The following is a 124,003-nucleotide window of genomic DNA, read 5'->3' on the forward strand; positions in this document are numbered from 1 at the left end:
ACCGCACACCAGAGCTCCCGCACTGTGAGCTGCCTGGAGCAAATAGCCTGGGGATCGGTTGGCTGCGAAGAAAACAACCTCCCTGATAAGCTGGATCTCCTCCGCTGGGGTCAGCCTGACAGCCCCCAAACCAGGGCACTCTATAAGCCCAATATTTTAAAAAGAGAAAAAAATATCTTCTTGGTAAAAACTGCAAATCCCAGGCTCATTGTTTAACTCCAAGGCAACTGATAGAATGAGTCCTTATACATTAGCATGATAAGGGAGCCCTTGCTAAGGAAGGCCAGAGTTGGCTACAGAGCTCAGAGGCTATCAATAACAAAATCCCCTGGAGCAAGCCTCCGTTTCAGAATACTTTACTTCAATTCCAGCTGGCCAGTGTTGAAAGAAAAAGAGAAGAAAGAGAAAGGAGGGTGGGGGGGGAACCCAACTGTGTTCACTAAGCTTGGCTGTGATGGTAAAGAGGGAGGAGAGAGAGTAGGAGAATATAAAGAATAAAGAGATAGCTGATCCCAGATTGCTTGAATGTGGAGCCAGAAGGGGTTTAGACCCTGCCCCACAATGGCAGGTTGGTGTACCCTTTTAATGCAGGGACCCAGTGATTCTGGGCGGAATTCCCCTAGTTGATGAGATCACCGTAGTGGTCCAACTGAGGTTTCCTCAGCAGTGCAGCGTGGTGTAGATGTTTGCCCCAGCTGCCTTGTGTGGTGTACGGCACTCCCATGGAGGGCAGGCTGCAGTTCCTCCTGCTATTTGGGTTGATTTGCCCTAAGCGGAGGGTAGTGACCTGGAAGCCAGTAGTGGTGTATGATAGGAGAGAGTGGGAGAGAAGAGGAGAAAGAGGGGAAAAGAAAAAAAAAGAGGACAAAAGAAGAAAGAGAATAAAAACCAACACAAACCTGAGCTCATTGAGAATGACTGCGGTGGGAAAGATAGAAGGGCGAGTGAATAAAGTGAGAAGAACTAGAGTGGTAAGTAAGGAGATAACAGACTTGGTCACCGGTCAGTGAGGCTGGAGGAGTTCCAGCTTTTCCTCAAGGTAGTGGGTGGTGTACCCATTTCATGTAGGGTTCCACAGATGCTGTGTGGGATTACTTTCAAAGGCGGGATCACACCCGTGGCCAGGCGTCAGTTGAGCGCTGGAGTTCACTGGTATACCTGCCTTGTGCTGTATGTAGCACTGCAGCAGAGGTTGGGCCTGGGGTGTTCCCACAACCCTGTCTAGGGCCCCAGGACAGGCAGGGCCTCCCCAGCTATGTGTAGAATCACTGAGAGGGAAGCTGGGCTTATTGTCCTATCTAGACTGCTTGTGTCCTACTAGATCAGAGGGTTTTATTTCTTATCCCCCTGGCCAGCTAGAATCAAATCAAATTAAATTATCTCCCACAGTATCTGGGCTGCAGCTCCAAGCTGTTTGAAACGGAGACTTGCTACAGTGAGTCTCTGTTATGCAAAAAGCCGCAGGCCCTGTAGCTGAGTTCTGGCATTCCTAGGTTTCTTCTTATGGTGATTTATGTTAAGGGCCTCCCCCCTATGTGTTCCTTGGAGCTGAGCAACCAGACTGGGGTTTGGGTTTTTAAACCAATTATTTCACCCTTTAAAAAAAAAAAAGTATGCTTGTTATGTGCTCCGATTTGGGGGCTGTCATTCTGACTCCCAGAGGGGGAGATCCGGCTTATCAGCAGGGTTGTTTCCTTATCAGCCAATTGGAACTGAATTCGCTCCCACACCGCGATCTACCTCAGGTAAAAATATGCTTTTTCTTCTACTCTAAATTGTGGCTACCCGTCACTGCACTCCCCAGGCTGTGAGCTCAAGGCAACCAACAGCATGGAGAGCTCCTGGGTGGGATTCTCCTCAAGTCTGGGATTCTGTCCCCTTTAGGGCGTCAGCCTAGAGAAATAGCTGCTCCCAGCAAGGGTGCAGCGGGGGGGGGGGGGGGGGGGGGGAGTGGGGGGGGGGGGCTAGCAGGCTCACCAAAGCTAGAGTGCTTTAAAGCATTCTTGGTTTGCTTTGTGAGTGGAAATCCCACACAAAAAGGGGGTTCAGGAGAGACCCTGGTACCCTAGTTCTAACTTCAGGACTCCACCTTCCTGTTTCCTTACCTCCCAATTTTCTGGTCTGGCAGCAGGAGCTCCAGATGGGTTAGTCCTATCAGGTCGCCATTTTTCCCTGGTCTCCACTTTTTAAATCTTGAACTGACACTATCCCAGGAAATCATTTTAAAACAAAACAATGGTTTAGCTTAATTAATTATGTTTGCCTTGAGCAATGTACTTTTAAATAATTATCTAGATGAGATCAACAGTAATTCTAAATCACAGATAAGAAATGTAAATTGCAGAGAATTCAAATTAAAGGTAGTGAAACAGGATGTATAAGTAAAATGGAGATACAATGTGAAGCATATGATCTTTGACATTAAACTGTTGATGTAAAAAATATGTAAACCGGAATGTGTTTTGTTGTGTCCCTCTGTCTCCCACTACCACTACCATCAAGTCATTCCCAACTCATATGACAGGGTATAACTGTACCTATGGGTTTCCAAGACTGTAATTCTTTTTTTTTTTTTTACTGTAATTCTTTAAGGGAATAGAAAACCTCATCTTTCTCCCACAGAGAGGCTGGAGATTTTGAACTGCTGACCTTGTAGTTAGTAGTCCAGTGCATAAGTACTATGGCATCAAGGCTCCTACTGGTTGTGTATATTTTCATTAAGAAAAAGAATTGACGAACAAACTCTTCTTTCACACTTAGAAAAATACTTTTTCTTTTCTCCTGGAACTTGTACTTATGTTCCATTTTCCCTAGATTTGTATCTTAATACATTTGCTTGAAAATTTTATTGTCATATATGTCTATAACAAAATAAGTGTATGTTTTTTATTTTCCATTGATCATAGTAGTTCTAATAGAAAAATCTTTTTCTTGTGGGGTTTGCTATTATTACAAATATCAACACACAATTGATCAAGCAAGTACACACACATATATTTTCATCTGCATATTAATTTCATCTGCATGTCTCAGGTTGATAATAATAAATGTTCCTCCAATCCTGATGCTTCACTCTTCTTCATTTAGCCCAGCTTCTCAGATAAATTTGTTCACCATGTAGGTTGAATAAATAAGGTGAAAGGATACCACCCTATTACACACCTTTTCCAATTTTAAACCATACAGTATCTCCTTTATCTCCTTGAACAACAGCCTCTTGGTCTGTGTACAAGTTCCTCATGGTACAATTTAAATGTTCTGGAATTCCCATTCTCAATGACATTCATAATTTGTTATGATCTACAGAGTTCAATGACTTTACATAGTTAATAAAACACAGGAAAGCACCTTTCTGTAGTCTGCTTTCAGCCAAGATCTACCTAATATCAGCAATGATATCCCTTGTTCTACATCCTTCTTCTAAATAAAGTGAACTTCTTGTACTACTGCAACTGTCTTTGGGTTATCTGCATCTTAATTTTACTTGTGTGTGATACTGATGATACCGTTCAATAATTTCAACAATCTGTTAAAAATCGCCCTTTCATTGGAATGAGGCTGAATGTAGGTGCTTCCCAGTTGGTTGGCCACCTAGTTATTGACCAAAGTTCTTGACACGGGTAAATAAGGACTTTCAGTGTTGCAACTGTTTGTCAAGCCCCTCCCTAGGGATTGCATCAATTCCTAGAACCTGTTTTTTACCACTGCCTTCGGCATCAGGTCAAGGAAGACTCATGAACAGCCTGTGGCAATCCAGAGATGACACAACTTCCCTTGAGAAAAAAGGGGAGGACTTGAATCACTGAAGAATCTATATTAATTGCACCTGAGCTTAAAGAAAATGAAAATCTTTAACATGAGATTAATAAACAAGGTCATCATAAATGGCAAAGAAATTAAAGTTGTGAAGTTGGCTATTTTGAATCAGATACTCATGTAATCTCCTATGCTAAGCCATGACGCCCTGTCAATCTGTAACGCTGTGGTAGTTTTCGAGTTGTGATAGTGGAAGACTTCAGAATTTGGAATACCATCAGCATATAGACAACTGATCTTCTATAAGGGCCCCAAAAGCATCAAGTGGGAGGTGGATGCCCTCTTTAAAAAGTGGTGCTGAAAACAATGGATATCCACCCGTAGAAAAATGAAACAAGATGTTCATCTCACCCCAGGCACAAGAACAAACTTTTTTTCTTTTTAATCATTTTATTGGGGGCTCATACAATTCTTATCACAACCCATACATGCATCCATTGTGTCAAGCACATTTGCACATTTGTTGCCATCATGATTCTTAGTACATTTTCTTTCTACTTAAGCCCTTGATATCAGCTCATTTCCCCCCTCCTTCCCTGCTCTCCCCTCCCACACCAGCAAACATTTTTCCTACAAGTCTTCTCCTTAAAGTGCATCAAGATGAGGGGAGCGCAGTAAGGGAACTCACGTTTTCTGGCTTGGACACCCTTTGGTTGGAAGTTCAGGAACTAACATTTTCTGAATACCTACTGTATGACTGACACTATGTCAGTGTGTTGCCAGGGCAATCATTTAATGCTCTCAATGTTAGTTCGAGGTAAGAGTCATAATCCTAACTTAATGGATAATGAAGCTGAGCCACCGGTCCTGAAAGCTTTAATGCCAAAAGGCAGAGGTTACATGCAAGTTGCAGGAGTACAAACCTCCAAAGCCCAGGGGCTTCTTATTTCACCACAATGTGGGGTTTGTAGAACAGCTGGCTCACAAAAAGGGCTCAGAAAATTAGGCAACTATTATTTTCCTCATTTGGATAATCTCTAGCTCTAATCCTGATTGAAGGAAGCCAAAGGAGACACGTGTTAGCCAACGTCGGGGGTCCTCATTGTTGTTGTGGTTGTTAGGTGCCTTTGACTTGGTTCTAACTCATAGTGACCCCTATGTAAAACAGAACTAAACACTGTCCAGTACTTTTCCATCCTGACACTTGTTCTTATGTTTGTGCATAGTGTGGCTATGGGTCGGGGCACAAGAACAAACTTAAGATGGATCACAGACCTAGAGGTAAAACCCCAAACTATCAGGACCATCAAGAAAGGAATCGGGACAAACCTAAGAACCTTGGCCCTGGAATACATAGACTCACTGTAACAGGGAAAGGTACACACACAGGTGAACCTGAAATTGACAAGTGGGGGGTCTACTAAGGATAAAACAGATTTCAGCGCGAGGGTAACAGGGCAGCCCACAGACGGGAGAGGATTTCCAGCCATGACACAACAGACAAGGGTCTTATTACTAAAATCAACAATACACACCTGACCTGCAAAAAGAGGAAAACCGTTAACCCTCTGAGGAAGTGGGGGAAAGAACTGAAAAGAAATTTTAATAGGGAGGAGACCCATACAGCCAATAAACTTGAGACAATGCTTCCGATCATTAGCTAGCAGAGAGATGCAAATTAAAATAACCATGAGATACCATCTAACGCTCTTGAGGTGACCCCAAATCAGAAGTTCAGGCAGCAACAAATGCTGGAGGGGATGTGGTGAGATAGGAACGCTCCTCCACTGCTGGTGGTCATGTATATATATGGATAGCCTCTGTGGAAAGTGATCTAGCGATATCTAAAACAAATAGAAATTGAGCTACCCTGTGACCCTCCATTGGGCATTAACCAGAAGAGGTAAGAAATAGACCACCACCAGTTGTCTGCTCCCCAATGTTTCTTGCGGCACAATTCACAATCGCAAGGAGTGCACCAAACCACAAGGGCAACATAACCATGCGGAGGAATGCATGAAAATATTGGGCTACAGGGCCGGCCCCAACCAGAGCCAAACCTGCCCCTTCCCCAGAAGACCATGCTACCGAGAACAACACTAAACCTACAGGTTGGGGAGAGAGGCCGGTGTATCTCGCCCACACAGAAGCGAACCAAGAAGGTAAAAGGAACGGTCCGTCTAGACCTCATATCGGCCCACCAAGCCCGCGGACGGCGCCCCTGCATGGAACTGCTAAGGCACCGAGAGGACTGCAGGGCCCACAACAGCTTGACATGATGTGCCCTACGGGAGCATACTGCGACAGAGAACAATACTGGGGACACACAGCAGGGAGGAAGTGCGGTCTGAACACACACACACACCCCCAGAGGAGCAAACCAAGAAGGGAACATAACGCATCAGTAAAGGAAGCAAAGCAAAGCTGCAAAGCCACAAAGCCCCTAAAGAGCTCCCCAAAATGGACTTCAGATTAGGAGGGGCAGTTCGCGGAATTCCTCCAGGACCAGAGGGAGATAGTCAGAAAGGTCAGCGACAGACCCGGAATTATGCATATCTTTTGTGGTGGTGGTTCATTTTTTCTTCTTCTTTTCACTATTCTTTATTTCCCCATCATTTGTTTTTACTTGTTTGATATATGCCATTGTTGGTATGCCTACTACGTAAGATAGGTATGGGAAGCGAGCTCAAGGAGAAAGCAATGGGGCCAATGGTCTTGGGGCGGGGTGGGGGGATTGGAGGGAGAAGGGGGTGTGGAGGGTGCGGTGGGCAAACAGTGCCATTGACAGGGGAACAACTAGGCAATAAAAGTCAATACCAAGGAGGATGTAGAGATCCTGGGAACGCTGGCACAACAGCAGTCCAACCGAGAGGAAGTACAATGAGGTACAAGTAGGGTGAGCATGATGGTGGGGCAGGAGGAAGTAAAAGGAAACAGAGGAACGATCTAGGAAGCAAAGCTGTGGATAGAGGTATAAGCATAAGTGTGTCCATATGTAAATACATTAATCCATAAAAAAAGGCATTGGCCTATGTACATACATTTATATGGTAATACACTGAGGTAGAGGACAGACTTTGGGCCTCTGCTCATACCCTCCTTCAATACAAGAACACGTGTTCTAACAAATTGGCAATCTGAGATGCTCACACTCCCTGCACAATCGCTGAAGACAAAATAGAGCATGTGCACAGGTGTAGATAAGAGATAAGAGCTCACAATATTCACAACCGTGGAGCAGAAATGGGAAGAGAGATACCAGATGGGAAGGGTGAAGGGGCTTGTGAGGAGCGGAAGAAGGGGGAACCCATCACAATGATCGACACACAACCACATACATTCCTCCAAGGGAAAGAAACACGAAAACCGTGTGGGAAGAGAAACAGTAGTCAGTGTGAGATGTGAAAATAATAATAATTTATAATCTATCAAGGGGTCACCAGGGTGGGAGGCTGGAAGAGGGATTGATACCAAGGGCTCAATAGAAAGTAACTGTCTAGAAAAGAATGATGGCAACAAATGTACTAATATGCCTGATACAATTGATGTATGGATTGTAAAAAGGAGTATAAGATCCCTCAATAAAATAATCCAAAAAAACCTCCATATGGAATCCATGGGAAGTAGACAGAATACATCTGTGGAGAACGGTAATGGAATAGCTCAATATAATCAAGTAGAACAAGACCAGGGTCTGACTACCATCAATTGCTCATAAGTAAGTTCAAGTTAAAGCTAAAGAAACTGTAAACAAATCTATGAGATAAAGCACAACCTCAGGTGTATCCCACCTGAATTTAGAGACCTCTCGAGAATATAAGCACACCTCAGTTTCAGACCAAAGTAATTATCGCGATAAAGCAAGTCACATGTTTGCTGAGCATACGAAAGTTATGTTTTAGTAGCCATAGTCTATTAAGAGTGCAATAGCACTGAGCAAAACTATAGAAATGTTGTGAGAATTCCCCAAATGTGAGAGACACAAAGGGATTTGTTCAATGCAGAGTTGCCACAAGCCTTCAATTTGTAAAGAACACAGTATCTGAAAAGTACCATAAAACAAAGCACGAAACATGATAAGATTATAAATTTGAGTCTTTGAACAAATTATAAATGAAGCAAGAATCCATTAAAAAAAACAACAGCAACAACAACAAAAACAGGAAAGCAAAGACCAAAATGGATATCTGAAGAGACTCTGAACTTGCTCTTGAATATTAACAAAACAAAAGTGAATGGAAGGAACCATGACATTAAAGATTTCAAAGACCAGAGAAAAAGTAATGTATTACAATGAAATTGGTCAAGACCTGAAGTTAGAAACCAAAAGGGAAGCTCACACACTACAATTCTCAAGCTGAAAAAACTAAAGAAAAAATTCAAACCTTGAATTGAAATACTGAAGGATTTAGTGGTCAAAATAGAGTGACATGGGAAGACTTCACCAAAACAAATTTGTTGACATTCAACCATTTTAGGTAACCGTACGTATATGATTTCAAGAGGCACTAAATGCACTGTCAAAACAAATGGCTCCAGGATTAAGGAATAATACCAATTGAGATGTTTCCACAAAGGGAAGCAACACAAGAAACAGTTCCTTGTCTGTGCAAAAAAAGCTTGAAGACAGCAACCTGACCAACTGGAAGAGGTCCCTATTTATGCCCACTCCAAAGATCTAAAAAATCCAAATATTATCAAATAGTACCTTTAACATCCCACACAAATTAAATATTGCTGAACGTTAACTTAAAATTTGTTGCAGTCGTACATCAACAAAAAAACTGTTAGAAATTTAAGCTAGATTCAGAATAAGACATTGAATAAGATGTATATCACTGCAGGTGACAGACGGATGTAGGCTAAAAAGTGTTTACCTTTTTTTGGCTATGCAAAGGTGAATCTGACTGGGTGGATCACAAGTTACAAATAGCATTGTGAAGAATGGGAATTGCAGAACATGTCGTTGTGCTCAGGCGGAACCTGTACGTAGACCAAGAGGCAGTCCTAAGAGAACCAGGGAACAATGCACAGTTCAAACTAGAAACAATGGGTCGCGGTTGTAGTCTTTCACTATAGTTATCCAATCTGTGTGTGAACAAATAATCCAAGAAGTCAGGCTACATGAAGAATTCATCATCAGGAATGGATTAAGAATCATTCGTGATGCACAATAAGCAGATCACACAACCTTGCTTGCTAAAAGCAAGGAGAAATTGAGGCGCTCACTACGGATCATTTCACTGTACTTGGATCCACAATCAACACTCATAGAAGTTTCTTGTTGTTGGGTGCCATCAAGTCCCTTCTAACCCCGAGGGACCCTACGTACAACAGAACGAAGCACTGTCCAGTCTGCGCCAGCCTCACAATTGTTCCTATGCCTGAACCCATTGTTGCAGCCACTCTGTCCATCCATCTCATTGATGGCCTTCCTCTTTTTTGCTGCCCCTCCACTTTACCAAACATGATGTCTCTCTCCAAGGATTGGTCTCTCCTAATAACACGTTGAAAGCATGTAAGATACTATCCTAGCCTCTAAGGAGCACTCTGGCTCTACTTGTTCCAAGATAAATTAATTTGTCCTTCTAGCAGTCCATGGTACTTTCAATATTCTTCTCCAGCCCCACAATTCAAATGCATTGATTCTTCCTTATTCAATATCCAACTTTCACATGCATATGAGACTATTGAAAATACCATGGCATGGGTCAGGCGCACCTTAGTCCTCAACGTAACATCCTTCCTTTTTAATTGTCTAAAAAGGGCTTGTGCAGCAGGTGTGACCAATGCAATGCCTCATTAACTCCTGACTGCTTCTTCCATGATGCATTGATGAAATTACAGCAAAACATCTCTTGCTGTTCTTTTTTGAAAGTTTTATTGGCATATAATCTACATATATAAAATTCAAATAGTTCAATCATAAGAATTGTAAATAATTACCACAACAAATTTTAGAACATTTTCTCCTTTCTTGTACTTGCTATTAGCGTCCCATTTTCCCAATATTCCCCTTCCATACTCCCAAGAAATCATTGATCCAGTCACTATCTGTATAGATTTACCTAACCTGGATTTCATATATAAAAAAAAACTAACCACAATAACAAAATAAAGCGGAGAAAAACCTCAATTGAAAGGAAAGCAGAAAATATTAAAAACAAGAAAAACTTTGATAGAAAGGCTACTCACATCCCTAGACTATGGTCAAAAGACCTCTTTAAGTTATTAATAAACAAAGATGTCACACTTTGAGGACTAAGGTGTGCCTGATCCAAGCCATGATATATATATTTAATCACCTCATATATATGTGAAAGCTGAAAATAATTAAGGAAAACTGAAAAATAAATTCTTTTTCATTAGTGTCAAAGAATATTGTTTATATACTTCCCCCAAAAGGAACAAATCTGTCTAGGAAGAAGTACAGCTAGGAAAAAAGGATAAGCAAAAAAGGTACTGCTACAAAATAATAGAAATCTTCACTAAATAAAAACATTGAAATGTGAAGCAGTTATTATGTGAATGATTACATTTCAAGTCATCAGCTTTGCATTCAACAGTTCAAACCCTCCATCAACCCTCACTCTCTCGACTTCATCACAGTCCCCCCTCCCAATTTGTCTTCTCCCTCTTATGGACCTTCAGCCTCCCTTTCACCCAGGTCAATACCTGCCACCCTTCTAGTCCATTGCTTCATGATCCTAGCCTTACCCTCCCTCCCAACTCTGTTCTTTTCGGTGTGCAATTTTGTCTTGGTCTTGGTCTTGATCCTTACGTTGGCGGTCTCTGGCAGAGTAAAGAAAGTACTATGGCTTGCCAAAAGAACAGACAAATGGGTCTTGTAGGATAGAGCGAGAATGCTCCTAGGAGGGTAGGATGGCAAGACTCCATCTTACATACTTGAGACATGCTGTCAGGAGAACCCAGTCCCTGGAGAAAGATAACATACTTGATACAGTGGATGGGCAGCTCAACAACAACAAAAAAGAGGAGGTCCCCAGCACGATCGTGGACATATTGGACGCAACAAGGGGCTCAAACGTAAGAACAGCTGTGAAGACGGCCAGGCCTAGCAGTGTTCCATTCTGTTGTCTGTCCGCAGGGTGGTACTGTCCGCAGGGTGGTACTCTCCGCAGGGTGGTACTCTCCGCAGGGTGGTACGCGTCAAAACTGACTGGATGCCACCTAACAAGTAGTCGTCTCAGATGGTCTTTATCCTTTTGTGATTGACTAACATCGGTCAGCAATGATGGTCCATCCACGTCATAAGGTGCTTTCGTTTTCGTCGTTTTTTAGCAATGTATTATATTCTATTGTGTGTATGTGCCAGTTTCTTTATCCATTCTGCTGCTGATTGGCATTTGGGCAGTTTCTGAAGTCTTGCTATTGCCAACAGTGCTGTGATGAACATGGAAGTGTCCATGTTGGTTTGTGGGTCGGCTCTTCTTTAGGGAATTGCTGGATTGTATGGGGTTTCTATTCTCATTGTTTTAGGTAGTGCTGTATCACTTTCTACAATGGCTGTGTGTGTGTGTGTATCTATCTATTTACAGACCAAATTCCTCTGTACCCTCTCTAGCATTTTAAAACTTGGGCTGTCATTGCCCATATAAGGTGATATCTTGTTTGGATGTACATCTCCTGGATAGCTAATGGTTGTGAGCCTCTTTTCCATATTTGTTAGACATTTGGATGTCTTTTTTGGTGAACTGTCTAGTTCATGTCCTTTGCACACTCTGTGATTGGATTTTTTTTTCTTATTGAAGTATTGTCATTTTCAATAGATTTTAGAGATTAGTCCCTTGACCATTGTCACTGCTGAAAAGGAGCAATTGTTGATGCATCCTCAGTCTAGATCTATGGCTTCTGAAGGTGGTATTTCCATCACTCTAGCCCAGTGGTTCTCAGCCTTCCTATTGCCGTGACCCTTTAATACAGTCCCTCATGCTGTGGTGACCCCCACCCCCAACCATTAAATCATTTTTGTTGCTACTTAAGTGTAATTTTGCTAGTTATAAATCTGGCAACCCCTGTGAAAGGGTCATTAGACCCCCCAACAGGGTCATGACCCACAGGTTGAGAACGGTTGCTCAAGCCCTTTCCCAAATAGTGCTGAGCTCTATGATGTATACCATGTCAAAGCGGCAACTATAGAATCGTCAAGGGACTTACTTTGTGTTTCTTTTAAATGCTATTGAGTTTTATAAACAAAAGAAGCCTGAAGGGGCAAGATCAGATCCCTAGGGTGGACGGGGTAAGTTCCCAGTAAAATTCTCTTAGGAAAGTCCTTGCTGTCCATGAATAATGAGGTACACTGTCCTGATGGAAAATTCCCTGGCTTGGCTTTCCTGACCAAAACAGGTTTCCATTTTCTTAAAAGTTCATAATAAGCCACAATATCCTATGCCCTTCCAGAAAAATCTATCAAAATTACCTCTTTGTAGTCTCAAAAACAAAGTAAACAAACAAACAACAGTCCCCATAACCTTGAGCTGACCTCTCTGTCTTGAAGTTAACTAACCCAGCAGATCTCTCTGAAGCTACTGCTTTGTTTGCACCTGCGTGTGTGTGTGTGTGTGTGTGTGTGTGTGTGTGTGTGTGATGGCATCCTGGTATATTACTGAGATAATTTCTCTGCAGATATCCACTGATTGCAGGGACTTTGAAACATTTTGTTTGGATCCCTACATGGAGAAAAACTTTTTTGTTGTTTTGTTTTAAATCATTTTATTGGGGGCTTTCAGCACATTCCATACATCATTATATCAAGCATATTTGTACATATGTTGCCAACATTTCCAAAACACTTTCTACTTGAGCCCTTGATATAAGCTCTTTTCCCCCCGTCCCTCCCTTGTGATTCTTGATTAATTACATATTATTATTATTTCGTATCTTGCACTGTCCATTGTCTCCCTTCACCCACATTTCTGTTATTCATCCCCTTTGGCTTACCCTTGTCTTCCCTTAGAAGTGAAGCTGGCCAGATTCTGTCTCATGTACTTTGGACATGATATCAGGAGGGGCCAATTATGCTTGGTACACAATCAATCAGTGAAAAGAGAGATCTTCAAGGAGACAAACCGACATGGCGGCTACAACAGTGGGGGATTTGTCAGAGTTTCACTGTATCGTACAGGGGTTGCTACTATGCAGCACTGACTAGATGGAACCTGCAGTGAGGTGAGATTCGTTGGTTTGGCAACTATTCTATCCAGAGTCTTTGGAACTCTCATCAAATGCCTGGGTGTGAGCATGCAAATAAGGTACAGAAAATTCCGTGGAAAGGATTGATCAGTTTGCCCATTTCACTGAAAATAAGTTAATCGTTTCAGGAGGAAGAGAAAAAAACTTATGACAAGCATACGGAGGGTCCCTGACTACTCTGGATACTTACATGAAGTCGCAGCAGCAGAAGAGACCATGGAGGGGCTACGATGGCACAAGAAACCATGGGTTCTTTGCCCATGAACCGAGCACCTTCACAGGGGAAGGCTGGCTTGCAGAGCTCAGTGCTCATTGGGCAAAATCAGTGCTAAAGGAACTTGGTAACACTTGCCCAAGCTGGGCAGAAGCCTGAACAGACCACATGGCTGAAAAGGCTGAAGGTCAGCAAAAGAATGTCTGTCTTGAGGGAAGGTATGAGCCAAGGTCCAAGGCCCATCTGCAGCTTCAGTGTACTGCCTTATAAATATATGTACATAGGTCAATACCACAATTGTTATGTATTCATGTATTTGCATAAGTGCATACTTCTGTTCATCTCCGTGTATGCCTTTGCTTCCTAGAGCTTTCCTCTGTTTCCTTTTGCCTCCTGCCCAGCCATCACTTTCCCCCTTCTTCTACCTCTTAGTGCTTCCTTTCCACTAGCTTGGTGTTGCTCTAATACTCACAGGATCTCTAACCTCTCCTAGATGCTGGCTCCACTTTCCTGGTTGTTCCCCTGTCCATGATGCTGTCCACTCACCGCACCCTTCTCCCCCTCTCCTTCTTCCCCCTCTACCTTTCGGGGTCATTGGCCCCATTGCCTTCTCCTCAGGCTTCCCTCCCATCATCCAGCCCATATAATTAGGCACAAATTGGCATTCTGTGATGCTCACCACCATCCCTCCACCCTACACACACACACACACACACACACACACACAATCACTGAAGACATAATGGGTGCATAAGCAGATGTGATGAAGACAGAGGATGGTGCCCGGCTATTAAAAGATGTAGTGTCTGAGGCCTTGAAGGCTTGAAGTTAAACAAGCGCCCATCCAACAGAGAAGCAACAAACCCACATGGAAGAAGCACACCAGCCAGTACAATCATGTGGTGTCATCGAGACCAGGCAACAGGCATCAGAAGATTCACAACAAACAGTAAACAAACAAAAATGCATTGGTGAGAATGGAGGTGGGTTGGAGCAGAGACCTAAAGTGCAACTACAGACAATGAAACATCTCCCCACAGAGGGGTTGCAAGGAAGTGGTGAGTCAATCAGGGTCATACAATATACCTGTTTCCTGAAGGCCTACTCAGTGCCCGCTATCACCAACCCAGTGCTACCTCCCAATCTAGACGGGAGCATGTACACAGGTATAGGAAAGAGATAAAACTCAACACATGGAACACAGTAACATGAATGGGAATAGAGATCCCCAAAGGGTAGGGGGAAGGGGTGGGGGGAAGAGGTGGGGAAGGAAGGGGGCACTGATCACAATGAATGGCACTTAACCATACACCCCCATGCAGGGAGAACAGAAACGAGAGGGGAAAGGAGACAGCAGTCAGTGTGAGATTTGAAAATAATTAACAATCTACAATCTATCAGGGGACTATGAGGGTTAGGGTGGGGGAGGAAGGAGGAAAAAAGGAGGAGCTGATCCCAAGGGGTCAATGGAAAGTAAATGTCTAGAAAAGAAAGATGGAATATATGCATGAATATGTCGGATACAATTGATGTATGGTTTGTAACAAGAGTTGTAAGAGCCCCCAATAAAATGATTTTGATGTAGTTATATGATATCAGCACCAGGTGGCGATAGAGTTATCAACAACCCACAGAACATCACATAGACACTTCTTTCAGTACAGCGGATCTGGCTTATTTCATTATGCCATCTAGTGGCAACATAAGTAGGAAACTCGGATCAGTTGGCTAGGCAAGAATTTTTAAAAAATGTTTCATAAAGGCTACATGAGTTCAAAGATTAAACACTGAATAGAAAATAAGTTATTACGATGTCAAGGAGAGGGGCATGGAAGACTGTCAGAGTAGAACCCCAAAGTGACAAAACAAATCTAAATGACACTTAAAACTAGAATAATTCAAAATAATTCCCTATCCTCCTCCTTAAATTATTTCCAAGGTGGCTTTAACTTCCTCAAATTAACAAGAACTTTCTATTTCAACATTTTAAAAAATCTTTACTAAATCTTGAAATTGCTCAAAATTCTATGGAAGCCAGTGACAAGCAAATAGATTTGGGCATCCCTCTAATTTTAACCCTAATCCAAGACCAGCTAGTGGTCCTGCTCAATAAGAAAACATAAGGGTGCTACAAGTGTGGTGAAGAAAGCACATGGTGCCCAGCTATCAATTGGAATAGTATCTGGGGTCTTAAAGGCTTGTATTCAAACAAGCAGCCACCTAAGTGCGTCAATTACATCTACAGAGCAGCACACCAACCTGTGTGGTCTACACGATGAAAGGGAAAGTGTCAGATCGTAAATTGTGAACACCCAATTATAGAAAGTTGTGGAAGCGGGTGGGAACCAGAATCTACCTGCAGAGTATCTAGTCAGAATGGGGCTCTGATAGCTCTCTAGTCACAAATGGAGATAATTGTGAACTTGAGTATAGTGACTCAAATCATGGTATAAGACTTGGGTCAGTTGACCTCTCTTGACCCAACTTGAATTTTCTCTATGCTCAAATATTTCTCGGTTGTTCCAAGAAAGAATTTTCTTCGCTGGCTTTTAAAATATTGTTGGTGGTTTTTTTTATTACTCTTTGATTTTTATATTTAATCATTGGTTTTCTCTCAAAAGTATAATTTATTTTTAAATCATATTGGGGGCTCTTACAGCTTATCACAATCCATACATACATCTACTGTGTTAAGCACCTTTGTACATGTCACCATCATTTTCAAAACATTTTTTTGACTTGATCCCTCCCTCATGAACCCTTGATAATTTATACATTTTTTTCATGTCTTACACTGACCACTGTCTCCCTTCACCCACTTTTATGTTGTCTGTCAACCTGGGAGGGGGTTATATGTCAATCATTGTGATCGGTTCCCCCTTTCTTCTCCCATGTTCCCCTTACCCCCCTCCTGGTATCCTTCTGTTCCATTTTGTACTGTTTCTGTGAGGTCTCTCAGTTGAGGAAGCACAAAAGGAGTTTAGGAAGCATAGAAGCATAGACAATAACTGATGCAATGGTTTATTGGGAAGTGGGAAGGAGGGGGAGAGGGTTTGGGGGGCAATCAGTGCATGTGGGAGGTATTAGAGCTGATTGTGATGATGTATATACTACTCTTTTTAGGAGAGGTTCAACTATGGAAGTGTATGATATGTGAATATTATATCAAGAAAACTACTTTTGAAAAAGGAAGGAAACCAAACTTGGGTTAAGGAGAAGAGTCTTTGCTTAGGGGGACAGAGTTTATGTTGATGGTGGTGGAACAATTTAGAAAGGGATGACAACAATGGCTGTATAACATAAAGTGCAAAATCAAGAGCACTGAATTATACATGTAGAAGTTGTTGGATTAGTGAATATTTTGTGCATATTTTTGTCAAAATTGGGGGGAGGGGAAATTAAATGAATATAAATGAGTGTAGGGGAAAAAAGTCCTAAAATTGTGCTAAAGACTGTACAACTTTTCTTGAACTACTAAATTATATATGTGGATGAAGTGCCAATATACTTTTTTTTAATCATATGAAAGCAAAATTTCCTTCTAGAGATCATCTGAGGATTTTAGAGTGTCAAATTTGGGGTGGTGATTGATTTATATTCATGGTTCTCCCATGAAATTTCTTTAAAAGCAAAAAACAAACTCCTTGCCAACTGGTTGATTCTGACCCACAACAACCCTGTCAAACAGGGTAGAACTGCCCCTGTGGGCTTCCAAGACTTTTTAAGGACTTTGTGGAGTAGAAAGCCTCATCTTTCTCTTGAGAGGTGGCAGGTGGTTTTGAGTTGCTGATCTTGTAGTTAGCAGCCCAATGAGTAACCACTATGCCATCAGGGCCTCTGGTGGAGCTTTTTTCTGGTAGTATATAAAATGTGTCCTCCTCAAATGTACAAACAATGTCAAACATACATTAAAAATTAGAAAGCAAAGTGTACTCTTAAGTAAAAAAGTTCCATATTAATCAGCAAAAGATGATCACACCAAAAAGAAAACATGACAACCAAGCAATCCTAAATAATAACCAATAAATAACATCACTCATTAGTAACCTGACAGTGATACTGACAGTAATGAGAGTTAAAATATATTTTACTCCTCAACAGAGAGAAATATTTGCAGTAACAAAGTGTAGAGTGAAACTGATGCTATTTGGTTACAGTATAAACTGTGCATCTTTTCTATAGTTAAATGGGAACATATTTAGAATTTCAACCTCTAGATACTTATTCTAAGAAATAGTTCCAAGATTATAGAAAATAGCTATTGTTGATCAAATTGTTGTCTATAAAGAGCCAACACCAGGTCACACATTAGCTACACAAACTATAGCGCATCTGTAGGGTAGAACGCCACGTTGCTAGTACACATTATACTGTAGGGCGTCATGAGTTGGAATTTATTTAAAATCAACCACTATCAGAAATATTAGTAGTTTCAGAATATTTTCCCTTCAAGGTGCCTTGGTGGCACTGTGGCTATTAATGGCAAATTGGGTGGGTCAAACCCACTAGTTGCTCCACAGAAGATGAGGTTTTCTTAGAAACTCTATATAGACACTCATAGGTCCTTTTGCCAGTGACCTACTGAGCGGTCAAAAAGGGCAGATTAAAAAGCATTTTGGGGTGAAGTGGCAACATCTCCTGTTGTTCGGCTTCAATCAGTGATGTGACAAAAGTACCCGCTTTTGGGACTAAAACCAGTGCGTGATCCAGGTGGAGAGGTTTGAGCTGAGTGTAGGGGAAATGTAGGTGGAAAAAATAAAATCAGTGGGGAATGTCCTGGTTATAAATGGCCTATAAGAGATTATACAACTTAAAAGTGGAATAAATAATAAAGCTGTCATGTCAAAAAAGGTATATAGGATTGGAGTATGAGTCAATTATTGAAGTTGATTTTATCTTGGTTTTAGCAGTTTGTGAAAAAAAATTGTTTTGTAACACTATGAGTAGCTTATCATTTTTTTTAAAGAATGTATTTCACCGGCTGGACCGGACAATGTATGCTGGTACAGATAGGAACTGGAAACACAGGAAATCCAGGAGATGATCCCTTCCGGACCAATGGTGAGAATGGCAATACCGAGAGGGTGTGGTAGACGGGGAACTGATTACAAGGATCTACATATAACCTCCTCCCTGGGGGACAGACAACAGAAAAGTGGGTGAAGGGATATGTCGGACAGTGTAAGATATGCCAAGATAATAATTTACAAATTATCAAGGGTTCAAGAGGGGAGGGGAGAACAGGGAGGGAGGGGGAAATGAGTAGCTGATATCAAGGGCTCAAGTAGAAAGAAAATGTTTTGAGAATGATGAGGAAAACAAATGTACAAATGTGCTTGGCACAATGTAAGTGTATAGCATGGGCTGTGATAAGAGTTGTATGAGCCCCCAAGAAAATGGTTTTTTTTAAAGGTTAAAAAAAGTATTTATGTTTATTGTGATTTTCTAATTTTCCCAGTTTACATGTATTACTTTTATAAAGCAAAGTAAAGATAAAATTATTATTTAATACATACTACAAGAATGAAGGCTGAACATGGTAGTGAGACAAAAGGAAAGCGTAAAGAAATAGTGGAAAGGAGTAGGAGCCAAAGGGCATGCATAGAAGCCTAAATTCAAACATGTACATATGTAAATATAGTTATGATTATGGAGGAAATAGACCTATGTGCGCATATTTATAGGTTTAGTAGGAGGGTAGCAGGTGGACATTGGGTCTCCTCGTGCGAACTCCCTCAATACAATAGCACCTTGTTCAGCTAAATGGTCATTCCATGATACTCACCTTCCCAACATGATCACTGAAGACAGACGTGTGCATAAGCAAATGTGGTGAAGAAAGCTGATGGTGCCCAGCTATCAAAAAGATATAGCGTTTGGGGTCTTAAAGACTTGAAGGCAAACAAGCGGTCATCTAGCTCGGAAGCAACAAAGCCCACAGAGAAGAAGCACACAGCCTAAGTGAATACAAGGTGTTGAACGGACCAAAGAACAAAAACCATCATCGTGTGATCACCTTCCTCACATAAACGCTGAAGATGCATGTGTGCATAAGTAAGTGTGGTGAAGATATGACAAAATAACAATCTATAAATTATCAAGTGCTCATGAGAGAGGGGGGAGCGGGGAGGGAGGGGGGAAAAAGAGGAACTGATGTAAAGGGCTTAAGTGGAGAGCAAATGCTTTGAAAATGATTAGTGCAAAGAATGTACGGATGTGCTTTATACAATTGATGTATGTATATGTATGGATTGTGATGAGTTGTATGAGCCCCTAATAAAATGTAAAAAAAAAAAAGAGTAAGTGTGGTGAAGAAGACTGATGGTGCCCGGCTATTGAGAGATATAGCATCTGGGGACTTAAAGGCTTGAAAGTAAACAAGCAGCCATCTAGCCCAGAAGCAACAAAGCCCACATGGAAGCAGCACACCAACATGTGTGATCATGAAGGGCAGAGGGGACCAGGTTTCAAACAGAGGCGGGGGGGGGGGGGGGAAGGAATCATATCACCGTGAATGAGGGGAGTGTGTGATGGGGACCCAATGCCCATCTGTAGACAGCTGGACATCCCTTGCAGAGGGGTAGTGGGGAGATGAGTCACTCAGTGTTCAGTGTAGCAGCAATGAAACTCAAAACCTTCCTCTAGTTCTTGAACGCTTCCTCCCCGCCAATTATCATGATCCCAATTCTACCTTGCGGGCCTGGTTAGACCAGAAGATGCACAGCGGTGCAGTAGGGATCTGGAAACACAGGGAATCTAGGACAGATGAACCCCTCAGGACCAGCGATGAAAGTGGCGAAACCGGGAGGAAAGGGGTAACCGATCTCGGGGATCTACATGTAACCTCCTCTCTGGGGGATGGGCAACAGGACAGTGAGTGAGAGGAGACGCCAACAGGACAGTGAGTGAGAGGAGATGCCGGGCAGTGTAAGATAAAAAAATAATAATTTATAAATTATTAAGGGTTCATGAGGGGGGCGAGCGGAGAGGGAGGGGGAGGGCAAAAAGGAAAATAAGCTGATTTCAGGAACCCAAGTGGAAGGTGAATTTTGAGAATGATGAGGGCAACGAATGTATAAGGGTGCTTTACTCAATTGATGTGTGTATAGATTGTGATAAGAGTTGTATGAGTCCCAATAAAATGATTTATTTAAAAAAATACGTACCACAAAATTTTTCATTCATATAAATACATTTTCAATCAAATTTACATTTGCATATTTAGAAAGTCTTGGGTTAATACAAATTTAATCTATGTGTTATTTGACACAAAGAGGGTATTAAGAACGAATTTGGAATCATTCAAAAGCTCACATATAGCTAATACATTTTACTCTGAAAAGCCAGAACCACATATCTAAGTAAGGAAACATTTAAAATTACCCAAATCCACAAGTTTTTTACATCCCCTTTCCCATATCTCTAAGTAAAATTTATTTTTAAAATATTATATATTTAAACTTTACTATTTCTTAGAATTAGTGTATCAAAATGACCCTCTAAATATTTAAAATTATAAAACTATGTTATCAAGTATGAATGGGAAATAATCTAACAAAACTTCTATTTGCTGATGAGTAGTCTAGTTATCTAGATTACATTTATATACAAGCTCATCTTAAAGAATAAGACCTCCTCCCTTTGGAACCTAAATTAATAATCAGAAAGTACAATCAGCTATCTCTTCCTTTTATGGTTTTTCTATCTCTAGTAATGTGAGCAAAATTTTCTGTAAAAAATGCACCAGGCCTTGAGAACAATGACCCCCTTTTAGAGCAGTCAGTCCACAGAGAGGACCACATGGCCAACCCCACTATGAGACATGACGCTCCTCACTGACCCATAGCTCTACAGAGGACAAAACTGGAGACACGGTGTGGGAATTGCACCCGATCTGATCCCGCCACACCAAGGAAAAATACTAAGGGGTGCAACAGATCAGCAAGGGGAGTGGCGAGGTCCCCAGGGAATGCTGAAGGTGCCAGGGCATGGTGCCCCAACAGACTGAACTGGAAAACACTCCTAAGGGCCAACAAACAATCCTTGAACTAACTACAAGCTTTTATTTCTTGTTTTATTTTTTTGCCATTGGTTTATTGTTGTTTCGTTGTATATTGTTGCTTGGCTTTTCTCAGTCTTGTTTTTGTGCATGTTATTATCTCCGTACGTCTAAAGATAGGCTGGATGAACAATCTGGAGGAGAAAACAACAGGACCGACAGTTCCGGGGGGCCATGGTAGAGGGGTGGGGGTGGGGGGAAAGGAAGTGGTGTTAACAAACCCAGGGACAAGGGAACAAGTGATCCAAATTGGTGAGGAGGGTGTGGGAGGCCCAAATTGGTGGTGAGGAGGGTGTGGGAGGCCTGGAAGGGCATGATCAAGGGTAATGTAACAAAGAGATATTGCTGAAACCCTGGTGGGGTCTGAGCATGATACTGGGACAGGAGGAAGGTCAAGGGAAATAGAGGAAAGAGATGGGATGAAAGGGGCACTTATAGAGGTCTAGATAAAGACATGTATATATGCAAATATATTTATATATGAAGATGGGGAAATAGATCTATGAGCCTATATTTATAGGTTTAGAATTAAGGTAGCAGAAGGACATTGGGCCTCCACTCAAGTACTCCATCAATGCAAGAATACTTTCTTCTATTAAATTGGCATTCTATGATGCTCACCTTCCCGACACAACCGCTGAAGACAAAATGGGTGAATAAGCAAATTGTGAAGAAAGCTGATGGTGCCCGGTTATCAAAAGATATAGCTTCTGGGGTCTTAAAGGTCTGAAGGTAAAACAAGAGGCCATCTAGCTCAGAAGCAACAAAGCCCACATGGAAGAAGCACATCAGCCTGCGTGATTACGAGGTGCAGAAGGGATAAGTTACCAGTCATCAAAGAACAAAAAACATATCATTGTGTGCTCACCTCCCCAAGAAGACAATGTGTGTCTTCACATATTGAAGACAAATGAGTGCATAAGCAAACTTGGTGTAGAAAGGTGATGGTGCCCAGCTATCAAAAGATATAGTGTCTGGGGTCTTAAAGGCTTGAAGGTAAACAAGCGGCCATCTAGCTCAGAAGCAACAAGCTCACATGGAAGAAACACAACAGCATGGGACCCCAAATGGTAGAGAAGTGGGAGTGGCAGGCCTGGTGGGAAATGATCAAGGGTAAGGTTGCTTAGAGAAGAGGTATACTCTAGCCCAGGTGGCGATGAAGCATGGTAGTAGGGCAGGAGGAAAGTCAAGGGAGATGGAGGAAAGAGCAAGGAGTCAAAGGGCAATCATGGAGGTCTAGACAAAGACATGTACATGCAAATATATATAGGAGGATGGGGAAATAGATCTATGTGTCTATATTTATAGGTCAAGTATTAAGGTGGCGGAAGGACCTTGGGCCTCTACTCAAACACTCCCTCAATGCATGAATACCTTCTTTTATTAAATTGGAACTCTATGATGCTCACTCTCCCGACACAACGGCTGGAGCCAAAGTGTGTGAACAAGTAAATGTGGTGAAGAAAGCTGATGGTGCCCGGCTATCAAAAGAGATAGTGACTGGGGTCTTAAAGGCTTGAAGATAAACAAGCGGCCATCTAGCTCAGAAGCAACAAAGTCCACATGGAAGAACACACCAGCCTGAGTGAGCGAGTGGTCCCAAAGGGATCAGTTACCAGGCATCAAAGAACAAAAAATCGTATCATTGACTGCACACCTCCATGATAGGATCGCTGAAGACAAATGGGTGCATAAGCAAATGTGGTGAAGAAAGCTGATGGTGCCCGGCTATCAAAAGAGATAGTGTCTGGGGTCTTAAAGGCTTGAAGGTGAACAAGCGGCCATCTAGCTCAGAAGCAAATAAGCCCACATGGAAGAAGCACACCGGCCAGTGCGATCACGAGGTGCCCAAGGGACCAGGTATAAGGCATCATGCAAAAAAAAAAAAAGATATAAGTGTGTGTATGTATGTGTATATATGTGTATATGTATATATGTATGTATATATATATCATATTAAATGAAGGGGGAAGTGCAGAGTGGAGACCCAAGACCCAAGTGTCGACCAATGGAGATCCCCTCATAGAGGGGTTTAGGAGAGGAGATGGGTTAATTAGGGTGTGAGGTAGTATCGATGAAGAACACAGCTTTCCCCCGGATCCTGGATGCTTCCTCCCCCCAACTACCATGATCCGAATTCTACCTTGCAGGGCTGGATAGGACAGACGCTGTACACTGGTGCATATGAGGGTTGGAGGTACAGGGAATCCAGGGTGGATGATACCTTCAGGACCAAGGGTGTGAGGGACGATGCTGGGAGAGTGGAGGGTGAGTGGGTTGGAAAGGGGGAACTGATTGCAAGGATCCACATGTGACCTCTTCCCTGGGAGAGGGACAGCAGAGAAGGGGGGAAGGGAGACTCCGGATAGGGCAAGATATGACAAAACTACGATGTATAAATTACCAAGGGCATATGAGGGAGGGGGGAATGGGGAGGGAGGAGGGGGAAAAAAAGAGGACCTGATGCGGGGGGCTTGGGTGGAGAGCAAATGCCTTGAGAATGATTGGGGCAGGGAATGTATGGATGTGCTTTATACAATTGATGTATGTATATGTATGGATTGTGGTAAGAGTTGTATGAGTCCCTAATAAAATGTAAAAGAAGAAAAGAGAAAAAAATGATTGGGGCAAAGACTGTGCGGATGTGCTTTGTACAATTGATGTATGTATATATATGAACTGTGAAAAGAATTGTATGAGCCCCAATAAATTGTTAAAAAAAAAAAAAAAAAAAGAAACACAACAGCCTGTGCCATCACGAGGTGTTGAAGGGATCAGGTATCAGGCATCATCAGAACAAAAATCTTACCATAGTGAATGGGGGTGTGGAGGCAGGGGAAGGCGGGGGGCGGGGGGGGGGAGGTGAGTGCGGAATGGAGAACCAAAGCCCATTTGTGGGCCACTGGAGATCCCCTTGCAGAGGGGTCTCGTGGAGGAGAGAAGCCAGACAGGGTGAGATGTAGCAACGGTGAAAAATACAACTTTCCTCTAATTCCTAAATGTTCCCTTCCCCCTCCACTCCCACCTCCCACCCCGCCCCTTCCCACTATCATGAACCCAATTCTACCTTGCAAGTTAGGCTAGACCAGAGGATGGACACTGGTACAGATAGAAACACAGGGAATCCAGGGTGGATGATCCCTTCAGGACCAGTAGTGTAAGTGGCGATACTGGGAGGGTGGAGCGAGGGTGGGTTGGAATGGGGAAACTGATTACAAGGATCTACATGTGACCCCCCTCCCTGGGGGCTAGACAACAGAAAGTGGGTGAAAGGAGACGTCTGACAAGGCAAGATATGACAAAATAATAATTTATAAACTATCAAGGGTTCATGAGAGAGTGGGGAGGGAGGAGGGAAGGGAAAATTAGGAAAGTGATGCCAGGGGCTTAAGTGGAGAGAAAATGTTTTGAGAACGATGAGGGCAATGAATGTACAAATGTGCTTTACACAATTGATGTATGTATGGATTGTGATAATAGTAGTATGAGTCCCTAATAAAATGATTAAAATTACAAATAATTTTCTATAAAAAATGAATGTTGAGACCCTTTAAATATATTTAATACTGTTCGGTATAACCATTGTGAAATTAAATTATCTTATGATTATAAATGGGGGGGCGGCGGCAATGAGACATCTACTACTCCCCCTGTGGCAGTTATAATCTCCTGTCAACTTGAGCAAAGGGGTGGAGTCTCTCCTGTCAATCAGGTCATAGCCAATGAGGCCTCTGTGTGGGCATGGCCTTCTAAACTTTTATCTTCCTCCCTGGGCACAGAACACACTCTCCCTACAAGACATTCCTGTTGACAAGCCAGATGGAGCTGTATTGATGGATCCAGAGTCCTGGAGCTGGAGAAGCCACGTGGAGACCTACACCAGTAGTGAGATGCTTCCACTTCCACTGGATCCACAAGACTTTCCACCCACTGCCCTGTGACCTTTCTGCATTTGATGGCATTGCATGTGCTGCAATGAGTCTGAAGAGGAATTTATAGACTGGTATCAGACTTATAAATTTGATCTGAGCTGGACTGGGATGTTTTCTCAATATATAAAGCTTTTATATAAAGCTCTTTCTTTTATATAAAGCTCTTTCTTACACACCAGCCTCCTTAGATTTCTTTATCTAGTCTAATATACCTCCCACTTAAAAAAAATTAACTTTATATATTGCAGTTAGTTAGATCTGCCAATAAGCATGTACAATAGGTTGTGCTAAATAAAGATAATTTTGTTTATAATTGAAACTTCATTCATAAAACATAATGGTCCACTAACAGAATTTATAAATATTACAGCTTTCACCTCTATTCTAAACAAAAAGAAAATAATGAATCAATGCAAATAATTTAGAAATAAGCACTTTATTTTTTAATTCCCCCAAAACTGAAACAATCATTTATATTAATTGCAATGGCAATAAAAATTAGAAATAAATTTGTTAACTCTTGAAAACACTTTATGAGCATAAAACAAATTTAAAGGAAAACTTAAGTACTTCTTTCAAATTATAGATGATCTGGCTGCTTATGACATACTCACCTACATACAAACAACACATACATTTAAAACAGTGCAAGATTTAATTAATTTAGGACAATATCCCAACCAAGCCCAACCCAGTTTCCAATTACCTGTGCAAGTTTATAATCAATCATAAGTTAACCCTTCCTATTCAGAAAATGTCACACCAAAAAAACAAACACAAAAAAAACCAAACCCAGAATTCAAAGTGTAAAGACTTCAATGTAGCTGCAATCATTTTATATACTTTTACTTTTATGGGAAAAAATTATTTTTCCTTTAAACAATATGTCTAAAAGAAAACTTATCATTTCCTATTCTTTTTCTAAATTTAAGAAAACATGTAATCTTCCTTTACATCTGGTAAGTTCAAATATGAATTGATAGTGGGGTAATTTAGATTTTTTACAAAAGCTCTAAAGAAGAGATAAGCACAACTTACTATATCTTCTTTAAGAAGTATGAGCTGGAGTGTCAGGCATTCCTAATGTTTTTGCATATCTGTATAGAATGCTGCTCTTAAAAATAATAGCTTTGAAAAATAAACAGTGAGATCAAAATATATGACTGGAAGATGTCAATAAAGGTCCCCAAAACTATCTTTGTTCATGAAATCAGAGAATATGTTTTAGGAATTTGTCTTGCTAGGAAAAAAATTACCACTTCTCTTCCTTTTTCTTTTTTCTGATTCTCACAAGTAAGCATCAAAAGACTTGTCTCAAATAAATATTGATGTAGATGTTGATTTCAAGGGCAAACAACTTTCTTAGAGTCTATTTCTCATGCAATTCACCATTTGTTGAAAGCAAGGCAGCACTGTTCTGGTGTAAGTTGTCAACGGACTCCTGTGGAGTATTCCTTCTGGAAGAGTTTATTGGGACCAGCAGCTGATTGGCAGATGTAGGTGTAGCAGCATTTGGTGGCTTTGAAGAGGAATTAGGCGGGAGTCTATGTTGACTACTCTCCTCTCCATAAGTAGATGGATGTCTTTTCCTTCCAAATTCTTCACTGATAGGAGGCTGCAAATCATGAAACACACATAGTTGACAGCTTTTACTATTAGCCCTTTCCTTCATGCTATTTTAATTTTAAGCTGCCAGGTTTTGGTTGGGGGACGGGGGGACTGTGAGTGAAAAGATACCTTTTTTTTTTTTTTTAAAGCTAGCTTTACAGGACTTTTCTATAAGAGGTGTAAGAATCAAGAAATATAGAAGACTAGACTAGTATTTTCATAGAGGGCCAATTTAAGACAATGGCTACCTTTTGACAGCTTCCATTGTATGTAAAAGAGGTCTGACTTATTTCTGTTCAGATAGGACAAGAATCACTACTATAAATGACTATTAAAAAGTGGGAACATCGTGCGATGTAGTACTGATGAAGAACACAGCTTTCCCCCAGATCCTGGATGCTTCCTCCCTCCAACTACCATGATCCGAATTCTACCTTGCAGGACTGGATAGGGCAGAGGTTGTGCACTGGTGCATATGGGAGCTGGAGGCACAGGGACTCCAGGGTGGATGATACCTTCAGAACCAGGGGTGTGAGGGGCGATGCTGGGAGAGTAGAGGGTGAGTGGGTTGGAAAGGGGGAACTGATTGCAAGGATCCACATGTGACCTCCTCCCTGGGAGATGGATGGCAGAGAAGGGGGGGAAGGGAGACTCTGGATAGGGCAAGATATGACAAAATAACAATGTATAAATTACCAAGGGCTCATGAGGGAGGGGGGAAAAGGGGAGGGAGGGGAAAAAAAGGACCTGATGCAAAGGGCTTAAGTGGAGAGCAAATGCTTTGAAAATGATTAGGGCAAAGAATGTACGGATCTGCTTTATACCATTGATGCATGTATATGTATGGATTGTGATGAGTTGTATGAGCCCCTAATAAAATGTAAAAAAAAAAAAAAAAAGTGAGAACACTGCTGAACTGCTTTGGTAACCCTAGAAAAATAACTCTTGATTCTAGTGGTGCAGGCATTTACAATAAAATGACCCATCCAATCCACTTACACAAAACTGCAAGACAAATGAATTCAACAGCAAACTCAGATGGACCTAGCACTCCTCCTTCCAGATAATTTAAGTCTGCTTTTAAAAATTTCTGTAATAGATTCTCTTCACCCCCTCCGCTCTCTGTTCTTTTGTTCATCTCAATTGTTCCCCAAAGTGTTCCTTTCCTCTTGGAATCAAATTGTTGATATCTACTACCCTGCCTATACATATGAACATACTATTCTTGCCCTAACATTGTGGGGCACCCTACTTCCATCAGAACCTTATAAAAAAACTTTAAGTGCCTAAAAGTATACTAAAAACTGAGAATTCTTCAAATTGTGAATTAGAAAGTAATTAAAATGAGAACTTATCTAAACAAAAGTGAACTGAATTATACTACGTACAGTTATATTGTATTGTTCAAAGTCATAGGAAGCTTTATGAAACAAAAATATCAAAATGTGAAGCTATTATTTTCTGTCATTGCCTTAACCTATTTCTGAAAACAACTGTTTCTATCTCTCTATGCTAAAGCCAAAGATTTTATAAACTTGTAAAGTTTTTCAATGAAATTCTTGTAGGACAAGCCTCGCTACCTTCAAAGAATGAGTAGGTGGATTGTCATGATGAAAACAAAATTCCTCACTTTCCTGGCCTTTTTCATCCCCCAACAATGTATTTTTCAAATTTTTTAGTATCTTTCTAATAAGTCCCTGGAATAGTCCTATATCCTTCAAGAAAATCTATCAAAATTACCTCTCTGGCATATTCAAACAAACAAAGTCACCACAACCTTCTGAGCTAACTTTTCTGCCTTGCCTAGAAATTCAAGGGTTTAACATATCCCATCAGAAGCTACTATTCTAATTGGACCTTCTGTTTTGTTTGAAGGCACACAATCATGACTAGTGTACTATTGAGACAAGTCTCACTGATCACTGAGACAAATTTCAAACATATCTTGTTTGGAATAAACCCTGCATGTATGAACTAGAACCCTCGTAGCTTTTGTACTCTTAAGTAAGATGTTAATACGGGGGGTGGGGGGTGGGTGGTGGTGGTGGTGGTGGTGGTGGTGGTGGTGGTGGTGGTGGTGTGTGTGTGTAAGGGGTAGGTTAACAGACAAAAAAAGTGTATTGTTTTTGCACCTGTTTTAAAAGCTGGTATTTCTCAACAAAAGTTAAATATAAAAATTAAAAACAAAGAGAGCCATTGGTATGAGATCAAATTGTAAAGTTAATAAAAAGAATACTGAAGGGGAATCCAAGACAGATGATCCCTTCAAGACCAGAGGTGAGAGTGGAAATTCCAGGAGGGTGGAGGGAAGGTGGGGTGGAAAGGGGGACCCAATTAAAAGGATCTACATATAAATAACCTCCTCTCTGGGGGATGGACAACAGAAAAGTAGGGCGGGGGGAGACGTTGGACACTAAGCTATGACAAAATAATAATTTATAAATTATCAAGGGTTCATGAGGGAGGGGATAGCAGGGAAGGAGGGGGAAAAATGAGGAGCTGATACCAAGGGCTCAAGTAGGAAGCAAAGTTTTGACAATGATGATGGCAACAAACGTACAAATGTGTTTGATACAATGGATGGATGTATGGATTGCGATAAGAGTTGTACGAGCCCCAATAAAATGATTAAAAAATAATAATGAAGGACTTAAAACTTACATCAACGCGGAAATCTTCTAACCTCTTAAAACTACAGAGGTATTCCTGAAGTTTTGGGTCAATAGATTGTGTCTTAGATTGAGAATATTTTAGATAAGCCCAAAACTTTTCTAGTCCATATAGTTGACCTAATAATAAAGAAAAATATACATTATCAATTAGATAAAACTTTTAAAAGGTGATTTATAGTGAACATGATCCAACCAGTGATTTGGGGATAAACTATTTATCTTACACTATATATTTATCTACAGTTTTTGAGAATTGGATATATCATGAATTAATGATAATGGCAGCTAACATTTTAACACCTATATTGAGCATTTGCTATACGACAGGTATTTGTCTAAGTGCTTTATTATATATCTAAATTGAATTCTGTAAGAAAAGTCTTCTTGTGTGTACTATAGATGAGGAAACTGAAGTTTAAAAAGGTTTTTTTTTTAAAAAACTTGACCAAAATCACACAAATGAGCACAGTGAATCCCAGGAGTGCCAGAACTTACTGGGGCAGTCTTGTTTTCTTGGGTCTCAATCATTTTCACTGTTGACTGGATATAGCCTTACAATTTTCTATCGCTCTCTATTAGTGTAAAATATTTTCTTTTCTGACAGGTGTCTGCCTTATACAGGCCGGGCCGGTTTTTGTAGGTTTTACTGCAGCAGAAATAGGATGCATATCTAGGATCCAGCCAAAGAAACAGTTGGGAGGAGATTTTGTCTAACATCTCACAGAAAGTGCCTTCTTACTATATAGTGCCCCATCCTTCACCAAGAACCACCAATAATGGTTTAGAGTTTAAATAGTTTGCTCGAAAGGAAAAAAATTATGAATTCCTTCCCTAGATATTCATAGACTTAAAATTTCTATAGAGAATAAATATTTTTATTTTTACCAGATTCATAGTCTTTCTTGGTTTCTTCTTGGAAATCCTTAAAAATTTCTTGTCTAAATTTTTTTTCCAGTCCATAACTATAGAACCTGAACAGACATTCTAACCCATACCTGTGGAAAGTGAATAAAAATTTTATAATCAAAGTTTTGCTATGACAATACATCATCTCATATTTAGCTACGTGGAAATAAGCACACATGGTATAAGTAATCCCAAACAAAATTAAATTTCTAAATGCATTTTTAATATGTAGGTTTATGTTTCATCAAGAGTTGATCCTTTAGTAATCCATGTAGTAATCCAAATAGCTCTATTTTTGCTGATTCCATCGTAGGCCCCATGAAAGTATAAGGAACCCACAGAACAAAAGAAACCATTTGACAGCTCGAACGTGGCTTCCTTAGAAGGATAGTTTTCTCTTTTCGTTATCGATGGGGATTTGGTCAGTAGACTGAATAGCAAATTAGGAGTGTTTTAGATTTTTTCCAAACCCAGTTTTATATTGGTGTTTGTGCCTGGATAAATCTTCTAGAATATAGTCTTCACTCCAGATAAAGACCGTACCCCGTTGTCTTGGATCTTAGGTGTAGTTGGCTCCTTCAACTTCATTAAGATATATTAATTACATAGCTACTGAGACCCCCAATTCTGGTGTAAAATATCATTAATTGTAGACATTTTGCTAAAAGAGCTGTAATCACTGGGTAAAAAAAGATGCTAATTCTTAGGTAAAGCCATTTTCCTTCAAGGTTCATGAGTCAGGAGAATGCTTTCTTCTAAGTACACTTGTTTCTGAGTAAACCCCAAACTGGGAGCTATTATAAGGAGGAGGAGCCCATGTGGCCAGGAACTGGAGCCTCCTGCCAACAGCTTCATCCATGAGCTTGAAAAGAGGATCCTTCAGCCAGTGGGGAGTCTCCAGGGACTACAGCTCTGCCCAGTACCCTGAATACAAACTCACAGGGCACCGAGCGCCAGAATTGCCCAGCAATCTCTAAAAACCTTGTGAATTAAAAAATATTTGTTGCCTTAAGCTGCTATGTTTTAGAGTAATGCTCTATGTACCAATACATCCCACCCTCCAATTAATTTCACTGTCCAAACAAAATCAAGACATTTCATTACTATGTTTACTATTATTTCAAAACTCTAAGTAGAAAAATATTAGAAAATAGTTGACCTGTAATTTTCTTTTGCATCTTCCCAAGCAAGTTGTCTAAATTCCTCATACATTTTTTTATTGAAGTGATCTCTGAGGAAAAAGGACCAGAAACGAAAGAGGGTATTCATTTCTTGGGACTGGCCAATTCCCAAGCGTTTTCTATCTGGAGAAAGTTAAAATAATAGAACATTTTTTTCATATAAGGCATACTTTCAAAATTCAAGATAATAGACATTTTACTTTTCTTAATGAAGAAAGCAGAAATGTGAATCTTCAAAATGCATTTAGGTTTTTTCAAAGCTGAAGACAAATGTTAATCTATTTTCTACCTCACTGGTAAAATTTTAGAAAAAAAGGAGGTAAAGTTACAATGTATTTATGTGTTAATAGAAACAGGAGCAATATGCCAAATTCTATGTTTTAATGTCTGTCATGCAAAAATTTACAGAGACATTTACTTAAGATGATTATAAGAAAATAAAAATGCCTATTTTACTATTAAATAACAACTTAAAAATTTTAAAAATCATATTTTAATGTTAAATATAGCCAAATAAACAACAGGCATCATACCGTTCAGACATCTTCGACGATACTTGTGGTACACTTGTTGGGTAAAGCCATTTTCCTTCAGAAGTTCATGAGAAGGATGCTGAAACTTTGGCAATGAATGAGGGGTACACCCATAACTTCCTACTAGTGGTGTGCCTTCTGAAGGTGATGTAGTATTTGAACTGCTTCAAAAAGGGAAGAAAAACGCCTTTTAACAAAAGTACAAAAACCAAGTATTTAAACTAATTTGCACTGGATTTCTGCATTGAAGGAAGTCTGAGTAACCAAAAGTTCCTAAAAATTTGCCTAAATTAAAGAAGCATCTAAAGTGCTATTTATGTTCAACACATAGGTAAATTCACAAGTTGATAAAACATGTCATAAAATTATCAAACTAAAACAATATAAGTAGAATCAGGTAACTAAATAATCTGTTCATTTTCAAGATCTTTTATAAATTTATTTATTTAGTATTTTATTAATTTAGTTAAAATTTGTTCAGAGTATTTATCATACATACTCGTGTATAAGCCGAGTTTTTCAACACAAAAAATGTGGTGAAAAACTGGGGTTCGGCTTATACACAGGTCAATGGTGCCCTAGCAAGGTGTAACATCTCGCTGCCCCCCTCCCCCACACCCAGGAAACGGTCAAGCGCCCAGTATCTCGCAGGTGATTGCCCTTTCTCTGCTGTTCATTCAAACCCCTGCGGACACTACAGGGCTTTGAATGTTTACTCACATCTAACCAATCAGAGCCGTACTATGACATGTATCTTTGAATAAGCCTTTTAAAGACCGTGTGCGAGGGATGTGGCATGAATGAATGTCATCTGGTAAAGCCCGACTAACAAAAGGAGGACATTTCCTGAAGCCTGACATAGAGTTAATAGCAAAGTGGTTCCAGATGCATCGGAAGACATTCCAGAAGACATGGTACGATGTGCCTTCCAGAAATGTAATATTAGTAATGCTGTGGATGGTAGTGAAGACTGTGCTTTTTATGACAATGACAGCAGTGATGGTGATGACGGCGATCTCAGTGAGGACAGTGTCTATGATGACCTCACACCAGCTGAAGCTCTGCATTGGGATACGGATGATGATGAGGAATCCAGTTTTGAAGGATTTTAACTCTACATTTTAGCTTGGTTGCTGATTGAGCTCAGGGAATAGTACTCTTAAGGTATCATTGTTGATACCTTATTGTTTTTGTTAAACCTATTTTCCACTTACTGTGCTGGTTTACTAATATTAAATTGGGCAAGTAAAAGAAAGGAGTAAAGTCTGGCATAAAGATTAAGGCAATAATCTCATTATCCCAAAATCATACATGCAATTCTAATTCTTGAAATCAATGCCTTGTTGTTTCCAGGCTATTATTCAAATCCAGGTCTTCTTCCTGTTTTACTTGAAATAACTAGATTCCTTGATTTTCCAGACCCACTCCCCTCTATTTTGTAACTAACTTGATCTTCCTACAGCACTAATTTAAGTCTGTGGTTTTAAAAATGTTGTAATGTTCTCTATGAGCCTTAAGGGTTTCCAAGAACCTTTAAGGAAGACTGCTAAATTAAGAAATTTTCATACTAAAATATTTGCGCTTTTAATTGTGTTGCCATTTCTAATGACCACACAAAAGCAAGTGTCCCCAAGTTGTATTTATCAGTCACTGTATTCTTCACCTGCTACATATTTGAAATGTGGGGGGGGGGGGGCCAGAGAAGAGGGGGGATCTGCAGGAACACCAGTTTACCTTAGGGATGCATTTAATGAAGCGTGAAGATTGAGGCAGACATAAAGAACTTGTTGTGTGGCATATTGAAGTAAAATGACTGGCTTAAGTACTCATGTAAGTTTTGAGCTGAACCAGCTATTGTTTTCATGGAACACCATTTTTTTTAAATGTTACTGAAAGTTTTTTTTTTAACATTTTATTAGGAGTTCATACAACTCTTATCACAATCCATACATATACATACATCAATTGTATAAAGCACATCTGTACATTCTTTGTCCTAATCATTTTCAAAGCATTTGCTCTCCACTTAAACCCTTTGCATCAGGTCCTCTTTTTTTTTCCTCTCCCTCCCCGCTCCTCCCTCCCTCATGAGCCCTTGATAATTTATAGACTGTTATTTTGTCATATCTTGCCCTATCCGGAGTCTCCCTTTCCCCCCTTCTCTGCTGTCTATCTCCCAGGGAGGAGGTTACATGTGGATCCTTGTAATTGGTTCCCCCTTTCCAACCCACTCACCCTCTACTCTCCCAGTATCGCCCCTCAGACCCCTGGTCCTGATCATGCACCCTGGATTCCCTGTGCCTCCAGCTCCCACATGCACCAGTGTACAACCTCTGCCCTATCCAGTCCTGCAAGGATGAATTCGGATCATGGTAATTGGGGGGAGGAAACATCCAGGATCTGGGGGAAAGCTGGGAACACCATTTTTAATTGAAAGAACAACTGACAAAGTATAGCACAAATGAAGTGAGGAAGGACATATAAGTATCTGCTATAAAATTCTTACACAATGTATGAAATTTATATAACAGAAGTAAACTGTTATGAGTTAAAAATGTATAGTCAAGTCTAAAGAACCAGCGCGCGCACACACAAAACCACACACAAATATAAACCAAAAATTGTAGAAATAAAATAGAATTAAACTCATTTTTTAAAAAGAAACAGCAAGAGAGAAGAACAGAGAACAGATCAGACAAATAGAAAATAAATTTAAATCAAACTATATTAATAATTTTATTAAATGCAAACAGTATAAACACACCAATCAAATGAAATTGTCAGAATGGCTAATAAAAAGCAAGGCAAAGCCCAAGCATACTGTTAATATAAACCTACTTTTGTTAAAAAGAAAGATACAGAAATGGTCATTAAAAAAAAAGTGAAGACCAATACATACTAAATGCACCAATGACTCCACGGCTATTACAAGCAACATATCTCCCTTATTGCTGAAAATCAATGAATGAATGAATGAATGAATGAATGAATTATGGTGAAAAGTAAAATGAGACATCTGGGCAATTGGCACAATGTAGTTTATATGAGTTTTTGAGCCTGTGAACCGGTACATATTGCTGCTGTCTTTACGGATGTCCTGTCCTGATTTGATTTGATTTACGGAGGCAGACTTACAAGGTTCCAACTGGAATGAGGATTCCTCACATCAGTGAACATACTGGTCTCCTGAGAGCACTAGGTTGATATAAATGGGTCGTAGAGAAACCCAAAATGGGGAATAAAGGCATGAAGTGGCTGGCTTTCATGGGTGGGGAGTAGGAGTACGTGCTTATAAGATTATGGTGCAGGTGTTCACACAACTGCAATTATTAGACATACAATATTTTTGTTTCATTCACTTATAGAATATTATGCTTAAAAGAGGCTGGCACATTTTCAGTTGTATACATTTTAGTTTTATCGTGCTAAGCACAAATGTCATTTTACTATTATCTTTGTTTTAAAAATTATGTATGCCTAAAAAGTTGAGTAAAGGTTTCAAGTTGACGAGGAGTGGTTTGCGGTAGTTACAAAACTAGAGGTAGCCAGTATTCAACCTGTCAATCAGGTCTGATAGTGTCTCCTTGTGGGTGTGGCTTTCTCATGAAGACAGCCCTGGAAACCCCACCCCTCTGTCTTCGCCGTCCTGCTTGTAAGTAGCTTTGGGACCTACCGGAGCCCTTTAATGCTTCTATTACCATTGGATACACACGATTTTGCACCCACCAGGCTGTGATGCTCCGGCATTCTGCATCATTGCATGGGGTTGCATGAGTCTAAAGAGGGGCTTTTGGACTTAAATTGGACTAGGATGGGTTGTTTTCCTGGTATATAATTATTTTTTATATAACGCTCTTTCTTACACATATATAAATGTCGCTGGATTTGTTTCTCTTATCAATCTGGCCCCAAATACTGATATTTTTCTTCAAAGCTTTCCCCTAGAATGTCAGCTCTTTTCATTCTACACTCTCCCTAGAAGAACTTCTCAGATAACACTCACCACTCCTCTAGCCCACAGACACTGCTGTGTGGTCAACCCATAGACATACAATTGCACTCTAGAGACCTTTATCTGCATCTATCACACACTTCCAAGACTCAAAAGGTCTAAAACTAATATCCCCACTTCTAAATTGTTTGCACCAACTCTTCCAACTAAAAAATTAAGGTAATCTCTAAGTCTTGGTTAACACAGTATACTTCCTGAAGACACTTTTCTACTGTATTTACACTAGGTGTACAGGACGGATCATTTTGATGCATTTACATTTCCTCAATGAAAATTACAGAAAGCATTTGCATTTACCTCCTAACATTTAGGCTGACTTTTATTTGTTTAATGAGACAAATATATATCCAAATTCATTTTCTTATATGCCTTCTAATCTTGAAATAAGCGTCAATTTGATGCAAACTTAAATTGAGTACTAATCCCAGAAACTTGGTTTCATTCATGAAAGGAATGCTTCAGTAATACATATAAACAGTCAAAAAAGTTCTTAAAAAGTGAGCATCAAGTGTAAAGACAAACAATGCAGTAGAGATGGTCATATTAACCAATCCAAAGGACCTTTGCGGTACATGGATCCCAGTATTTCACATGTTGTATAATGTGAAATATTATCAATTTTATATAAACAGCAGCACAGTCTCGTGTACAGATTGTTAATGTATAATTACATTGTTTTAAATTTTTTTTGAGAAAATGTGGTTTGGTTCATGTGTGAATTTGACATGTGCCTGTTGAGATAGGTTTATGAGAAATGTCTGAATGCCTGGGGCTCACATGGAGAGCAAATGTTTTGAGAATGATGAGGGTAAAAAATGTACAAATGTGCTTTCCACAACTGATGTATGTATGGATTTTGATAAGAGTTGTATGAGCCCCCAATAAAATGATTTTTTTTAAAGTCTGTAAATCTATAGTTAAGCATGCCACTATCCTAATCTTCTATTAAATGTATCACTTAATTATGAAATCCAGGATAGGTAAATCTAAAGATAGTACCCTGGATTAATGGTTTCTTGGGGGCATGGCAGGGGAGGCTATGGGGAGCTAATGAGTATAAGAAAGAAGAAAATGTTCTAACACAGATTGCGGCAATGATTATACAACTGTCCTTGATGTGATTGAACTATTTAACTGTATGATATGGGGATTTTGTGCCAATGAAACTTCTATGAAAATTTATTATTATAATTGCTTGCCTGTCAATTAAACTAACTCACTCTAATCTTTCCAGTAACCAGTCAAAAAAGTTTCACAAAGCTACGTTTTCAAACAGAAAAGCTGCAAAATAATCATTCTGAAAATATGAAGTATATACACAAGATAGGTTTTAAATAAACATGAGAGAATTCGCAGTAATCACCTGTGTCGTCTCTGCAGAACCAAACATACCATGCTTGTGGGGGCATACGTGGCAATCCAAAAAGTTAGCTCAATAAATTTTTTGAGCTAAATAGAACAGTCTCTTTTTAGAAGTCCAAAGAAAACCTCAAAACTCAAACTCACTGCCATCAAGTCAATTCTGACTCACAGCGACCCTACAGAATAGGGTATAAAGAGGGTAGAACAGAGTTTCTGAGACTATTAACTCTTTATGACAGCAGAACGCTCATCTTTCTACCTCTGAGCTCCTGGTGGTTTTGAACTGCTGGCCTTGTGGTTACCAGTTCACAGTGTATTGCTAATAACCTATATAGATCATTTCTTCCCAAGAGGAAAATATCCAAAATAATGTGTTTTAATTCTACAACTCTTGTACAGTGTGAGTATATAGCTTGGTACATAAATTCATTCAATAAATATCTATTAAGAACCTACTAAATGTCAGTAAGAACAAGGTTCTGGGTGGAGTGTTTCGAAAGAAAGTAACTTTCATAGACCTAAGCAGTTTATAAGGTCAAGAGAAGACATTATGGAAATGTGTTTCCTTATAAATAACTACCTTACTGAATTAATCTCTTAATGGAATTACTATAAAAACATTTTCCCTCTTTAAGTATTCATCTTTTAAAACTTTTAACATACTTTATACTTCCAAATATTTCATTAGTAACCATTTTCAACAGATTTTAAATCAAGAACAGAAAAATAAAACCAACAGGGTACCTGACAGAGGATGTTCTTGGCCCGTGATCTCTGGAATCCATTACCCAACCAACATGACACTCTAGAGGGGGATTTGTACTATGCCGTGTTTTTCTTTTTCTGGGACTCTAAAACAAAAGTAGCCAAACATTGCAATTACTTTCAGTAGTGTGGACTTCACAAGTAAGTTAAAACCCTCTGACTGCAAAACAACTCAAACATCTTCACACTGCAGGTGACACATTATGAAATCATATGAAGTCACAAAACTCAAACCGCTTACATACCAATTACAAAACTTAGTAAGTCTCTTTACTAGATTTGTAACACAAAGAGTAAAAGAAATGTCATTTAGGATGATTCTGCATTATACTTTGTCTTAATTTTCTTTAGATTGTATTTAATTACACTACTGAATGGAAGGTATTTACCATGAGAAAACACTAGTATTGTATAATCTTTTTCTTCCCCATTAATTTTTACAATCTAAAACATGATTTTTTAAAAGTGAGAGAAATTAAAAAGCTTCATTCTGTAATTTTAAAACAAAGGATAAGGATGTCAGGCTTTCTGCTCCAGGTGGTTTTCTGTACCTTTGAATCAATGGCTTTGGGTTCTTTCACAACAGGGTAAAATCTTGGTGTTTTGTTAGGATCTTGTAATCTGGGTGTTCGAGGTGTTTTGGGTGTCCTTGCAGGACAAATTCTAGGTGATTCTGGGACTGCTGTGGGATCTGAACAGGCCATTGTTATTGAAGAGACTTCTGAAATATCTAACAGCTTCTGAGCTAATTCTTCAGACAAATCTGCAAAATAAAACGTTACGATTATTTTGGATTCTATCAAAATATATTTTTGAGAACAAGAATTTTTAAATACTCCAAGCTCAATTATTTTTTCATTAGAAACATGTTAACTACATACCCTCACCTACTTTTACTAAATATTGTCACACATGTATACAAACACACATGAGGGGGCATAAAAAAAACTAGTGGAAGAAATGGAATCGGATAATGAATTCTTTTCCATAAACTTTTTGAAGCTCCCTCATGTGAATTTTTTTTTAAAGAAAGATGAGCAGAAGCTCACTGCATAACCTTGCCTAATCCCACCGCCCTCCTGCTTTCCCTCTCAGAAATAACTGACTAGGTTCTTAAATTTGGTATTTCTATTTATTAATATAAACATAATAGGACTTTTGCATGATGTGAGAGCACACTGCATATCATTTTTAAGCTTTTTCAGTCACTATTTTATGTATTACATTGATATTCCATTCTTATAGCTTGGGTTTATTATTTTTACTGCTGAATAGTATATGCTTTTATATTAATTCATTTTCCCACGGACGATCATCTAGGGTTATTTCCAAGTTTGGGTTATAACCAACATGAACACTGCTGGACATTTCTTTTACCACGGGTATGGATATTCCTCTAGGGTTTATATCTGAAGTGAAAAGATGGAGTAAAGGGCTCCATGTGTCTTCTGATTTACTGAACACAGTGATTATCTCAGTTAACGAACTCAATTAGTTCCAAATTCAAATTCGAACAATGAAAAGTTCGAGAACTGAACATAACTTTTCCCCTAAGAAATAATGGAAGAGCAAGCAATTGGTTCAGAGACCCCAAAATTACACTTATAAATTCATTTTTCCAGGACTGCAACACAAAGTTAACAGCCCTAGGTCATAGACATAGCCCCTAAAACATCTAAACACAGTAAATTACATATCAAAACCAAATAGAGTAAATAAAACTAATCTAGTTTTAATTATGTTTTGTTGTTTCAAAACCCATGGGGGTTTAGGGAATGGTGCCCACCTTGGGCTTCACTTTTAAATCCCAACTAACATTCCCACACAGCCAGAGTGAGCCTTTCATAGACTTGTGGCCAGGCACTATCTTTTCCTCTTTGGAACTGAAGGTCCTATTGAGCATTTTTCCCCGATGAAAGTCCAGTTTCATCGTAGGTGCTGGGGGATGAAAGCAGCAGCCTGCACACATTCAGCATTTCAGCCGAAAATTAATCAGAGTCGCCTTTATTTCACACATCCCTTCCTTTCCCATGCCTCACTACATTATGCATGCCTGCTCTTTCTTAATTTTTCTTAATTCATAGACTTGATAAATTGGTCATGAAGATCTTATGGTAAGGTACTAAGTAAGGCATAAGATGAATCAAGTACGTATAGTAACAACAAATAGTCATGAGGCCCCTTTACAACACTGGGAAAGGTTGGGGGGGGGGGCTTGATTCCATTCGTTTCATTCCATTTGTCTGCAAATTTTTTTTTCTTTTTTTACATTTTATTAGGGACTCATACAACTCTTATCACAATCCATACATATACATACATCAATTGTATAAAGCACATCCATACATTCCCTGCCCCAATCATTCTCAAGGTATTTGCTCTCCACTTAAGCCCCTCGCATCAGGTCCTCTTTTTTTTTTTCCCCTCCCTCCCCGCTCCCCCCTCCCTCATGTGCCCTTGGTAATTTATACATCGTTATTTTGTCATATCTTGCCCTATCCGGAGTCTCGTCTGCAAATTTTTTAAACTCCCTCATTTGTAAATGGTTTATCTTCAGAATCACCAACTTCTTTTGAACCATATTATTGAACCTTTTGTTCAATCATTCAGTGGGGTCCTGGGCAGGGCAAATGGTTACACACTTACAAGACTGGCTCAAAGACTGGCATGCGGAAGCCAGGGAGCTTTGCCTTGGAAGTCTGACACTTTTGTTTCTAAAACGCCACACAGCTGGAAGAACCCTAACAAGCAGATCCACACACATAGGGCAGTGGGGGTATTCCATATAAGCCATCGCCAACCCCAAAGCCAAGGAACAACAGAATCATACATTCAAAAAATGCCAAAACTTCACAGAGAAATCAATTTCCCATGAACTTCTGAAAATCCCCTCAAATCACTGAATGCCTACTATATGTTCAACAATACTGACACTAGTTTTCAAAGGGAACTTACCCATCTATTAGTCTCCCCACTTTGCCATTTCTCCTCTCCTCATTGCTGTCAGAATTACTGTGAAAAGCAATTAGACTGTTTCATATTTCTACTTAAAATCCTTCAATGGTCCCCATTTACCTCTAGAAAAGGAGGGTATTTGGTAAAGTGCCCGAGAGGACTGCTAACAACAATAAGGTCAGTGGTTCAAACCTACCAGTTGCTACTTAGGAGAAAGACAAAGCTGTCTGCTTCCATTAAGATTTAGTCGTAGAATCCTTATTTAGCACGCCCACAATTGGCTCAATGGGAATGGGCTTGGAATTTGGTTTGTAGTGGTATATAACTTTTTTGACATGACTCGTGAACGAACATTCCCTCCTTTAAACTGGATATCCTAAAAAGTGGCTATATGCTTTTTCTTGGCTTTTTCATCATCTTTGTATTTTTTCTTCTCTGAATAGCCCTTCCCTCATCTTTTATATACCATATATACTCAAGTATAAGCTGAGTTTTCCAGCACATTTTTAATGCAGTTTTTGTGGTAAAAGTAGGTGGTGCCTCAGCGGATATTCCAGATAGGCTTATACTGAAGTATATACACTCTCTACTTGAACTCACAGCAGGGATGAGGAACATTTGACCCACAGGCTGCCCGTATCACACATTCACTGCCTTTGAGTCGATGCTGACTCACAGTGACCCTACACAGGACAGGGTAGAACTGCCTCTGAGAGTTTCTGAGACAGTTTAACTCTTCACATGAGTTGAATGCTTCCAATGGGCCATACAAGACCCAAGAAATCATCAGTACTTCATGATTCCAATTATATGAAATTTCTAGGAAATACAAAACCATTAGAGACAAAAAGTTGATCAATAAAGATGGCCTCACAGGATGACGGTGGGTATGGGAACAGACTATAAATGGGTATGAGAGAAATTTTTAGAATAAAGATATTATTTTAATACCAAACTGTGCTGGTGAACAATTTGTTTTAATAACTCATCAAATTATACATATAAAGTGTATAATTACTGGTATACAAGTTCTATTTCAATAAAGCTGTAACTAAAAACAAAACAGTAAAACAACAAAAGAAGCTATCTGTTCTGTAGGACACCTCAATTGTGGTGGTCTTCCATACCGTTTCTGCTACAAGCTTATCAGAAAATAATGATGTTTTAAGAGGGATAACCGTATGGCACTGGTCCCAGTCTCAAACTGTTATATTCCCAGGTCTGTTTCAGTTTATGAAATCAAACCCTGGGTATGCAGTAGTCCTCTTATCTGCTAAAGCCACTCGACTAACTAAAGTGTGTGCTAGGTATTCCAGCACCAAAGCAAATCATTAATAGCTTTATAATGGACCATACAGGCCCTGCCCATAGGTCACACTCTTCTCATTATAGACAAAAAATCTCTCTGAAATAGTTTACAATTTTAGAAAAACAAAGGCTTTACAATTGTGATACAAAGTTATTGATATGTATGTATATAACAAAATTTAATATGCTTTTAGTGTTCACTAAATAGGATTTTTTTAATGCCACAGGACTGACAATTTAGTTTTATTATAAATAAAAATGTTATTTTATAAATTTTTAAATATGCAGAGATTAGGAAATGTTTTCTGTAAAGGCTAAGACAACAAGTTTTAGTTTATCCAGTAATAGTGTTTGTTGAAACTACTTAACCTCCTGGATTCAGAAGACAGTCAAAATTTCAGAGCAGCAGCAGCAGCAGAGGAGGCAGACCATGGAAGAGAGTGGTGGATTTCCCAGCCCACAGAGCAAGTAAAGCCAAGTTTTGTTTGTGCAGGAGGCTGGCTTGTGGAGTGTGTTGCCTTCTCTGGGCATAATTTGGAGAGCTGGGCTGCAAACCTATGACCCTGCGTGGAATGCCTTTGGGTTTAGGCTTACAGTAAGTAGAGTGGTGTGCCCCTTTGAGCATTTACTACTAGACCTAAAAGAACTTTGTAACTCATCCTGGTAAACAAATACCCTTAGCATTTCTCACTGACATTACATGCAAATACCATGGACAAGCAGTCTGGGGGTCCTACTAACTCTAGCCCCAAGTCAAAAACAGCTCTGATAACATGGCCCTGCTCGAGACTCACTTTCATGAAATGTCTCTGAAAATAAGGGTGCTACAGCAAAGTGTGGTAAAGAACGCAAAGAGTGTGCCCAGATATCAATCAGAATAGTGTCTGGGGTCTTAAAGGCTTGTACTCAAACAAGCAGCCATCTATGCGAGGAGTCAATTAAGTCCACATGGAAGAAGCACACCAGCTTGTGTGATCCAAACATGACAATTACAAAATTTGAATGTGGCTAAGGGAAAGGTATATCAGAGCTAAAATTATGAACACCCACTTTGTAGACTATAGTGGACAGGGGAGCCAAAAATCGATCTGGAGAGTACCTAATCTAATCAAGTCACTGGCAAATTCCCTCTAGCCACAGGCAAGAATCTCAAACAGTCTTACTATCAGGCAGAGACCATTGTAATATTAATTATGGTAGACAGAACTTGACACTTGTCCCACTGACCTCCCTATAGACCCAACCTGAAGGACCTTGGGCCTCTACTCAAACACTCCCTCAATGCATGAATACTTTCCTTTATTAAATTGGAACTCTATGATGCTCACTCTCCCGACACAACGGCTGGAGCCAAAGTGGGTGAACAAGTAAATGTGGTGAAGAAAGCTGATGGTGCCCGGCTATCAAAAGAGACAGTGACTGGGGTCTTAAAGGCTTGAAGATAAACAAGCGGCCATCTAGCTCAGAAGCAAAAAAGCCCACATGCAAAAAAATAGATATATGTGTGTATATGTATCTATATGTATATATATATATATATATATATATATTTTTTTTTTTTTTGCATGATGCCTTATACCTGGTCCCTTTGGCACCTCGTGATCGCACTGGCCGGTGTGCTTCTTCCATGTATATATCATATTGAATGAAGGGGGAAGTGCAGAGTGGAGACCCAGGGCCCAAGTGTCGGCCAATGGAGATCCCCTCACAGAGGGGTTCAGGAGAGGAGATGGGTCAATTAGGGTGTGACGTAGTACCGATGAAGAACACAGCTTTCCCCCAGATCCTGGATGCTTCCTCCCCCCAACTACCATGATCCGAATTCTACCTTGCAGGGCTGGATAGGGCAGAGGTTGTACACTGGTACATATGAGGGCTGGAGGCACAGGGAATCTAGGGTGGATGATACCTTCAGGACCAAGGGTGTGAGGGGCGATGCTGGGAGAGTGGAGGGCGAGTGGGTTGGAAAGAGGGAACTGATTACGAGGACCCACAAGTGACCTCCTTCATGGGAGAGGGACGGCAGGGAAGGGGGGGAAGGGAGACTCCGGATAGGGCAAGATATGACAAAATAACGATGTATAAATTACCAAGGGCACATGAGGGAGGGGGGAGCGGGGAGGGAGGGAAAAAATAAAAGAGGACCGGATGCAAAGGGCTTAAGTGGAGAGCAAATGCTTTGAGAATGATTGGGGCAGGGAATGTATGGATGTGCTTTATACAATTGATGTATGTATATATATGGATTGTGATAAGAGTTGTATGAGTCCCTAATAAAATGTAAAAAAAAAAAAAGAAAATGATTAGGGCAAAGAATGTATAGATGTGCTTTATACAATTGATGTATGTATATGTAGGGATTGTGATAAGAGTTGTATGAGCCCCTAATAAAATGTTAAAAAAAAAAAAAAGAAAGAAAATTGATGAGAAAATCAGTCATCCTTGCCTGAAACCATCAGGTTCAATTTACAAATCTCCCAACTACATTTACACTTTCACATAGAGCAATTACTTTAAAATGAAGATTAACACTTCAGTGGTGTGGAGACATGAAATTTATAAGAATTTTTGAGAAATATTAACATAAATTTAGAAACCATATCAGATATGTCAAGGACAACCAATTCTGCCTACTTTAAGAAGAGATTGGTTTTAAGCAAGGCCTAATGTTACAATAAATAATCTTGTTAGGTGACTTGTACGATTATCTCCTAAATCACCAAAAGTAATATAGAACTCAGATTTTATACTTTTTTAACAATAATCACGCCTTGGATAAACCTCACTGGCTATGATATTGCCACTGTGCAAAGCTCAAATTTTATACTTTTATAGCTGTTTCAAGAAATTTATATCTATAAATCTCTAAAACCTGCAGAAGTTGAACTTTAAAATCCCTCTATTGCAGGAGCCAAATAAATAAATAAACCAAGCTCATTGCCATTGAGTCAATTCTGACTCATAGTAACCCTGTGGGGCAGATAGACGTGTCCCTATGGGTTTCTAAGACTGTAACTCTTTTCAGGAATAAAAAATCCCCATATTTCTCCCGAGAAGCACCTGGCGGTTTCAAACTGCTGACCTTGCAGGGGCAGTGAATTATTTATGGTGGGTTTTCCAGCCAAAGTCTCTAACTCCCACCAAAAGACCTTTTCCTGCATGGATTCAGCAAGAAGGTAGGGGGGATAGTGATGCGCAGGGAACCTTCTAAATCTAGAAAACAGCTGTGAGATCAAAGGAGCAGCAACAGAACCAGCAGTAGCAAGAGCATGGAACCGAATGGTGGATTTGCTACTTCATAAAACAAATACAGCTGAGTGACTCTGAGCACTTAATTTGGGTAGCCAGCTTGCTGACCCATGCAAGTGAAGCAGAGTGCCATTTGGGCTGAAGCTAGTTGAAGTGAGGTGCCTTTGGGGATTTAATACAGGGAGCTAAGTTTGTTGACCCACAGAGCTTGAGCTGAAAGTCTTCAGGTTGAGGCTTAGTGAGTAGTTGCCTTTTGAGCATCAACAAACAGGCCAGAGAGAACTTTGTAAGAAACACACCTGGTGAACAACTCTTTCCTGAGCAATTTACAGTGGCATTATAACTTGTTTTACTTCCTTAATAAACCCATTAATCATTATTTTGTCTGTGAGCTCAGTGTAGCCATTGCAATGGATATTAAAACCTAGAGATCAAAGAGAGAATACTAATGAACACAAAACAACTTCTTACCAGATCCTTAAACATGTTCCCCACATGAAGAAAAGGAAGAAAACATTAAAAACAGTTCATTTAGAGCTGCGTTAATATTATTCAGACACTTACATAAAAGAAGGTTTACATACCTTGTTGGAACTGTGAAGGTGCTACAGGAACGTCTTGGTTTGGCTCAAAAGGAAGTTCAGGTGTTAGGTTTTCAAATTGCTCTTTACTAATGATATTTAGCTTCTTAAAGGTCTCAACTTCTTGCTGAAGTAAAATGGAGGAATCTAATTACTAAGCTGGCTTAATAGAGCAACCAGCAGACATGAATTTGATACCAAACGAAAAAACAAGATTTTTTAACTGGGGTTAATTGCAATAATTGCCATTTAACAATATAAACATTGTGATATAACAATACCTAAGGAGGGATAAAAACACCTCGCAGCTTTCCAATCAGTTCTAACTCATAAGGGCTCTAAAGGACCAAGTAAAACTGCCCCAAAGGGTTTCCAAGGCTGAACTCTATGGAAGCAGACTGCCACATCTTTCTCCCACTCAGGAGGCATTGAAAATAATAACCACTGCCATCAAGTCCAATGCTGACTCACAGAGAACCCCCTGTGGGTTTCCGAGACTGTAACTGCTTATGGGACTAGAAAGTCTAGTCTTTCTCCCAGAAGCTGCTGGTGGTTTTGAACTGCTGTGGATAGCAGCCCAACACATAACCATTACATTGCTGGGGCTCCTAAAAGAGGACGAGAATCCTAAAATATTATATTTTATAATTCAAACACATAAGAACATACATACTAATTGATGAGTATTTACACACAAGATTGTTAGAGGAGTCTAATGCATATTCTCTTCCATAATTTATACACATATTAGAGCTTAATTATGTTCTCCGGTAACTTGGTTTGTGGAAGGCTTTTGTTTAGAATGGGAGCTTAATTCCAATTTTCAGTTAAGCCTCCATTTGAGTTCTGCCCATTAACAAGCTCTCAGGAAGTTGATTGCAAATTGGTCTTGAATCATATCCCAATTAAGTAAGTAGCCTTAGAAGCAGGCCTATAAACTTTTCTAATCTGCAACTGTGCATCCCAATCATTGTTCTTTTTGTACTTCGATTTGCAGCCAATGGTGATTTCCTATTTTCTATCATCTGTAATTAGCCACATTGCCTGAAACTTAAAAAAAACTCTACTGCCACTCAGACAATTCTGAATCAAAGTGAACTTATAGAACAGAGTAAACTGGCCCTGTGGGTTTTCAAGGCTAAGTCTTTATGAGAGTTGAAAGTATTATCTTTCTACTGCTGAGCGGCTGATGAGAGATTTCAAACTGCTGACTTTGTGTTTAGCAGTCTGCTGTGCCACCAGGGCTCCTAAACCTTGGGACACCATTATGGTCTCGCATTAAGGTCTCATCTGGATTTGTCTTCATCTTGCTTCAAAGGCTTACTGTAATTCAGTAAGTGTCACTGTTTCTGAAGGAGAAATGTGAGGGTTGCTATGAGACACAATCAACTTGATGGCAATCAATGTTTATGTATATAATTTTGAATTTGAGCCCCCTCCTCCCCACCCTTAGAACACAAGTTACATAGTAAAAAATGTGTAGATAAAAACTAGTAATATTAGGCCGTGTATGCCATGGTTCACTATTTGGTATAAGAATTCAGATCTTTAAGGAGGAATCACTGAAGGCATGGGACAGAAGCAGTTCTTGAGGAATTTAGAGAAAAGGAAAAGCATTTTTTATTTTGGTGATGTGAACAAAGATAAGAAACTTGAAATAAGCCATGTGTTTACCTCAAAGTAATTAAGTGAAGGCAAGATTTTGTGTATAACCAGTGGCAAAGAGCTAATCTGGGGAAAACTATAAAATGGCCTTCAATATTAAGCCAAGAATTTTATTTTGTTTTCTGAGAATGGGATTCAACTGATAAAAGATACAGGTCAATATAGATGATCAAGAGACTAGCAGCAAGGAGGTTCAGTACATCTGCACTGTCCACTCAATTTAAGAATTAATCCATTCCTGCCCCGAAGGCCCTTTCTAATGATCTAAATAGACATTTAGATAATCTCTGTCCTAATCTATGAACACATAGAGCATTACAGCTGTGGAGATTACTCACTACTAGAAAGTTAACGGCTATGGTGTATGAAGTTTCATCTACAGCTGGACAAGACTATGTTCAGGACATTTAGCTTACATTCTATTACTACTTTTAAAATTCCCCCCTGTTAAACTGTCATATGAACACAACGTGGCGTTTATGAGTCCACGGCCCTTGGAAAGCTCACCCAAAGAATGTGGAAGCAGGTAAAAAAAAAGAGAGAAATAGTGTAAGTATTTGTCAGTGGGAACCAAATTATTATAAAATACCTGTACCTTGCTCTCATATCTCCCTAACTCTAAGAAACTATGAATCTAATCAGAGTTCCTCTGGATTTACCTATCCTGGATTTGACACACCCTCCACACACACCCTTCCTCAACAGCAGTAACAAACGGAATCACAGAAAAACCTCCATCCAAAAGAAAACACGTAATAAAAACTAGAACAAATGAAAAGTGGGTCAAGAGGAAAACCTGGATGCTGTTAAAATTTGACCTAACTATATATGTGCATTAATTCACATTCTGATGTACTCTGAATCCAAGGCTATTCACATTCCTGGCCAGAGGAAGTCAATGGTGGCTTATTGCCCAGAGGGACTCTGCAAATCCATTTGGGACTTTCACTGTCAAAGGAGGTGCTTAGAACCTAAGCTCTCATATAAATCTCGCCTCTGGTCTTAGATTTTATATACAATTCCTGGATCATACAGACTGGTGTGCTTCTTCCTTGGGCTAAGTGGACACGCTTCACTTGAGAAGGCTGCTTGTTTTAAGACAAGCTTTTCAGACAAGAGGTGCTGTTATGAGAGCTGGTCAACGTTTGATTTCTTCATACTTTGCTATAATACTATTGTCTTTGGTGATCCCTTCATGAGGTTAAGTAATGAGCAGGGCTGCTTCATAAGAACTTAGATTAGGATAGAAATCCATTCAAATATCTGAGGTTATATATATTCTATTCCATTTTAGTAGCATTATCAGCTTTTTTAGATCAAAATACATTTATTACATGTTACCACATATCAGAAATGAATGCTTATACCCTCAAGACAACACTAATAGTATACTTCTTTCCTAATTATTGAAATTTATTCATTGAAATATACCCATAACAATCTCACAAACCAAAAGTATGTATTTTATGAGCAATCAAACCAGAACATACCTGAGCAGTTTCCACTCAGGTACAGAATATGATTAGCACTCCCAGATCACCTACCTTCTCATGCCCTTCACTCCCATTACTGCCTCACCTCTTTCCCCCAAATGACTAACCGCCATACTGGCTTCAACATCACATATCATTTTTTAAACAATTTTTACCTTTATAAAAATGGAATCATAATATATGGATGGTGGCTTCTTTTCTGCAAAACTAAATTTGTAAAATACATTTAGTTGTAACTAGTTTGACTCTATAGTGATCAACAAACTACAACCCCCTAAAACAAAAGCCTAAGCCTATTTTGTATAGTTTACTGAAACACAGCTACATTCACTTATTTATACACTGCCTGTGGCTGTCAATGTATGACACACAAAATATAAAATGTGTACTACTAAATCCTTTACTGGAGACAAAGATTTACAGCATTGGCAACAAATTAAGTCCGAATAAATTTGATAGCAGTCAGTGAGTTAGGTTTTTTAAGTTCATTACAAAGGAGATATGTTGGTACAGTAGCTAAGAGTTCAGCTGCTAACTGAAAGAGTTTGTGGTTCAAACTCAAAAGCTGCTCTTCAAGAAAAAGGTGTAACAGTATAAAGATTATAGCCACAAGACAGCAGGACAGTTTTACTCAATCTTGTGGGGCCAGAACCTACTCAACAGCCATGGGGATAGCCCTTTACAAAACAAGGTTTGCCCACCTCTGCTTTGTAATAACCATTTGTATGAGTTATCTTAAAACTTAAATTCTGAGCACTTGGTTTGTAGAAGGAACGATAAATCCATTTAGCTTTGAGTGAGTTCTTTTAGACTTTCCTAAAAAGACTTTGCCCTCAGGGAGACTACTGTGCTGAAAGCAGACCGGTGCAACTCTCCTGACTAGGCCACAAATGAAGAGGCAGTCTTTCTCAGGGACTTGCTTGGCTATGCCAATGTGAAGAATTGGGGTGCCAGGATCACATGGCTCTTGAGTTCTACCCGGACCTTAAATTGTACCCATCTTAGGCTTGTTGTCTCTGCTCCCAATATAGCCTGGCCTCCACTGCTTTAGTTGGAGTCTTTACCAATTCTTTAAAAGCACTATGTTTTTTTTCTCTGGATGCTGTTCTTTTGGGCAGGTTTATCTGTTATGGTACTTCTATTTCTTTCTTTAAATTATCTCCTTTATAGCTCCTACAGCTTCTTGGATTTGTCACTTGTAGTTTTTCATCTGTTTTGGTAAATTCTCAGCCATAATCTCTTCAAATATTAATAGTCTTACTTTCTCCTCTTTATGTAAATCTAATAACACATTAGACCTGTTGACTGTATTTCCTATGCTTCTTACAATATTATATTTTATGTATTTTTCCATTTTTCGGTAGTGTCATGATACACTCTCAAATTTTCTTTAGCACAATCTTTCCGGTTTCGTAATTATTCAGTTAGGCAAACTGCTATTCAGCCCATCCACCGTTTCTGATTCTTGACTCAAAGTCTCCATTTTATGTCCTCTTACTTTAACATATAATTATTTCAATGTATGTTTGATAATTTTATTATCAGACTCTATAGGTCCATTTCTACTTTGTTTTCTCTCCTCCATCAGCTCACCCCAACCCCCACTCCGATCATAGAATCTCATTATTTTATGCCTCATTAATAACTCAACATCCCCCCCACCCACAGGGGAGAGCGCGAGCTCAACATTTTTATTAAAAAATGTGGGACATCGGATGATATTTTCCACCAGAAAACATTTGTCTGTGCATCAGGCGTGTTCGCTCGATCAGGAATTACAGGACTAAAAGCTTGGCAAGCATGCCGACTAAGAGCAGGTCTTGTTCAGGTGGCATTAGTTCTAGGATGGAGATCTTCAGAGTTTGGCATGAACGCCTGGAAGTTTCACTGAAGTTCCCCATTTGGGGCCTGAATTCCAATTTTCACCACCTCCAAACCTGTAACTTTTATTAAACAATGCTTCTCAGCTACTTTTGTCTGTAACTCATATATGTCTCTAGGAGAAGCCCAAATGCCTAATTTATTTCTCAGTGTTTCCATGCTCTTCAAGATATTGACCATAAAATTCTTTATGGTCTACCAGCAATAACGTGTTTTAACACAGATGTTTTCTTCCCTGTTTTTCTAGTTGTTCACAGCAGGTTCTACCACTACTGGCTGCACAAACACAATGTGCTTTTTTGTGGTTCTGTTTAACTTATGCCTTGAATTGGTCTAGAAAGAAGAGATTTAGTATCCTAAACAAAACTCACTGCCTTCAAACTGATGCTGACTCACAGCGACCCTATAGGAAAGGATAGAACTGCCTGTGAGTTTCCAAAACTTCGTCTGCCAAGTGCAAACATGTGTTACAAAGCTCCTTTATTGGCTGCTGATAAATGGCCCTAAGGTCCACTCTGTCACTGTCTCACCTCACAGGCACTAGGCTCTAGCTTCATCGGTCCCCAAACCTAGCTTCCCCTATTAAGTACTTGGAGGCACCCTCTCCACAAGTGAATCCAAAGGCACGCAAGTTGTACCTGCTCTGTGAGCTGGAAAGTCCACTGCTCTGCTCTGTCTCATGATCTTGGTTCTACTGCTACCACCTCTCTCCACCACTTCACCACACTGTCCCTTCTCCAGTATGAGAGCTCTTCAAAAGGTTCATGCTAGGGATCTCTGGGTCCAAGTAATATGCTCCATTCCCAGCTCTTCTCTCTTGCTGGTCATGAGATGACCTGTTACTGTTCTGAGAAGACCAATTTTACCCTCATTGGGATGGCAAAACCTACTAATCCCCTCACCTATTTATCTGGTGGGAATTAGGAGGACTATATAGCCAGCAGTCATATCAAATAAATTCACTATGCCATAAAAAATACCAGAGATAAAATCCCAAATCAAAACCACTAAAACTGATGCTATAGGACAGAGTAGGATTTCCATAGGATTTTAAAACTGAAATCTTCACAGAAGTAGGCTGCCACATATTCTCTCTTGGCAAAGCCCATCATCTCAAACCAGCAACCACTCAGCAGTCAAGCACATTAACCACTGCACCCAGGGCTCCTCAACAAGAGACAAAGAAGGACATCACATACTGGTCATATTTCCATGCAGCAAAACTAAGTAATTATAAACATGGATGTACCTAACATCAAAGTCCCAAAATAAATGAAGCACAGAGGGATAGGACTTCAATACTTTTATTTTCAATAGAAAAACCAGAGGTCAAAAAAAAAAGAAATGAAAAATCTAAACACTAGAAACTAATACTTAAGGCATATACAGACCATCACACATAGCAGCACAATAATACACACTACACAATACATATGGAACATTCTTTAAGATAAATCATGTTAGACCACAGGCCAATTCTTTATATATGAAAGGCTAAAATCATAAAAAGTCTCTTTTTCTGAGCATAAACAAAAACTAGAAATAAAAAAATTGTAAATCAAATTTATGTTATGTAGAAATGAAACATACGCTTAACAAACCAGTGGATGAAATAACAAATCAGGAAATCAAATGAAAATACCAAAACCTAAGGGATGCACAGCAAAGGGAGCAATCAGAGAAACATTTGAAGCAGTAAATGTTTCCATTAGAAAATAATGATCTCGAATCAGTAATCAAAAAAAAAATGAAGAAAGTAGAAAAAGAAGAGAAACCAAAGTCCAAAGCTACCAGGAGGAATAAAAGAATCAAAATCAGTCAGTGCAGAAAGAGCAAATAGGAACATAATAATCAACGAAACCAGAGCTAGTTGTTTGACACTAGTAATGCAATTGGCAAATCTAGACGGACAAAGGGAAACAGAAGTGATAGTGGGAGTATTACAAATAATCTTATGTAATACTTTGAACAATTATAAAACAAATAACTTTGATGAAGTAGAAAAATTCCTAGAAACACATAAGCTACTTGACTCAACAAGAAGTAGTAGAACAGCTGAAGAGAACCATGAAAAGAGATTGAATCCGCAGTAAAATTCCACCTGGTGAAAAAGGTGCAGAACTAGAATGCTTCACTGAAGAATTTTAATAGCTGTATGAAAGAATGACAAATCTTGCTTAAATGTCACTGAAACCTAGAAGAGGGACAATATACTTATTTACTCTATGAGACAAGTATTCCACTGACAGAGAAGGCCACACAAGGCCAAATGTAACCACAAAAAAATAAAATTAAGAGACCACTATCTCTCCACCACCACCACCCCACCACCACCACCACCACCACCCCACACCACCACCACCACCACCACCACCACCAACCAAAAAAAAAGAGACCACTATCTCTTAGATAGAAAAATTGTCAAATACTTGAAAACTCAATCTACCACTACATTTATTGGTTACACAACATGACCAAGTTGAATTGACTCCAGGTATACAAGAGTACAACATTGAAAGAATCGATGTAATATACGACCTTAATACAACAAAGTTGGGGGGAAAGGTCATCTCAATTTACACAGAAATAACATGACAAAATTGGTACTATTTGAAATTAAAAAACACTCAACTATCAAGGAATAAAAGAAATCTCAATCCGTTAAAATTTATTTATATAAATCTGTTATTCATACTCAGTGGAAAAAAAGGAGCACCTCTCCCTTAATTTAAACAATGTCACTAAATGACACCTGTAAAAACTGTTGAATTGGTGTGTGCCCTGCTCTATATATTCAACATAATTCTTTCCTTAGAAATCAACTTTTACATGTGTAAAAATCCAAAAGATCCACGGAAAAATTGAACTAAAAGTATGGAATTTTTCCATTAATTTTCTGAAGCTCCCTCATATATGAACTGGAACAACCAGAACAGATTTAAAGAGAATGCACACCGTGGAAAATATAGCTGTAATATATCACAACAAAACACTGGCATGCAATTGGTGGGATTGTAGTTATACGTTGGGCTGCTTAATTGCAAGGTCAGCAATTTGAAATCACCAGCTGATCCTCAGGCAGAACACGGGGCTTTCTACTCCTGTAAAGAGTTAATAGCCTCAGAAACTCAGGGGCAGTTATACCCTTTCCTATTGAATCACTGACTTGAGTTCACACTAACTGGATTAGTGTTTAGTTTTATGTTTTAGCAGTATTTAGTTTTTTATGTTTAATCCACATTAGTGTGGTTCTGATAAGAAAGTACAAAAGTTGGTATTTGTATATAAAGGGTATGTATGCATATATAAAATCATAGTTTATTTTATAATTAGTGTAAATCATCTAAAGTATTTAATAATTATATATACACACTATAGCATAGGTATACACAGACATATATACATAATCGTTTATTCATCTTTGTATAAAGGGGTATGTATCAGTGTGTGTGTATAGACAAATTATATATAATACAGAAATATATAATTTGTCTTCGGTGCTATCAATTCACTTCTGACCCATAGCAACCCTATGCACAACAGAACACTGGATAGTCATGTGCCATCCTCACAACTGTTCCTCTGTGAGCCCATTATTGCAGCCACTATTATCAATCCATCTCCTTGAGGGCCTTTTTACCACTGCCCCTCTTCCAGCCATGGTGTCCTTCTCCAGGGATTGGTCTGTCGTCCAAAGTATATAGGGCTAAGTCTCGCCATCCTTGTCTCTAGGGAGAACACTGGCTTTACTTCTTCTGAGATAGTTCACAATACTTTCAATATTCTTCTCCAGCACACTTCAAATGCTTCCAGTTTTCTTTGGTCTCCCTCATTCAATGTCCAACTTTCACATGCCTATGAAGCAATTTAAATACCATGGCTTGGGTCGTGCGCACCTTAGTCCTCAAAGTAACATCCTTTGCTTTTCAATACTCTAAACAGGGTCTCGTGCAGCAGATTTACCCAATGCAACAAAACTTTTTATCTCAACTGCTGCTTCCATGAGCATTGATTATGGATCCAATTAAGAAAAAATAGTGGGCAGTTTCAACCTTTACTTCATTTATTATGATTATTTCATGGTCCAATTCTGAAGAGTTGGGTCTTCTTGATGCTACGTTGTAAACCATACGGAAGGCTGCAATCCTTGATTATCATCAAGTGCCTCAAGCTCTCCTTACTTTCATCAAGCAAGGTTGTGGCATCTGTGTGTAGCAGGTTATTTATTTCTTCCTGTGATCCCGATACCATATGCTTCTTCACATAATCCAGTTTCTCTAACGACTGCTCAGCATATAGACAAAAAAGTATGGATACAACCCTGATACACACCTTTCCTGATTTTAAACCGTGCAGTATTCCCATGTTCTGTTCACACAAATGCCTTTTGGTCCATGACCAAGTTAAGTTCCATATGAACACAACAAAGGGTTCTGGAATTCTCAAGGTTAACCATAGTTTGTTAGGATCCACACAGTCGAATGCTTTGGCATAGTCAATTAAACAGAAGTAAACATCTTTCTGATATTCTCTTCTAGGAGCCAAGGTCCACCTGACATCAATCAGCAATGACATCCCTTATTTCACATCCTCTTCTGAATCTGGACTGAACTTCTGACAGTTCTGTCAGTGTGATGCTGCAAACATTGTTGGATGATCTTCAGCATTTTACGTGCATGTGATACTAATTAATATAGTACTACAATTTAAGCATTCTAGTTGATCACCTTTTTCTGGAATGAGTACAAATGAGTACTTAGCCAAGTAACTGTCTTCTAACTTTCCTGGCACAGATGAGTGAGTGTTTCCAGTGCTTTGTCAGCCAGCTGAAGCATTTCGACTGGTATGCCATCAGTTACTGGAGTTGTAACTTTCTTCAGCACTACTGGTTCTTACCCATATTGCTACCCCTGGAATACTGTAATGTCCACTGGTTCTTTTTGGTTCAGTGACTCTGCATTCTTTCCACCTTCTTCTGATGCTTCCTGAATCATACAGTATTTGGTCAGGAGAATCTTTAAATATTGCTACTAGAGGATTGATTTTGAGTTCATTCATTTTAAGATAGGCCAAATGAGTTCTTCACCCTTGGGTTTTCAAATTCAATGTCTTTGAGCATTTCATTATAAATATGACTTTGTCTTCTTGGGTGCCATTTGAAATTTTCTGTTCAACTCTTTGATTTCATCATTTCCTCCATTTGTTTTCGTTACTCGACAGTTAATATGACAAGTTTCAAAGTATCTTCTGATACCACTATGATCTTTTGTCTTTTTAATGGCCTTTTGCTTTCTTCATGAATGGTGCTCCTGATGTCCTCCCAAGCTCATCAGGTCCTCGTATCCAATCTCTTCTTGAACTGTTCTCAAAATTCAGGTGGGAGAGACTCAAGGTTGAATCTTGGCTAATATGAAGTAGTTAAGTTTCTTCAACTTTATGTTGAACTTACATATGAGCAATTAACTGCATGTTCTATTCCACAGTTCGCCCCTTCACTGGTTTTAGCTGCTACATTTCAGCTTCTCCATAGTCTCTTCCCACAGATATATTCTATTTGATTTATATTACATCTGAAGAAGTCCATGTGTATAGTTGTCTTTCATGTTGTTGAAAAGGGTATTTGAAAAAAAAAAAAAGAAGAAAAGGGTATTTGCCTGCAATCCAATTGAAATTTTTTTTTTCTTTTTGGGGAACCTTGGAAAAGAAAATCGAAGATGGCATTTATATTGATGCACCGATTTGGAAGGGATGGTAATGCGTGTACAACAAACAGCATCAGGGCAAGTTAGAAAAAAAAGTAAGATCTCTGAAATGACTACAGTGACATGGAGCCTGAACAAATTAAGGGACCAGCGGTCTCTGGAAGGGTGTGTTACTTCATGTTCTTCACAAACTCCTCCCCCTTCTTGAAGGATGCTTTCAGCTCCGGGATGGCTTCGGCGATCATCCTCTTCCTCGAACAAGGACACCTTGCCAATACTTAGGTTCTTCTGAAGCTCATTTTCCCCAGCAGTAATGGCATGTCAAAGTAGGTGCAGTCTGTCTCCTGGGATTTCACAACGGAGCACTCTACTCCCTCCTTGTTGTTTAATGTGTCCACGAGGGTGCATACTTAGGCCATGAACCAAGGTGGCAGAACCTGCCTGTTTTCACCTAGACCACCTCTGTGCTGGCCTCCTGGAAGCACCCCTGAGAGCCATCAGCTGGTCCTGGGAGAAGTCCACCTTGGCATACACTCGGAGATGAGGGGGATGATGGTCTTCCCCTGCGTGGCCTCCAATGACAGGGATGTTGACTCGAGCTGGGTCCAAACCCTTCAGTTGGCCCTGACAACGTCCAGAGTGATCATGTCAAAGATTTCCTTGGGGTTGAACACGCTGTGTTTCTTAAACACTTCTGCTGATGGGTATGGTGGAGTTGACCGGATTGGCAAGAATGCAGATCATGGCTTCAGGTCAATGCTGGGCACAGGGGACCACCAGGGTGGCCACGATCGTGGAGTTGGTGTTGAACAGGTCATCTCAAGTCATGCCTGGTTTTCTTGGGACTACTGCTGGGATGAATATATCGCAACCTTTCAACCAGTGGGGCAGCTGCCGGTGGTCCGAGATAACTTTTCACATGGGCTCTGGTCTCAATGTGGCTCAGGTAAGCAGCTACTCCAGGAGTATGAGCGATATCATAGAGGGTCAGGCGGCTCACCAAGGGGCTGTTCCTCATCAGTGAGAGGGGCTGCCCGATTCTTCCAGAAGAGCCCAGCACGGCTACTTTAGCGTGGTTCTGAGTCGAGGTGATGAAGCTGCAGTGAAGAGTAGTGGCAGCTACCCAGGTAAGAAGAGAGAGCATGGCTGGGCAGGCGGAGCACAGGACAGCGAGCAAGTGACTCATCAAATGACCTCTGCATGGAGAAAAGTCCTCTGGAGTCGTGGTCTCTGGAGATGGGCCTGGAGAGCAACCACACTGCCAGCTGCACAGCAACCCCAGCAAAGTGGGCATGCAGGCCGCCGAATGGGGCTAGGTCCTAACGCGAGTTAGGTTCTGAGCGGCCAGTGGGGAGAATCGTCGCTTCCTGAAAGGAGAAAGCAGACAGGCTTTAATTTTGGTTTGAGTCACTCTAGGGGAGCCCTTTTCCAGGCAGAGCTCCACATAGGTTTTTAACAGGGAGACTGGACCATGGTCACTCTGAAGCCAGTCAAGCAGAGTAGGATTCTGGGCTCTGGAATGTAAAGTGGGTGTTCTTGCAAGACCTGTTTTTTGGTTTATTTGGGTTTTAGTTTAATGCTTTATTTTTAGTGTTTTAATGAAACAGGCCATGTGAGGACCCTCTCGACCAGTGCTCCTCTCCTTAGCAGGAGGCAGTGTCTACATCCTCCACCCTAGAGCAGCTGGCTGCTTCCTTCCCGAGTCCACCCACATGTGCTTGCAGACGTTTCCTCTGGGGTTAGGGTCGAACGGGAAGGAATTGCATCTTGAGTGCACATAAGACCAATTTAGGCTATATATTTTGATAGAATTCTTCTATTTCTTCATCACAACTTTTATAGTTGGTGCATAAATTTCCATAAGTTGTATTGATTGAATTTCCATGAAGGTGGATAGACATAATCCCATCACAGATAGCATTGTACTTTAAAGTTCCTCTTGTGTCATTAGTAAATCATTTGATTTTTTAATCCAAAATGGTCAATACCACCAGCCCATTTCAATTCAATAATGCTTAGGATATTGATATGAGTACATTTCATTTTTGACAATTTTTCCTGGATTCATACTTTGCACATTCCAATTTCCAATCAGATTTTTACAACTGTTTCTTTTTACCAGTTTCTGCAGCATTTTTCCCAAGCAGGAAATAAAACATACTACCCGCATGCTGTTCTCTTAAATTGGCCATCACAAAAAAACGAGGCTGGAGTGAAACTGCTTTTATGGGGAAAAAAATTCACTTTGACCAGAGAGAAACTTCCAGACGACACTGGGTGCACAAATTCAGAGCCAGTTGCTTGATGTTGCCTAGCGGGGGAAAATGAGTACTACAAAAGCTCTGCCCAGTGGAGGGAGGGTTTTTGAGTTTCTTGGAGGGAGCCCCCTCCTATAGTTATAGTTTCACTTATGAGACATCTACAACAGTCAAATTTAGAGAGACAGTGAGTAGAATAAAAGCTACCAAGGACGAAGGGGCCAAGTGATGAGAATTATTTTTTTTTGGATAGTTTCTATTTGGGTAATGAAAATGTACTAGAAATAGAGAGTGGCAATGGTTACAAAAGGGCCATGTTTAAGTGCTTGCCTGCTAACCAAAAGGTCAGGAGTTCAAGCCCACTAGTTGTTCTGTGAGAGAAAGATGAAGCCGTTGGCTTCGGTCAAGATTATAACCTTGGAAACCCTGGTTTTTGTACTCTGTCCTATAGGAAACTGCATTCTTACAGTGTTAGCAGTAGATTAAATATTATGCATTTTATCACATTTTTTAAATGGGAGTGATGGGGAAAGGCAAGCATTCCTTCTTATTTAAAGTAAAAAATACTAAACAGATGGAACACTCTCAGAGATTATTTTTAGTCCATTTTTGTAGCAATTGTGTCAATATAAGTTCTTAAGGGTCTTTCCCTTTTTTGATCCTCTCTTACTTTACCAATCATGATGTTCTCTTCTCTAAAGACTGGTCCCTTATTATAAATGGTTTCAAGTGTCACCATCCTTGTGTCTACGGAACGTTCTGGCTGCACTTCTTCCAAGACAGAGATTTGCTTGTTCTTCTGGCAGTCCACATGCAATTATTCTTATTTCCAACTCCCTATCTCAAAGGAATCAATTCATCTTTAGTTTTTCTTATCAACTGTCTAGTGTCCATTCAGCTATCTTTAAATAACCTTGTTTTATTGTAAAATGTCTTACATATAGAAATATGTAAAACATATGCACATCTCCAAAGACTATCATTATATTAAGATAATTTCCCAATAGTTCCTCTGTTACTAAGTTTTTAACTTTATTATATAAATAAATAAATATTGGATAACATCCACATAACTTCTTTTTAGTTTAGTTTTTTGAATTTTTTTAGCACATGGAAGAGTAGAATGATATGAAGTCTTATTTATCACCAATCTTCAATTAATTCATCTATATTAGCATTTAAAATTAAAATTATTCACACACCTGCATTTGTTAGGTTTTCTACATGTAACATTATTTTATTTAACTGATAAATACTGCCTAAATGACTACAATTTATCTGTTATGCTCTTAAGGACATGATGTTGATGTTGTTTAGTGCCATTAATTCTCATGGTAGATAACTCTATAGTGATAAGAGTAACAACTGCCTCATAGCAGTTCTTAGACTATTCTTTACTGGGGCCAATCACCACATCGCTTCTGCCCTAGTGGGTTCAATCTGCCGACTTTCAGTTTACCAAAGGACATTTAACTCTCCACCAACAAGGCTCCTTATGGACAATGAGATGGGGACTATAAAATGATGACTGCTCTGTAGGACAAAGATGAGATTTCCATCGCGTAATGAGTTAACCATCCGTCTATGAAGGCAACCAGAATAATAATTACCTGGGCACATGGAAGGGGAGGCTAGAGGAAGTGGAAATCAACACCAGTGAATACAAGATAGAAGAAAATGTTCCAAAGTCAGTTGTGGTGATGACTGCACAACCCTTCTTAATATGAACAAATTATTAAATTGCATGTTAATTATAACTCAATAAAACTATTTTTTAAAAGTTACCAGTCTCAGAAACCCAAGTAGGCAATTCTACTCTGTCCTACAAGGTTGTTACGAGTCAGAAACAACTCATTAATATTGAGTTCTGTATTAAGAATTTCACATCTATCTATCTCCTAGTCCAAATATTCGTAAATTGTTCTCATATTCATACATATGTAAAGGTACTACATACCCAGACCCAGGAATGGGGCCGATGCTCTGTGTGTGTGTGTGTGTGTGTGTGTGTGTGTGTACATACGTAAAAATGGAACTGATACTTCTGAGGACATATAAATGGGCACATTTAATAATTATTTTCAAAGGGGATTGTAATAATTTAACCCACTACTAACAGTGATAAGAGAGTTACCACTGCACTACTGCTTTTGCTGTCTAGTTAAATTGCATTCATGGTGACAAGTGTGCAGAGGAGAACTCCACTCCATAGGGTTTTTAAGACTGTGACATCTTGGAGGCAGATAGCTAAGCTTTAAATCCGAAGCACCACCTGATATGTCTGAGCTGCCAAACTGAAACTTTTCAGTTAGTGGTCCAGTGCTTAACCATTTGCACCATTCAGGGATTACTACTGCTAGATTAGCAGGGCTTAATATTACCAAAATTTTATGATGTAAAAAAAATCTTACGATGTATGATCTTCTACTTCTGGATATATTAGCTGACACCAGCCTAGGCTTCCCAATGAAAATAATCATAAAAATTGGGAAAAATAAGTATGAAGCAACTATTATTTCTGGCACTGGACTAAAGGCAATGCAAGACTGTGATTTGTAAAAGAAAAGAAACTCACCAGGTAAGCTCCATAATCACCTCAGTTCTCTTCCTGGGTACAAGTTCCCAACCATGGCACAGCAAGCTCCAGCCAAAGTAAAGCACAACTGTCCCAATAAGATGAGAAGGTAGTGCTTAGAGTTGAGGGCAGCTGAAGCAGTGGAATCTGTGAAGCAGAACACTAGAGAAATGGGGGCTAGGCAGTGATGGAGGGAGCAACAGTGTGTTAGGCCCAGACCCACAGGAGTCCTTGGCTGAAAGCAGAGTTGGACAAGACATCTAAAACATACCCAAAAGCAGGTGCAATAAGATGAGCCGAACAAATACAGCTTGCCCCACTATTCAAAAGTAGAGCATTTCTGTGAAACCTTTCATAAGTCAAGATGTTGTGAAACAGTGAAGCCATTACCATTCATTTGTATGAGAATAATTTTGGAGCATTTGCAGACTCAAAATCTTACCTATCAATTCATAGCAAATAACACATAAAACCTAAAAATAACTTACTATATAGTGTTCGTGAAGTTGTTCAAAGCTATGGCAGTTTGATGCTGAGATATGAAGTGCAGTTCCTGGGAAAGAAGGTTGGTGATACCACTCTTGAGGCTCAGAGTGCAAGCTGCCTCTCTAACTGTTCGCTGAGAAACCAAGGCCAAATACTAGTTTGACTTTTCATCTTTTTTTGTAATAGCAAAAATTCTCTTAATATTTCTTTCATTTTGTGTCTTTTGTAAAAGCAAAGTAGAATAAAGCAAATTTTCAAAAAGTTTAACTTTAACAGGGGTTAAACAGAGTCGGGGATTTTATTGTACAGCCTTATTATTACTAGAAACCTCTAGCCAGCCACACACTAACACCCGAGACATCATTAAAGTCACACTGGAGGCATAAGGCCATGCTATAAAACAAGGTCTACATCCCTGAATAAGTGTTTCTCTAGATTCCACTCTCCCTAGCAAAGCTGACAAATCCAGATGAGAAAGAGTGGTGTTAAGTTTTCTTGAAAGCGACATTTCAATATCTGCTTTAATGTTGAGTAAAATCAACCCTATAAAGTAGGCCGATCAAAAGGGGGAAAAAGTTATCCATAGATGACATAATCTATAACCTCTACAGTTTAAAACCTTCAATTTTCGTAAAGAAATGTGCAGCCCATAGTCAAGAAAATTTTTGTTAATCAGTCAATAGAAACTGTCCCAAAGTTTTAGCAGCTATTATAAATATGTTGGAAGAACTAAAAATAGAAACAATAGGAAATCTAAATTGAAAAGAACAAGAAATGCTAAAAGTTCAAAATTCTAGAACTGAAAAGAAAACCCTACAACTTGAACAGGCTTACAAACTGAATTGTGATTGAAAAACATTAGCGATCTTGAAGATATATTGGTAGACATAATCAGTCTTGAGATGAGAGAGGAGATGGAGAGGAGGAGAGATTTCACAGAATATTTCTGGGAATATGGGAGTGTTAGCATCTTCCCAAATCTGCCCACAGATACTCCAAGAAGAAAAAAAATCTGTGCTCAGCCTATGAAATTCTGAATAGACAGAGGATAGTAAAGGAAGTAAACGACAAGTCTCATAGAGTCAGAAAAGGGCTCCCCATCTGGCAGAGCAGTTGCCGCAGCACAGCCAGCTCGCCCAACCAATGCATCTTTCACTGGACCACACAGAAGGGCTCTTCAAGCTTTGGTGCCAAAATATATATATGGCAGATCTCCCCAGTGCTTTGTTCAGCATGTGTATGCCTTTCTCCCTTCCAATGCGGTGGACAGCTTTGCTGTAATTTCAGTTGGCCCAGGGATAACCTGAAAATAAGGAAGATCCCCAATCTCTGGATCAGAGATACAAGGGCCATCAGAGTGAAGGAGAGGGGCTGAGCCAAGAGCAGGAGAATACACATGCTGGAGGGTGAGCAACTCAGTAGGCCTTTCCACCAGCTTGGGAGCTGCTGAATGGAAACAGCACAAAGAGACCTAAGGAAGGGGTGAGAGCGTTGAAACCAGCACCCTGTGATGAACAAACTGACTAGTCTAGTGTCCTTAGTGCTGTTTGGAAACTACTGAAAAACCTCATCTTGGAAAAAAATGGTGTTAGCTAAGTTAAGGAGAGGTAAGTGAGATGCAGTCGATTAGTATGGACCACCTAGCCTCAATTCCTTACATGATACATTGTAATTCTAGATTAATGCTTGTGGTTATGATTCCTTTCTGGAGGGAGTTCTCTGATACAAGATTACCAAAAGCCAAATCCTCTGCCATGGAGTCAATTCTGACTCAAAGTGACCATATAGGACAGGGTAGAACTGCATAAGCACTAACCAAGGCTTCTTTGATACAGGATTAAGGTGGGGTTAAGATATGACCATGTTCACACCCTTTTTTGTTTCTTTGGTGCCTCCTTAATCACTACTAGACCATATGGCTTAATACCTCCTCCTCCTTTTTTTTAATTGGGGGTACGGCTAAAAGACAAACCACAGTTCCATCAGAGCCATTCCTCCGTATATAAGTCATCTGGTACACAGGAAAATCTCAGGACCATTTGGAAGACCATGTCCAAGATCTCTGGGGCGGCTGAGGCAGCCACGACCAGAAGTACCAATGACTGTAGCACGGAGGACTATTGGGTACCTTCTCCTCATCTAGTTGAAGAAAATTAGAGATACAGGCCAGGAAGCTGAGGACCGTAAAAAGAAATGGCTGCTGACTGAGAGAGGTGTTGCTGTGGACCAATGACTGTATCCTTACTGTTTGCTGATGCAGGATTGTGGTAACCTATTAACTTTCGTGGCCATTGCAATGAATTATCGAACTCAGAACAGAAGTACAGTGCAATGGGAGGAGCTACTCGTCTCAGGATAGATGTTGGAGCACGGTGGAATGTCTAACCCTTGATTCATGGCAATAGGGAAGCCAGAAGAAAGGGATTGTTTCCTGCAATAGAGATAACCAACATTTGCAAGCTCTGTCCACCTGAGAGTTCCCAACAGCACATAGTGCTGCTAAATACTTACTACTCTGAACTGAGAAAGACATCACCTTGTAAAATTGTAATGTTCTGAGTACAACAGAAAGCACAAGACACAAGGATATAGGAAATGGTGGTCCAATCAAATGTACAAGATAAAAAGATAAACTATTTATGGAAGCTTAAAAATGAATACAACAAAATAATACAGTATTGAGCAAGCCCAGGAGTTAAAAGAAGAGACCCAAGAAATAAAGAAAATCAGGTAGGGAAAAAAACCCTGTAAATACACAAAATAACAAAATGCCTAATAACTGAATTGTCCAACAATGGGAAGATCACAGACCATATATATATATATATATAAATGAACAGGGTATGCATATCCATAATAGTTTTTTATTCATCACCTATACCAGTTACCAGTCTTAAAATTTTTCTGCTTGCATATAAAATGGCCTGCTTGGAGTTTTCTTCCCATTATGTTTCCATTCTGAAAAGGAAACGTAAGCCACTGGGTCAGTACTGCTAATTAAACCTAATCCAGGACATACTATATTCCAGTGGCATAATTTCTATGCAAAGCCTGTCCAATCTTCCCTACTCTTTAAATGCCTGGTCTTTTCCAGGACCTACATTATCAGATTACCTTTGTTCTTTCTTCATACAGGCTCAGTGCTACTTTTCAAAAGTTTTTACAGCACTCTGAGGTAAAATAGACAAAAGTGGTCCCCATCGCGATATAGACAAGTTTTTGGACTATAAAGTTTCTCAAGCCATCTGCAACAAACATTGACAAAGGTCTTGGTCCATTTTTAAAAGAAATGTTGGCAGGAGTCAGAAAGGTAAAGTTACAGTATGTGATTGCTACTAGCTCTCTCAAAGCTTCAGGGTCCCAATCACTTGAGAATGGTGTGAGAATCAAGACAGAAAGAAGAGAGCCAATCTTCAGTACACTCTCCCAATATGGACTATACAGCAACTAAAAAGGCCTTTCAAACAATAGTCAGGAAATCCCGAGAGATCTCTGACAATAGCCACCAGACCACCACTATTAAGTATAGTTTCACCTGAAAGTATATTGCAGCAAATACCATCAACCTAAAGAGACCATGAGCTGCAGACCCTATTCTCGTCTCATAGTAGCATTAGCCTTTTAGTCTGTCCATGGAATCATTTTGAATGACAGAAGGTAGGAGTTTAAAATCACTTCCCACCCATGCACCTTTTTTTCAAGCACCATAATAATATTAAAATTATGTTACATTCTCATGGAACTTTAATCCCACCAGTTATTGATTAAGTGTGCACATATGTTTTTGAACTTTAAGAGGGGGAAAAAGTTCACACAGAAAAATACATTACTTTGCACTCCATTTTTCCATGAAGTTTTGAAGCCTTCTTGTATACCTTTATCTGCTCAAACAAGTGCCTCTAACTTCTTAATTATGTGTTGTTTCCTGCAACTTACATTCCATATAGCTTTACAGTCAGTTTAACAAGTTCCTTAAATAAAATCAAAATTAATCTTGTTGGAATATTTATTGCAACTCAATTTAATTAAAATGATCATTTTTTCCAAACCGTGTCATTGCAAACATCAGCTTTTATACTCTCTCTCTTTTATGTCATCACTAACCTACTTCAATTAAGTTTTATAATCGCTTCTTTAAATATCTGGCACATCTTCCATATAAACTCTAGCCTCTCAGAATACCCCTCACAAAAATGTCTTTATGTAATCTCTGTTAATGCTGCCTTACTTGACAAAATTGGTCTTCTATCTGTAATTAAGTTTAGTTATCGGTGGTGTAATTTAGGAAGGTGATCGGAAAAACTTTCTGCAACTAGAGACAAAATAAATGAGACAGGAGGAAAGGTCAGAAAGATTCAAAGTGTACAAATCCAATGTGTTATTGCTGGTTTAAAGATGAAGAGTCCCATTTGAAGGAACGTAAGTGTTCCTTAAAGAATGGAGCCTTGGTGGTATAGTGGTTACACGCTGAGCTGCGATTCACATGGTCAGTAGTTCAAAACCATCAGCAGCTCTGAGGGAGACTGAGTTTGTTACTATCATAAGCCATTACAGTTTCTTGCAAACCCATAGGGGGTGGCTATGAGTCAGAATTGACTTGATAGTAATGAGAAAAGAGGCTCTTTTTATTAACAGCTAGGAAAGAAATCATGTTCCACAGAAACTTCAGATAAGGGCCTGTGCAAGCCCTTACCAAAATCATAGAAAATATGTATTTTTCTATTTTCTTCCTGATTACTTTATGCTATTAGATAGAAACTGGGGGATTTAAAAGTTACTACTTCTAATTGCCTTAAATGCATGTGAAAGTAGGATGCTGAATAAGGAAGACCAAAGAAGAATTGATGCATTTGAATTGTGGTGCTGAGACAAACATTGAGAGTGCATAAGGATAGAAAGGTCTGTCTTGAAAGGAGGTCAAAGTGCTTCTTAGCGGCACTAATATTTTGGACATATTATTAAGAAAGACCAGTCCCTGAAGAAGAACATCATGCTTGAAGGCCTTCAAAAAAATGAATTGACATAGTGGCTGAAGAATTGACTCAAGCATAAGGAACAATTTTGAGGATGTTGCAGGATGTGCTGTGTTTCATGCTGCTGTGCATGGGGTCACTGTGGGTTGGAATCGACTCCATGGCACCTACCATCAACTTTCACTTGTTGTTAAATGGAACCTGCATCTAAAAATAATGCAGAAAAATCATTCATCACTCATCTTTAAGATTTTCTATTTACATGTTGTGATTTAAATGAGGGCTTATGTCTCAGATCATGACCTTTCTTCCTGTCCCGTTCTGCCCCCCCCGAAATTTATCAAATCTCTCAATATATTATCTTGCCCTTCACCCAAATTAACACTATATACCCTCTATTCTATTGATTCCTCTTTCCTCCCTTGCCCTCCCATCTCTGGTAACCAAAGTCTGTTTTTTGTGTTGTTTTGCACAAAAATGAAGATGGAAATGTAGCTTAAAAACTAACAGACATACAAAATGTTCAGTAATGGCAGCTAGATACCATCTATTTCTGGTCTAATGGCAAAAGAGGCAGTGTTCTATAGAAGTGATCAACCATACATTTCAAATCCTCCTCCTATTCCTAGCTCTCCTTACTCTGTTGTTCCAAATGAATAGAGACCAATTGTGTCTTGTTGGCCACTAGCAAGAAGACCACAGGCATTGTCTGAAAAGTGGATAAACAGCTATCTCACGTGCAACTATTGGTCTGTCTCCATACAGATTTTTACAGTGGTAAAAATCTAATATGCATAGAAACAAGTGTCCAAAGGACTAGACCACATAAATATGCATCTCCATGTACCTAAGACCAGAAGAAATAGGTATGTCCAACTACGACTACACTGCTCTGGAGAACTAGTCTCTAATGATAAGAGACTAGACTTGCGGGTCAGAGAGAGATTGGTGGGACCAGTTAAAAAGCTGTCCAGATCAGAGAACTGTATCCATAGCCTTCTGCAAGCCAAGTGCTCACAATGTAAACTCTGATATTATTCCCTACTTCAGATTTGGATTTTATATTTATATATATATATATATATATATATATATATATATATATATATATATATATATATATATATAGAGAGAGAGAGAGAGAGAGAGAGAGAGAGAGAGAGAGAGAGAGAGAGAGAGAGAGAGAGAGAGAGGAGAGTCAGTCCTTGGATCACACACAGGCTTGTATGTTTCTTCCAAGCTTAAGATGGCAGTTTATTTGACATATCTTTAAGACCCCAAGACAAATTATTCTTTTCTGATACCTAGCACCATCTGGTTTTTTCACCACTATTTGCTACAGAACCCATATCTTCAGTGATCTCTTCATGAGAGCATGGCTCATCTTTTTAGATGGTCATTGTATTCTCTTGTTCCTGTTTCAGAGATGGCTCACTTTTATAAACACTAGAGTAACAAAACTGACCATTCCCAAAGCTAGTAGTTCTCTAAAATGTATTGGAAATATTTCTACCTAGTCACTAGGTAGACATCACAAACTTTATTGATAAAAGAGCCATATCAAGTAACTTTACTTCATTGGAGTTAGAGAATACCTACAAATTAGTTTATATTCTTTGGTTAATAATGCAAAAAATCTAAATTATTCTGGATTATGGGTTTCCTAATCCAAGACTGTAACTAGTTTATTTGTGATTGCAACATCTGGTCCAATAATTTTTCTTCAGAATCACTAAAAAAAATGTTTTAGATTTCTAGAGGAGTAGGTGCAAAGGCAAAGTAGAATATATCCTTTGGAAAAAAAAAAACAAAGATATATCCTTTGCTAAGGTTATATCCCTTTTGGGTACTAATTTAATGTGAAAAACATCCTGCCTGGACTCTCCACCTTTGAATTGTTCCTAGCTTGTGCCGTACACCGTTATTTTTGGTTATCTGTTGCAATGCTGAAAGACTCAAACACCCCAAATTCTCTAACTAACTTGGGGTAAAACTAATTTCAGTTCTCATCATCCTTAAATTTTATTCTGGCTAGGAACTGGAAACACAGGGAATCTAGGGTGGATGATCCCTTCAGGACCAGTGGTATGAGTGGCGATACTGGGAGCGTAGAGGGAGGGTGGGTTGGAAAGGGGGAACCGATTACAAGGATCTACATGTGACCCCCTCCCTGGGGAACGGATGACAGAAAAGTGGGTGGAGCCATTGGACAGGACAAGATAACAAAATTATTACTTATAAATTATAAGGGCTCATGAGGGAGGGGGGACCGGAGAGGAGAGGGAAAATGAGGACCTGATGGCAGGGGTTTAAGCGGAGAGCAAATGTTTTGAGAATGATGAGGGCAATGAATGTATAAATGTGCTTTATACAACTGATGTATGTATGGATTGTGATAAGAGTTGCATGAGCCCCTAATAAAACAATTTAAAATTTATTCTGGCAATTCTAATCCTGGAAAATCTAATTTAAATAGATTCTTTTTCTCACCTATCAACTAGCCATTTTAGTTGTTTTCATCACTAAGAACATGCTGGAAACATAAAATCTATATATAGTGGTATGTTGATCTACTTCAAATAACTTCTGGATTCACTAACTTTCTCCTACAGAGGTCAGAAAAGATAACCCAATCAAGCATACTTTTCATTCATAGCAATTCCAACATCTTCACATGTTTTATCACAATTTTGTCACAGGTTTGTTTTTTCACAATTATCATTCCCTACATCTTTGTGTCAGATTTTGGCTTCGAAAACACTACATTTTCCTATATAAGACCTAATCGGTCATACCTCAAGACTTAGATCTAGGCCTTTTCTATAATCTCTGCATGAACTTGCACAACTTTCTGCCTACCCTTGTCCCTACCTCCAAACCCATCTCTTTGGCAACAGTGATGTTAAAATTGATAATTAGATTATGTCCTTCTGTCTGTGTAAAGTCCTGTAAATACTGTATTTAAATTTCAAATCAATTCCAAACTATCCAACATGGTCCACAAACATCCTACATGACCTGGCTCCTGTTTATCAGCATTGTCATTTTGTGTAATGCTATACTGCAAACTGTTTTCAGTGCCTGAACTCTGCCACATTCTGTCTGACATTAGATCCTTGACACCTGTAGTTCGCGATTTCTGGGTTACTATTTCACTACACTTTACATAGTTAGCGCCTACTCATAATTCTGAACTCAAAACCTAACCTGTTACCTTCTTAAAAGCCTCCTGCCCACCTTTTTCACAATTTGTGATTAAATATTTATTTTAGGGGATTGTGTTTGGTTTCTAATGTCTGATAGGTATAAGGAATATAGAGAACTTATTTGTTAGCTTCCCACTTTGACTGTGGTGTCTGGCACAGAAAAAAAATTCAATAGACATGTTAAATAATTGATTTCTCTCACATTAAGCAGACCTACAGGGAAAGTACAAGTTTCACGTGATTCTGTGTTAGGCACAGTATTAGAAACAAAAGAGAGCAGTTACATAACACAACTATGACTAAAAAATCAGTCGAAAACAAGACAGAAGCTCACTCATAAAGCTTTAAACACAAATAATCAAGATTAATTTTCCCTGATCACTATTTAATGTTAGCACCTACCTCAATAGCTCAATACATAGTTGTTGTTTATCTCTATACTTACAATAGGTTTTCCTCTAGATGGCTTATACATTTGTTATTTAGAACTTGAAAAGTAATTTCCCAGAGAAGCTGGATTATGCAGTGTTTAAGTCCCTTTGGTTAGTTGATAATTTTTAATTAATAATGTTTAATGTATTTTAAAAAGCAAGCTTTGAGCACTACACTTTGTATCAGAACTGTTCTAGCAGTGGGGATAGAATTGTGAAGAAAATGTATAGCATATGCTAGCTATACTGATAATCAAAACAGTATAGAGTGAAAGAAATTTATGTTGATCTTTCAGTCTTTTAAGAATGAGTAAACTGAAGTAAAAATTCCATAAAGATTCAAGTCTAGGCCCACTTACCTTTAATGTTATGTAATTTTACTCTCATTTTTAAATGCCTAGAACTTTGTCCCTATGTGCAACTAATACTTCATTGGAATTTCCCTTGCTGAATGTGCAACTTTTGAATCATTTGAATGGCTCAAGTTTTTTTCTTGCAAATCTAACCCACTGCCATCTAATCGATTCCGATTCACAGTCACTCAACACAGGATGTTTCCCAGAACTGTAAATCTTCACAGGAGCAGAGAGCTTCATTTCTCTCTCACAGAGGATCTGGTATATTTGAACTGTTGGCCTTGTGGTTAGCAGCCCTACACTTACTCCTTGCATTAAAATAAAGTTAATTAAGAACTGTATGTACCTGATGTGACTTACATAAAATTTGTAAGACACAAGCATGAATTGGGGACTGCCTAAATCACAAACAAAATTTTTTATCCGGTTAAGACTGTCAACTGAGAAATTTAATAAAAACATAGTTCCCTAAACATTGGGACAAGCAGAGAACAGCTCAGATTGTAAGTCAGTGACAAGCTTTCATAGATGGGACCAGAGCTCCAAAATCACAATAATGAGAGAACACCAAAAAAAAAGAAAGAAAGTAATGACAACATTCCAGGAATAAAGAGCACCCATGGACAAATTGTTACCCCTATCCAACCACTTGTGGCTTCAAGCCACACGGCAATGGAAGATTTTAAAAGTGTTGTATAACTGCTTATAAGGTTTCTTTCCTATTTCACATCTTATATAATTTTTCCATGCAATCCTAACTCCCAAAACAAATTTTAACTTTGGAGGTGGTGTGAGTGGGGAAGTAACAAGGGGCCACTGATAATAATATGAGAAATGGCAGTAAAAGAATCCTCCTTATTCCATCCTACCTGCCCATTAGCAGACTACTCTCTTCTATTTTACCTTAATTAACTAGCATGTGGGTCAAGATCTGGACTGAAAAGCAAGAAGATGGAAAAGTTTTCAAACGACATCTCTCACAAATTATCAGAGAAGAACAATTGACTACTTTAATCTTCAGTCTGTTCCACTTCCATAAACTAAGGTGGAAAAGATGAAAACCGGTAACAAAAGCAACTCCCCTGTACAGTTACTGGCCCATATAGCTAGGGTGATTATCACTAGGATAAGGAAAGAGGATGAAAACTTAGCCTGTCCACTTTATGAGAATAGGTCTCAGGGGTAACTTTTGGGGGGAGAGAGTTAATTAAAAATATTTATGACAGTGCCTTTACTTTTCTGGGTGTGACTTATCAGATATACTTCGTGGAGGTTTTCAAATTAAATAATTTATATTCAAAAATCATAATTTGACATATGCATTCAAATCAGAGTACCAGCAGACAAATGTTAGCCAGAAAGTTACCTTTGAAATAGAGGATAGGAGAGCAGCGGGGAGGAAGGGGAAAAAATGAGGACCTGACGGCAGGGGTTTAAGTGAAGAGCAAATGTTTTGAGAATGATAAGGGCAGTTAATGTACAAATGTGCTTTACACAATTGATGTATGTATGGATTATAAGAGTTGTATGAGCCCCTAATAAAAAGATTTTTTTAAAAAGATTAAGAAACAAACAAAAAAAGAAATAGAGGCATTTATAGAGGTCTAAATACAGGCATGTGCATATGTAAATATATTTATATATGATAATGGGGAAATTGATCTATGTGCACATATTTATAGGTTTGGTATTAAGGTAGCAGGTGGACATTGGGCTTCCACTCAAGTACTCCCTAAATGCAAGAATACTTTGTTCTATTAAATTGGAATTCCATGATGCTCACCCTCCCAACACAACCGCTGAAGACAAAGTGGGCACATAAATGTGGTAAAGAAAGCTGATGGTGCCCAGCTATCAAAAGGTACAGCGTCTGGGGTCTTAAAGGCTTGCAGGTAAACATGCAGCCATCTACCTCAGAAGCAACAAAGCCCACATTGAAGAAACACACCAGCCTGGTGTGACCACGAGGTGTCAAAGGGATGAGGTATCAGGTATGAAAGAACAAAAAAAAAATCACATCATTGTAAATGAAGGTGAGAGCAGAGTGGAGACCCAAATTCCATCTGCAGGTAACGGACACCCACTTACTGAAGGGTCGTAGGGGAGCTGAGCCAGTCAGGGTGCAGTGTAGCAACGATGAAACATACAACTTTTGCCTAATTCTTGGGGTGTGGTAAGAGTTATACAAGCCCCCAATAAAATGATTTTTTAAAGTTACCTTTGCAGTTATGTGTGCATTGTCATCCTCTTCCATCCATAAATCCTGTTCATAATAATACAAGCCATCATTGATAACTTTAGCAAGATCAGATGTAATCTTTGCCCGAGACATGTGATTGCCTGTTCGATCTCCTCCAGGATGTTTTCTCATGTAAGGTGGTGTCTGAGTTACAATCAAAATCTTGTTTAAATCCTGGTCATCAATTTCATAATCTGAATCATTATCAGACCAATCAGTAAATGTGTTTTTTCGACTTTCTATTTGTTCCATCTCTTCATCAAATAAAAAATCAAGTTCTTCTTGTTCTTGTTCTTCTGGAGGTAATAGTGGATTCAATGCCTCATCAGGTGCAGCTGCCGATTCCTAAAGGATTAAGTTGATATTTCATATAAAAACTTTTCTAGTGGTAGTTAAAACATACAACTTTCCTGTAGTTCTTTAATCCTTCCTCTCCCCCACTATCATGACCCCAATCTACCTTATAAATTTTGCTAGACCAGAACATGTACATGGGAACTAGAAACACAGGGAACACAAGACACAAACTCCTCAGGAAACAAATGTACAAATGTGCTCAACACAATGGATGAAGCATTGTACAAGGCCCCAATAAAATAATTAAAAAACAAAACTTTTCTACCACTTTGAAAACAAATGTCATAGAGGAGGAAAGGGGGAACCGATGACACAGAAGCACACATACACACTCTCCAAGGGAACAAACAGAAACTGTGGGGGGAGGGAGACAGAGTTCAGCGTCAAGAGGATTGGGCAGGGGGAGTAGAAAGAGAAGCTGTTACCAAGGGCTAGATAAAAAGTAAATGTCTAGAAAATGATGGCAACATATGTACAAATATGCTCGATGCAATTTGATGTATTGATTGTTATAAGAGCTGAAAGAGCCTCCAATAAAATGATCTTTTAAAAATCGCTTCTCGTATGAACTGTCAAAAGAATTGTATGAGCCCCAATAAATTGTTAAAAAAGAACTAAAAAAAAAAATCGCTTCTCGGCTTTTTGGCTAAGATCAAGTGTAGTATATGTTCTTCTCAGTTTAATATCTGATACATCCTCTATCCGAGGACAATATATTAAATGGATTTTTGGAGCAGGGAATTGGAATAGGAGCTTGCTCCGTCCACTCCACGCATCGACCTGGTATCGCAGTACTTCCAGGAACGGTGCACCCCCTTGGGGGATTTAAAATAAATAAATAAATAAATAAAATAAAATGAAATAAATACACAACCAAAAATATCATCAATTTTGTCAAAATTAGCTTATAAAGTATACATTTAAGCAAAAATTTAAAGACTATCAGCCTCCAAAACCCAAACACACTGCCATTGAACTGATTCCTATTCATAGCAACCCTTGAAGAGAGGGGAAAGGGTCCCATTAAGTTCCCAAGACCCCTTTTACTATGGAAATAAAATAGAAGCACTAAAAACTTGTCCCACCTTCGATGTTCAGAGAAACAAATCAGGACCCTAAATCTCCACAAGAACCAGCTGGGATAAGGTGTATGGTTGCACATAAACAGCCACTGCAGTTCTAACCACATTACCTTTGATAACCTTTTTACATCCTTAGATGGCCCACAAAGAAACCATTTCTTTTTTTTATTATCATATACAAGGGGTTACCCTACAAAAACCAGAATGTGCTGGGTGGAGTAGAACAGAGCTATCTTAGTACGCATCGTACCCCCCACCCCAGGCAAGCATTGAGCAACTCCTCCTGAATTAGTGCACACAGTGTTGTCTCCTGGGAAGGTTCTCATCACAGTCAATTTTTTCATAAAAGCAGTTTCCCTTGACCCTCAGTTTGTGATGGCAGATTTAAAATAACAGCATTGGGCTGTGAAATTTTGTTTTCTGCTCAAGGAAAAATGCCACAAAAACTGTTGTGATGTTGAACACAGGTTTCAAGGACAGTGCTAAGAGTGCAAGTGGTTTTCTCGCTTCAAAAAGGTTAAATGTGGAATGATGACAAACCTCATTCTGGATGTTCATCAACTTCCTGAACAAACAGAAATATCAACTCATAGTGCATTTGGAGTTCATTCCATCAGGTCAGACTGTTGATCAAGGTTCTGAAAAGACTGTATAGCAGAGTGCAACAAAAAAGGCCTAATCTGTGGCAGACAGGGTTTTGCCACCACAATGCATCTGCTCACACAAATGTATTGAGTGTAATGGCAACTAATTGGAAGGTGATAAGGTGGTTTTGCCCCAAAAAAAAAAATTTAATTTCTTTGAAAAAAAATTTCTGGTTTTTTGGAGGGTGCCTCCTCGTATTAAATCACATAAATTTGTAAAAACCTGACACATACCCACTTCTTGACATAAAGAATATTTCCTATGCATTTTGTTTTTAAAAACAAAAAACAAATACTAAGCAAAAGTAAGCAACTTGGTATATTTGGATACCCTTTGCACCACCCTAGAGTATCATAGTAGAATGTACAAAAATAAACTAAAAACTTTAAAACCTGACAAAATAGAATTTATCTACTATTTGAGAATAAACCATAGGCTCTTACTAAAGAACAAAGAATTTAAATTTTACACATTCACCTTACAAATACAAAATATGCTTGAAGGTGGGGGTGTGGGTGGGGGCGGAGGAAGTGAGCTGATACCAAGGGCTCATGCAGAAAGAAAATGTTTTGGAAATGATAATGGCAATATATGTACAAATGTGTTAGACACGATGGATATCTGGACTGTTTTTAAGAGCCCCCAATCAAATTATTTATTAAAATAAAAAATAACAATATGCTGACCTTACACTGCACTTAGGATGGATCACATTTGCTGGTCTATCTCAATTTACCTTTAATTTCACTGGTGAAGGACGATGTCTCTTTTTCACTTCTATCCAAGGCTCTGAATCCAAGTCGGGCAAACTGGTAGACAAACCTCTAGACATGGCTTGAAGGTTACTTGTCTCAGTATTTTTCTTTGGAGCCAGTGGACTTCCAATTCTCGGAGAGTTTGGGGCAGACTCTAAAATTTTAAATTAGTTCTATAGTTAAAATATTACCTTTCCTGATAAAGTAATTTCTTGTTTTCAGCTTGAGAATTTTCTTGCAAAGGCATGACACCTCAGCATGTCAATAACCATTCCAGTGATTTTCAAACCTGAAGAGCTTCTAAGATTTATTTGAAAGTGAAGCCACTGAGTAATTAAAAGGAATACCACAAATCCTTATGGAGATCACCACAATCACTCACGACTTCTCAAGAACATCAACATGGGTCAATTTCTAATTTTAACAATCATCTATATGAAGAAAAAGTCCTCTTTGAAATCTTGGATTAAAATAACAATTAAACTGAAGTCCACACACTAAATGCTTATTTTACATGAGGTAAAATCAGTGTCTCCTTATTAAACTAGGATATAAACGAGGCAACACTACTCACACATTTCACCCTCCTTTGCTTAACAACATTTGACAAATGCAATAAATGCAGTATGTTCACTTTCTATATTGCCTCATACTGGACACTGAGGAATAGAATGTCACATCATTAAAATGCATACCTTGTCAATAACATTAAACTTCTGGAATTTAAAAGGCCTTTCTCCATTATTGTTATTATCTTTTAATCAAAATCTTTTTGCACTAGTTTTCTTCATAAACATCTTTTCAAAAGGCAAATATTTTTACCTGAAGTGTTGATATTTACATTCATCTTCCAACCTAAAGATGCAATATGTACATAACTTTGCACAAAAATATTTTAAAAACAAGTTTATACAACAAGATTTGAAACATTTTCTCCTCAAAGTCAATTCCTTGAAAACACTGCAAAGATGAATGTCAGAAAAAGCTAAAATTTTAAAAGCACAAGCAATCCTTTCATTTACTAAATGAAAATGCAATTTGGATTTTACAAGATTTTTACATTCATTTAATATACACCAGAATAAAATGGATCTTACCCAGTAAGTCAGTTTCAGGATTCAATCAGTTTTGGATACAAAAATTTACTGTAATACTTTAAAAAGAGGTGTTTTATTTCATTAAAAAGTTCTAAAATAATGCTGATTTGAAACAACAGCCTTTTGTTATCAGTAGTCACAATAAGGCTTGTGAGCCCTCGACATGTGGCTAGTTGGAAGATACATGAAAAATGTGCAATGGACTTGTATTTTAAAAAGGTAATGATTACTACATTATCATGGTAACTTGGTTACGTGGAGTTAAAAGTATTAGTAAAATAAATTTCATTTTACAGCTGCACTCGAACTTCCAATTAACAGTACACATAGCATCATTTAGTGCACAAAAGTAGCCAAACTGAGTTTTGACTGGCAATATAAAAGTTACAGAAATGAGAAAATCATTAACTCCAGAGAAACTTATTTGTTTACATAGTGAATTAAGCTTTTTACGAGTAGATTCAGAACCATCATCGACTCAGTCGTTTCGTACAATTATAGTTGAGATTAACTAAATGACTATATATAACAAGCAATTGCACTGAGTTGAGTCAGACTCTTTGTGACCCTATAATGTCCTGTAGACCTATGCTCCATAGTACTTTCTTTCAATGGCCGACTCTCTGGAAATAGATTACCTGGCCTTATCCCTAAGACACTACTTAGCTCATGCAGTAATCTTAGAACAGCACCTGTCACATTAAATGTCTATATTAAAAATAGTAACTACTGCTTCCCTTACTAGAAACTTAATCTTTTACACCCATTTATCAGTTTATTATATAATCCCTAGCTGTTTTTAAAGCCTCTTATGCGTTTATCATTACTATAATCAAAACACATTAGAGTACAATTTTAAGATAATGGTCACCTATGCCATATGTAATGCCCAGGTGGTTGACTATATCCATGTTTTCTTCGCAATAAAATGAATTATTTCAATTTACTTTAAGTGTAGTGTTAGGCCCCAAACCTCCCATTTCCCAATGATCTTGAATTACTATTCAAAATTACTAATTAATATTAGTTACAAATATTTTCAGACACTTATTTTAAAGCCTGTTAGTTTATAGGAACATAAAACAGAATGTTTTCTTCACTGCTTTCATTTATTAAAAACTATCACTCAATTCTCCATAGATGAACAACAGAATAGGGTCCATACTTCTGATATGATTTTTACACACACACACACACACACACACACACACACACACACATCTATCATATAAAAATCAGTTCTGGGTAATTACATGGGTTTCTAAATTATGTTTTAAAGGAAATACCACTTTTCACCCCTAATAATTAAGTATCCTCCCATACATTAAAGAAATAAGATTATAGCCTTCATCCACAGTACAACAAAACCTATTTCGAAAGTAACTTACTAGTGCCCCTCAAAAACCTTTTCTGGACCATTCAGGTCCTCTGCTCAGGGTGCCCAGGGACATTAGGTAACTGAATCAGTATAGGGGAAATATGGAAAACTGAAATTCTTTTTCTATACAAAGCTCTCAGAAAAGAACCGAGGTGGAGTGTGGATTCAGCACTCCACTGCTAACTACAAGGTCAGCGTCACAGGAGAAAGCTCAGGCTATTTACTCCCATGAAGATTTGGTCTCTGTCTGACAACTAAGGTGGCAGGTTTGGATTTAAGATTTTTTTTTAAAGAAAAAAGATAAAGATTAAAGTTTTATTGCTTTGCTTTACCAACAAGTATACATAAAACACCGTTTAGACTTCCTATTCCTTATTTTTGGTAACACCATATTCACCACTGAATTTAGCAAACTAGGGTTTCTTATAAGAAGGGAATTGTAAACATCAGAAATTGAAGGACTCTTTGGAAAAGATTGACTCATGAATTACAGTAACTACAAAAATATTCCAACTTTCTACACTTCATGATCTATTTGTTCTCTAAATATATAATCCAAAGTATATAATATAAAGAACCTAAAGTTGACTAGTTTCAGGAAATATGTGCATGCATTTTGAGTGTATATTAAAAGCAATAAAAATGTACAAAGCATTCTGATTTATTCTTGTAATTTTATTAACAATGCATAAATGGTTAATGGACAGGCATCACCAATGTGAGTGACCTAACTCAGCTACCCTGTGGAAAATTAATTTTCCATTTCAACTAATTTATCAAGTGCTTGTTCATAAGCAGGTTAAAATTATCACTTTGGACCCCAAGTTTACACAATAAATAAATCTAACTTATACAATCAGCCATGTATATTTAAAAATAAAACAACAACAAAAACCTCCAACAATGCTATTTTTCTTCAGTTTTTAAAATACCTGCCCAAATTGCTTGCTGAGATTAGAAACAGAAATTATTTACAAAGAAAATGCAAGATTAAAAAACCCATCATCAATGATTTATTGATGATCAGATCTTCATACTGATGTATCAAAAATACATTTGGATGAATAAAGAAAAATATACCCATGTTCATTTCTTAAATTTCTTATCCCTTGAAGTTCACATTAATAAATCTTAAGAGTTCATGAGAAACATTGTAACAATGTGTTATGAAATGTACACTATATTCAGGGTAAATCAAATAGCAAGAACCTAAAATTCTGGGAAATGCCAGTCAAGTCTACTTCTGCGTTACTGGTGTATATAACACTAGAAGCAAAAGAGAGAATTCTTGCAGTATTTCCAGGATGATAATAATTAACCTTCCCACAGTGCAACCCAGGCCAAATACAAACAAATTGGGCACCTCCTAGGAAAACAATAGCAGTCCTCTGGTCTGTGTCTCCTCATTGTCACAAAGATGGTTATCTCCACTGTGGTGCAGGCCCAACTTCCTTCAAAGGAGTTGGGAGTAGACATTCTGGCACAGAAGGCAGTCCAGGTTGCTTTCATTTCTGCAGCACAACTTGTTCCAATATTTACATTGACATTTCAGTGATTCACCTACTCCACTGCATATTCCGATCAAATGACATCCGAGAGCATCAGTAGATCATCACCCTGACTGAAAAAAGTTTAAGCACACATATTTTTTCCCCAAGAAGGAATGTCTTTAAAATGATCCAGAAGGGGAGTAGGGGGAAGTAACATTAAAACAGCTTTTGTAAATTCTAAACAGCCATTTTATTGAACCCATAATTACCTTATAAGAGACTCTCAATTCTGCATCAAAACAGAAGTGTTTCTGTCTTTTCAAATATACTGGCAACAAAATTTAAGCAATTCTAACCCAGTCCTTAGGTTGTTTTATTTCTCCTTTATGCATACACATCTGGTCTGACAAGGTAAAAGTTGGCATAACAGATCTATAGATCCCCATTTTACTTATAGCTCTGTGTGAGATGCAATATGAATAGAAATTATAGCATCACGTCAGTTAGCTATCCTTTCTCATCCTACTGAATCAAAGTAAACTAAAAAAAAAAAAGTTAAATTGGACCAAGTAGCTTTGCCAACTGTTACACTGTCTGTTCTAAAAGAAAGAAAGGCTGTTACCTGTATGTGAGCCAAAGGCCTGGCCTGGCACAAACTCCGGGCAGTTGATCAGTTGGGAGAAGTCAGTCTGTGGCACACTCCGTGGAGGAGGACCAGGAATTGGCCACTTTTCTGGTTCTATCTTTTTTCTCATTTTCTGGTCCACAATTTCCACTTCTGTGCTATCTTTCAATGCCTGGCAAACAGGTTTAAGCTATTAAACTTAAAATCCACCATTACTATAGTCTTATACGTCTAATAAGCTTAAATAACCTTTAAAAATATTTATCTGAGAATTGGAAAAGACTGTACTGCAGTTACTGCTTCCAAGCCATAAAAGCAATCTATTAAGACATAAGAAGGGTACAGTACAAAATTATAAATCATTTTCCCTGATAAAGTACCTTTAACCCTTGAATATTGAGACAGGTAATTAGGTTTTCATAGTTACAATTGTAATTTGAGCATTATTATATCAGCAAAAGTGAACTAGTTTTATTCTCAATAGCACTAAATGAAATGTAGGCATTTTTTGTTGTTACTACTACTACTACTTATTAAACAAGAATACATAAACAATCCCCTAAATATTTGTTAGATATTACCTCTAAAGCATGCATGAGAAAATTTACGGTAAAAAAAAAAACTAACGAGTCCCTAATAAAATATAAAAGAAGAAAAGAGAAAAAAATGATTAGGGCAAAGACTGTACAGATGTGCTTTATACAATTGATGTATGTATATATATGAACTGTGAAAAGAATTGTATGAGCCCCAATAAATTGTTAAAATTAAAAAAAAAAAACAACTAACTTGACAAAGATTAAAGACCTAACATCAGGACTCAATGCACAAGCTGTCCATCACAAACACTTTTATTAAGTTATAGTGCCATTCAAAAATAATTGATAATTTTTAATACAAGGACATGCTAAGAGCATTATGTTAGTAATGTCACATTAGTATAGTCCTTGACTCTCATGTTATATTAGAATATATTTTTAAAAAGAACTCCTTGTATGGGAATCAGGATTTCTTTCTCAGCCCTGAAAGATGAAATATAAAATGGAAGAACACTGTGCTCCAGGGTGTGAACTGCTATCTGTAATTTTTTCCTAACATATATTTTCTATTTTTATCCAATGAAAGTCTCCAGTAACTAAAAATAAATTCAGTATCCAGATCTTGGTGTCTACCATTTCCCCATTAAAAAGATCGTTCGTTACAGAAAGGATAAATTTCAGGTCTAAAGCAGGATGAACTGAACTCCTTGTGACTGAGAAGAGAAACAAATAAAAATGCAGGCACTGGCTAGAAGAGGTTCCACCTACCATGTGCGTACCCACTACAATGATTGTTAAGGATTCTAGCATCCTGAATTTAAAAGGAAAAGAGAAGAAATGGGGAAGGAGAAAACCATAGCTAATAAGCTAATACAGAAGAACTGAATGAATCAGAAAGAAAACAAGGAGCCCTGGGTACAGAGGTCTATGCACTCAGCTAACTGCCAGAAAGAAAATATCCCAATTTTGCAAACACTTATTCAATTACTGAGTTAGGTAAGTGTCGTCCAGCCCTGCTAACACCATTATCAAAGGCTGTTTAAGGACAGAATATGAATCACAAAACTTTCTACAATATTAACTTTGAAAGGGAAAGGTCCTTTCAAAACTAAAGAATCTGGAAGATTCCCACATTAAGTAAACAAATTTAGGATTAGCAATAGGAGAAATTTGACCTCTCACTAAAATGCTTGGGAATTACACATCATGTATTATTATTGCAACGTTTTAATCTAAACTTGAGGGGCCACAGGGTAGAAGATAAATCCAAATTATGGGTTATTCTTTTAAGAAACTTTCAAACATGTCAAAGAAATAGAATGTGAAGTAGGGTGTGAGGGTTCCTATTCTACATGCAACCCAAGAAACATCCTGGGGTCATATAAAAACACCATCACCACCACAAGATATAATGTTTCCAGCAACCATCAATAGGAGAAAAGATAATTGCAGCATCTCCACAAACTGGAATGTTACAAAGTCAAAGAGGGAGAAACTGTTGCCTCATATATCATGAGTAAATCTCAACACAAATAGTCATAATAGAAAGTCAGTGAAACAAGTGACCGTCCTCAATGAGATAGATGGCCACAACTGACTCAACCATGGACTCAAATATAACAATTGCAAGACTGGCATAAGACCTGGCAGTATTTTTTTATTCTGTTAAATTTACTCAACAGCATCTAACAACCACATCATGATCACTAGTTTAGTTTTACTTCTTTTCCTTTATTAATCTGGGTTAAATCAGAGTGGCTTGGTTGTTGGTTAAGAGTTGGGTCCAGCCTCAAAATCTTGGTATTGATTTAGTGAAAACAGGGTATTTATTAAGAAGTGGCACTGGAAGTAAAATCAGAATATTCCTTAGAAGCAAGAATGGTGAGATATAGTCTCATGTACTCTGGACAGACATGCTATCAGCAGAGACCAGTTCCTAGGAAAGATCATCATGGTTGGTTTAGTAGAGAGTCAACAACAAAGAGGAAGACCTTCAACAACATGGACTGAAACAGTGTGACTCAAACATAAGAACTGTAAGGATAGTTCTGGGCCAGGCAATGTTTCCTTGTGCAATGTTTCCTTGTGCAATGTTTCCTTGTGCTGTACTAGGGTCACTATGAGTCAGAACCAGCTCAATAGCACCTAACAACAATAACTGCATCCTCAGAGAGAAAAGGTATTAATGAAAACCCCTATTGCTCAAAGGATAAAATTCAAGGAACCAAATTTTCTTCAAGTGACACACACATATATTTTGGTTCTTCATACAAGAAGCCTATTAAGGAAATTTAAAAACCAACTAAAGAATGGGAGAAAGTAACTGTAAAATACAAAAGATTATTTTCTATTTCAATGATCATAAAATGGAAAATAAGGCATACAAATAGCAACACAAACCATTCACCCACTCCTGTTAAGTCAATTAATATTCAGAGCAACTGAGTAAGACAGTAGAGCTGTTCCCTTCAGGGTCTCTGAGCCTAAATGATAGCTAATGGAACAGCCCTATCTATCAGCCCCATCTTACTCCCCTGGAGAGCTGGATGGGTTTGGATGCCAGCAAACCACAGTCTCATCAGGCAAGGATTTTATAAAAGCACCTTGCCAGAGTCAATTCCAACCCATAGCAATCCTACAGGACAAGGTGGACCTGCACTGTGGATTTGAAATTGTTTCTCTTTACAGGAGTAGAAAGCCTCATCTTTTCCCAGATATTAGTCATTGAGGTAGCACAAATAAAAACTGCCCTAAGATCCACTACATAGCTACTCAAAAACACACACTATCAAACACTGGTGAAGGTGTGAAGCAGCTGGAATTCTCATACTGTACATGCAATTTGAAATGAAAACAGTTAACAACACTTTGGACAATAGATTACCCCAAACCAAATCAAACCCACATTCATCAAGTGGATTTGAACTCAATAGCCCTATGGTAAGGTTTCTGAGACTGTAAATCTCCAAAGGAGCAGAAATATCCTCTCCTTTCTTCCTTGCAACAGCTGGCGAGTTTGAATTGACAACCTTGCAGTAGCAATCCAAAGCTTTCCCAACAATGCCCAAGGGCTCCTTGAACAAACTAGCAGTTTCTCCTAAAATTAAACATGGTTACCATATATAATCCTGTAATCATACTCCTAGCTGGCTATCCAGCAGAAACAACAACATATGCCCACAAAAAGACCTTACTAACTTTACTCATAATCTTAAAGTAAAGTTGGACACAATCTACTGGAAAAATTGTGGGTACATCACATAATGGAATAAGACCACAATACATAAAACAACATAAAAGAATGTTATATTTATATGGTATGGTAAGAGGCAAATTTTAGGGGCTGAAATGAAATTAGAAGTTGTCAAGATGCTGAGATGAGAAGTGAGGAGAATTGGCCAACAAGGGCATAAGTAGTAGTGTCTATTACAAAAATCTAAATAAATAGTTCTGTAATGTTTGCCCATAGTGGATATTGTTCATGACATAATATATTTATTTAGCAACAAACATAGCTTCTCATTTAATGACTTGTTTGTCCCTATCTTCACATCTTCATTTTTATAACTAAGCCTCCTCTCCTCCCTGACCCTCCCAACCCCCACCACCCCACCACACAAAGGGGACAAGGAAAAGTAGAAGTACTACCAAATTGGACACTAAAGTTTATTCTGGTATTAATTTCAAAAGTTCCCTTTTAATAAAAGAACTCATTTCTTCAAGATTTTCATTATCACCTCCTCCCTTCTTATGTAAGAAAAGTTTCTTCCCTTCCTTTTGTGATTATTTGCTTGTTAGTAAAATAGTGAGAAACAGGAAGGAAAAAAAAGCAAAAATTTTAGAAGAATACATTTGCCAAAAACAGTAAGACCACAGCTTTAAGTTAGTCTTCTTATAGCACTAGAAAAACCAAGTTTCATGAATGAGAAATATGCTCTTCCACAGGAACCTGAAGAAAACCAACGGACCAAAACCAAAGAACCACCACCAAGATGATTTAGACTGAAAAATTACCTCTAAAATGAGATTAAGGTTTGTAGTGAGAGCCTGAACTCGGTGGAAACCAGCAATCAAGGAAATGGGTAAGAAGCCTTCTTCATCCATCTTTCTTCGAAGGAAGAAGTCCCGCTCCAAATTTTCTATACTGAAGTAATACTCACTAGAGAGGAGCAAGAAAAGAAATAGGTTTCGTCCATCTATTCACTTAGAAGATAACTACTGATGGCTTATACCACCACCAACTGGTATTAAAATGTCTTAATTTAGTCAATAACATTATAAAGTTTACAAGGAATATGCAGACAATGTACATACAAGAGCAAAAATAACCTTTTAAAAGTAATAACTTTACTTTTATACATGCACAAAAAGTAAAATATACTAATTATCTCCCCAAAACACTGACCATAACTTTAGATTAGGCTTTATGTCAACATATAGTCACCTAATTTTACTTTAAAATGGTTAATTATTTTCTTAATAGGCAATTAAAGAAATTACTGTACAAATGTAGTTCTATTTGCTTCATCAGGCACTAACAAATCTCAACACATGTCAACAAATTGAATCCAACTTTTTCTCATCACTGAGAATACAACAATGATGACCGAGTGTTGACATTGTTTTGTATTTCTCAACCCTATCAACACAATGTGTTGCAAATACTTCATAAGGAGCATATGTGCATAGGCACACACAATTTTTCTATCTGAGTGACTCGAATTCACCTCACTTCTCCTTAAAGGGTAAAACATTAAACATTAAAAGTGAACAGAATACAGGCTAGCTAACATAGTACAGCAAAAGCTTAGACAGTTTAAGAAAGTATTCACCTTCCCAAAAAAGAAAACACAAATTGGAAAATTATGTGATTAACTATATTCTAAGATATAAACAAAGAAAATATGAATATTTAATAACCTTAGAAAACATCTGCTTAAATTACAGCTCCATATTAACAAAAAATAATAGAAAATGCTATTAAAGGTCATTTTCAATTAAGAAGAATGTAGAAATGAAAAAAGCTAGAAATGGATGACATAGTTTACCATAAAGCCTAGAGTTTAATACTACTACACCATTTCAATATCATAGAAAACAAATGTTTTTAAAGATGAACAAGTTATAAGTACACCTGTTGCTATTTGTGGGTGTAAAATATGCCTGTCAAGTTTATCTCAAGAAATATAGCAATTAAATATTGGTTTAGAAGCAACTTCCATTGGAGAGGGTAGTGAATACACTCATAAACCTTAAAATATCCTATTGTTTCTTTATAATTTGATGTTTATTTTCATTTAGCTGTTCTTTTTCAAGATAATTTTAACCACCGAGTTTAACACCAGCAACACAGTGTTGACATTTTAGTAATGTTAGTAAATCATTTACTGTCCTTAAAACACTTTATATATATATATATATATTTATCTCTAAGAAAATGTGTTTTGTGGGCTCCTGGATGCCAAGACCATTCTTCTTCTGAGCTTCAAAGTGGGGACACAAAGACAATTAAAAATCCATCTTAGTGCCTGGCATGCAGTAGGACACATAATAACCAACCAGCTAGTTGCTGTCAAGTCAACTATGACCCATGCGACCCCATGTGTATCAGGGAAGATCTCTATGCCCTAGGATTTTCTGACTGTGACTTTCCACAAGCGATTCACCAGCCTGTTCTTCCTGGGCACCTACAGTAAATTCAAAGTGGCACAAGCCTCTTTGTTAGTAACTCATTTTATAATCATTTATTTGCACCTTTTGTGCTCTTAGCACATAATAAAGTGTTGGATTTAATTTCTACTTCAGAACACATAAAGCAACTACCATGAGAACCGAGAAAGAAATCTAAAACATTAAGTAGTTCCCCCACTTCTTTAATGTGTCTTAAAAAAGAAGAAAGATTTTTAAAAAAAGGATTAAAAGACTTTTAACCTGGATAACCAAGCCCCAAGGACGATAACCTGCTCAGAGCAGCCAATGTAGAGAGGGCCTTTGGGCCAGCCCCACCACGAGATACAATGTCCCTCCCTCACTGTCCCATAATGCTTCAAGGGACAGCACTGGAGGCACAGTGGGGGAATTGTACCCGATCTGACCTCACCACACCAGAGTGAAACATTAAGGGCGCTCAGCAAAGCAGCAAGGAGAACAAGCAATTTTGGGGAAAGCCAAAAATAGACTTTGCGGTCAGGGCACGGCACCCCATCAGATACAACCGGAAAACACTCCTAAAAGTCAACAAATGAGCCCCCAATGATTTTTTTTTTTTTAAGTTTTCAAAACTCCCTCTCAGCACAGAAAGCCTGAAGTACAATGTCCCTGCATGGAGCTACTAAGCCACCTAGAGGAATGTTGGGCCCACAACAGCTGAGGCATGATGTGCCCTCACTGGAGCACACAATGACAAACGATAATCAGGTCTAAACCCCCACAGTGGAGCGAACCCAAGAAAGGAACAGAACAGATCAGCAACGAAAGCAAAGCAAAACTACAAAGCCCCTGAGGAGCCCCAAAAATAGCTAACAGGCTAGAAGGGGCAGGTCCTGGAATTCCTGAAGGACCAGTAGGGAGACAGTCACAAAGGTCACTGCCAGACCTGGAATTATCTATACATTTCCAGGGTTTTTTGCTAGTTAATTCTTTTTCTTTACACATATGTATTTTTCTATTTTATCCCTCTTTTTATTCAGTTTTTTGTTTTCTTTTTGTATTGTCTACATTATTGTTGGTTTGTCTACCTATATAGACATTGGAAGCAAGCCTAAGGAGAAAGCAACAGGACCAGAGGATCCGGATTGACTTAAGTGGAGGAGTAGGCAGGGAAGAGAGCTGTGAGCAAACAATGCTCTAGACAAGGGAACAAAAGCGAATTGCAACCAGGAGGACATAGAGATTCTGGTGGTGTTGGAGCAACAGCAATCTAGCTGAGAGGAATTGCTAAGAGGCAGAAGAAGAGCAAGCATGATGGTGGGAAAGAAGGAAGGTAAAAGAAAACAAAGGAAAGATTAAAAAGTAAAGCTATGGATAGAGGTACAAACGAGTGTGCACTCATCTAAATATATTAATTCGTAAAAACACATGTATTGGCATAGGTACATATATTTATATAGCAATACATTGGGGTTGTAGACGGACTTTGGGCCTCAGCTCAAGCTCTCCCTCAACACAAGAACACTTTGTTCTAACAAACTGGCATTCTGTGATGCTCACCCTCCTGGCACAATTGCGGAAGACAAAATGGGTAAATAAGCAAATGTGGTAAAGAAAGCAAATGGTGGCCAGCAATCAAGATACAGTGTTTGGGGTCTTAAAAGTTAAACAAGTAGCCATCTAGCAGCGAAGCAAAAAAGCCCACATGGAAGAAGTTTCATCAGTACCGGGTAACAGGCACCAGAAGACCCAAAACAAACAAACAAAAACCCAGTTTGTTGAAAACGTGTTGGGGGGTGTAAAAGGTGTTGGAGCAGAGACCCAAAACCCATCTAAAGACAATGGGGCAATTCCCTCACAGAAGGCTCACAAGGAAGTAATGAGTCGGCCAGGGCACTGTATAGCACAGATGAAACACCCAGTGTTCTTCTGGTTCCCTGAGGCTTCCTCACTCCCCAATATCATGCCTCCGGTACTGCCTTTCACCATGGGCTAGACTGGAGCATGTGCACAGGTACAGATAAGAGCTCATGAAACATGGAATCCAGGTACAGGAATGGGAGTGGCAATACCAGGAGAGTAGGGGGAAGTTGGGGAGAAGAGGAAGAAAGGGGAAGCAGATAGAAATAATCAATACAGACCCCACCACACACACACCCAGTGGGACAAACTGGGGAATGAACCATGAGGGAAGGGAGACCATAGTTGGTGTTAAGATATGAAAATAATAATTATAATTTTAAAATATAATAATTTATCAAGGGGTCACAAGGGTTGGAAGGGAGAGTAGGGAGGGAAAAAGAGGAGCTGACACCAAAGGCTGAAACAAAAAGTGAATGTTTAGAAAATAATGATGTCAACATATGTACAAATGTTTGATACACCTGATTTTTGGATTATTATAAGAGCAATAAGAGCCCACAATAAAATGATCTAAAAATTTAAGGTTTTTTTAAAAACCCATAAACATCAAAAATCAACTTCTAAAAACAAAATGAAAGAAGTGAAAATATGTCTATCCGTATTTTTGTTATTTATGTTTAATCTTAAAAAAAAATCAAAAAGCCTTCACTGTCACAGTCAGTTCTGACTCATAATGTAACCTATAGGCAGAGTGGAGTAGAATTGCACTGGTGGATTCCAAGGTTACAAATCCTGTTTCTTTGTCATTCCACGGGACATTTATTGGGTATGTCTGGGATGGGGGAAGGACTGTGCATAGAAAGTGGTGTTGGGCCAGTTGGTGGTGAAGCCTGGCTTCTGCTGATGCAGCAGACCCAGTGCAGCAGCAGCAGGAACTTGATCTTGGAGTGGTGGGACGGCGGCAATCTCTTCTACCTTCATGCAGGGCGTGGGTGCAAGCACTGTGAAAGCCCATGTCTCAATGACACTGAGTGATGGCGCCTGTGGTGTTCTAGTCCAAGTACGTGAGGCAGAGGTTGTAGGCCCTGCTGCCAGAGAGAGTTGTAGCACAGCCAGATACCAAAGTTCTTCCCCTACAGAGGAAGCTTCTCAAAACACCTGCCCACAGTACACAACCTCTCCAAAAGCCTCCGGCTTCTTCAGCTGTAACAGTCCTAAAGGCGAGACTTTGGAACAAAGTGGCTGGGGAGAAGATATGCATTCGGTAAAGAGGCGGTACCCGGTACTTGGGGGAGGGCAGACAGCAGCCTACCACGTTGTACACATAAAGTGTGCCCAAGGCCTTCACATGGGTCCCTGGGCACTGAACTCTGCATGCAAAATTAAGTACCTATCCAACACAGCGGCGCAAGGATGTAAATCTTTAAGATAGCAGCTAGTGGATTCCAGTTGCTAAACTTGTAGTCAGTTCAGTAACATAACTCACTATGCTACCAGAGCTCCTTTGCAAAATTTTAATAGAAACATGTGCAAATAAACAAGGGATGTTCAAAATATGCATAGAAAAATAGAATGAAAAGATAATGGGAGTGAGACACTTCCAACAAAATGGCAAAGTAGGAGCATGTGCTACAGACCTTCTACAACAAAGATATGAGAGACCTAATGAACGAAACTGATGATAATCCCAGAACTCCATACTTCAAGAAAAAGAAGAGTAGACTGAATATCAACTAGAAGAAGCTGAACAAAAGTAGTGGGAGAGGAAATGAAGGGGGAAATTGTCAGTTAGCCTGAGAATCAGACCACCTTGGATGTAACATTCCATCCAGGCAGCAAAATGATACATGACTATGAGGTAGGGGGCGCTCCTCCACTGCTTTCCATACCCTCCTCCTGGTGAACAGAACCGTGGCCAAACCACACCCTCAGCCACCCAGAAGCTGAAGACCACCCACCCCACACCTCTTGGATGAACATCAGGTGTACTACCTGTGCATCTGTAGACACCTGAAGTGAAAGACAATGTGGAACAGAATTCAAAATCTGAAATCAGCTTTGCTGGTTGGACTAGTAAGACCCCTTCAGGTGTGGAACTGAAATCATCATCCCATAGAGGCAGCCGTTACCCAAAGCCAGAGGGTTTGTAAAAAGGGGAGAATGGAAACAGAATAAGCAGGAAATGGGTTAAGCGATGTTACACTGAGGAGACTGAAATCCATGAGTTGAAACAAAATGCCTTAGTTGTTTAATGTAAAACTGATGATATTCTCTGTAAGCCTTCATCTAATTCATAAGAGCTAGTAAATAATGGAATTTCTAAATGAACTTTGGGAGCCCCCTCATATATACTGAAGTCTTATATTGACTCTTCTTCATATTATGTCCCAGCCAATAGACTGGGAAAACATCTGTAGCATTGTCCTGACATTTTAACAAACGTCCTTCAAGCAGAGAAATACCCTTCAAGAACTTACGTAAATACTATTACTAGGATATTTCCTAGAGGAAAAATACTACAAAAAAATAAAACAGTACAGTAAAAAATACCATAAGCATTCTCTTAAATTTCACTATTAAATAGCTTAGAAATTGTATAATACAGTTTTCCTATCAATGACATAAAGCTCGATATTGCAAAACTTTCCAGAATCTCATCTGCTTATATCTGTTATCAACTTACATTTGGCGTTTAATGTACTCTTTAAGCAATGCTTCTTCCACAGGATACACCTGCACGCCTGTACCATCATCATAGTAATACATCATACTGGTGTTAAGTTCTGTTTGAAATGGCTGCTCTGTCCTTTCACCATGTTCTCGATAACCATATGAATAATCAAAATTCACTTGATGTGGGAAGAGAAAAGGTGGTCACAGATTAAACAATAAGGAATAAACAGAAAACAGCACATTACATTTGGCATTAAATGGGGGGACGGCCAGTGGGGGAATAAAAAAAAGGAATAAACAGTTACTACAGATAAAGTAAAATGTTTAGTGACATACTTTAAGGGGTAACATCAAACAAAAAATCAGTCAAAATTATCTAACAAAACCAAAAATCACGACATACAGCGAGGATTTCCTCTGCCTCGTCCTCTTCCACGTCCTCTTCCACGTCCTCTTCCTCTAAAGGAACCTCGGATATTACCACCCTCACTTCTCACACTGGAAACTTCATCTTGATCATCTCTCTTCTCTCTATCTCGCCTCCAACCTTTTAAAAAATGAAAAATATTTTATACATTCTAATTTGTAATTATACATGACACGATTATCCTTATGAAAATATGGTAACCACCTCCTTTTCCATTTGAAACTAATTGATAACAAAAAGACATTCTTAAGATATAAATATAATCTTAATAGACATGGGAATTGGTCAAAAGATCTGTGGCATAAGAGAGGCCACAGATTCTTGACACAGAGATAGCCTAACAAGTAAAATAACATACTAAAACAAAAAACTTACCTGTCAGCAAGTATTCTTTTGAAAATTCAAGATATAAATCCAAAAACTAGTTTTCACTATATAACATGTATAGATATTTTTACAGAATATTTAAGGAATGGATGTTTCTTTTTTTTTTTTTGGAATGGATGTTTCAATGAGAAGTCCATTTTAAGAAATTATTTTCAGAGGAAGCATAAATTGACAAGTAGGATATACTGAAGATAAAACACCTGTGTACAACAAAAGAATTCGCCAAGAAAGTAATGAGAGCCAAATATCTTTAGCGATGACACATCAGACAGGGCCTTATTACCAAAATCTATAATACTCTGCAAGCCTAGAATAAGAAAAAAAAAGAAAAATAGCCCATTAAGGAGGGAGGGAGGGAAAGGACCTGAACCAAAGTTTCACAAGGGCAGAAATCCAAATGGCCAATAAACATGAAAAAATGTTCCTGATCATTAGTCATAGCGAAATGCAAATTAAAATATCTATGAGATACCACTTAACATCCTCAAAGATAGTCCAAATGAAAGAAATCAGAAAGCAACAAGTGTTGAAGGGGATGTGGTGTGATAGGAACTCTCATCCACTGATGGTGAACCTGTAGGTATATGCAGCCATTACGATAATTGATTTGGTGAAACCCAAAACAAATGGAAATCGCGCTACCATGACCCAGCAATCCCCCTACTGAGCATATACCCAGAAGAGTTAGGAAACAGACCAGGGCCAGACATCAGCACTCCAGTGTTCATCATGGTGAAGTTCACAATGGAAAAGAGTTGGAAACAACCTAAATTTCCATCAAGAGGAAAAATGAATTTAAAAACTCTGGTAAATACATGCAATGAAGTGCTACGCATCTCTAAAAAGCAGTGATAAACACATGAAGCACATCTTATATCTCCACAGGAAAGGGACCTCAACCTGGTATGCCTGGTATGCCAAGCTTTGAGGGCAACATAGGCATGAAGCAGAGAACTAACAGAGGTTTGCAAGGACAGCCCCAATCCCAGCTATGCTGACCCCAGCCCCAGATGAATGCACTACAGAGAACAGAATGGAAGATACGGCCCAGGAGTGGGGCCAGTCTGCCCAGAACACATGGGAGCAAACTAGGAGAGGAGGAAGGAAAGGAGGGAGAAAAGGGAGCAGCAGCGAGAGCGAGAGTGAGCGCGAGAGAGCGAGAGCGCGCACCCATCCTAGTACACCCAAGCCCCAAGGAGGACAATCCTACTCAGAGAAGCAACAGGGCCGGCCCCACGTGTTCCCTCACTGACCCACAATGCTGCAAGAGACAGCACTGAAGACACAGTACAGGAACTGTGCCCGGTCTGACACCCCCACAGCAGGGCAAGAAACACAAAGGGATCACAACAGAGCAGCAAGGGAGCAAAGCAACTCGCAGGGCAGGGCTTGGCACCTCAACAGACTCGACCAAAAAACATACATAAGGGTCAGCAGACAGACCTGGAACTATATATAGGCCCTTGTCTTTTTTCATAACTAAATAAACAGGCAAGATAATACTGAGGAAAAAACTATGGAACCCATGGGGAGGGGGAGGGCAGGAAAAAGAGGGAGGTGGGGCAAAGGGAATAGGGAGCCAACAAACCCAGGGACAAGGGAACAAGGTGGGTGTAGAACACCTGGTTGGGGTTGATCAAGTGCAAGGTCACTGAAAGGATTTACTGAGATCCAAATGAACATCGACTATGATAGTGGGACAGAAGTAAAAGGAAGCAAAGGAAAGAACTCAGAGGTGAAAAACAATATAGAGGTATAAATATAGGCATTTATATATGTAAATATATTAATATATATTATAATGATAGGGATATAGGTCTACATACACATATTTATATGTTAAGGACCAAGGTAGCAGACATCAGGCCTTTACTCAAGTCCTCCCTCAACGCAAGAACCCTTTATTCCAATAACCTGGCATTCTCTGTGATGTTCACCTTCCACATAAGATCACTGAAGACAAAATGAGTGCATAAGCAAATGTGGTGAAGAAAGGTGATGGTGCCCGACTATTATAAGATATAGCATCTGGGGTCTTAGAAGTTAAACAAGCAACCATCTATCAGGGAAGCAACAAAGCCCACATGACAGAACACACTAGACTGTGTGATCACAAGGTATTGCTGCCATCATGTATCAGAAAACCCAAGACAATCATATCGATGAGGAAAAGGGGGGTTGGAGACCTAAAACCCATCTGTAGACAATTGGACATCCCTTCACAGAAGAATCAACTAGCAAGGGTGCATTATAGCACCAACGAAGCGCACAACATTCCTCTAGTTCTTTAGTTACCTGTCCACCTCACCACCATCATGACCTGAGTTCTACCTTACAAATCTAGCTGACAAGAGCATGTACACTGTTACAGTTAAGAGCCCTCAACACACAGAATCCAGGATATATAAAACTTGTCAGGAATAATAATGGGTGTAGAGATACCATGAGGTTAGGAGGAAGGTGGGGGAGAAGAGGGAAAAAGGAACCAATTGCAATGATCAACATACAACTCCCAAAGAGGACAAACAGAAATATGGGTGCAGGGAGAAGGCGGACGGTGTAAGATATGAAAATAATAATTTATAAATTTATCAAGGGGTCACGAGGTGGGAGAGGAAAGGAAAAAAGAGGAACTAAGACTGAGGGTTCAAGTAGAAAATGTTTTGAAAATGATGATAGCAACATATGGACAAATGTGCTTGATACAACTGATGTAAGGATTGCTATAAAAGCTGTAAGAGCCCCCAATGGAATGATTTACATGTGTGTAAAATCATTCAAGATAACACAAACTAGGAGACAAAACCTGTAACAGTATAAAAACCAAGGAGTCATTTCTCACTAAGACACAACACAAGCCTCTTAGTCCATGTAGATTTCAGGAAAGCACACTGAAGTGTTGTTCTGGAATTCCCATTCTTCTCAATGCCAGTCATAACTTGTTATGATCCAGTCAAATCCCTTTGCATAGTCAATGAAACACGTGTTGCCATCTTTTTGCTATTCCCTTCCTTCAGAGATGTAACTGACACATCAGCAATATCCTTTATTCCACATTCTCTTTTGAATCCAACTTGAATTTCTGGCAGCACCATGTTGATGTACTTCTTGTAAATGATTTTGAAACATCTTCAGCAAAATTTTCTTTCATGTAATAATTTGACAATTTCAGTATTTTGGATAACTCTTCTTTTGCATGGCCACAACTATGGACCTCTTCCAGTTGGTTGGCCAATGGCCGCCTTCTAAATTTCTTGACATAAAGTACTGAACACCTCCCCCATTATGTATCAGTTTGTTGAAACATTTCAAGTTACTTTGCAAATACCTGAAGCCTTTTTCACCCATCACTCCAGTGCATTTTGGATTTCATTAATATCATCAGTTCTTTATGACATGCTACCTCTTAACCACCTTATTTTATGACACTGTGTACTCCCTTCCATCTTCTTTTAATGCTCCCTGCACCTTTCAATATTTTGTAATGTAATATATATATATTCCATGAAATCCTTAAATATTGCAACTTGAGCCTTAAATTTTGTCTTCTGTCCTTTCAACTTGAGAGTTGCTTGGTGTGTTCTTCCCTTTTCAGTTTCTAATTCCAGATCTTTGCACATTTCATTATAATGCTTTGACTTCTCAAGCTGCCCTCTGGGATCTTCTGTTCAGCTTTCACTTCACCATCTTCTAAGAGCAAATATCCATTTCTCACCTACATTTCTTTTTAATGATCTTTGGTTATTATATGTATCATGGTCTTGATGCCATCCCACAACTCTCAGGTCTTCTGTCACTAATGTGAAAACATTGAGTTCTAAAGGGCATTTATAGAAGTCTAAGTAAAGGCATGTACATATGTAAGTATATTTATATATGAGAAAATAGATCTATATGCATATAATTATAGGTTTAGTATTAAGATAGCACAAGGACATTAAATCTCCACTCAAGTACTCCCTTAATGCAAGAATACTTTGTTCTATTAAATTAGCATTCTATGATGCCCACCTTCCTGACACAACCACTGAAGACAAAGCCTGTACTTAAGTAAATGTGGCAAAGAAAGCTGATGGTGCCCGGCTATCAAAAGGTATAACGTCTGGGGTCTTAAAAGCTTGAAGGTAAACAAGCAACCATCTAGCTCAGAAGTAACAAAGCCCACATGGAAGAAGCACACCAGCCTGCATGATCACGAGGTGTAGAAGGGAATCACGTTATCAGGCATCATCATAACAAAAAATCATCATTCTGATTGGGGGAAGAGGGGGAGTGCGGAGTAGAGACCCAAAGCCCATTTGTAGGCCTCTGGACATCCCCTTTCAGAAGGGTCTTGGAGAGGAGACAAGCCAGTCAGGGTATGACATAGCAACAATGAAACTTACAACTTTCCCCTAGTTCCTAAATGCTTCTTCCTCCCCAACTATCATGATCCAAATTCTACCTTACAAATATGGCTAAACCAGAGGATGTACACTGGTACAGATAGGAACTGGAAACACAGGGAATCCAGGGTGGATGATCCTTTTAGGAGCAATGGTGTGAGTAGCAATAATGGGAGGGTGGAGCAAGGGTGAGTTGGAAAGGGAGAACCTATTACAAGGATCTACATGTGACCTCCTCCCTGGGGAACGGACAACAGAAAAGTGGGTGAAGGGACATGTTGGACATGGCAAGATATGACAAAATAACAATTTATAAATTATCAAGGGTTCATGAAGGAAGGGGGAGCAGGGAGGGAGAGGAAAAATAAGGAACTGATGGCAGGGGCTTAGGTAGAGAGCAAATGTTTTGAGAATGATTAAGGCAATGAATGTACAGTGTACTTTACACAATTTATGTATGTATGGATTGTGATAAGAGTTGCATGAGCCCCTAACAATTAAAAAGGAAAAAAAGAATAAAAAAACATTGTGTTCTGTCACTTAAACAGCATTCTGTTTTTATATCATTGCAATGGTTTATAGTTGCTACACAGAACTCACAGACAATATTTAATCATGATTAAGTTTTTTTAAGGAAGTTAAACAGGTTACACTGCAAATGAAAAATGTTCAGGATAAATTGTTCATCAGGACATGTTACAAGGCTCTTTCAGTGTTGCTAACAAAGACCCCAAAGGACAAGCCACTCCTTCGTTAAATCTCAGCTCAAAGCTGGGTTAGTGAACCAGCTTTTTGGTATTGTTGGTACATAAATTTGAATAATCATGTTAGCAGGTCTTCCTTGTTGGTATGCATATATTATCCTATCACTGCCAGTGCCATTCTTCAGGATAGATCTTGAAATGAGTCATTTCCCATCAGTAAATGAAGGTCCTGAAAACTCTACTCCACCCACATCATTAAAGTAAATTCAAGGAGGCAGCTATTCCCCATCCTTAGTTTACATGCCTTCGACCTGAGGAACTCTTCTGGTGGCACTATTATCAGGCAACGTTCTGCTACTATAAGATTTTCAGTGGGTAGACTGTAAAATTATTTATATGACTCAACTATTGATTTTTAAGATCAAAACTATTAAATTGTATGTGCCAAAAAAACTGTTTTAAAATAACTAAATGAGTGAACAATTTTCAGTGGCTAATTAATTTTCCACAAGTCGATGATCTCTTTGATCTTCTGTAGTCTGGAAGCATTTACTGAAACCTGTCCACTGTGGGTGATCCTGCCTTCTGGTTTTTGAAATACTAGTGGCACAACTTCCAGCATCACTGCATAGCAAACTGCCCAATTTCCACCAATAGCTGGAATGGACAAGGGGCACGCACACTGATTCAAGCAGGAGTTGGGTGGCACAACTGGTAATGGAGCATCAGGGGTTCAAATCTACCAACTGCTCCTCAAGAGACAGATATGGTAATCTGCTTTTTTAAATACAGCCTTAGAAACCCTATTGAGAAGATCAACTGTCCTATAGGATCATTCTGGAATGGAAATCTACTTGATGGCACAAAATATTATAAAAGAAAAATAGAGAATATTCTGCAGGACACTTATCTGGCAATAAAAGAAACTACTGATACATGCAACAATATGAATTGGTATGAAAAATATGCTCAGGAAAAACATAAACTCTATCTGTTGCATAGTTCCATTGAGTGAAATTCTAACCTATGGTGACAAAAAGCAGTGGATGAAAGTAAAGAGTAGAGGAGATGGGTCAATTAGGGTGCGAGGTAGTACCGATGAAGAACACAGCTTTCCCCCAGATCCTGGATGCTTCCTCCCCCCAACTACCATGATCCGAAATCTACCTTGCAGGGCTGGATAGGACAGAGGCTGTACACTGGTGCATATGAGGGCTGGAGGCACAGGGAATCCAGGGTGGATGATACCTTCAGGACCAAGGGTGTGAGGGGCGATGCTGGGAGAGTGGAGGGCAAGTGGGTTGGAAAGGGGGAACTGATTACAAGGATCCACATGTGACCTTTTCCCTGGGAGAGGGAAGGCAGAGAAGGGGGCGGGAGGAAGACTCCGGATAGGGCAAGATATGACAAAATAACGATGTATAAATTACCAAGGGCACATTGGGAAGGGGGAGCGGGGAGGGGGGGGGGGGGGGAAAGAGGACCTGATGCAAAGGGCTTAAATGGAGAGCAAATGCTTTGAGAATGATTGGGGCAGGGAATGTATGGATGTGCTTTATACAATTGATGTATGTATATGTATGGACTGTGATAAGAGTTGTATGAGCCCCAATAAAATGATTTTTAAAAATGAAAAAAAAAATTCCCCAGGTGGAAAAAAAAAAAGTTGTATGAGTCCCTAATAAATTGTTTTAAAAAAAAAAGAGTAATGTTAATGCACTTTAATATATGAACAAGTTCATTATTAAAGGATTTTCATTTGCTTGTTTTTAAGTATACAAAAAGATTCAGAAACTACCCAAAAGCAATACTTAGTAGCCAAATCTGGAACAATCTGAGCATCAAATGAAATTCACAAGTGAATTGATGTTAGTGCTGAGGGAACAATTCAGAAAAGGAGGGTGAGAATGGGTGTGCATCTCAAACAATGTAATTAATGTTACCAAATTGTGTATACATACAAGTTAGAATTTTCTGTTATGAACATTCTCAACAAAAATAAATTAAAAAAAATAACAACCACAACCAAAATTGTGGGGATTACAGTCAAGGTCAAAAACCAAAGTGTGTATGAATTGAACGGAAAACCCATTTGCTCTGTAAACTTTAACCCACAATCACAATAAGGTTTATTTTTAAAGTTACAATAATAAGCAAAAAGACTCTTTGCTCTTAAAAATGTAACTTACTTCTTGTATCATTTCGTCTATTGTTATGTGCTGTTTTATTTGCTTCAGGTTGACATCTTGAGCTGTTCCGGGATCCTGGTCTTTCTTGAAAATCTTGTCTTACGTCATCTAAGTGGAGTGGTACCCACTTGTGCTTATTAGCTTGAAGACAATCAATAAAATATTTTGAATGACAATGCATTTTTCATTATAATCATGCAATTTTGAAAGGATTCTAAATTTTTATTTTTTAAATTTTCAATGTAAAACAATACACATTTGCTCTCCAACAAGTCAGTTATAGAACACATCAAGAGAATCTATTTTCTTCTCATGTAACTGTTTAATAAACTTAGGCAAACAATGTCTGAAGTATCGGGTGAAAAGTCAGTCATGGAGGTATCACTGGATTTCTTCTGCTTAAATGAAATGCTCATTCATCTATGCTTTGTGTTGAAGGATAGATAAACTGTTCTAAAACAGTACAAATACACACTACTCCTTTGTAATATTTCAAATTTTGGCAAATCAAGATACACTGGGAAGACAGACTTACAAATCAAAATTTTAATTTCAGATCAATGTATAAAGTACTCATTCACATAGCATCATTACTCACAAGGTTTCTCAAAGTACCAAACTAGTAAGTATACAAGTCACATAACTGCATTTGACAACTGTGTAGCTATTTCACATATTCCTATTTTAAGACAAAATACACAAGGCAACTTAATTTTTCTTGATAACTAAATGATAATACAACTGTTAGAGTACAGTGAAATTCTAAAAAGACTACCTACTCATGAATTGACAAAGTTTGAAAACTGTTCAGTCTTCTGCCCAATCTATATTCTTTACCAAGACAGGAAGATTCATGGGCAAAGGGAGGACTACCAACGTAAGTAAGGGCAAAGGAATGTGAGTGTGCAACTACAACACTAAATTTCTATAAATCCTGTGAACTACAGATCAGACAAGGAAGAGACGTATAAGAACTTTTAAATGTTTAATCAGTGAAATGCCCTGGCATACACAAGTACTTCTTTTGGAAAGTAAGCTCTAGCAGAGTCAATTCCTAACTTTATTCCATGATTTAATCTACAACAAAACAGCTGGTCTTCTAGTGCTAAAAGTCTACTTTTAACGAAAGCAACTCACGAGGGCAAATTTTTGAACAAGATGACAGGTTAGTCTGTGAAGTCACACATTTAGGTAACTAGGAGGTAAGAAAGAATATGTGAGTGATAAAGTGATTAAGAATTAGGGATTCTGAGGAATGGACAACAGAAAAGTGGGTGAGGGGAGACGTTGGAAAGGGCAAGATGACAAAATAATGATTTATAAATTATCAAGGGTTCATGAGGGAAGAGGGAGTGGGAAAGGAGGGGAAAAATGAGAAGCAGATGCCAGGGGCTTAGGTGGAGAGCAAATGTTTTGAGAATAATGAGGGCAACGAGTGTACAAATGTGCTTTACACAACTGATGTATGTATGGATTGTATGAGCTCCTAATAAAACGATTAAAAATTTTTTTAAATTAGGGATTCATGTTTCTAACACCAATTAGCTAGCTGTCTTCTGGCTTACAGTTAGTTTGAAGCAATTACCCTTGGCTCATAGTATTAAGTGAGCCTATATATTCATGTTTTAAAAATCTATTCAAGTAATGAATTCAAAATAAGGTTTTGTTTTGGTCTTTTTTTTCATTATTAAAGAACTTGGCTGACAACTAACTACTATCCTCTCCCATACCAGATCAATTCAACGTTTCAATGGAATCCCATGGCACTTAACATTCCAATTCCAAATTAGGAAATCCGTGAATAATGCAGACCTATCCAACTTCATCTCCTACCATACTTCCCAAAGCTCACCATTCTGCGAACACTGGCTTTCTGAGGGTTTAAACCTCTTCTGTGCTGACAGGATCCTAGACAGTGAGCATACTTTTGCCTAAGCTCAGGACATTGCTTAAAAATATATTTTCACAAAACAGATAAATCATAACTCATCACTAAACACATGGAAACATGGAAGGTTAGGGGAAATGTATAAATGATGTATATGCTGCTTTTATCTTCCTTCTTTCCTTTTCTTACACCAAAGTGGGAATTTAAGGAGAGGAATGCTATTAGAAAAACTAAAACTGACCAAAATTGCTCATTTTTCATTTTCAACACTCCCAGAAAAGGAAAGCAGTCCCAATGCAGACTACATGCAGGCACGGCTCATTATACTGCACTTTGCTTTAGTGCATTTCAGAGATACTCTATTTTTACAAAGCGAATGTTTTTGGCACCCCTGCACTGATTGAGTCCATTGGCTGTGTTCACTGCATGTCTGTGCATCACATTTTGTTAATTCTCAAAATACTTCAAACTTTTCCACATACTCCTGCATATTTAATAGATGATAGTATAGCACAGACAGCACTTTTATATGTACTGGGAAACCAAAAAAATTAAAATGACTCGCTTTGCAATGATCTGGAACCAAACTCAAAATATTTCCAAGATAAATCTGCAGATATCACTTGACTTTCCAATACCATATTTACAACATCACTTATAAAACTTTACTCCATTCTTATACAAAAAGTAAACACAAAAAGATATCTTATATCCACACATAACTATCTAATGATCAAAAAATTCAAAATATACACTGGTAACTATTCCAAGGATCAAATAATTAATTCACTATTATAAATTTATCTTAAAAATTAATCCATGTGATAAACTAACCTCTCTTTCGTTGATTAGTTGACTGAGCCTCATCTTCACTGACATTTTCACCAGGGACATCTAATTTTGTTTCCCGATTTTCTTTGCTTTCATTGTTGCTTCTCTTTTCAACCTTCTCTTCTTTTTCTTTTCGACTTTGTGGCTTCTTATTTCCTTGACTAATGACACTCTGACTCTGCAAAAACGGTTTCTAAATTAAATTGTTTTTATCAACACTTTCACTAACATAACTTTGTGTAATATACCTTTCCTGTATACTGAAAACAAAAAAATTTCCTTCATCCAATAAAGCTACTTTTCAACAGACAGCACTTTTTAAAATATCAATTCACAGACTCGGAAAAAATATCTTCAAAGTAGCTGATTAGGGTTATATCCAGAATATATAATGAACTCTTAAACTCAGTACTACTAAAGGCTCAATTACTTTTCTTAAAATGGGCAAAAGAGTTGAACAAACACTTCAAAGAAGTTGCTAGTAGCAAAAAAGCAAGTGAAACCTGTTTGAAATTATAAATACAAATAATGACAATTATCACTATATATCTAGTAAAAGAGCTAAAATTACAGACTTACCATACCAAATATTAATATGGGTGTAATGGAATTCTCAAATAATGCTTCTGGAAAAGTAGTTTCAAAATGTCTTATATTTACACTATAAGATTTAGTCATTCTAACTTTTAGGGATTTAACTGAAGATAAATGGAAGCATATATCCCAGTAAAAATCTGAACACTAGAGTTTATAGCAGCATAATACGCAATAGCAAAAAAATTAAAGCGATGTAAATGTTCACTGACAAACTTGCTCCATCCAAAATGGAATACTCTTCATCAATAAAGAGGAAAGAACTACTGAAACACCCCACATGAGTAAGTCAAGGCAATTATGATGTGTGTAAGTCAAAACTAAAAGAAAAAAGAGTGAAGAAATTTCTGAAACTAATGAGTAACCTCATTATCTTGACTGTGATGATGCTACAGGTACATACAGGTGAAGAATTATCAAATTGTAAACTTTATATATGTGCACTTTATTGTATGCTTTTATCCCTCAAATTATTTACAGATAAAAATTTTAACTAAGTACCAACATTACTGTATAAATTGCAAAGATCAAAGTGTTTTATGCTAAAGAAAAATATGTAATCATATAACCATATGGTACACATCTGAAAAAGTCCTTTTGGACTATTTTAAAGCCAATTTTCAGAATTTTCTAGATATATTTAATTGTGATGGATTAGTTTAAATAAACATATAAATTGCTGAATGTAAAACTGATGTTTTGAGATTTAAAGCCTTCAACTAATTAACAAAAGGAAAACATACACACACGTAATATAAAATGGGCTTCATTTAGGTACATTACATTATATTTAAAATCAATGTCTTTATTTATAAGCATTATGAAAATATAATAAGCATTTCAGAGAAACAATGCCCATATGGAAGAACCACACCAGCCTGTGTGATCATGACATCAATGTGATCAGGTATAAGGCATAAAAGAACCAAAAATCTTATCATTGTGAATGTGGAGTGGAGACCCAAAGCCCATTTTCAGGCAACTGGACATCCCCTTATGAAGGGTCGTGGGGATACAACAATCCAGTCAGGATACAGTGTAGCACCGATGAAACATACAACTTTCCTCTAGTTCTTAAATGCTTCTTTCCCCCCACTATCATGATCCTAATTCTGTCTTACAAATCCGACTAGACCAGAGGATGTACACTGGTACAGACAGGAACTGGAAACACAGGGAATCCAGGACAGACGAACCACTCAGGACCAGTAATGAGTAGCGATATTAGGAAGGAGAAGGTAGGTAGAAAGGGGAAACCAATCACTAGAACCCCCTCCCTGGGGGTAGAGGGTGAGTGGGTTGGAAAGGGAGAACTGATTACAAGGATCCACATGTGACTTCCTCCCTGGGAGATGGACGGCAGAGAAAGGGGGAAAGGGAGACTCCGGATAGGGCAAGATATGACAAAACAACAATCTATAAATTATCAAGGGCTCATGAGGGAGGGGGGAGTGGGGAGGGAGGGGAAAAAAAAAGAGGACCTGATGCAAAGGGCTTAAGTGGAGAGCAAATGCTTTGAAAATGATTAGGGCAAAGAATGTACGGATGTGCTTTATACAATTGATGTATGTATATGTATGGATTGTGATAAGAGTTGTATGAGCCCTTAATAAAATGTAAAAGAAAATGATTAGGGCAAAGAATGTACAGATGTGCTTTACATAATTGATGTATATATATGTATGGATTGTGATGAGTTGTATGAGCCCCTAATAAAATGTTTTAAAATAATAATAATTTATAAATTATCAAGAGTTCATGAGGGAAGAGGGGAGGGGGAAGGAGGGAAAAAATGAGAAGCTGATAACCAAGGACTCAAGTAGAAAGCAAATGTTTTGAGAATCATGATGACAACAAATGTACAAATGTGCTTGACACAATGGATGGATGGATGGATGGACTGTGGTAAGAGTAGTACGAGCCCTCAATAAAATGATTTTTTTTTAAAAGCACTCCAAACAAGACTGGCTCCGCGAGCGTGCAATCCAATGAGATCATATCTGGAATATGTAAACTAGAAAAAGATTGCAGCCATGTTTACAGCACTTATTTATCAATGTACTGTATGAAACTATAGCATTTTGATTAATAAGTCATAATTCTATCACTGTTATGGATATTATAAGCAAATCTTACAAGGCACAAAACTTAAGACAATTTATTATAATGAATATTCATTAGCTGCAATGTCAAAAGATGATGCAAATTAACACAAAATTAATCTTCTAGATGAATTTATAGCTTTTACATCTACTCACAGATAAATCCCACAAGGTGAATAATATTTTCTTTTTCCCCCAATAAAATGTTTTTTTAAAAAAGAACATTCAAAAAATAAATAAATAAATAAATAGGAACATTTTTCTTTCAAAATATCTTGAATACTCACTCCATTGTTCACTAATTCACTTGGTGTTGGCCAATTTGCCATGTCGCTGAAATCACTAGGCTAAGAAATAATAAATAAGTGTTATATTCACAAGAAATTGTTATGTATTAGTTTTCAAAGTTATATATAGAAACTGCTTCATAAAGGTAAAACTTTTTAATGATGCTACATTTAATTATATGCAATCATCTGCCAAATTAAACCGAAAGTTCCTCCAAACAGAATATTTTGAAGTAAAAATGCCTGGGTTTATCAAGTTTATAGCACAATTTAATTAACTGAAATTAATTATATAACAAAAGAACAGTTTTAGGTCAAAATGACCAATTCTCTAGTACATTAGGCAAACTAATATTACTGATCAATAACAACCCCAATATAATTTACAGTTAAGAACTACTTATAAACACATACCTTATTACTTTTCTTTGCCTTGAGTTTTCCTGCTTTTATAATTTTAGGGGAACTGAGCTCTAAAAAAGAAAGTTTTTTTTCACAATCACTTCATTCAATGACAAAATAACCACTTTACCAAAATCAGTGGTAACCCTCCAAAGTTCTAAGGCTCAAACTCATAACAAAAAATAAAAATCAACCACTTTTAACACATTGGTTCAAATTGGTCTTCAGTGTCCAAAACAAAGACATGGATATTAAATTTACTTGTATTGAACTGGCAGGCCAATCAATTAATTAACAGAATACAAACTATTACATGACAAAATTAGAAATAAAATGTTTCAATAAAAGTGAAAACCAAGTTATTTCTAAAGGAATATATGTTTCTATGCATTTAACACATTCAAGCCAGAAGCACTCATAAAATAGATCAGAAGACTTCAAACTAGTTGTCCTAGAAAACAATCAGGTTTGGCGATCATAAAAACTACATGGAAATATCATGGGATCACATGTCGCGAAGTAGAACATGGTGCTTGGAAAAAGTAAACTCACTGAAAAAGAACCACCCTCCCATTAGATGGATTGACACAGGCTGAAACCGTGGGCTCAAATGTAACAACTGTGGGGATGGCAGAGGACCAGCAGTCCTGTAAAGAAGATCACTGAGTTGAACTGACTTGATGGAACCTAACATTATCTCTATCCTGAATAAGAACATAGTAATCAAACCAAACTCTCCAAACTCACTGACATCCCATCAAGACTGTAAATCTTTGTTACAGTCCTTTCTCCAGACCCAGCAGCTTGGGTCTGAACCCACCACCCACAGTGTCACCAGGGTTCAGTTGGGCTGCTAACCAACTGATCAGCAGTTTGAATCCACCAGCTGCTATGTGGGAGACGTGGCTTTCTAACCCAGTAAACAGCCTCAGAAACCCAAGGGGTAGTTCTACCCTGTCCTATAGGGTTGCTATGAATTGGAACTCAATGGATGGTTGTGTTGTTTTTGGTCCCCAAATAAGCTATCATGTAACTTTTCTTTCAGTAACTAAATTGTTTATTTTAAACCAGATGGGAGGTATACTATACATGTTTTACTATCTATCACATTGTATCTTAGTTTACTTTCACTGTCTAGCAAGGTGGTCAGTAAGCAGGATCATCTAGCTAAACATAACTGAAATATTAAAAACTAAGCTTGGGATTTGTATCTGACAGCACAGTAGTCTAAGTAAAATATGAATCTAATAAATTGTGTGAATGACCAATTTATAGGAAAAAAAATCAAATTTGGTAAGTTAAAATCCAAAAACAGATTTAAATGTTATGTAAACTTATTATCAAAGGAAGAGGAGTTGAAAGGAGAATGCGATCAAGAATGAGCATCTTGAATACTAATAGTATTCTATTTCTAAAGAATAATACTAAATACACAATATATAATAAGTAATACTTATATTCATTTCTATAATTTCAGAGATATATGTGTATTTTATGTGCATACAGATAAAATTACTGTATATACTCGAGGCACCTAATTTTACCACAAAAACTGCATTAAAAATGTGCTGGAAAACTCGGCTTATATTCAGGTCGGCTTATACTTGAATGTATATGGTATTAGGAAAGACTAATGTAGTAAAAAATTTTTGAGCAAGTAGGGCCAATAAGTGAAACTCTTGTGGGAAGGAAAGAACTGTACTTGCTGCTGTGGGAAGGAAAGAATTGTACTTGCTGGGCGGCTGGAGAGACCAACATTAATCAGACCATATTGCCCAAACTTATTGCCCCTTAAAATTTCAGTAAATAGTCTGACTCATGTGACCAAGTGGATTATATTCATGTAAGCATTATCTACTGTTTCATTAAAATATACTCTGTAAATACTGAGTTTTACAAAAGCTACACAATAGAAAATATTTATGGGACTTTCCCCTTAACAAAGTGGAAAAATGTTTCAAAATATTGCTGGTCGTAATAAAGTCATTTGATACAAACTATTTCATGTAACAGAAAACAAAAAGGACTAGGCAATAAAAATCACTCCCTGCCACTGAGTTGATGCCAACTCATAGCGACCCTAGAAGACAAGGTAGATCTGCCCCCTGTGAGTTTCCCAGACTGTAACTGTTAACAGTCCTGCAGAGTAGGTGGTTTCACTGACCTTGCAGTTCACAGCCCAGTGCAAAACCACTTTATTATAAATCATGAGACATTTAAAATCATAAAATCAAGAAAGGAATTTTTTTGTTATCCTGACTACATAAAAACTATGAAATATTTGGCTTCAATACAAAAATGGAAATGTAAAATTTAACAGAAATAGTATCTGCAATATGATACCTGTTTTATTTCAAAAGAATCAAAAATGCCCCATTCTACCTAGACAGTGAGAAAAATTTTCAGCTAAAACAAGTAAAATGTGGCCACAAAGAATTTTGAACTGTATTTCTTCAGACTTTAGAAGGAAAATATTTTTATTTCAGACTTCAACACCTTGAACTTTAACTCAAAAAGAACTGTCCAATTTTTATTGACTTTCTAAAATCTTTCAGCTCAATTGCTCACAGGGATAAATAATGGATAAAGTTTATATTTAATATTGGGGGCCTCTATGATATTTATGTTATCTATATTTTGTCACTTTATTAACAGAAAATTTGTGTTTGATGTAGTTGGAATGCTTATGTACATGTGATCAATATTAAAATTTAACCTCATCACAAACTATTTGACAACTACATTAGATAACAGGACTTAAGAATATGAGATATGAAATATAATACGGAGTAATTTCTTAGCATTACAACATGGACCTAAGAGGTCAGTCACTTTTTCATATGGAAGATTTTCCTCCCCACACTCTTGTTCTTTTGTCTCAATTACTGCCCATAGAAAAGGGCACTGATCACTGACTTTGGAAAAGGAACTACAAAGCCAGCACCCATCCCCTCACTTTCTTTGCAAGCTGTTACTCTTATTTGCTAGGTGCCTAGAAAATCATTTACTACTCATAGCAATCCTACATGACAGATTAAGACTGCTGGATAGGTTTTTTTATCTCGTGAGAAAGATGAAGCTGTCTGCTCCCATAGAGACTTGTCATCTTGGAAAGCCTATCTGGGATCATGACGGGTCCAAATTGACTAAAGGATAGTGGTTAGTTTTGGTTTTTCGAAGGGGGTTAGACAAGGAACAAAGAAGAATGTTTAATGGATCCGATTGCCAGATCTTTCTTCAGCAAATGGGCACTGAACTGTTGCATGAGAGCCCACAGAAGCAAGCATGCTGGTCTGTCTCATGCCATCAACCTCCTCTTTGCAGAACCGTACCAGGAGCAGTATGATGATGGACCATTATGAAACACCAACTGGGAGGGCAAGCGCATATAACTCCAAGTTCAAAATAAGGAAGCCTTTTGTTCTACTCCCTTGAACCTAGTCTTTTGAACAGTTATAGAGATGATGCTGATCTTTTTTATTTAAATAAATATATCAGGGTTACAGATGAATATCTTTAAAAAAAAAAGATATATTGACGACCAAATACGAAAAGGAATTCAATCATACTAATACACACATAAAGGCTAAAAAAAATATTTTCCAGTGATCAGATTGGCATAAGTATCAGTCAGCTTGCAAAGAAATGGAAAATTCTCTTCCAGTGTTGGTAAAAATACAAAACGGGATATAATCTTCTAAGGAAATAATGTATCATTTAAAATGTATGGCTGGCTATCTAAAATGCAACTATTGGTCTCTCCCAGTCCAGAGAAAAGAGTGATGAAAACTGAGGATATATAGAAACAATTAGCTCAATGAATTATTAATGGACCACATAAATATCAGTCTCTATGACCCAGAGAGCAGAACTAGATAGTGCTCAGCTACCACTACCAACTGATCTGAAAAGGATCACATCAAAAAGCTATGGATAGATTAGGAGCAAGTGTAGAATAAAACGCAAAATCATAGCAGGCTTACTGGTCAGTAAGAGACTGTTAAACCCAAGACTATGGCCCTTCGTCACCCTTCAAGTCTGTAACTGAATTCACTCCTATGGCTCAATTTTCAGCAACACAACTGACAGGTCTATAAGGGAAATAACAACATTAGAGAGGCACACACATTTTAGAATAATCAACCATTTAAAATCACAAGGGGATTCCCCAGACAGCTGAGAGAGAGCTCAGTGTGGCTTCTACTCCTCTAAGAGTTACGATTGCGGACACTCACGGGGGAGGTCTGCCTTGTCCTATGGGGTGCTGTGAGCGGCTCTAACAATGACGGTGGGGGCGGGAGGGGTTGGTTATAGCAATGACCACTCTTCAGTGTGCCTGTACACATGACAGGGCGTGTGAGCACAGAAAACACCTGAAGTCAAGGGCTCAAGCAGAAAGCAAATGCTTTGAGAATGATGATGGCAACAAATGTACAAATATGCTTGACACAATGGATGGGTGTATGGATTGTGATAAGAGTTGTACGAGCCCCCAATAAAATGATTTTTAAAAAATCACAAGGCGGGGCACTTACTCAAGTTTAGAAGCATTAGGAAAGGAGGAATGAAAAAAACAGGAAGGAGTAGAATGTGATGTTACATTAATGGGATTACAATGAGATCTGTGTTATGAATATAAAACTAATGATCTACTCTACTCTGTAAACCTTCAATATGAACATAAAACTAATAATCTACCCCTCCCCCGAGAATAATTTGTTTCAAAGGAATACATTGATTCTACAGCTCCGGGAGAGGGACATGTCTGATTGGAGCACATGGGAGCAGATGAAGGGGAAGGAGGAGAGAGTGGAGCACAGCCTGGCCCACCAGGCCATGAGGATGATGTTCCTGATTGGAGCAGCCAGTCCACAGAGAGAACATGGCTGGCCCCACTATGGGACATGAAGCCCCTCACTGACCCATGGCGCTACAGGGGACAGCACTAGAGACACATTGTGGGAATTGCACCTGACCTGATCCCACCACACCAAGGCGAAGCGCTGGGGGAGTGCAGCGGAACAGCGGGCGGGGAATGGGTGGCGGGGTCCCCAGGCAGTGCTGGGGGTGAACTTTAGGGCCAGGGCGTGGTACCCCAACAGACTGGACTGGGAAACACTCCTAAGGGCCAACCAACGATCCTTGAACTGATTACAAGCTTTTCTTTCTAGAAAAAACAAAACAAACTAATAATCTACTACTCTGTAAATCTTCACCCAATTCACAAATTTTTTAAATAATATTTTCCCATGAAAATTTGAGTCCCTCCTTTGAGAATGATTGGGGCAGGGAATGTATGGATGTGCTTTATACAATTGGTGTATGTATATGAATGGATTGTGATAAGAGTTGTATGATTCCCTAATAAAATGTAAAAAAAGAAAAGAGGAGAAAATGATTAGGGCAAAGAATGTACAGATGTGCTTTATACAACTGATGTATGTATATGTATGAACTGTGATAAGAGTTGTATGAGCCCCTAATAAATTGTTAGAAATAAAAAAAAGAAAATTTGAGTCCCTCATATTTATTCCCTAAAACGCTTTAGGCTTTTAAAAAGTTATTGATAAGGCTATTTCATTTCTGGGGATCAAAACAAGGTAAATATATATGCATATACAATACTGCATTTTCCTCAGTGACATTTAAATAAACTCTATGATCATTCATACAAAGCCTAAACTGACGACCACCCAAGACTGTAAAAAATCCCCATCTCAGGATAGCTGAACTATGGTACATTTACACAAGAATAATTTAACATTTTTAGAAATAAATCTGTGTTACGATAAAAAGGTTTTAAACACTTCACATATATGGCGGTAAAACTAGCCTAACAAAAGAAACCATTCACAAACAACGATGTATAAATTACCAAGGGCATATGAGGGAGGGGGGAATGGGGAGGGAGGAGGGGGAAAAAAAAAAGAGGACCTGATGCAAGGGGCTTAAGTGGAGAGCAAATGCCTTGAGAATGATTGGGGCAGGGAATGTATGGATGTGCTTTATACAATTGATGTATGTATATGTATGGATTGTGGTAAGAGTTGTATGAGTCCCTAATAAAATGTAAAAGAAGAAAAGAGAAAAAAATGATTAGGGCAAAGACTGTACAGATGTGCTTTATACAATTGATGTATGTATATATATGAACTGTGAAAAGAATTGTATGAGCCCCAATAAATTGTTAAAATTAAAAAAAAAAAAAAAAGAAAGAAACCATTCACTTTTCAACAAATATGGAAATTGACTTTTTGTCATTAGAGAAAATCTAAAACTGAAAAAGTAAACCAAACGAGGAAGAAAACTATACACCAAAATAAAACAAAACTGAATACTTTATGGCAACTCAGTGTGACTTTCTGAAGCCTAACTCCTTTTTTTTTTTTAATTTTAACAATTAGGGGCTCATACAATTCTTATCACAGTTCATACATATACATACAACAATTGTATAAAGCACATCTGTACAGTCTTTGCCCTAATCATTTTTTTCTCCTCTTTTCTTTTTTTACATTTTATTAGGGACCCATACAACTCTTATCACCATCCATACATATACATACATCAATTGTATAAAGCACATCCATACATTCCCTGCCCCAATCATTCTCAAGGCATTTGCTCTCCACTTAAGCCCCTTGCATCAGGTCCTCTTTTTTTTTTTCCCCCTCCCTCCCCTTTCCCCCCTCCCTCATGTGCCCTTGGTAATTTATACATCGTTATTTTGTCATATCTTGCCCTATCCGGAGTCTCCCTTCCCCCCTTCTCTGCTGTCCCTCTCCCAGGGAAGAGGTCACATGTGGATTCTTGTAATCAGTTCCCCCTTTCCAACCCACTCACCCTCCACTCTCCCAGCATCGTCCCTCACACCCTTGGTCCTGAAGGTATCATCCACCCTGGATTCCCTGTACCTCCAGCCCTCATATGTACAGTGTACAGCCTCTGTCCCATCCAGCCCTGCAAGGTAGAATTCGGATCATGGTAGTTGGGGGGAGGAAGCATCCAGGATCTGGGGGAAAGCTGTGTTCTTCATCGGTACTACCTCGCAGCCTAATTAACCCATCTCCTGTCCTAAAAGCCTCTATGAGGGGATCTCCATTGGCCGACACTTGGGCCTTGGGTCTCCACTCTGCACTTCCCCCTTCATTTAATATGGTATATATATATACATATACATATACACATATATACACATACATACACACACTTATATCGTTGTTTAAGCCTAACTCTTTACAGGAGCTTTTAAAAGTCCCATCTTTTTCTAGGGAGGCACCTGGTGGTTTGGATCTGCTAAATTTGCAGCCCCAACTCCCAGCGACCAAACCACCATGTCTCCTTAAACTACACACAGACATTGTATATTACACACACACACAGAGAAATATAACATAAACAAAATTAAGCTAATATTTAAAAAGTAATGTAACTTTAAGCAAGCTGTTTTTGAAGCCCCTTTACATATAAAGATACATAAATATGTGATCTTCATTCCTCTACTTTTCAGACATCAATTATTAGGTACAATTTCAGGCACAATATAATTTGAAAGTATTCCAATACCTATTAAATATTACTCTAAATCCTGGAAATCTAGAATAAGGAAATCACTCTAAATAGATATATTTTTAACCCAGATATAAAAAACAAAAACTGCAATAGGGGCTATTTCACTCACTTATAATCTTAACAACCTTTAGCAAGGTTTTTATTAATAAAATGCATTAATACAAGTAATCCTCAAATTATAACAAGTTTGAGTTATGAAAAACTGCACAACTGTGTGGTTTTATACATGTGTGAGCTATATATGGTATATGTAATGTTACAGCACACAATTTGCTAGTGTTATTCTCATGCCAGAGATCAGATTTATATAGTTACTGGTAACAAAAGGTAATAATAATGAAGATATCTTTAAAAATTAGGTATTTGATTTACAATAGTTGTTAAACTGAGATCTGTGGTAAATTAAGGATTACCCCTAGTATCATTATCTCACATTTTATTTAAGTAAATGAAATGTAGCACAACGTCACTTTGCTGCAATGCTTAAAAAAAATAGAAAAAAAATAAAAACCACTTAGTTTTCAAATTCTGAGTGCCATTTTTACAGTAGCTATTTGACAAGAAATTACTCTGGGGTCCAACAACTCCAGTTCTCAGCATCTGCCTGTCATATCTAGTGCTGCAATAATAGAAATGCCACCAGTGAATGGCTTTAACAAGAAACCTATTTTTCTGCATAAGCTTTGAGTTCAAAGGTGCCACTCTAAGTAAGCGAGGCTCTCGTTGGGGTGTACTTATCTCTTCTGTACTTCACCAACAATCTTCATGCGATTTGGCATCTTTACTCATCTTTTGCTAAATTAAAGTACCGTATATACTCGAATATAAGCCGAGGTACCTAATTATTACCTGGGAAACCAGAAAAACTGATTAACTCGAGTATAAGCCTAGGGTGGAAAATGTAGAAGCTATTGGTGAGATTCAATAATCAAAACAAATGAAAATAAAATTACTAACAATTAAGATATCAGAGGGGTGATGTATTTTAAATATTTATTTTAAATAAAAAACATAAATAAAAGGACAAGTCATTTAATATTAGTAAACCAGCAAAAAGTGGAAAATAGATTCAACAAAAACAATAAGGTATCACAATGATACCTTAAGAGTAACCGAGCTACAATGTAAAGAGTTAAAATCCTTCAAAACTGGATTCCTTATCATCATCTGTATCCCAATGCAGAGCTTCAGCTGATATGAGCTCATCATAGATGCTGTCCTCACTGAGATCGCTGTCATCACCATCACTGCTGTCATTTTCATACAAAGCGCAGTCTTCACTGCCATCCACAGCATTACTACTACATTTCTGGAAGGCACGTCGCACCATGTCTTCTGGGATGTCTTCCCATGCATCTTGAACCCACTTTGCTATTAAAGCTATGTCAGGCTTCATGAGATTTCTCCTTTTGTTAGTCGGGCTTGACCAGATGACATCCATTCATACCACACCCTTTGCACATGGTCTTTAAAAGGCTTATTCAAAGATATACATCATAGGACGGCTCTGATTGGTTAGAAGTGAGTAAACAAACATTCAAAGTCCTGCAGTGTCAGCGGGGCTTAGAATGAACAGCGGAGGAATGGCAATCACCCAGGGGATAACGCTTGTCCTGTTACCTGGGGGGGGGGGGGGAGAGGGAGGAGTGAGATGTTACACCTCACCAGGGTGCCACTGACCCATGTATAAGCCAAACAAAAATGTGCCAAAAAACTCAGCTTATACACGAATATATATACGGTACTTTATATCTCAAAAAAGAATGACTTAAAAAGCACACCCTCAACCCTACCTATTAACATAAGAGACAATCTAATGACTAATCCCAAATGGGATTACAACCATAGGGTAGGATTTATAATATATTTAAGGGGACAAATTTCAATCCATAACACTGCCCAAGAAAAAGTCATGTACGTGTGTGTAAGACTTGTTTAAAAATCCTTAAGACTGCTTAAATAATAAATATGGCTAAACCAGAGGATGTACACTGGAAACACAGGGAATCCAGGACAGATGATTCCCTTCAGGACCAGTGGTAGAGTGGCGATACTGGGAGGGTAGAGAGAGGGTGGGTTGGAAAGGGGGAACCAATTACAAGGATATGCATGTCACCTCCTCCCTGAGGGACAGACAACAGAAAAGTGGGTGAAGGGAGATGTCGGACAGAGCAAGATATGACAAAATAATAATTTCTAAATTAGCAAGGGTTCATGAGGGAGGGGGCAGTGGGGAGGAAGGAGAAAAATGAGGAGCTAATGCCAGGGTGGAGAGCAAATGTTTTGAGAAGGATGAGGGCAATGAATGTATAAATGTGCTTTACATAATTGATGGATTGCGATAAGAGTTGTATGAGCAACAAAAAAAAGTTGTATGAGTCCCTAATAAAACGATTTTTTTTAAAGTGCCTAGCTGCTAACCAAAAGGCAGTCTGCTTTCCTACAGACCACAGTTTTGGAAACCCTACAAGGCAATTCTCTTCTGCTCTGTATGGCGGCTTTGAGTGGGCATCAACTTGACTGGCATTGGATTTAGGTTTAGGAATGGCTACTGAATGAGTGGTGTCCTAACTTTAGTCATTGAAATGATCTGGTATTCTGGGAAAACATTTGTGATAGAATAATGGTCAAGGAAAGAGCAGTCAAGGGATGGAAAGACACAGGTATACAGGGTAAATATCTTTAGAGGACTGAAAAGCAGGAAAGTTACTTTGAGGGCTAAGATATTTCTAACCTAAGCCATGGTATTCTCCGTTGCATCAAATGCATACGAAAGTTGGACAATAAGAAAGAAGAATCTATACATTTGAATTGTGGTGCAGGAGAAGAATACTGAAAGTACCAAGGACAAACCAATCTGTCTTGGAAGAAGTAAGGCCAGAGTGCTCCTTAGAGGCAAGGATAGCAAGACTTCATCTTACATACTTTGGGTATGTATCAGGACAGGCCAGTCCCTGTAGAAGGTCTTCATGCTTTGTAAAGCAGGGTAGCATAAAAGGCCCTCAACAAGACGATTGGCAAAGTAGCTGCAACAATGGGCTCAAGCATAGGAAGATTATGAAGAAGGGCAGGACTGCATAGTATTTTTTTCTGTTTTGCCTAAGGACTCAACTGGACAGCACTTAACAAGAACATTAACAGGCGCTAATGCCAATGGGAAATGCTCAGGGTTGAGTTGTTTATCAAAAACCGTTACAAAGTTTTGTCAAGTCTGCTAATGAATTCCCAAAGGGCATACCACTGTGCTATAGCCTCAACCAGAAGGCATTCAGTTTAAGCTGTAGGTCCACAAACCCAGTTCCCTGAATTAAGTGCCCAAGTACCTCACTCCACTTCCATCAGTCAGGAAGGCCAGCTTCCCCAGTTTAGTGCCCACAGGCACCTTACTGAACAAAAGCACTCAAGCTTTACTTGCTCTGTGAATTGGGAAGTGCATCACTCCAGGAAAACTTGGTTCACCATTATTCACAGGTGAATCCTTTCAGTATCTTCCCCTACCTTCTTACTAGATCCATGGTTGTTTGGCTAAGAGAAGAGCCACATTAAATAACACTGGCCTTGCATGGGGGACATCAAAAGGTCTATCTTTTTATATGGAAACGTATTTGGGTATCATTTATCAATTTATGTAGTATTGTTTTGCTAGGATAATAACAATAAGCTAACTTGAGGTTCTGAGATGACAGTATTGGGCGGTAATGGTTGTCAAGATGCAAGCATTTTTATGTACCATTTCTCCATGAATGAAAGGATAAATTTTATATGCTAAATGCAACCATGAATCCCTTACCATTTCAGTGGAGACTGTCCAAAATAAATAAAACTACCCGAATATACTTGAGTATAAGCTGACCCAAATATCAGCCGAGGCACCTAATTGTATCACAAAAACTGCATTAAAAATGTGCTGGAAAACTCGGCTTATACATGAGTAGGTACGGTAATTTAAACATGGTTAGGACAGATTGTGGGAAAGTTCTTTCTGGTCCCATTGAATTCAAGACAGCAGTCTCACTATTCTAGGCTTCTTGGTTGGCTTAGAGCTGGAGAGGGCCTTGTTCCAAAATTTATCTGGATCACCAGAGAGGCAATACACAGGCCAGAACTATCCTAAAATAGAAGACTCACATGGGTTAAGGAGCAAAAATCTGCCTCATTTAGAAGTGCAGACTTTAATGTCCTGAAACACATCCCTACACATTTGCTATATTTGTTTGCCACCTCTTTAAAAAAAAACTATCTGGCACAATTTTGTAGGCGATTCCTTAGCCACATTAACAGAGTGGCAGCATATCCACATTTGGCAGAACAGATCTGATTTAGGTCTGCTATCCCAGGATAATTAATAGTATACTTTTTCTTGTTCAACAGTATTCTGGTTGGCAAGATTAATAATGCAGGCACCCTACTAATAGGCACTGAAGACTTCCTGATGTATGTGCACCTGTTTTGAACCTGTCAGACCTTTGTCCCTATTTCATTCATTATTCTTGAAGATGCAAAGTTGCTTAGGAAAATAGGAAGCCAGATCACTGAAGTTACAGATAGCTCCCTGTTATTTAGAACTGGAAAAATGAGTCCATCCACTTAATTTGCAAGGCCCTGGAGTCTTGTCAGAAGTCAAGTAGTTAGTAACAACACCCAAACTAGACTCAAACTCTCATATCAACCCACTTTACACTACCATCTAAGTTACCTAAAAAGTTTCACTGCATATAGAAGTCCTGGTTAAACAGTGGAGTCAAATGGGTCTGCAGACTGGTATTCCAACAGGCATAAAAAAGGATCCCAAGGAATGCAGAAAAAGTTGCTTACATACGCTAGCAAAACTTGTATCACCATACCACACACTAAGCATCACCTTGTTCTTATTTTCAAATGAAAATTATTCTTGCCATTAGTTGCAATGACCCTGTAAGTGCAAAAAAGATTCTGACGTTTCAGAAGCTATACCCCAGGCCTGTTTTCTTAGGTGTCTCCCTCCAGCTGAGGTGGAAGCACCAATCTTTCGGCTAAATCAAGAATTTAGCCATTTGTGACACCAAGGAACTTCCTCCAAGATTAAGATCCATCTCACCCCAATGAAATGATCAGTAAATCAATTAATTCACTTGTTAAAATATCACCAGGTTATCTTCAATTAAAATTTCAATCAAGAAAAAAAGAGTTCATTGGGTGTAGGCTACTGAATATGTTTAACTCTATTGAAATCCATAAGTAGAGAGATAAAAGCAGTAATGTACAAATGATTTATAGGGTTTATGCTAATTTTTACTATTTTCCCAAAGGTGTTCTCCTCAGTCAGTAAAAGGAGAGAAACATGGATCTAAATTAGAAGGGAAATGGCAATAAACTTAGGAGAAATTTTTTTAGTAATTTTTGTTTGTTTTACCAAGAATTATTGACCTGTTTCCAAGCAAAAAGCTAAGGAACAGTTAGTTCACCATCTATCTAATTTTATTGGAGAATTCCTCTAGTGAAATCTTGCTAACAAAAAAAAAAATCTTGGTAACACACTACCAACAGAATGTGTCCATAATAATCATCTAACATTTATAATTTATCACTTATTCTCAGAACCCTGGTATTTTTTCTTTAACACCCTCAGATTTTCCCTATTCCCCTCTAAACCTCTAATTTTAAGAAAAAGTGAAACAAGGAGCTTTAATTTCCATATAAAAATACCAACTAACTTAATAAACACTAAGAAGTCAAAACTGCAAGCTGCCTTGTAGCATTTCCATTAAAAAATGTTTTTGTAACTTTTTAAAACTGCAGTTGCTACAACCAAAATAATGCCCCCAGGGGCTGCAGTAACCTGGTCAGCATTGCCAGTGCAGTGGCATAATCTCATTCTCCAGTAGCTAAAGGGAAGGGGCGCTGTCAGACGACTACCCTTTACCTAATGGGCAGTTCACCCCACTCGCCATCTACTTCCCCGACAATCCTAACTCCAAGCATGGTCACTCCGAGTACATTTTCAATATTAAGGAATGCCCCTTTTCGCAAACCTCGAGGCTGGCAGCTCAATAAAATGCCACGCTTTCTCTGGCTCAGCCTTGCCTCAGCCCTCTTTAAAAAGCTCACTCGACCTTTACCCTCGGGTGAACTCCAATATCTACCCAAAGTCTGCTCCTTTCCCAAGCTGCTAACACGTGGGGCAACACGCAGTCGGGGCCGCGCCGCCTGCGCCCGCGGTGCCCCTACCAGGCCACCGAACCTGAGGTCCCACCTCTTCCTGCCGCTCTCTTCCCAGATGTCCATTTATGTAAATAAGCAGCGTGAGAGACACCTTGGAACCACATACCTCCGACTGTCAGGGAGGGAGGCCTGCCCCTCCCCCCGAGCCGTGCGCCCGATTCGCCACCACGCGCCGCCAGCCTGACTTGTCGCCGGTGCCCGCACCCTCCCTGCTCCCAGTTTCCGAGAAGAGGAGACACAGACCTGCCTCTGGGGTTTCCAGCGGAGACGGCGGCGGCTCTGTCCCGGCGGGGGGCAGGTGCTGGGGAGGCTTTTTGGTCCAGGGGTTCTCCTTGGGCGGCAGTGGCGGCAGCTTCTCCTCCCCGCCCGCCGCCGCCGCCGCCTCCTCCCGGGCGTCCTCGGCCGGCGGGTCCCATGGAGACTGCTCCGCGCCGAAGGGGCCCCCGGACCCGCGCGCCTTGTACGCCAGGTGCAGCGCTAGGGGCCTCACGGGCACCGCCGCCTGGGGCACACTGTGTCCCAGCACCGGGGCCGGCGACGGCTCTCCACGCGCCCCGGCACTGGTGGCAACCGCGGCCCTCTCCTCACTCGCCGCCTCGCCGCCCTCCCGTTCGGGCGCGGGCGGCTGCTCGGCCTGCCGGCTCGCCCCGACCGACAGCGACTCCCTCTCGGCGGTCGCTGCGGGCGGCTCCTCCCGAGGGCGAACGGCGGACACCGAGGGGCGAGCGGACAGGGTCTCCTTGCCCCAGCTGCCCCAGCCGGGGGGAGCCCGGGGCCAGGGCGCCCGGCTGGCCATCTCGCCGCCCGGGCACCGGCCGGCTCCGGCCTGGGGCAGAGAACCCGAGAGCCCGGCCGCCGTCGCCACCGCCGCCCGCGTCGGCCGAGGCCGTGCAGCGCCCGGCGTGCCGCCCCTCCCCGCGCCGAACGGAGCGCTAACCGCCCGCCGGCCCAGCCCGTCCGGGCGGCGCACGCCCCGAACCCTCCAACACGCGCCGGGCGCCGCAGCCAGGAGCCGCGAGCCCTCACCTGACGCGGGCAGAGGCGGAAGCGCGGTGAGCCGGGGCCGAAGGACCTCTAGCGGAGTGAGGGAGGCGCGCGCCGCGGGAGCCGGTAACTGCTCGAGGAGGCGGGGACAAGGGGGCGGGCCCGGGGCACAGGGCGGGGACGGGGGCGGGGCCTGACGGAGGAGCGTGACGTGGCTACTCCCGGCTCCGGCCCTCGACCAGGCCGCGGCCGCGCCGAGGGACCGAGGCTGGCGGGGCCCGCCCCGCCCCAGCGGCCCGCCGAGGGGAAGGGAGGGCCAACGGGGCGATTCCCCGTCTCACGGACGACGCTCGCCTGCGGGCGCAGGGGCGGGGCGCGCACCCAGCCTCTGTGACTGCCTCGGGTTCGCGCCTCCCTGGGGTGGCCGTCGGCGAGGGGCGGGGCGAACGGCGCACGAGGCTCCGGGCAGGCGGGGCCTGCCCTTTACCCTGAGGCGCTGGAGCGAACCTGCTCCCCGGCTGGGTGTCTCTGTCACCTGGCCTGGGCGACTGCCTAGTGGCCCGGCTGCCCATCCCACCTGCCGTGCACGCTGGCCGGGAGACTTTCCCCTGACTCCCAGGCCACCTGTAATCTTGAGCCGGGTCCAAATTGAAGAGGGTGTTATCTGTGGGTAACTTCATGAAACCTTTGCCCAGGCAGTTGGATTAGTGTTCCTTCCCGCCCCTGTCTCCACCCACTTCTTTAAATAGCCTTGAAGTACTTTTGAGTGAAACAAATCGTTATTTTGTTGGTTAAAAAAAACAAACAAACACGCCCTGATACTTTACTTGATTACAGAGAAAAGGTCATTGCAAGCTTTTTAGGTTTTTTTTTCTTCCTGGAATACTCAAAATCCAATGCTATAGATTCGATTCCGACTCGTAGTGACCCTCTACGACGGGGTTTCCTAAACTGCCCCTGTGGGTTTTGGAGTCTTTGTTATGGAAGTAGACAACCTCATCTTTTTCCCTGCCTGGTGATTTGAAACTGCTGACTTTGCAGTTAACAGCCCAATGTGTAACCCTTTATACCACCAGGGCTCCTTCCCGGAATAGATGTATTGTAAAATATTACTTAGGTCTTGGGGGCGTGCACGATGTGATAAGAGCTTTTACTTGACACTCGAGTTTGCTTGATAATTGCTTTTACGTGTGTGTATGGGAGCTGCCGTTTATGTTGCAGTGCAATGTTGCTAAGAGTAGATTTGCAGGTTAACAGTTTTTCTCTTAAAGAAGTGCCTGACCAAATGTGTATCCGACCAAAATCGTGTTATTTGCAATCACCTCCTATGCATGGGAATAAATGAGGAAGACATCCCCCCCCCAAAAAAAAGATGCTTTGAATTATGGCGTTTGCAAACCTATTTTGGAAGAAATGTAGCCAGAATGATTCTGGGAAGCATGATGGTAAGAATTCTCACCTCCGGTCCTTTGGACACTTCGTGTACTTTGGACATGATAGGGAGGGGGGGGGGGAACCTGTGAACAGGACCTCATGCTTGGTAAAGACTTTATTGTAAAGTAGAAGGTCAGCAAAAAAGAGAAAGCCGCTCAACAAGATGGATTGATACAGTGGCTGCAACAATGAGGACAGCACACAATTATCTCTTGCAAATAACCTCCATTTTCTTCTACTTATCCCTTACCTAGGGATAATAACATCTAGCCACCTCTTACCCAAAAAGCCCACTGCTGTGGAGTTGGTTTCAACTCCTAGAGGCCCTTTAGGACAGAGTAGAACTCCAAAGCATTTCCAAGGCTGTAAATCTTTATGGGAGCTGGCCGCCTCCAGAAAGCAGGGTGTGGCAGGTGGATTCAAACCACTCACCTTTGGTTTAGAAGACCCCATGCTTAACCCACTGTACCCCCAGAGCATGCCTCAGCCCTCAGGGTTAGACGCAGATTGTCATATCTTTGTCCTACGGTCAAGTGCTTAATCTCTGCACCACCAGGGCTTCTCAGAGGCTGGGGTGTTGTTAGGTACTCCAAATTAGTTTCCCCTCATAGGGAACAGAAGAAAGGAAACACTGCCTGGTGCTGTACCATCTTTATAATCATTGCTTGGTTAGAGCCCATTGTGTCAATCCACCTCATCAAAAGGCTTCTTCCTTTGTGCTGTTCCTCTACTTTACCAAGCACAATGTTCTTTTCCAAGGACTGGTAACTCTTTATAACATATCCAAAGTACATCAGTTAGGTTTCACCATCTTCCTTTCTACAGAACATTCTAACTGTACTTCTCAGACAGAGTTGTTTGTTGTTCTTCTGACGGTCCATGGTAATTTCAATATTTTTACCAAAACCATGAATTCACTGCCTAATTTTCACATGTACATGAAGCGATGGAAAATACCATGACTTGGGTTAGGTGCACTCAGAAGGACAGCTCTGCTTCTTAACAACTCTGAGGAGGTTTTGTGCAGCAGCTTTGCTCTACGCAATCTGTGTTACAGACAGCCAACTTTAACCAGATTTTACTTCCTTTTCCTCTCTTTCTGTGAAAGATATAAATTATTTAAATTCTAAAGATACATGAGATAATGAATATGTGTAAAATGCCTAAGAAAGCCTACAAACTCAATTGTGTTAGCTATTTTTATTACTTTTTAAATGAGTAGATTTAATTAGGATATTGTTGTAAGGTACCTTCTAATTAGTTTTTCTACTGATAGCAACCCTATGTGACAGATTAGAATGCCCCATAGGATTTCCTAGGCTGTAATCTTTATATTTACCAAGCTTTTCTGCTGGGTAGCTTCAAACTGCCAACCTTTGTGTTAGCAGCAATGTTTAACCATGCCACCAAAGCTCCTTTTTAATTAGGATTTAAAATCAAACAAACAAAAATAAAATCAACTTGTCATTGAGCTTACTCCAACCCATAGCAGCCATATAGGACAAAGTAGAACTTCTCCATAGGTTCCCCAAGGCTTTATATCTTTTCGGAAGCAGACTGCCACACTTTCTTCCACTCACCAAGCTGCTGGTGGGTTTGAATTGCCAAAATTATAATTAGCAGCTGAGAGCTTAACCACTGTACCACCAGGGCTCGTCTAACCAGGTTTCAACCAAATCCCCACCACGAAGTCCGTTCCGACACTTGTGACCCTATATAGGATTTTCAAGACTGTAAATCTTTATGGAAGCAGACAATACAATCCTTCTTGAAGTAGAACATTGTCAGACTTCAACCCGGTGCTCCAAGATGTGAATACAACATAGTGGCATGAAGCAGGGAACCAATTGAGAGGTCTGAGAGGCAGGCTCCAATCCCAACTATGTGGACGC

At 39.1% G+C, this 124,003-nt stretch overlaps 1 protein-coding gene, 3 non-coding genes and 1 pseudogene across 10 annotated transcripts; 2 read left to right on the forward strand and 3 right to left on the reverse strand.

Moving 5' to 3' along the window:
* The first annotated feature begins 17,723 nt into the window (after window positions 1-17,723).
* On the forward strand, window positions 17,724-17,855 carry LOC142444171 (small nucleolar RNA SNORA21). The gene has a single exon (XR_012783828.1). It is a non-coding gene; the product is annotated as a small nucleolar RNA SNORA21 (small nucleolar RNA).
* Window positions 17,856-25,591: 7,736 nt separating this feature from the next.
* LARP1B (La ribonucleoprotein 1B) lies at window positions 25,592-120,839 on the reverse strand. Of its 7 annotated transcripts, none has more exons than XM_075543814.1 (19): window positions 120,720-120,839; window positions 105,933-105,991; window positions 105,519-105,578; window positions 102,539-102,713; window positions 99,817-99,957; window positions 92,128-92,271; window positions 91,735-91,900; window positions 85,554-85,698; window positions 80,998-81,172; window positions 76,392-76,564; window positions 73,551-73,916; window positions 46,310-46,433; window positions 38,765-38,976; window positions 38,193-38,299; window positions 32,075-32,238; window positions 31,520-31,664; window positions 30,340-30,449; window positions 29,444-29,571; window positions 25,592-26,789 (listed from the first exon to the last, which is right to left on the reverse strand). In XM_075543814.1, exons 3-19 carry the CDS (start codon window positions 105,558-105,560, stop codon window positions 26,544-26,546), a joined length of 2,763 nt encoding a protein of 920 aa, XP_075399929.1. In that variant the 5' UTR covers window positions 105,561-105,578; window positions 105,933-105,991; window positions 120,720-120,839; the 3' UTR covers window positions 25,592-26,543. The 7 variants fall into 7 exon arrangements, with proteins under 7 accessions (XP_075399929.1, XP_075399926.1, XP_075399928.1 ...); XM_075543811.1 differs by lacking the exon at window positions 120,720-120,839 and adding an exon at window positions 119,937-120,698; XM_075543813.1 differs by lacking the exon at window positions 120,720-120,839 and adding an exon at window positions 119,937-120,697 and having other exon boundaries at window positions 32,075-32,235.
* Window positions 45,157-45,291, reverse strand: LOC142443953 (U4 spliceosomal RNA). The gene has a single exon (XR_012783653.1). It is a non-coding gene; the product is annotated as a U4 spliceosomal RNA (small nuclear RNA).
* LOC142442650 (malate dehydrogenase, mitochondrial pseudogene) lies at window positions 57,218-58,341 on the reverse strand (annotated as a pseudogene).
* Window positions 74,555-74,745, forward strand: LOC142443908 (U2 spliceosomal RNA). Its single transcript, XR_012783633.1, has one exon. It is a non-coding gene; the product is annotated as a U2 spliceosomal RNA (small nuclear RNA).
* Window positions 120,840-124,003: the final 3,164 nt, after the last annotated feature.

This window comes from Tenrec ecaudatus, chromosome 3 (assembly GCF_050624435.1).
Source record: "Tenrec ecaudatus isolate mTenEca1 chromosome 3, mTenEca1.hap1, whole genome shotgun sequence".
In the NCBI taxonomy this organism is placed as follows: Eukaryota; Metazoa; Chordata; class Mammalia; order Afrosoricida; family Tenrecidae; genus Tenrec; species Tenrec ecaudatus.

What these genes read in the sequence shown, in the direction of transcription:
- LARP1B (XM_075543811.1), bottom strand. Translation starts at nt 120,489, where the DNA reads ATGGCCAGCCGGGCGCCCTGGCCCCGGGCTCCCCCCGGCTGGGGCAGC. An exon ending in GCTGGAAACCCCAGAGGCAG is followed by an intron (nt 105,992 to 119,936) that starts GTCTGTGTCTCC and finishes TTTCTTTTTTAG; the next exon opens with AGCTCAGTTCCCCTAAAATT. An exon ending in GATGCAAAAGAAAATTACAG is followed by an intron (nt 30,450 to 31,519) that starts GTCAACTATTTT and finishes CACTTTCCACAG; the next exon opens with GTATGGGTTAGAATGTCTGT.